Source organism: Panthera tigris, chromosome C2, assembly GCF_018350195.1.
Source record: "Panthera tigris isolate Pti1 chromosome C2, P.tigris_Pti1_mat1.1, whole genome shotgun sequence".
Lineage (NCBI taxonomy): Eukaryota > Metazoa > Chordata > Mammalia > Carnivora > Felidae > Panthera > Panthera tigris.
This window is the reverse complement of record NC_056668.1, coordinates 147,197,104-147,318,903: the sequence shown is the minus strand read 5'-3', so window position 1 is coordinate 147,318,903 and position 121,800 is coordinate 147,197,104. Positions and strand designations below refer to the sequence as shown.

Sequence of the window (121,800 nt, the reverse complement as noted above, 5' to 3'; positions counted from 1 at the left end):
CTGAAGGGCCTAGGTTTAAAGTGGTACAACAGGAGAAAAAGGACAAATCTGAGTGACGGGAGACTCTGCTTATGAAAAATTGGCAGGATTTGGTGAGTGCTTTAATAGTGATAGAACAGGAGGAAGGGAAGACATTTTTAAGAGTTTGAGCCCAGAGTGTGATAGGGGGAGGTGGAGGGTGTCACTGACAGCAATGGGTGAGCCAGGAAGGGGCACCAGTGGGGAAGACCGCGAGTATGGCTGTGTGTGGGCTGAGTTTAGGTGATAGGCATGCAAGGCCTCTAGCTTTCTTCACTCTAGCTGAAAGGCACGATGGCATTTCCTCCTCACATGGTAAAATTTTAGTCCGTGACACTTCAGAGTTACACTGGGGATAGGAAAAAGACCAAACACCATTAGAAAAAGCTCAGAATACTACAGAGAGGACCTGTTCCTGGGTTCCTCTGAGGGGACCAACTGGACACTGATCTCTAACCCAGAACCATTTATCATATCACTGCTGAATTTAGAGAAAACTTTTCTAACTTTTGTCTTGCTAAAAACAAATTATTTATTTCAAATAGGATCAAGTATATAAATAACTGACAGTTCTACTATTTGACACAAGAGAACTTTAAAATACCTTATGTTTATTCAGCTTTGTTCTGGCCTAGTAGGTATGTTACAATGGGCTGTAGGTTTACATGGGGATAGAGCCTGTATTTCAAGCTCCTGAAACTCTCCAAGTAGCATTTACTCATCTGTGAGGCAAGAGGTTTGCCCAGCATGACCAATCCCCTACTCCAAAATCCTGACTCTAGCATACAGAATCAGAGTGTACCTTGAAGATGTAAGTTCCAACTCTTACCACCAGATGTCACTGTTGCTCATTAGAAATAGATCAACTCCAGGGGACAGCAGGATCATGAATGTAATAAAACCAAAACCTACTTATCCCAATTAGTTCAACATTTACTGAATACCTATATAAGCCAGGCACTAATGCCAGGTACTTTAGGTCATCGTGCCCTCAAAGAGACTAGAGGAGACACGGAAACAATCACTCATCAGCTCTCCAGTAACCTGCAACATTAAGCCAAGGAATCTCAGTGAAAAATCAACATACCATCTCTTTTAGGTAAAACATTGATTCCTCAAGGATACTTTTTCTGACTCCAACCCCAGGTTAGGTCCCCCAAGCTCGATGTTACTGCTGCAACCTATACCTAGCATTCATCATGCTTTTTGTAATCACTTAATGGCAGCCTTCCCTGCTAGACTATAAATTGAGGGCAGGGCCCATGAATCTCCTGTCCTGCTGCATTCCCAAGCTTATCATAGTAACAAGGTAATAGCAGTCATTTATGGAATATCGATGCATCAGGTGCTATGCTAGTCACCACTGCATTTAACCTTCCCCCAAATCCTAGGCCACTGATCTTGTCCCCATTTTACGGATGAGGAAACCATGGCTACTTGGCTAGTAGGTGGCAGAACCATGAATCCAGGACTGATTCAATAACACATAATACCGCATGCATTTTAGCGACTGTTAAGGACTTCCATTATTTGATGCCAACCTATTTATCCAGCTAATGTATCACTTTCTTCCTTGGATGAGCAACCCCACCCAATTAAGATAATGCTCAGTACCATTTCACACTTCACTCATTTGCCCTATCCTCTGGCATTGGTCTAGATCAACTTCTCTCAAGTTAGCATTTAGCTTAACAGAATCAATAATGTACTCATCTATTAGAACAATAATTTTCTGAAAATTGTTTCCAAATGTGTTCTTCTACAGAAGGCTTATCCTTCATGAAACAATTGTTAGGATTGCCTACCAGGATCTAAGGTCTACTGGAACCTGAGAAAATAGTTCCTAGTAATAGCTTTTATTTTTAAAGCACTTTTTCACAGACTCATATAATGATCTATAAGCTACATAAAACTATATAAATTAACTAGTTCAACTTCTTATTTTATACCTGAGATTGAGACAACTCAAAAAAGATTTGATCCAGGTTATACAGTCAGTGGTGAGTCAAGACCATGCTATAACCTCTTGTCTAATTTTATTAATTTACGATAACTGCTGCCACTCCTGCATTGATTTCACAAAGGCCAACTTTTGTAATACCTGTTGGCACCCACCACTTAACTGCCCAGGTTCTAATCCCAAACCAACAATCCTCTCTAGCTATGGGACCCTGGGTTGGATATTTATACTGTTCATGCCTCAGTCTCCTCCTGTTAAATAAGAATCATAGTTCCTATCTCTTAGGGTTGTTAGGAAATCTAAATGACATTATACATGAAAAGCACTTAGAGCAGTGTGTGGCACATAATAAATGTTCAATAAATGTTAACCATTATTCCTATTTAGTAAATATTTTTTAACCACAGTTCCTACCAAAGGTATAAGACATTCTCTCTTTTCTTGGAACTTGATCCTTGTGTTACTTTGAGGAATGATTTATTGTTTCCAAACTGAAAGAAATACAAGACGACTAATGTGTTCACTTACTTTAATAACACTACATTTACCATGTTATCACCATGGAATGTAAATTCAGGTTAGACAAGAAAATTCCACAAGTGCAATAAAGCATTCTAAAGTATACCAAAGTTTGTGTATAATGTCTGACCAAACCACCTTGCTGATAAATCACTAATCACTTCGATTATAGGTAATTTGTTACATTTATGATTCTTACAAAGAAAAATCAATTTCATACATTTAAAAAGTATTTTTCATTTACCTTAGAATTAGTACTTAAAACACACATTTCTATTTCAAGATGACATTTAAAAATTATTCTAATACAACAGCATAAATATAATTCTGCAATTATAAAAAAAGATAAACTGGGACCCATACTTAAGTTATTCTCATGTTTACATATGATGCTGAAATAAATACTACTTCTAAGCAGCTGTTATCAGCTTTTTAGGTTTGGTTTAAACACACACACACACACACATGTTCAGTTGTGGGGAAGCATATTCCATGCGCTGCTCTGAAAGGGGTCTAAGAGCCAACCAGCCCTAAAAACTGAAGTACTCAACCAGTCTGCAAAACAGGCAGAAAAAAGTTAAACAGGATTCCTACATAACATCAAAAGCATGTGATAATCTGCAGCAACTGGAAGGACTTCAGGATTGCCAAGTTCTCTTTACAACTCATTTCATCAGAAGGCTTTAAGAAGATGCATGTTTTACCACTAACAAGTACATTTAAAAGTGACATGTTTCTTTTGTGCTAATTTGACTCTCCGGAATGACCTAGCTAACTGGTCATTAGTAATTTGGTTACCAGGCATATTGAGCCTGCAAGAAAGGAAAACAATATTTAAATTACCATGTTATTGTCTGACCCATTCAAATCATTTATTTTCAACATAAACATATAAATTCAACATGAGATGTCTGGAGCAAGCACCACCAACAAAACCAAGACAGCTGCTCGTCTTCTAAGGTTTAGGTTTTGCCCAGAATTCCTTATACATGGAATAGCCCATTCCTAAAGAAAAAGAATGCTAGTTAAGCATTTAAATATTTACCGTGACATTAAGAAAATTGAAAACAGTTCATAAAATAGCTAAAAGTAGCATCCTGCTACCATGCGATATTTACAAGGGGAACAAGACCCTAAACTGCTTACACTCCTGCCTTCTTAAACTATTTACACTTCTAAAATTCTTTTATATAGTTTCCCAGGTAGCTCGGACTATTGAAATACTTGTTTTAAAGAACAATCAATGTTTATCTTACAACTTTAAAAGGAGTCACTCTTGCTACGTAACATCAAGTAAAGCCAATAAAAGAATGTAATACTTATATTAATAAAAATCTTTCCCACTGTCAAAAATTCAGTGAAATAGCAATCATATGTCTCTCCCAGATAATGGATCTTACTGGCAACCTATATACATATCTAGACTCCTCAGTGAAATTATAAGTTCCGTGATGCACAGAATTACCTTTTCTTTCTTTAAAATATTAGTAAGATATATTACAGACAGTAAAAATAGGTCACTACTGGAACTATTTTTATTAATCCAATTTTTATGTGAAAATAAATATAAGTGACATTTACAAACTACTTCAAAGTCAGCTACAAGCTGCCTTGTTTTATTTACAAAGAAATCTATTAATGGGAATTACAAACTTGAAAATTTCCTGTAGGAACCTACCAAGAGTCATTGCTCCCACAACAAAGCCTTGGGCTGCCACGCGCATGTGGATCAGATGAACAGACATTTTAGTATTTCCCCTGCTCTTCAATTTATATAGTCCATACGCAACGATTGCTGCAAACCCTGCCATTCCTGTAAAACCAATCGTCACAAGCATGTCATGCAAGGGGGCAGGGAACCAAAATGACTTTACTGTCAATCAATGTACTTTTGACTATTTTTATAAGGATGCTTTATGAGATCATTAATTAACATACAAATTGAGTTTTTAATTTTCCCCCCTCAAAACCAAAACTCCTTAATTGGCAGCAAAATAGTAGCAGATTCAGACAGTTAAGATCATCTTCAAAATGTGGGCTGTGGAGCCAGTAGATGCTTTAACAGTGTCAAGGGAACTTTTACTTTGTCCTATTTCCCTTCCTGAAGGGAATCAGTTAATATAGCAGAGACTGTAATAAATCATAACTGTGAGTATAATAGGTTTTTTTGAGTCTTGTGAGTCTTTCTAGCAAATCACTGGACTGAGGGTGATCTTCAGGTCCCCCAAAACAGTCGTTGAAATAAGAAAGAATCAATAAAAGAAGTCTGAATACACACAGAAGAACTTTTTATAGAGAGTTCTATCAGGCCAGTCTTACATATTTCAACAACATATGAAAAAAATATATGAAAATAAATGCTTTCAGGATATGCTTGATGAACTGACCGCATTTCTACTGCGCTAAAGCTTACAACAGACTGATTATTAGAACATCACAAGCTTACCGATGGGAACAAACGGTGCCTCCCTAGCTTTTCGGATAAGTTTAGATCCCTGATCTTCATCATATGAAGAAAGAGAAACATCTGTGCCGGTTGACATAGTGACTGAAGAATCTGAAAGAGAGTTTCCAGAGGTTCTGCAATTAAAAGGATCTAGAACACTGAATGGCTGGATGTACTTAAAATACTTAGTTTCCACATAAAAACCTAGTGTGTATCCACATGAAGTTTAAGAAGGATTTTTTAGAAACTAACTGTATTTTTAACCCATAGCTACCTTTAGGGAGGGCTGTAGTTATTCCCACCTACTGTTTTGATGTTTATCCAACACAACCAATTCCTTTTTAGCACCACGTCACTGATAACAGTGAAAACTTTTTTTTAACTGAAATAACTTTTGTCAATTAAAATAGTAGCTATTAATTTTCGGGCTATTTTCACCCTTAATCAACTTCAACTTAACAACTTCACTCAAACCAAACCAATACTCCTTACTGCTTCTTCAAAACGTTGGATATCCTACTAAGCACTTCTAAGTGTAATTTTCACTGCTTTCAACTGAGACTGACTTACTGACTCCAACATGCTACCTGGTTCATTTCTCACCTCTGAATAGTTTCCAACCTATTACAGTAATCTCTATTATTGATGGTGGCTGTTTTGGGAAAAAATGACAGTCTGAATAACCAAAATTTCTACTTTAGCTCATTATTAAGGACAAAGCTTTTATTTTATTTTTTGTTTTTTGTTTTTTTTTTTAGGACAAAGCTTTTATTTTAAATACAACTGCTAGAAATGCCTCTTTTTAAGCATAATTTATGTTCAATTGAACATAATATAGCCTTTTAGTTTTCTACTTAGGGTTATCATTTCTACCATCACTGCAGCAAATGAATAACTGCAGTGGCCAAAAACTGAATGGCCCCCAGGGCTGTTCTTAATTCATCTTTTTTTTAATGTTTATTTATTTTGAGAGAGTGAGCGAGCGAGGAGGGGCAGAGACTGAAGGAGAGAGAATCCCAAGCAGGCTCCATGTTGTCAGTGCAGGGCCCAATGCAGGGCTCGAACTCACAAACTGTGAGATCATAACCTGAGCTGAAACCAAGAGTCTGATGACTAATGGAATGAGCCACCCAGGACCCCCTTAATTCATCTTCTTAATGAATGAATATCTCCTAAGCTTCAGTTCTACTTCCCTTTCCATACCTTACATTTCCTGGGCCTCCCTCTTAAAAATTTCTACCTTCTTTTATATTACCCCTGTAAGTGGTACCAAAAAAGGCAAGATACTAACCTGATCATTATATGGATAGGGGAGGGGGGGCAGGAAAAAAAAGATTCACTTCCATTACCACAGAGACCAAAGACTCCATTCTCCCTTTTTCAGTCATATCCCTTTACACAGGAAGCTATTTAATAGGCGTTTCATCACAATGAGAAAGTAACAAATTCAGTTTCACCTTAGTCACAGTATATACTTCCTTCTTCACTGAACTGATTTAAATTGCCTGTAAACTTTACCCAAGATAAAATAAGGGAGTCAAACATAGTATGCAAGTCTCTGATTAGTGTCATTTACAGTAAAGTCAAAAGTCAACTGCCCATCCCACTACCCATATAACATCTCACCTTCATTTCTGGGTTTTTCAAGTGCACCATACTCCCTTCAGTAATAACTCTCACTCAACACTTTGCTATTCCAGGGTGTGTAAAGAGTAGGTAAGACCCTCAAAGAAAATCCAACTCTAGAGGGGGGCGTAGTGCTTAGTGTGAAAAGTGAAATCATCTTTCTAAACCCTCATCCCCATTGGGAAGAGTCCAATTCTGTCATCTGACAGAGAAGAAAACCTTAATCTAGAGTTGTGCAGCATCACACTGCTAAATAGGAGGAAACTCAGATTAGAACTAGACTTTCTCTTCTTTTTTTGTACTCCATCACCTGCTAATTGAATAAATCCCTACTTACTGAGCTTTTATTATATACAAGGTTCAACAAGCTCTAAGTTCAGGACGCTCACTGTATATGTGAAGAGTTAAAACAAACACTGAAATAATTAATGGTTAAAAATTAGATTTTTTTTTTTTTTAAGGGACACGAAAGAGCATGATTACTTGCCAAGAGCATAACAGAGACAATGAGAAATGAATGTAGAGTGTGGTATCTTTTAAATAAAGTAGGTTTGGGAACTTTCAGAGAAATATTTGAAACTGGCCTTCAAGAAACTACATAAATGGACTAGATGGAGAGATTAAACATTATATTTTAGTCCAGTATACGCTTATTTGTTGCTTTCAAAACTAACTATAAGCTTCTGAAAGGCCTAACAGCTCATCACAGATCTTCCTTCCACCTTTCTTGCCAACGGAATCCCACATTATAACCATATTAAATTTCTTAAAGATGTTCTCTATACCTCAGTGTCTCTGCACAAGCTGATTTCTCTGCCTAACACTTTTCCTTCCTTTCCATCTCCTTCAGATATTTTTCCTAGCTAACTCCTCCCATTTTTCGAGTTCTAATCTTTAAAAAAAAAAAAGTTTATTTATTTTGAGAGAGAGAAAGAATGAGCCAGGGAGGGACAGAGAGAGAATCCCAAGCAGGCTCCATGCTGTCAATGCAGAGCCGATGTGGGGGCTCAGTTCCACAAAACATGAGATCACAGCCTGAGCTGAAATCAAGAATCAGATGCTCAACCGAGCCACCCAGGCTCCCCTCGGGTTCTTATCTTAACTGATGGCCACTGGAAGTCTTCGACTTTCCGAGTTTATGATAATTGCTTCGGTTATGCAGTCCTATAGGACCTCATGCTTTCTCTATAAAAACTTTCTCGGAAGTATCTGCTTCTCTTGCTAGAATCCTTGAAGTCCTGCCCTGCTTATATCTATCTTCACTGCCTCACACACTTGCACATAGTAAGCATACCACAAAATATTTGTTGAATAAATTTAAAAATAATATACTGCAACAATTAAAGTTATTCTCGGGTATATTTTATTTAGGAATATTTAGTGAAAGCAGTAACAATTATACACATTTGTAGAGTTTAATTGGTCAGTAAGAAAAACGCCAAACTGTATGTACCCAGGTGCTTATTTAATTCTTATATTAAAGAAATGATAACATGAGTGGGGCTCGGTTCCTTGCAACCACAGGAACCTATTCTATAAAACTATTCTATAACACAATCCACTTTTAAAAACTAGCATCTTCTTTTGCAGATACATTCATTTTTTTCCATTTGCCTTATTTATTCCTAAACTAAGAAGTCATTTGGGAATTATCTCTAAAAGCAAGAAAGTCAGTAATCTTTCTTCTAATCTCTCACATCTGGATCACTATAATTGTTCAACAGGTCAATGGAGCAAAAGTTTTCTGTCTCCCTCTTTCAGGAGAGAGGGGATGGCAGTCTCTCTCCTGTACATAAAAGAAGAAAATCCATTGATCTCCATTCCTCACCTATGATGGAAGGTCATAGACGGGTAGGACATTTGATCTGGTTTTCAGAAAGTAATCCCTAGGGTAAGAATACGGGTATGGGGGAATAATTTGGTCACTATTTGCTTTAAGTGACTAATAACCTGTCTTTGATCAAGAACACCTTGTGTGCACATCTGAGGATAAAATAAAGAGGAATATTAAAAACTCAACAGTTATACCAGATTTATTGTACTATACTTCATATTACATTTTTAGATCATCTTATACATTCTAATATACTACATATTCATAACACTCCTTGCATGTAAGATTTTGATAATTCTCTTCCTAATTTTCATCTGAAAGTTTCCCAAATATTTATGATTTACAGCACATAAATTGAAAATGGCTAACTTTTAAAGTATCAGGATCAATAACTATGGATGATATAATTTGAGAATAACCACCGAGATGATTAATCCATGCCAAAAGCCTAGCTTTACAGACAGAAGAAGGGTTATGAAGGGTTATATGAACTGCTCAACACCAAGAATACATCTCTGGCAGGGTAAAATTAGAACCCAGATCTCCTGATACACAGTCCAGAGTTCTTCTGATTGACAATATATTGACAAAGCATCAATCTTATGATGCTGGTAATATAATCTGAAAAATATTAAAATCCATTCCCTAACAAAAGCTTGCATTTCTTTCTTTGAATTGTAAAAATATGCAAGTCATGCATAAAATTAAATGGAACTTCCTTCCCCAGTGACTTGACTCTTCCAACAATTTGAACTGTGCTTTGAATAGATTTTTTTTTCACTAGCACCACTTCTAGATTTTCCTTTATTTTAATTTTCTCATCTGCCCATAGCAATGAACCCAGATCTGTCAAAAAAGCTGAACAGGTACAAAAAGAGCCATTGATGACCAGATAGTCAAAGTCAGTTCGAAAACACTACTGTCTAAACTTACTAAGATACTACCAAAGACCTTTCCAAATGCATGGGAACCTAGAAAAGACATCAGGGAGATGATGTAACAGACTGAAGGATCTTCACAGCCCGTCATTTGGTCACAGGAACTATTAACAAGGGCTTCAAATTTTGATTTTTCATCGGTCACCTGTCAGCTCGCTTAAAATGGCTGCAAAGGTCCCACCCTGGAGATTCTGATTTATTGAGTCAGGGGCAGGGCGCAAGGAATCTGCATTTTAAGAAGCCCTCTTCATGTGATTCTGGGGCACAAGGAAGTAAGAGATTCCCTGGTATACAAGACTCAAACATGTTTGTCCTGCTAGGGCCTGGTACCACTTCAATCTGTCTGAACTTTTCAATCTAAACCGGTCATACTCGAAAGTGCCTGGGTACTTCCCGAAGCACAGATTCTTGCGGTGGGGATTACCCCATACAGGGAAACAGCTGCTGCCCACACCGGTACTAACAAGAGAAAGGAGACTAACACCGCCGAATCATTTCAGCGGCTCCCAATTCTAAACCCGCGCTGTTTTCTAATCTCTAACCGCCAGGCTTAACTTTCAGGAAGAAATTTAAATGCCTTCACAGATGTTTATACAGGGCCTGAGGCCTTCTTACCTCCCTAGGGTAAGAGAGGATCGCCAACGGTGGGAGGAAATACGGGGTCGTAAAGAAGGGTGAGGTCGTGTGGTTTTACGCTCTAAACCTTTAGAACCTCCTCCCCTGTCTCTTCCCGTGACCTTGTCGGGACTCTGCGGGCCGGAGCGCTCGCCCTCCCAGTCCCTCCTCACCACCTCGCGGGCCCACTCTCCAGAAGGCTCCCTGCTCCAGCTACCGGCTCCCTGAGGTCGGCCCCAGGCCTTTCCATGGGTCTCTCACTACTGCCTCTCCCCGAGTCTTCCCTCTCGGCCACGATTCACTCCACAAGCTTTGGTTTCATCCTCTCGTTGGCTCCGTATCCCCTCACCCGGCAGGCCGTCAGGCTTTGTCTCGGGACCCCCAACTTCCCCTGAACCACGAGGTCGGGCCTGAGACCCTCCAAGTACACCTCGTCCCGTTCAACCTGGGCATCGCCCCTTCCTCCCAGCCCCGCGGCCCCCAACACTCCCAAGGCGCTCTCGGCCCAGCCAAGCGCTGCACCACTTCTTCCCTCCCCACGTTCAGCAGTCCTCCGCTCCCAAGACTCCCTCAAGCTTCACTTGCCTGCAATGACTGGAACTCTTAAACTTCAGTCGGTTGTCAAGCTCCAACCGGTTTCAGGCTCTCGCCCACGCCCGCTGTAAAGCCGGCTTCTCTTTGTCCCGCCCACACCTGATCCTAACCAATCAGAAACCAGCGGCCGGCAAGCGAGGGTCCCGGTAGGGGCGTGCGCGTGCGCGGTGGGTGGGGCAGGTCCCGGATTGGCTGGGGGTGACGCGCGCCGGCTGTGGCTCAGGGTCCCCGGCTCTCGCGTAGGGATAACGTCAGGGGTGAGAGTTCGCCGTGCGAAGTTCACGCGAGGACTCCGGCGTCCCTGGCTCTTAGGCTGGCGGGACCTCAGGTTTCTCTCGCGTTTTTTCCCTCGTGCGGCGGCGGCTAACTCCGCGAAGGCTGTATCCCGAGCGCGGGCCTGGCGGGGACGGGCATGAGGGGTTTCGGTCGCAGCCAGTTCTTGGGAGGCTCGGGGGAGGACGTTCCGGCTTTCACGGGCGCCGACGGCGGCGGGGCGACGGAGCGCTCGATCCTTTCCGCTCGTCTAGTGGTTATCTGCTGCCACGAACGCGTGCTGTGGAGCCTCTCGTGGAGCCCTTGGGGCTTGCACTCTGGTGGGGGGCAGCCATTAGTTGCAAGCATGGGGTCACTAGAGCGGTGGTCTGACCCAGAACAGGGGAGGTTTCTCTGAGGAAGGCAGTGTCTTGAGGTGACAGTGAACTTCCAGGGAGGGAGCCTCTAGTTTGTTCGTATGATAGATAACCAGCATCTGGCGAGCTGATGCAAAGCGTCAACTGTGCCGTAGGGAATATATCTGTGACTAAATTAGAATCTCTTAATGTTGCCGTGAAGTGAGACAGGTTGCCAATGTTGTATCACACAGGTAGGAACCAAGTGCCGTGAGCTCCGGATTCTGAAACTCTTTTTGTCTCATGATTGAGTTAAGACACACGTAGGAAACATTCGTGTTATATATGCTGAATTGAAAACGTCATACCTTGGTTTTATTATGGTATGGCTTTCAGCTACTTGAAGGCACCTACTTGGTCTGGTTCACGCCCATATTTCCTGGAACAGCCTTGGAGCTCAGCTCAGTAGGAGCCCAGTGATGTTAAATGAAGACCTAAGTGATGCAGTAATTGTGGGGCTTCAAAAATAAGGGGGATAACCAGAGACTTATTTAGGATAATTAAAATGACAAAAGAGCCCGAGGGACTTGAATATGATGGTAAACCCGAAGTCATTAAGCCCCGTGATTCTGGAAATACAAAGGCTAATAATAGCAGCAGGGAGCTGAGCGTATTCATTCCTGAAGGGGATTTGTACAAATCAAAGGAATGTTAGCTTCATTTGCACATTTCCAGAGAGTGAGATTTGGGATGTGGGAGACTTGAGTGCCAGCCTCAGGCTAGCCACAAAGTAGTCTTGACCTTGGGTTTTACTTCTCAAAACTTCACTTTCTTCATCTGTGAAATGGGGGTAACAGTGGTGCGGTTAATGAGGAAAATGTAGGTAGAGTGTTAGCACAGTGCCTGGCATGAGAAGTGTGCACTCTTACTTTAAAAGTTCCTGTGCTGTGCGCATTGTGTGGAAAGAGGCAGACCCTGCCCTAGATGTATGAGAAATTCTCTCTTTCTGATTGGTATATAGAAGCCAGATCTTGGTAAATGATAATGATAAATATCTGAAATAATCAATGCAGAAGATTTTTTAATGGAGGTTATTCTGTTATACTTCTTTCCGTGTTGTGTTACAAGAAAACAGCAGTGACAGCTGAAAAACCATTACGTCTTTCATCATGCAGACCTAATTGATAGCAAATGTACATCATGTATTATTCTCCTTACTCTGTCATTTAGAAGTATAATTGATGCAGAAGACTTTAAAAAATTATTTGGGTTCTCATGCATTAAACTGACCTACTTGTAATTTATAGAAGGAAAGACAGCACAAGAAGTGTCTGCCTAATTTGCTAATTTCTGCCCTTTGGAGAGCCTTTGTAACTTATGTTCTAAGTAGAGGTTTACACACGATCAATCGTATCTACTGTAGGAGAAATGCGCTTCTAAACTCACGTCTATTTAAGCTGAGACCCAGTTTAAAGCTACACTACTCTTTTTTATATTCTTAAAACTACTTTGTGATCTTTATGGAATTTTTTCTAAAATTTTGAGAAAATTGGTAATAGCTACAGAAATTTTAAAACCAGAATTCAAAGTCACCTTCAGCAATTATATTTCTTGGTGTGTATATTTTGTTGGGTATTGTACTGGATTTAGAAGTTAAAGACTTAGTTCTTTCCCTGAGATGATTTACAGTCTGATTAGGTAGAATGAAAAGATACAGAAAAACACTAAAAACAGTCTATGGTAAGTGGTTTCAACACAGCCTCAGGTAGATACAGTGAGCGAGCAGTTTCAGAGAAGGCTTCTTGGGACTGGGGTTTGAGTGAGTAAGCTTTGAAGAATGACTAGCTTGTAAATAAATGGGGAGACTATTCCAGAAAGAGAAAACAGTGGGCAGACGAATAGCAGTAGACTATGGGATTGTAGCTCTCGCATGGACAGTGAATGGGGAAATGGCAAAATTTGTGACTAAAGCAGAGTCAGAATGATGGGAAGTAGGCTTAAGCTACATTGGGAAGGACTTTAAATGCTAATTAAAGAAGTTGCACAGTATTCTATCAGGTGGCCCTTGAAGGTTTGGGAGTAGGATGTTGACCAGAATAGTTAGAATATATTTGAGGTAGATGATAGTGTAGTAGAATGGTTAGAAAGGGAATATCAGAAAGTTAAAACCCATTCAGTGTTTAGCTCATTATATTATTTGTATTGAAGCCGTATCTGTGGTCTTAAGGATATGGAAGGCTGCCACATGCAGTGGCCTCATCCCTCTACCTCCTTGACAAGAACCACTATTTTGAAGCAACGATAGTTCTTACAAAGCAGTTCCCAGGCAGAATGGTCAGGGACCCAGACCATCTTAAAATCCATGTTAGAGGACTGCCCTGCAGGGCTACTCAATATGCCACAGCTCTGTACATTTTACATTTTGTAGATTCATGGAATAGTACTTAAGGTGTTTGTTTTAAACAAAAGTAAACTTCCCAGGCACATTAATAACATTTTAAAGTTTATTTATTTATTTATTTATTTTGGTAGAGAGTGGGGGAGAGGCAGAGAGAGGATCCCAAGCCAGCCCCATGCTGTCAGCATGGAGCCCGATGCAGGGCTTGAACCCAGGAACCATGAGATCATGGCCTGAGCTAAAGTCAGAGGCTTAACTGACTGAGCAACCCAGTGCCCCAAAAGTTTTGTTTAAAACTAGGTAGGAGCTTTTAAATAAACCAAGATTCTGTGGCAAAAGGTAATTGGGCCCCTTCCTGGACTGCTTATTTAAGTCTATCAAGTGTTTTATAAGAAATGCTATTTTTCCTCCCAGAAGGAGCAGCTGCTAATCGTATCAGGCCACCATGTTCTGCTCAGGTATGATAGTTTCTCTTTTTCACAAGTTATATATGCCAGAACATTAAGTCTGAGGTACCTAGTCCATCACTCTGCCCTTTAGGAAGAGTAGTTCTAAAATGCAATCTCAAAACTCTCCACATGGGGGGAAGTCAATGTCTCCTACTTTTATATCATTGGTTTCACTCAACTATGTAAAATATTTTTCTATTAGTAACGAGTATGGCAGTAGGATTTGTGTGTTTAGATAGTGATATTTTCTGTGGTGAACAAAAATATTATACTTGAAACATTTTAGTCTTGAATTAATTTTTCCACCAATGCACTAGGTATTATTATTGTTCTGGGCAGCAACATTCTTCTTTTAATTTTTTTTTTTAACGTTTATTTTTGAGAAGAGAGAGACAGAGCAGGAGAGGGGGAGGAGAGAGAAAGAGGGAGACACAGAATCTGAAACAGGCTCCAGGCTCTGAGCTGTCAGCACAGAGCCTAATGCGGGGCTCGAACTCACGGACAGCGAGATCATGACCTGAGCCGAAGTCGGACGCTTAACCAACTGAGCCACCCAGGCACCCCCCCCCCCCTTTTAATTTAATTTAATTTAATTTTATTTTATTTTATTTTATTTTATTTTGAGAAGCAACATTCTTCTTAAGAAGTACCAAGGGGGGAAAATGTGGTGGAGTGGAAAGGGGACTGGCCTGTGTCCCCAGGACTGCTACATGCATGTAGTTGAGAGACACGGGTTTGAATGCTGCCTTGAATGCTTATTACCATTATGACCTCAAACAAGTCATTTAGCCTGTTGGAACCTCAACGTTTCATCAACAAAATGGGGATATTAGTAAGTTCCTTAGAGGGATGCATTGTATGATCTAAATAACCCTATTTAGATCTAAATAACCCTATTTACCAAGAACAGTGCTTAGGATATATCAGACACTCCGTACATGATAGTTCCCCTCTCTAATTCAGTCCCCTTCCTCCTGCTGCCATATTCCTAAGCACTAGCCAGCAATGCAACCTTAAATCACTTTTCTTCTCTAGGCCTCTAAATGTCCTGAACTGTGCCATTAAGTCACACTTTTCATTTATCTTTGCTCAGCCTCACCTTCCATTCCCCTGATATCCCCACTAACCCTTTTCACTGAGAGCACTGAGAACTTCTCTTACCTCTTCCTTTGCTCCCACATCTGGACTTACCTGCATCCACCTCAGTCATTTCTTCTGGTCTTGAGTGCCTTCCTCCCACTGAACACCAATTCCTGTACTGGATTCCATCATTTCTTGCCACCTCATCTATCAATTGTTTGCTCTCTCTGTAATTGTGTTTGCTCTCTCTTGTTATGGGCTTTTCCTACCCAAGACTCTTCTACTTATAGAAAAAGTCCCTTCCTAGCTCCTTCATCCTTCCTGTAGTTATTTTTCTATTTTCTCTCTCCCAGGTTTAGGAGGAAAAAAAATATGTGTGTTATTTCCATATCACTCTTTGCTCAACCCACAGGTCTCTATTACTGTCACTACTGAGACTACAATAGTGAAGAACATCTACTCTCTTTTTTCCTCTTGGGATCATCTCATGTACCCTCATGGTTTTTTACTGTCGTCTGTATACTGATGCTCTCTTCTCTCTCTGCCATACTTCTTACCTGAGCTGTAGAACCCTACACTCAGTTGTGTGTTGGACATCTCTACCTCAGTATTCCACCGATTCTACAACATGTCCATAAGTGAACTGGATTAATCATCTCTTTCCCCTCCTTCCCCCTGCTGTGGACACTCCCCTCCCAATAAGCCTGCACTTTCTCCTAAATTCCCTGACTTGGCTGGTGGAACGGCTATCCATCCCATTAACCAAATATGAAACCTGGGTAAATCCCTGACACAACTTCCTCCTTTCTCCACATCCAGCCCATGACATCTGAGCAGAGGACTGAACGACGAGGGGCCAGCCCTATGAAGCTCTGTGGGGAGATCTAAGGCAGGGATGGCACTCTGCCTTTGCTCTCATGGTATTCTGCTCTGACCAAACTGGCCCAGATTTGCCTGACTCCTGTATGCAGTGATGTTAAGAGGATTATTTATACAGGAAAACTTTTTAAAAAAAATTTTTAATGTATATTTATTTTTTAGAGGGGGGAGGGGCAGAGAGACAGAACCCAAAGCAGGCTCCAGGCTCTGGAGTGTGAGTGGGGAAGGGGCAGCCTGCTTCAGATTCTGTGATTCTTCAGATTCTCCCCTGTTTGCTCGTGCTTGCACTCTCTCTCTCAAAATAAATAAATAAACATTTCAAAAAATTTATATAATTTTATATTCCATATAGTTTGTTGTTAAATATGCCCTTCAGTAGAGAATATTCGGTTTTATATCTTGATTTTTTAAGTTAGAAAACTTACAATCTTATATAATCTATATAACTAAAAAGATTGACTTATTTTTATGATCTGTATTTGCACAGGTATGTTAATAGGTTATACAAAAACAGAATTGATCACTGGAAGCAAAAGCTTTCTGTTTTCCCAGGCAAACAACTCTTTCCACCAGGAGGGATAAACATAATTTTCTGCGTGGGCTCCCTAGCTGCTTCCTGGCACTCGATATGATGTTGAGTACTGTGGTCACATGTGAACATTGGGTTACAAGCACCCTGGCAGGAGAGCCTCTGTTACGTGTATCTTTGTACCACCCACAATGCTAACCTAGTGGTGTCCTGCACATAAGCCTCCAGTAGATACTGGCTGAATGACTCACTGTTGTCTCTCTGCAGAGGTCAGTTCCTCAGTTCAGTGACGCAGGTTGCATTTCAGCTACTGGGGCTGCAATATCCAGGTGGGGGCTGTGGACTCCTGTAGCCTCTTAATTCTCTTGATCACCCACCGTTTACACAGTTGCCCTTTCAGAACCCTCCTCCCTTCTCCCCCACTGCTTTGGATGGTGATTGCTTCTCTTCCTCCCCTTACTCTATATCTCTCAGCAATGATTTAGGGCCATTTTTACAGTCTGCTCATTCCCTGAGAATGAGGTACCTCTTCTGGGAGATACTGCCATCCTCAATGGCACTGCAAATAGGTTTGTGTTGACTGATCTCCAGGCTCTCCAAGTCATTTTGCCCTTATCCTGATTACAAGGCACCATCTGTCTCCATGGCTTAATGAATCGAGGGCTCATAAATATAGCTGATATCTAAATTAGATCCAAATCACAGTGAAGAAAGGATAATAGTCTCCTTTGCCAGAGATGGGTGGGCAATTACTTTTATAGCTTTGGAGAAAAATGGATTATGCAGATACTTCACTCAAATTGGTGGCCCTGAGTCACTGTCCCTATATGCTGATGCTTTTGCTCAGGGACAGTAACTTGCCTGCCCTGTTTCAGGAGAAATAGAAAGATTATCTACCTGACCCAAGTTCACTCAGTGAATCAGCAGTCAGATTCTAGCCATCATAGTCCTTCTGCTACTTTGGCTTATGAGGGTCAAAAGAATTTTTCAAGCATGAAGAATATTAAAATAACAGTTAAAAAACTGACCTAGTAACCTTGGTTTGTTGCCTAATGCAGTATGGCTGATAAGAAGGAAATCCCTTGCAGTGAGATGGCTGAGTGTTAAGTGTACTACACAGGTTGTGATTTTTCTAGAAATTGCGGGGGCGGGGGGTGCTGTTAAACAGTTTTAAAAGATCTATTGCCACTTCTGGTGAATTTGTTCTTACAGTCAGTGGGATCTGGAATCCTTGAGATCCATAGGCTACAGTGAGTGAGTTGTCTCTGGCCTCCCCCTTACCTGCAAGTATTTTACACCAGAAGGAAGCAGAACCACATGCAGCTACCCAAACAGCCTGTGCTACACCAACACGTGTATATGCTCACTGCCTACCATTCTCTAGGCACATTGCCATACACTTGACATATCCACGTCTCTGATCATTAAAGCAGCTCTATCATGTAAATATTATTATCCCCATTTTATACGTGAGGAACCTGGGGATCAACATAATTAAGTAATTTTCATGGGTTTCCATTGAGGCAGAGGCAGGATTTGAACCCAGTCCTATTTAGCTCATGTTGTTTCTGCAATGCTTTCTTGCCGTTCAGTGCATTTTTTTGCCCTCCCTATGCTTATTCTCTGTCTCCTCTTCTGTTTCCCTTTCAGAATCCTTATCAATCACAAGGGTTTTTTGAAATATAAAAATGTGTGTATATATTATATGTACATATATGATATATTCACAACACATGTACTTTTATATCTATATACCCATATAGATGTAGATATTTATAGACAGATATAAATAGATATATAGATGTATATAATATTAAATGAGGAAAGATATACCCCTCAAATGTTAATGGTTGTTTTATCTGAGTAGTAGAATAATTAGTGATTTTCATTTTTTCTTTGTGTTTTTGTGTCTTTCTCAAACTAGTATTATTGTCATCAGGAAACAGTTTTTTAAATCTTTCACATCCTTTCAAATTCATATGCTACTACCTTTGTGAGTAAAATCTTTCCTGATCTCCACACTAATGCTACTTTCTCTTTTGAAACACACTCTCCCCAGCACTTTTTTTGTAAGATTAGTTACTTATTTTGAGAGAGAGAGGGAGGGGGAGTTGCAGAGAGAGAGGAGAGAGAAAACCTCAGGCAGGCTCCAAACTGCCAGCGCAGAACTCAGTGCGGGGCTCAGACCCATGAACTGTGAGCCCATGACCTGAACTGAAATCAAGAGTACGATATTTAACCGGCAAGAGCCACCCAGGCGCCACTCCCCAGCACTTTTATTGTCTTGGGTCATTTCCAGCATTTTGCTTTGTATTCTGTGTAACCACAGGTCCCCAGGTCCCACAAATTGATAGAGGAAAGGAGTCGGGGAGGCGCAGCTAATGATAAAAAAGGTAACCAGAATAGCTGTTGCTCCATTAGGAAAGCTAGAATCTTCCTGCTGTATCCACTATATCCCAGACTTTTTGGTCTCATCCCCTCCCTGTGGTCCTGGCCATGTCTCTTCCACATTGCTGTTCCTATGACCTGAGTCAGCCATGATGCTCACTCTGTGTGTGATGCTGTCCCCTCTCCTTCACTTGGTACCAAGCTAGGCCCCATTATTCCATCAGCCTCACACCATCTAGACTGTGCCTCTACCCTTCATCACTTTGCTGAAGTGGGACCATCTCCCACCCAGGTTGTACCTTTTAAAAGTTATTCGCCTTCCCCTCATTTTCTTAATCTCTGATATAACCTATTGCACGATGACTCATGTTTTCCGGCTCCTTAATACATCCCCTCCCCAGCCTCCTTGCCTAGAAGAACTTGCCCTGAGATTAGGTTGGGAGCCAAAGAAATCTGGCCCAATCCTTCCCTCTCCTTAGTCAGGGGCCCCAGATGGAAGGGTGCACAACCACTCTCTTGTCTGGGAGATCGAGCTGTGATTTTGTTCTATAATTTATTCTAGTGTCTCTCTGCTGGGTGGCTTGTTAGCCTTCATCTCACCAGTCATTCCCTTTCCAGGAAGGCCTGTCTGCAGCAACCAGAACTGGAAGCCTGGTGGCCCGCTTGACATGCCCTGTGCTTGGGTAGACAAGCAGAAGCAACCCTGCTTGGGCTGTCATCAGTCCACCGTGTCCTCTTCTAAGCCTCTCCATTAACTTCTTGGACAGGAGCTGAGGACCAGTCAACTTTGTACACTCTGTGCACTCTGAAGCAGCTCTTAACATAGGATGGTAAGAGCTCCGTAAACTTTTGCAGAAGGAATTACTGAAATCTATTGAATTTTGTGCTCTGCTTTTCTTTCTTAACATTATTGCAGCAAACAATCAAATAAAGATGATTAGTCCCACTTTGTTCTATACTAAGTATATCACACTTATTCTAACTCCATGTCTTATTTGAGTTTTAAAACCTTGAGATATAATTCATATACGGTAAAATTCACCCCTTTAAAGTTTACAGTTTAGTGTTTGTTTTTTTTTTTTAATGTTTATTCATTTATTTTTAAGGGGGGAGAAAGAGAGAGACACAGCTCAGGGAGGGGTAGAGAGAGGGAGACACAGAGTCCAAAGCAGACTCCAGGCTCAGAGCTGTCAGCACAGAGCCCGACGCAGGGCTCGAACTCACAAACCATGAGATCATGACCTGATCCGGAGCCAATGCTTAGCTGACTGAGCCACCCAGGTGCCCCTGGCATCCTTTAACTATCACTCCCCCTTGCCCTCTCTACCCCAGAAGCCTCCAGTGACTATCAATCTACCTTCTTTCTCTATAGATTTGCCTGTTCTGGACATTTCATAAAAATGGAATCATGTGACATGGACCTTTGTATCTGGTTTCTTTCACTTAGCATAATGTTTTCAAGGTTCATACATGTAGCATGTATATGTGTTTCATTAATTTTTGATGGCTAAATAATACTCCGCTGCATGGATATTTCACATTTTTGTTTAGCCATTCATCAATTGATGGACATTTGGATTGTTTCTGCTTTTTGGCTGTTATGAATAAAGTTTTATTTATTTAACAAATCATGTTTTTTTTTCTCGAGACCTAATGATTTCAATTTTGGGGGTATATACACCTTGGTGGATCATATGGTAACTCTATGTTTAACTTTTTAAGGAACTGCCAAATTGTTTTCTAAAGTAGCTGCATCATTTTACATTCCAGAAGCAATGTATGAGGGTTCCAGTTTCTCCACATCTTTACAAACGTGTTATTGTCCATCTTTTTATTATAACTATCCCAGTGGATATGAAGTGGTATCTCATTGTGGTTTTGATTTGCATTTCCCTGATGGCTAATAACGTTGAGTTTCTTTTCATGTGTGCATTGGCCATTTGATATTTTGGTAGAACAGTAGAACATCCTCCAGACTGATACAAAGGGCCTATGTAATCTATTGGCCAGTGAGAAACAGGGCATGCAGTCTGTCCAGTATGCCTTGGGGTGTGGCCCAATAGCCCTTGCCTGAGGTGGCACTGGGGACAGTCCTTAGCAGCCGTGGGTCGGAATATTTTAAAGGCAAATGTAATCTTTTTACTATTTCCCAAATACTTCCGGGACCTCTGCATCCTGGTCTACAGTGGACCTATTCTACTGCATCACATGGAGTCCACATTTCCTCCAGCAGAAGGGCCCTGCCCAGGCTAGTGCACCTGCTCCATGCTCGCCTGGCAGTGTGGGTGGGGAGTGAGTGGACACGTGCCATACTTGGACAGCTGCATCAGGTTTAGTGCGTACACCCCAGTTATCTTTCCATAGGTCTGCTCCCCACAAGGCTCTATTTCACACAGCCCAGCTTCCTTTGTGCCTTTGCGGGACCCATGTTGTCAACCCTTTTCATGCTGCCCAGCTGTCAAGTAGCCAAATTGGTGAGCATGGGTTCATGCATCAACACAATCCATAATGCCCTCAACTCTGCCCAGTGACTACTTTGTCTAGTTCCTACTTTAAAACAAAGTACATTGGGTCTAGTTGGATGGCAGAGGAATGCCAAATCGGCAGGTTTCCCTGGCAACTGCCATCAGTATACCCTGTGTCCTCTGAAGGCAAGCCTACCCTTTTCTTTACTTAGCGGAGGGGACACATAATGGCAGCAACTTCTGGAAGTTGGGCTGGATTGACATAAGTGACCAGCCCTAGTAATGAGTGCAGTTCATGAGACAGCAGGCTGGTATTGAAGTGCTCCTCTGCAGTAAGTAAGTGTGCCCTTTCTGGAAGGTGCTTACCTGGGCACAGGCACTCTTAGGTTTGTGGAACGTGTCCTAAATCCATCCTCCTATTGGCAGAGAGATTTGTATCACCACAGGCAGTTCAGCAGTCAGTCCTTCCCTGTGTGCAGTGCAAGATAGACAGCTAATAGTTGTTTCTCGATGGGACTATACCTTGTTTCTTTTCAATTTCTTGAGGCTTGTTGTATGGCCTAACATGGTCTGTCCATGTTAGAATGTTCCATGTGCACTTGAGAAGAATGTGAATTCTGTTGTCATTGAGTGGAGTGTTCTACTTATCTGAGTTTCTAGTTACTCACTTTTCACCTGATAAAACACTGGTCATCCTTTGAGTTCCAGGTCCAAAGGATCTTGTCGGTCAGGCCTTCTTAAGTCGGTCACCACTTAAAACATACAGTTTCCTTGTTTGAACTTCCATCACTCATAACTGTGGTATATGGATAGACCAACACCATAACGGTATTATAAATTCCATCAAAAGTCAGTCTTTCTGTACTCGGATGTTACGGGTTTCTTTTGTGCAGGGACCATGTCTTAACTCTTATCTCCACATCCCTGAAAACTTAACTTTTTTTTTTTCAAGAATTAAATTTTTTTCTTCTAAAAAAACGGAAGCAATAAATCATAAAAATATCCTTGAAAAAAAGTCTTTGAAAATAACTTTTCATCTCTTCCAGGGGAGGAAAATCCATCACCTGGTTAGCACCAGGTGGTATCAGTAGTTGATTGATGTTTTTCTTTTTTTTTTTTTCTTGATTTTTTAAAATTTACATCCAAGTTAGTTAGCATATAGTGCAACATTGATTTCAGGAGTAGATTCCTTAATGCCCCTTAGCCATTTAACCCATCCCCCCTCTCACAACCCCTCCAGTAACCCTCTGTTTGTTCTCCACATTTAAGAGTCTCTTATGTTTTGCCCTTTCCCTGTTTTAATATTATTTTTGCTTCCCATCACTTACGTTCATGTGTTTTGTATCTTAAAGCCCTCATCTGAGTGAAGTCATATATTTGTCTTTCTCTGACTGACTAATTTCGTTTAACATAATACCCCCTAATTCCAGCCACATAGTTGCAAATAGCAAGATTTCATTCTTTTTGATTGCTGAGTATACTCCATCGTATATATATATACCACATCTTCTTTATCCACTCATCCATCGATAGACATTGGGCTCTTTCCATACTTTGGCTATTGTTGATAGTGCTGCTATAAACATTGGGGTGCGGGTGCCCCTCTGAAACAGCATACCTGTATTCCTTGGGTAAATACTTAGTAGTGCAATTGCTAAGTCGTAGGATAGTTCTATTTTTAATTTTTTGAGGAACCTCCATACTGTTTCCCAGAGTGGCTGCACTAGCTAGCATTCCCACCAGCAGTACAAAAGAGATCCTCTTTCTCTGCATCCTCACCAACATCTGTTGTTGTCTGAGTTGTTAATTTTAGCCATTCTGACAGGTGTGAGGTGATATCTCATTGTGGTTTTAACTTGTATTTCCCTGATGATGAGTTATGTTGAGACTTTTTTCATGTGCTGGTTGGCCATCTGGCTGTCTTCCTTGGAGATACTTACCCATTTCTTCACTGGATTATTTGTTTTGGGGTGTTGAGTTTGATAAGTTCCTTATAGATTTTGGATACTAACCCTTTAACTGATACGTCTGTTGCAAGTATCTTCTCCCATTCCGTCCGTTGCCTTTTAGTTTTGCTGATTGTTTCCTTGGCTGTGCAGAAGTTTTATTTTGATGAGGTCCCAATAGTTCATTTTTGCTTTTGTTTCCCTTGCCTCTGGAGACGTGTTTAGTAAGAAGTTGCTGTGGCCAAGGTCAAAGAGGTTTTTGCCTGCTCTCTTCTCGAGTATTTTGATGGCTTCCTGTCTTACATTTGGGGCTTTCATCCATTTTGAGTTTATTTTTATGTATGGTGTAAGAAAGTGGTCCAATTATATTTTTCTGCATGTCACTGTCCAGTTTTCCCAGCACCACTTGCTGAAGAAACTGTCTTTATTCCATTGGATATTCTTTCCTGCTTTGTCAAAGATTAGTTAGCCATACGTTTGTGGGTCCATTTCTGGGTTCTCTATGCTGCTCCACTGATCTGTGTGGGAGATACAGGAGAGAAGCATCAAAGGAAAAGACTTCAAATTGGAAGGGCTGGAGAAGATGCAAGGCCTTAGGACATGTTTACACAGCTGAACGTGGCTGTGGCTCCTAAGGAACACCTAGACCCATTAACATTGTCCAGAGCCAGATCCTCCTTCACACCTGACCCTTCCTAGTGTTATAGAACCCAATTAACTTGAAATTCAACCTTGAAAAGCTAAACCATTAGATTGATTAACACACTTGCTTAGCTGATTTTATGCACATAGTCTTTAGCAATTATCCTAATAAAAAGAAGCTTCATTCTGGAGTTGGGGCCTCATTCCCACTCAAGTATGAGGACCTTCACTTAACTGCACTTTGTTTGTGGACTCATCTTTTGCGACTCTGGCCATACTCCCTGCAACAGATCTGAGTGTTTTTGTGCCAGTACCATACTGTCTTGATGATTGCAGCTTTGTAATACAGCTTGAAGTTCGGGATCTTGATGCCTCCAGCTTTGGTTTTCTTTTTCAAGATTGCTTTGGCTATTTGGGGTCTTTTCTGGTTCCATACGAATTTCAGGATTGTTTGTTCTAGCTCTGTGAAGAATGCTGGTGTTATTTTGATAGGGATTGCATTGAATATGTAGATTGCTTTGGGTAGTATCAACATTTTAACAATATTTGTTCTTCCTATCCAGGAGCATGGAATCTTTTTCCATTTGTGTGTGTGTGTGTGTGTGTGTGTGTGTGTGTGTGTGTGTGTGTGTTCTTCAATTTCTTTCATAAGCTTTCTATAGTTGTCAGTGTATAGATTTTTCACCTCTTTGGTTAGATTTATTCCTAGGTATTTTATGGTTTTTGTGCAATTATAAATGGGATTGATTCCTTGATTTCTCTTTCTGTTGCTTCATTATTGGTGTATAGGAATGCAACTGATTTGTGTGCATTGATTTTATATCCTGCAACTTTGCTGAATTCATGGATCAGTTCTAGCAGGTTTTTTTGGTGGAATCTTTTGGGTTTTCCATATAGAGTATCATGTCATCTGAGAAGAGTGAAAGCTTGACCTCCTCCTGGCCGATTTGGATGCCTTTTATTTCTTTGTGTTGTCTGATTGCTGAGGCTAAGACTTCCAATACTATGTTGAATAACGGTAGTGAGAGTGGACATCTCTGTCTTGTTTCTGACCTCAGGGGGAAAGCTCTCAGCTTTTCCCCATTGAGGATGAGATTAGCGTTGGGTCTTTCATATATGGCTTTTATGATCTCGAGGTATGAACCTTCTATCCCTACTTTCTTGAGGGTTTTTATCAAGAAAGGATGCTGTATTTTGTCAAATACTTTCTCTGCATCTATTGAGAGGATCATGTCCTCTCAGGTTCTTGTCCTTCCTTTTATTAATGTGATGTATCACACTGATTGATTTGCAGGTATTGAACCAGCTCTGCATCCCAGGTATAAATCCCACTTGGCGTGGTGAATAATTTTTTTAATGTATTGTTGGATCCAGTTGGCTAACATCTTGTTGAGGATTTTTGCATCCATGTTCCTTAGGGAAATTTGTCTATAGTTCTCCTTTTTAGTGGGGTCTTTGTCTGGTTTTGGAATCAAGGTAATGCTGGCTTCATAGAAAGAGTTTGAAAGTTCTCCTTCCATTTTTATTTTTTGGAACAGCTTCAAGAGAATACATGTTAACTCTTCTTTAAATGTTTGGTAGAATTCCCCTGGAAAGTCATCTGGCCATGCACTCTTGTTTTTTGGGAGATTTTTGATTACTAATTCAATTTCTTTACTGGTTATGGGTCTGTTCAAATTTTCTATTTCTTCCCGTTTCAGTTTTGGTTGTTCATATGTTTCTAGGAATTTGTCCATTTCTTCCAGATTACCTATTCTATTGGTGTATAATTGCTCATAATATTCTCTTATTATTGTTTGTATTTCTGCTGTGTTGGTTGTGATCTCTCCTCTTTCATTCTTGATTTTATTTGTTTGGGTCCCTTCCTTTTTCTTTTTGATCAAACTGACTAGTGGTTTATCAATTTTGTTAATTCTTTCGAAGAACCAGCTTCTGGTTTCATTGATCTGTTCTACTTTTTTTTTTTGTTTCAGTAGCACGATTTCTGCTCTGATCTTTATTATTTTCTGTCTTCTGCTGGTTTTGGATCTTATTTGCTGTTCTTTTTCCAGCTCTTTAACGCATAAGGTTAGGTTGTGTATCTGAGACCTTTCTTCCTTCTTTAGGAAGGCCTGGATTGCTATATATTTCCCTCTTATGACTGCCTTTGCTGCATCCCAGAAGTTTGGGGCTGTGGCGTTATCATTTTTATTGGCTTCCATGTGTTTTTTAACTTCCTCTTTAACTCTTGGTTAGCCCATTCATTCTTTAGTAGGATGTTCTTTAGTCTCCAAGTATTTGTTATCTTTCCAAATTTTTTCTTGTGGTTGATTTTGAGTTTCATAGCCTTGTGGTCTGGAAATATGCACGGTATGATCTTGATCTTTTTGTACTTGTTGAGGGCTGATTTTTGTCCCAGTATATGATGTATTCTGGAGAACATTCCATGTGCACTGGAGAAGAATGTGTATTCCACTGCTTTAGGATGAAATGTTCTGAATTATATCTGTTAAGTCCATTTGGTCCAGTGTGTCATTCAAAGCCATTGTTTCCTTATTGATTTTCTGTTTGGATGATCTGTCCATTTCTGTAAGTGGGGTGTTGAAGTCCCCTACAATGATGGTATTATTATCAATGAGTTTCTTTATGTTTGTGATTAATTGATTTATATATTTGGGTATTTGCACATTTGGAACATAAATGTTTACAATTGTTAGGTCTCCTTGGTGGATAGACCCCTTAATTATGATATAATAGCCTTCATCTCTTGTTACAGTCTTTATTTTAAAGTCTAGATTGTCTGATATAAGTGTGGCTACTCCGGCTTTCTTTTGTCCACCATTAGCATGATAGATGGTTCTCCATCCCCTTACTTTCAATCTGAAGGTGTCTTTAGGTGTTAAGTGGGTCTCTTGTAAACAGCATATAGATGGATCTTGTTTTCTTATCCATTCTGTTGCCCTATGTTTTTTGATTGGAGCATTTAGTCTATTGATGTGTAGAGTGAGTACTGAAGGATATGAATTTATTGCCATTATGTTGCTTGTAGAGTTGGAGTTTCTGGTGGTGTTCTTTGGTCCTTCCTCGTCCTTGTTGCTTTTGGGTTGTTTGTTTGTTTGTTTGTTTTTGTCTTTTCTTCCCTCAGAGAGTCCCCCTTAAAATTTCTTGCAGGGTTGGTTTAGTGGTCACAAACTCCTTTAATTTTTTTGTCTGGGAAATTTTTAATCTCTCCTATTTTGAATTGACAGCCTTGCTGGATCAAGAATTCTTGGCTGCATATTTTTTCCGATTCAGTACATTGAATATATCCTGCCACTCCTTTCTGGCCTGCCAAGTTTCTGTGGATAGGTCTGCTGCAAACCTTATCTGTCTTGCATTGTAGGTAAGGACTTTTTTTCTCTTGCTGCTTTCTTGATTCTTTCCTTGCCTGAGTATTTTGTGAATTTGACTATGATATGCCTTGTTGATGGTCAGTTTTTGTTGAATCTAATGGGAGTCTTCTGTGCTTCCTGGAGTTTGATGTCTGTGTCTTTCCCCAGGTTAGGGAAGTTTTCTACTATGATTTGCTCGCATAACTCTTCTACCCCTTTCTCTCTCTCTTCATCTTCTGGGACCCCTATGATTCTGATGTTGTTCTTTTTTTAAAAAAAATTTTTTTTTTAACATTTATTTATTTTTGAGACAGAGAGAGACAGAGCATGAACGGGGGAGGGGCAGAGAGAGAGGGAGACACAGAATTGGAAGCAGGCTCCAGGCTCTGAGCCATCAGCCCAGAGCCCGACGCGGGGCTCGAACTCACGGACTGCGAGATCGTGACCCGGGCTGAAGTCGGACGCTTAACCGACTGAACCACCCAGGCGCCCCATGATGTTGTTCTTTTTAATGAGTCGCTGATTTCTCTAATTCTTAAATTGTGCTCTTTTGCCTTAGTCTTCCTCTTTTTTCTGTCCTATTCTCCATAAGTTTGTCCTCTATATTGCTGATTCGCTGGTCTGCCTCATCCATTCTTGCCACCGTGACATCCATTCAAGATTGCAGCTCAGTTATATCATTTTTTATTTCATCTTGACTAGTTTTACTTCTTTTATCTCTGCATAAAGGGATTCTAATCTATTTTCAGCCCCAGCTAGTATTCTTATTATCATGATTCTAAATTCTGGTTCAGACATCTTGCTTGTATCTGTGTTGATTAAGTCCCTGGCTGTCATTTCTTCCTGCTCTTTCTTTTGGGGTGAATTCCTTTGTTTCATCATTTTGAAGGAAGAAAAGGAACTAACAAGCTAAAAAAAAAATAAAATTATAAAATTAAAAACAACACAAATCAAAACATATCAAATAAATTATGCTAGATCATAGGTGCATTTTGGTCTGGTTGTTGAAAGGAGCTTAATAGATTAAAGAAAAAAGGGGAAAGGAAAAAAAACGAAAACGTTGAAAATTAGAAAAAAATGAATGCAGTGAAATAGAATGAAATGATAGAAGTAAAATAGAATTTGAAAAATTTACAAAAAAGTAAAAAATATAGTAGAAAAAAATTAAATAAAAATATTTTTAATAAAAATTGAAAATAAAAATAAATTTTTTCTCTTTCTGTATTCAAGAAAAAGAAAAAAAATTGAATAGATGGACCTGCAAACAGACTGAAATACAAGTGAAATTACATCATTTTCCCCTAGAAGTCAAACTCCGAAGCATTTTATATTTCGTAAACTAAGGAGGTGGAGAGACTTGTGGTGTTCCTGAAGTGTGAGGTTGGTCCACTTGGGTGGGGCTTAGTGTAATGGCTCTGTTCTCCACGAGATGGCGCTCCTTAGCTTACTGGGGTAGATTGTTGTGGCGCTTGTAGGTGTGTATGCGCGTGCGTGAGAGGGGTGAAAATGGCGTAATCCAGCTATCCAGTCTCTAGTATTGGAACTCTGTTCTCCCTGATCAGCAATCTTGCACCCATCCTTTGTCTCCGGTTTCTGTCCTCTTGCTTCTTTTATACTGTCTGTGACCAAGCCGTCAGGTTGTGAGGCAGCACCTCCCTCCTGGGTCTTATCTTAGATGCGGTGGTGTTTCCCAACCTCTCACTTCTGAGGGACTGTGGCTTTGACCCACTTAGACCTTCTGATGGAGGGTCTCACCGAGCAATGGCTGAGTGCTGGCCACACCCAGGAACGTTCGCTGGACCTTGCTGTTGCCGATGCACAGAGACTGAGGTCTGATGCAAGCCCGCCCCAGAAAAAGTTCACGCGGTTGTGTTGCAGCAGCATTTCAGGGATTATGGTAAGTCACAACATACATCTGGCACCAGGCTTCCCCCTTAATGTCCTTGTTCCAGTACCAGTGAATGTGGTTGTTCTCTGGGGTCTGCTGGGACCTTTGGCTGTGGGGAGGCTGCACAGCCTCTACCAAATGTCCTCCCAGCAGGGGAACCACCTCTCTCAAGGACCCCCGGACCTTACTCTCTGCTCTTGAGGATTTGCCCTTGCCATCAGAGCACTACCAGGTATCTAGCTGTGGAGTTTCAGACTCTGTGCTCCCCCTGTTTATAGAGTCTTAATGGAATTTAAACCCTCTCCTTTCTTCTTTCTCCCTTTTTTGTTCAGTTCCTGTAGCTGTTTCCACTTTTCCACTTTCTTTCCAGGTGCTTTTGGGGGGGGGGTGCTTTTTCCATACTCTCCCCCACCTCTGTCCTCTCTTTGCAAGCAAAAACAGCTCCCTGCCCTCCAAGGCTTCTCTCTCCCCTGGTTCACCTCTCTGCACTGTGTACCTGCTGAGTTCTATATTTCAGGTTGTGCAGATTGTTGTGTTAATCCTCAGATCAGTTTTCTAGGTGTGCAGGATGGTTTAGTGTTGATCTGGCTGTATTTCATGGACGTGAGACACAGAAAAAACTTCCGTGCTCTTCCACCATCTTGGCCCCACCCTGAAAACTTACTTCTCATGGTAACTTCAAAACATTCTTATTGAAAGGATAAAAGAATTTGGTGGCTATTGAACCCCCCTTAAATGTTGAGCTCTAGGCCGCGTACTGTAGAGACTAGAGCAGAAGAAACACAGTATACTCTGCCTCTGGGGAACTTGTAGCTTAGTTAAGATGACAGTTTATCTACATGAGAAACCGTGATCACAGGATCTGACCAGGTGCCAAGACAAGGGCCTTAGGAGTTTGGGCTTGTCTGCTTTGTCTCTCTCCATACCTGGGAAAGAGTCCATAGAGAGTTTCAAGGTTGGAATCCTGATTTCCAGCTGTTAGTCACTGTAGAATCCTCTGGCAGCTGGTTATCTAGCCTCCACTTGGACACTCTCACCCACAGGGAGAAGCCCCAACACTCTCCACTTAGGATTTGATGATGTTGTTTGCCAACTTTGGGCAGTGAGAGAAAATCAGATTGCTTTTTAGCCTAGATGTATGCATCTTTCAATCTTTGCCTTGAAAGAAACTACAGGCCTGAAAAAAATGTGTGTAAAGTCAGCAAGGAAAGGAAAATAGCTCTAGTCAAAAGGTTGAATTCCAGTGAGGTAAGTCAATGGATACTCACATGCTGACGTTAGCTAAGGAATATCTGATCAAATTCATCCTGAGAGGGTCACTTCTGGGGGGACCAAAATGAATTATTTTATTGCGGACAGTTATCCTTCCAGAGCCCATGTGTATGTGAATGTTCTGGGAAGGTCTGAGGGTATGAGATTTAGAGAGGTGAATTCATTCCATATACCAGTTAGACATTTTATTCTAATTCAGGATAAAGGCTGATAATTTTGGAGCAATCAGATATTTCTCATCAGGAATGCAGTGTGATAAAGAAGGTTTTCAAGCCAGAATGTAAAACCCTTCTCTAGTAACTTCTCAAAATAGATTTATAATAGGAAATAAAATTATAATATGAAGTACAATACCTGCAATTGTGGTGGTGCCAGTTAAATAAAACAAGGGGATAATACAAGGGCTGGCCCACGGTTGTATATAATAGTAGACAAAATGCGTGGTGTCTTTATCACCATCATCATGGTCATGTTGATTTACAGCCACCGAGGGAGAGGGGAACACTAAGCCATCTGATGTTGGAGAATTAGAGAAGGGACAGAGCAGGTCTCCTGGTGGGTAACAGATGTGAGCAGGGTGAAAAAGAAGAGATAAGGTCAGCAAAATGGCCATCGAGGTTGGAATGTGTAAGATACATGATTTGATCAATGCAAAGTACCCAGAAAGTTGCACACCTGGGCTTTGGTAGAGGCAAGGGACAGGAAAACTGCTACCCCTGTGTCCACCTAGGTGTGTCTGGACTCTTACAACTTTCAAACAAGATTAGTTCACTAGAAGCAAATAAATCATCCACATGACTGTGCTCCAGGCAATCACCCCTACTGAATTGATGACTAAGGCAGTCCACCTATGACTTATCAGAAATTCTCTTCCCAAGGAGGTAAGGAGGGAAAATGGGTGTGGTGGACCAGGAATTATGGGCAATTCTAGGTGAGCCAGAGTGAGTCACCTTCCCCAGTTGACTTCTGGCTAATACTGGAGACTAGGTCAAGGGCTTTTGCTTCTGCTGCTCATTCTTTTCACCTTTTCCCCAAATCCTTGCTCTGTCAGCTCTTCGATTTTTCTGATAAGGTTCTGGAGCTGGAGCAGCTCTAATTTTATAGATAGGGCTCCTGAGACCCAGATTGGAGAAGAGATTTGCCCTAATTCCTATAGCACATTGTTTTCAGAGCTGAGAGTGGACCGCCTCTTGACTACCAGCCTCTTGCGCTCTGTCCTCCACCATGCAGCTTTCCTCTTTGAGTCTTTTCCCCATTGTTCCAACTGAGAGGCAAAAAGGACACAAGACATGGCAGAAACTTGAGGAGGTTATCCCTCAACTGTGAAGTGCCCCATGGAACATATAGAGACTAAGGAGGAGTTTGGGAGCAGAGTCTCACCTTCCATGACCCTATCCTCAAGAGAAAAATCCAGTTTCAGGTTACAATTTCTAAAGTGTAAACTCTGAACTAATGAACTCTGTGATGCTTTCATCAATCTCTAATATTTTTCTTTTGGGATTTCTTTTCAAATTTTTGTTTTCAGGATCCCCCCTTTTAAGTAGCTTTTTTAAAATAATTTTTTTATTAAGTATAACTAACATACCGTGTTACATTAGTTTCAGATGTACAATATAATGATTCAACAATCCTATACATTTCTCGGTGCTCATCACATTAAGTGTACTGTTAACCCCCCTTCACCTATTTCACCAACCCCCCCCACCTCCCTCTGGCAACCACCTGTTTGTTCTCTGTATTAAACTTCTAAAAGTTTGTTATCTTACAACAAGATCCATATTTCTCTCCCCTGATGAATGTCGTCTTTCCTGCCTGAATGTCCCAAGGCCTCTCTTCCTCCAGTGAGCACAAAAAAACCTTGGAGGGTCCTTAGGTTGAATCCAGTATCAAAGGGAGTGTGCAATTTGCCTATGTAAAGAATTGGAAGTCCTCATCTCTCCTGCTGATGAGCACTCCCCTCCTTCCTTTTGCAGTACAGTCCCTATAAGCGAAAACATCTTGCTTTTAAATCTTTTCTGTACCCCCTTCTCCCAAAATTTGGCCTAGTCAATGAAGTATAGAACAACACAGACTCCAAGAGGAGCAGAAGTGTAATGCAGGACGAAGCAAGTGCCTGCTAATGAGACCCCTTAATTTCTTACTTTTGTGTTCTCTTCTGGGCCTGTGGGAGCCCTCCACTCCTGGAGAGGCTGTATCTAAACTCCTACCCTGGGCTTTTCAGAAAGGCTTTGTTGTTTCAGGTAAGCATCATAAACTAAAGCTGGCTGTGTATCTGTTTGACTATCTGTCTGGCCTCTGTTGTACCTTTCAGGTCTCAGACTCCTCAGACTCCTCAAAATCAAGTGTACCTATTTCTCCTCAGGCTAGATAGGTAAGTGTTCTGTAGATGCTCCTGTCTGGGTCAGGAAGGCAACTCCAACTTCCCCCAAATCAGTTACTTTAATTTTTTTTTAAGTTTATATATTTTGAGGGGTGCCTGGGTGGCTCAGTTGGTTGAGTGTCTGACTTTGGCTTAGGTGATGACCTCCCAGTCTGGCAGTTTGAGCCCCGTGTCAGGCTTTGTTCTGACAGCTCAGAGCCTGGAGCCTCCTTCGGATTCTGTGTCTCCCTCTCTTTGCCCCTTCCCCAGCTCACACTCTGTCTCTCTCTGTCTCTCTCTCAAAAATAAATAAACATTAAAAAAAAGTTTTATGTATTTTGAGAGATAGAAAGCACGAGTGGAGGAGGGGCAGAGAGAGAAGAGAGAGAGAATCCAAGCTGGCTGTGCACTGCCAGTGCAGAGCCTGATTCAGGGCTTGAACTAATGAACCATGAGATCATGACCTGAACCAAAGTTGGACACTCAATCTACTGAGCCACCCAGGTGCCCCCAAATCCATTAATTTCAAAGACTTTGGTTCCTCATATGTATAATTAGGGATTAGTGTACAAAAGATGACCCAAAACTTCCAAGATTGATCCTGGAACCATAATATCTTGAAATGTTTAAGGAAAAAAAAAAAAAAGGAAACTCTCATCATGACCAGATTGGGTCAGAGATCTGTGAGAAAAGGAGGCTTAAAAAGTAAAAGCCTAAATCCTTAATTGCCACCTAGAAGTTATAACATCTCATTAAGGATATTTCTAAAAATTCTTTTCTGGAAAGTCTTTTATATACTTGCACAAAGCCCCTGATAGCAAAAGAACAAGCCCTCCTACGTTTAGAGGAGGTGTGCCAGTTATCACTTAATACCTCCTTATTTCAGATCTATCCTTCATTGCTTTGCTTGGGATACTAGAACATTTCTTCCTTACAGCTCAATGTTGAGCTTTATCAGTAGAGAGTGCTGGAAGGCCAATTTCATCTACATAAGCAAGTGGTTTCTTCCTTCTGGCTTCTGCTTACTAGTACCCCAGCTGTGGGGGAGTCCTGCTTGCCAGCCAATGCCCACAGTTTCCTGCCTCAGCTACTGTGTACCAGCTCTGGCTAGGGCGATCTAGTGTACTACTGTGTCATCTGATGACTTGTGACTGCAGTCACACCCTCTCCAGTGAGGTCAGTGTCCCAGCCTTAGGGAGAGGCTCCACCCGTCCCTGCTTCCCCCCTCCCCACCCTGTCCAAGTAGGTTCTTTTGGTTACCCTCCCTCTGCCTTAGGGTATTCTTTAGAGTTCTCTTTTATTCCCTTATAGTAGTTAGCTCCCTTTAAGTAGTTAATAATTCTTTATATTAAACTGTCCCTGCTCAAAATACTGTGATTGCTATCTCCCGAATGTCCTTTCATTGGCCTTGATGCTGAAAATGCAATTACTGGTAAGTGACGGTACCCTAGTAGGTCAAGGTTTTGATAAATTCAAAATCCATTGAACATGTGAAAATACATCTGTTCTAATATTACTAGAAACTATACAAAATGAGTCAGAATGAGTTTTATTCAGCTGGAAGTCATATCTATGAATTTTATATTTAGAATTGTTATTAAATCATTGTATGGTTTAATGGTAGTGAAATGAACTCTAACAAAATTTTGGAGACTGAGATTTCTGGAATAAGAGAGTGATTCTCCCTTTTCCTTGAGTAGCATCAGCACCCAGAATAGCAGAAAGTCTCCATCTTTTAAGATGTTAGATATCCAGTTCTTTCAAATTGGAAAAAAAAAAAAAAAACCCTCCCCAATCTGTCCATCAGATTAAGAAATTCCATTGCCACACACACAACATGTATGACTGACTCTAGACCAGTGCTGTGCAGTAGAAATAGATGGTAGGCCTCAAATGTAATTTAAAATTTTCTATGGTCACATTAATGAAAAGAGAGAAACAGGTAAAATTAATTTTAACAATATATTTAATTTAGGGGCGCCTGGGTGGCTCAGTCAGTTGGGTGGCTGACTTTAGCTCAGGTCATGATCTCACGGCTCATGAGTTTGAGCCCCGCATTGGGCTCTGTGCTGACAGTTCAGAGCCTGGAGCCTGCTTCAGATTCTGTGTCTCCCTGTCTCTCTGCCTGTTTCCTGCTCACACTCTGTGTCTCTGTGTCTTTCAAAAATAAATAAACATAAAAAAAATTTAAAAAATTTAAAAAACCCAATATATTTAATTTAATCCAAAGTAGTGAAAATATTATCAAGATAATAATCATTATTAAATTATAATTAACATTAAATTGTTGATATTTACATTCTTTTATATGTACCAAGTATTTGAAACCTGTTATGTGCTTTATGCTGTAAAACTTCTCAGTGTAGACTAGTCACATTTCAATGTTTATTTATTTTTGAGAGAGAGAGAGAGAGAGAGAGAGAGGGAGGGAGCATGAGCGGGGAGGGGCAGAGAGAGAGGGAGACACTGAATCTGAAACAGGCTCCAGAGTCTGAGGCGTCTGCACAGAGCTGGACACTGGGCTTGAACTTGTGAACCACGAGATTATGACCTGAGCTGAAGTCGAATGCTTAATTGGCTAAGCCACTGAGGCACCCTAGACTAGTCACCTTCAAATGCTCAATAGCCACATATGGCTAGTGGCCACTCTTTTGGACAGTGCAGCTCTTGAATATGGGTTGACCACCATGTGAAGTCACGGGAGCAACTTTAAGTTGTGACTTTTTGGGACACAGTTAAGAAAAAAGGAACTGCATGAAAAATATTGGACTTTATTCTATAGCTTTATTGAACCTATTAATATTGTATTTTAAACCATTTTTTGTGTTAGATACAAATAAATGTAGTAGTGATGATGTGTATTACTTTAGGAATCAAGAATTTCAGTATAAAAGAAAAGGAAGTGCAATTACAGAATTAAGAATCTAGGTTGGGAACACTGTTGGGCATTACTGTGGAGTTTGTTACTCCTGTTAATCCTGTTGATCTGAACCCACTTATTGGTAGCATGAAGATTACAGAAACTGTTAAAAATAGCAGTTTGGAGACATTTTCTGACTCAAAGCATACTTAGTAGAATGAAACTGTAAGTTCTTGACTTGACCTTGAGTCAGGGGAAGCCATGTGAATTATCCAAAATCCAGTTGGATCTAATTTTAAAGATCCTTAGGAGTTACATTGTATGAATATGACAGAACACAATTTCATCAGGTCTTTGTGTCTTAAAATTAAATTCAAAAGACATTACTGTGGAACCTCAAGTTTAAGGTTTATGTAGATGTATCTCTAGATACATCTACATATCTTTACTTTTTAATGGAAAGATATTTACATATCTTAACATATGTACATTTATATATCTTAAGATTTCAAAACTCAAGGGGCGCCTGGGTGGCTCAGTCGGTTAAACATCCGACTTTGGCTCAGGTCATGATCTCATGGTTGGTAGGTTCGAGCCTCGTGTCAGGCTCTGTGCTGACAGCTCAGAGCCTGGAGCCTGCTTCAGATTCTGTGTCTCCCTCTTGCCCTGTTTCAAAATGCTCTGTTTCAAAAATAAATACATTAAAAAGAAAAAAACTCAAGTAATCAACTTGACTAGGAGCTACAGACTTCTTAGAAAAACTTGAGCAGGGGAAGTGGGCTAAGTGATCACCTCTCTATTTACATATTTAGGTATATATTTTCTTTTTTTTTTTTCCTGCAGTATTTTAAAGCAAATCCCAGATATCATATCTTTTCACCCAGTTATTACCCCATGACATTATGAAGTCATTAACATAATCACATATAGAGTTTAGGGTTGCTGATGGGGTCTCAAATAAGATTCTTAACCTTGCAGCCCAAGTATCTGCTAATAAATAGCTTCGGTTCACTGGTATGCTAATTGCTTTCTTTAGGTGGGTAAACATCTTCTAACCTTAGAATAAATCATAGAAATATAAAAGAGAAGATACCATTAGTATTAATATTTTTTTGTGTTAAGAAAGTGGCTTTGGGGCACCTGGGTGGTTCAGTTGGTTAAGGGTCTGACTTCGGCACAGGTCATGATCTCAAGGTTCGTATGTTCAAACCTGGGCATCAGGCTCTGAGCTGACAGTGCAGAGCCTACTTAGGATTCTCTCCCTCTCCTCTCTCTCTCTGCCCTTCCCCCACTTCTGTGTGTACTCTCTCTTTCTCAAAAACAAATAAATAAAACTTTTTTAAAAAGCTGCTTTGCATATTTGATGGTTTTTTTTTTTTTTGCATGTTTTTATTTAGGGGCACCTGCTTGGCTCAGTGGCCAAGCGTCCAACTTCGGCTCAGGTCTCACAGTTCATGGGTTCAAGCCCTGCATCAGGCTCTGCACTGACAGCTCAGAACCTGGAGCCTGCTTCAGATTCTGTGTCTCCCTCTCTCTCTGCCTCTTCCCCACTCACACTCTATCTTTCAAAAAACTAAATAAGCATTAAAACAAAAGAAAAAACGTTTTTATTTATTTTGAGAGAAGCAGAGAAAGAGATAACAGGGGAAGGGCAGAGAGAGAGGGAGAGAGAAAAATCCCAAGCAGCCTGTGTACTGTCAGCACAGAGCCTGATGCAGAGCTTGATCACACGAACCTCGAGATCATGACCTGAGCCGAAATCAAGAGGCAGACGCTTCACCGACTGAGCCACCCAGGTGCCCCTGCATATTTGATGTTTTATAGGTCTGTCACAGGAGGATGGGTTTGGACTGGTAGCTTTGTAACTAATTTGGAATGTTTGAGCAATACAGATTTTTTATTTTAAGATGAAACCTTATTAAATTATTCTTAATATTTTGAAATATCTAAGATACCTTTGGATTCCTAATATTTATACACCTAGGGTATTGGATTTACGAGTATGAATTTCTACCCAGAAAGTTTTGCTTATTATAAGTTAAAGCGCTTGAAGTATGTAAAGGGAAATGCTGGAGATGAAGCAGTCCACTATGTGAATACATTTATAAGCACGTTCTTCCAATCCCTAGCCCCTTGTCACTTTCCAATGTAAGAATGACCACAGAGCCTACAAAATGGGGCTGCAATATAGAAAAGCTGCCCGGACACTAACAGGTTGCTAGCCTGTCCTATGTATTTATAGCTTCCACCAAGATGGGCGACTTATGGACTTATGGTCTCTAAGTCCCTCCCTGCTCATCAGAGCCAGCCAGCATCTTAACACACAATTGAATGAAGGAGCATGATAGAATGAAAAATGCTAGGTATGCACCTGGGTTTTGCCATATATTGATTTTTCATTGTGTGCACTGCCTTTCTTCTGCCACTGTAATGTGGGAAAGCACCCTAGAAGAGATGGTCCCAGCATTAGGAGCATCCACAGGGCCGGAGCTGTTATGCTTATTCTTTGGGTAGCCTTGAGGCGACCCCTACTGGAAGGCAGATGCTACCACAGTCAGAAGAACTCCGAAAATGCATTCCTTCCTGGAAAAAGATAGACTCCTATCTAAACTCAGACTGATGTCTCATTTTATGGGACAAGTTGTCCAACATGTGCCTAAATTACAAACCACACATCCCTTCCAAGCTCCAAATCACTGGTGAGACAGAAGCAAAACTATGGCACTAAGCAAAACTATATAAAACTTTTCAGCAAGCAGGCTTTATGTGTCCTGAGGCTCTACTAAGGATCAAGATGAACTCTAATGCTGCAGTTCTACAATCCACCAGATCTTGGGACTCAGTCCATGTCAATATTATTATCTATCTGGTATTCCAATAGTGTCACTCCAACCTTGAGAGCTTTCCTTCTTGTCTGTTGCCTCCTTATTGTCAAGTACTCACTTATATCCTGGGTTCCTTTGCAGCCCAGGTCACCCTGGACATCATACAGCACATATGTTCTAACAGGATATGAAAAGGAATTTTAAGAAAGAACCCAGATGGCAGTAGTCTTATGACATTCTCTTGACCATTCCCATGACTCTATGGGGCTCTAGACCATCCTTGAGGATACAAGAGTGACAAGCCATAACTACATCAAAATTTGTAGCAAATAAGGTAAGTCTGGATACAATTCATGGCAACTTTATCCTAGAAAAAAAAAAAGGAATTACCGTGTGGCATTCAAGATGGACTAAGTGAAGACCACAAAGAAATTTTTGTAGGGTGTATGGAGATACCAGGTAAATAACCTCAGGTCTAGTGTATGAGATGGGAGACTGGGCTAAACCAGGATTCTTAAGTCCTCATCTTGCTTACCACCATAGTTTACTGCTGCATATCAAGAAGGTCCATCTTCCCTGCCCCTTTCCATCATAGCTCTCTCCTTCAAATGTCTTTGGCAGTGGTAATTCATGGCCACTGAGTAGTTGGTACACAACAGACCTTAACGTTGTCTGTAAAGTTCTTGGCTGCATATTCCACCTAGGGATGCAATGTGCTAGATACTATAAAAATTCTGCCACCTAAAGATTACCTAAGACATGGATCCTCCCTGACATTGTGTGTGTTTGTGTGTGTGTGTGTGTGTGTGTGTGTGTGTGTGTGTGTGTGTGTGAGCTGCTTTGGAATATAAAGAGCTCCTCATCTTTAGGGACATTTGGTTTTATATTCTTTTTCTAGCTCTAATCCTTGGAACTGGGATTTTTGAATTAGACCCATTGTAAAACCTGTGGGGATTCTAGAAAAAGGCCTAATGCAACTAGGGATGCCACTGGGGCTCTACAAACCAAGGAGTTGTCTCTTACCTCTGTAAAGGAAGACTAAAATAGCTCAGGAATTTTAACTGTGATTCAAGGAAGATAGAAAAATATAACCTTACAATTGAAGAAGTATTCCAGTTTCTTTACTTTATAAGAGAGGAATAGTGCATTAGTTGGTTCGGGTAGATCCTGGACATTGGTGGACAATTATTAAAAGTGATTAATTACTGGGGGTGCCTGGGTGGCTTAGTCGGTTGAACGTCTGACTCTTGATTTCAGCTTAGATCATGATCTCACAGTTCGTGAGATTGAGCCCCATGTGGGAGACTCTGCTGGCAGCATGGAGACTGCTTGGGATTCTCTCTCTCTCCCTCTCCCTTGTTCTCTCTCTCTCTCTCTCTCTAAATAAACAAACAAACTTTTAAAAAGTTATTACAAATTATGCTGATTGTAAGATGAACTCTTATTTATTTTTTATACTACTTAGGGTTTGCTTGTCATGTTACATTAAGTAAGCCTCATTCCCAACTATTAATTCTTGAAAGACCAAACAAATGAGCCTCTGAAGAACAGAGGAACAAAGCCAAGACTATGTGAAATTATATATAGTGTTAAAATACATCTGTATAGCCTACTAAATATACACTGTGGATGTACTCCTATCAAAGGGAGGGTGCAAAAAAAAGGTCCCATCAACTCCAGAACTTCATGTCATTTATTCTGAAAGATCAACTCTGAATTAGCATAAATTGTTAGCATCAGACTCCATGCACAGAAACTATGACCCTCCTTATATATCTTAAAGGTTTTACTGGATGTAAACTCTGACCTCTTTCAAAATGTACATTATCAGAACCCTCTTGTAAACAGCATTCTGAACTTTGCTAATATAGGTTTATCAACCATAGGCCTAAGTGTAAAACCAAAAATTACAAAATTTCTGGAAGAAAACATAAGAGAAAATCTTTGTGACTTTAAGGCAAGCAAAAATTTCTTAGATAAGACACAAAAAGCACACAACATAAAAGAAAAAAATAAATTCTTTGGACGTCACAAAAATTAAGAACTTCTGCTCTTCAAAGGATACTATTAAGACAATGGAAACTAGAAGAAAATATTTGCAAATCATATACTTGATAAAGGACTTGTATCCATAATCTATAAAGAGCCCTATATACCAAAGAGTAAGAAGACAGCCCAATTTTTTTTTTAATGGGCAAAAGGTTTGAAAAGACACTTCACCAAAGAGGATAAATGGGTGGTGAGTAAGCATATGAAAGTATGTTCTTAAGGAAATGCAAATTAAAACCACAGTGAAATACTACTTCACATTTACTGGAATGGCTAAAAGTAAAGATTGACCATACCAAGTCCTTAAAAGGATGAAGACCAATTGAAACTCTCATATTTTGCTGGTGGAAATTCAAAATGGTACAGGTACCTTTGGAAAACAGAATGCCCGGTTTCTTAAACATGCACGTACCATACAACCCAGCCATTCCTTTCCTAGTATTTACCCAAGTGAAATGAAAACCTATATTCACACAAAAACCTGTACAATAGTGTTGATAGAAGCTTTATTTGTAATTACAAAAAATGGAAACAAAGCAAATGTCCTTCAGCTGTGGAGTGATAAACAAACTAGTACATCCATAAGTGTTGTTAGAATGTAATTTGGTGCAGTCACTTTGAAAAACTGTTTGGCTGTGATTACCAAAGTCAAGCATATACCCCAGCCATTGCACTGCTATCTAGAGACCCAATAGAAATGTATAATATGTTTACCAGTAGTCTTATACTACAATGTCCATAGCAGTACTACTTGTAATAACCCTGTAATAAAGGGTCTGACTCCATTTAAAAAATTTTTTTTAAGTCTATATTTATTTTGACAGAAAGAGGGAGAGAGAGCACACTTTTTTGGGGGGGGGGGGAGGCGCAGAGAGAGAGGGGAGAGAGAACTCCAAGCAGGCTCCGTGTGCCATCAGTGTGAAGCCCAAGATCATGACCTGAGCCGAAATCAAGAGCCAGACGCTCAACCGACTGAGCCACCCAGGCACCCCTAGTCTGACTCCATTTTTGATGTTTGACCGCTGACAGCCCTCAAGCCGCATCACTCCCTTTCTCCGTCCTGTCGCACACCTGGACATGCTGCTAAGAAAACCCGGGTTTCCTTGGTGTGGATGGGAATCCAAGCCACACAAACCCCAGCCTGTGGAAGAGGGAGTCCTCATTTTGGACCTCCTCCACCTCCAGTCACTATAAAAACCCAAGCCACTTGCCCCTTCTGCTCCAGCCAAACAGACTGGCTTGAGTGTTGGCCATGCTTGCCCCGAAAGCCTCACTATGTGAGAATGAATCTTTCAGACCCTCTCGGTGAGTGTATTGAATCACCATCTCCAGCTCCGAGCCAATTTTGGATGGGTGGATACCACCCTCCACGGAGCAACCACAAAGCAAACCCCAGAGTAGAAACTATTCAAATGCCCAGCCACCAGATAAATGGACAGATAAATTATTGCATAGTCACCCACTGGAACTTACAGGGCAGTAAGAATAAATGAACCTCTATTTCCTGTAATCTTACAATGTTTAATAAAAGGAACCAATGCAAAAGAATATATTATTTTATTATTATTTTTTAAAATTTGAGTGTAGTTGACATAATGTTTCACTATTTTCGTGTGTATAACATAGTGATTCATAGTGATTCCATACATTATGCTATGCTCACCACAAGTATAGCTACCATCTGTCACCATACAATGTTATTACAATATCATTGACTGTATTCTCTATGCTGTACCTCTTACTCCTGCGACTTATTCAGTCCATAACCGGAAACCTGTATCTCCCCATCCTCCTCACCCATTTTGCCCATCTCCCACCCCCCTTCTTTCCGGCAACCATCAGTTCTCTGTATTTATAGGTCTAATTCTGCTTTTTGTTTATGTATTCATTTGTTTTGTTTTCTAGATTCCACATATGAGTGAAATCATATGATATTTGTCTTTCTCAGTCTGACTGCTTTCACTTAGCACAATACCCTAGGTCCATCCATGTTGACACAAATGGCAAGATCTCATCCTCTTTTATGGCTACGTAATATTTCATTGTGTGTATACATACATAAACATGGGTATATGTATGTACTTACATGCACACACACACCACATCTTCCTTATCCAGTCATCTATCAGTAGACACTTAGGGTGCTTCCATATTTTGGCTATGGTAAATAATGCTGCGGTAAACATAGTGCATAGTAGTGCACGTGTCTTTTCAAATTAGTGTTTTCATTTTCTTTGAGTAAATACCCAGTAGTGGAATTATTGGATCATGTGGTATTTCTATTTTTAGTTTTTTTTTAAGAATCTCCATACTGCTTTTTCACAGTGGCTGCACCAATTTACATTCCCATCAACAGTGCATGGGGGTCCTTTTTCTCCACATCCTTATAACACTTGTTATTTCTTGTCTTTTTTATGTTAGCCATTCTGACAGGTGTGGGGTGATACCTCTTTGTGGTTTTGATTTGCATTGCCCTGATGTTGAGTGATATTGAGCATCTTGTCAAGTGTCTGTTGTCTGTCTGGATGTCTTCTTTGGAAAAATATCTATTCAAGTCTTCTACCTGTTTTTTTAACTGGATTGTTTGTTTTGGTGTTAAGTTGTATACTTTTTTTTTTAATATATATTTTAGATATTAACCCTTTATCAGATATATCATCTGCAATATCTTATGCCATTCAGTAGGTTGCCTTTTTGTTTTGTTGATGGTTTCCTTTGCTGTGCAAAGTGTTTTATTTTGATGTACTCCCAATAGTTTATTTTTGTTTTTGTTTCCCTTGCCTCAGGAGGCATATCTAGAAAAATGTGTCTATTGATAGCCAATGTCAGAGAAATTACTGCCTATGTTCTCTTCTAGGATTTTTATGGTCTCAGGTCTCACATTTAGGTCTTTACTCCATTTTGAGTTTATTTTTGTGACTAGTGTTGGAAAGTGGTCCAGCTTCATTCTTTTGCATGTAGCTGGCCAGTTTTCCCAAGACCATTTATTGAAGAGACTGTCTTTTCCCCATTGTATATTCTTGCCTCCTTTCTCATAGATTAATTAGCCATCTAATTGTGGGTTTATTTCTGGACTCTCTATTCTGTCTATTTTTCTATGTATCTATTTTTTGTACCAGTGCCAGACTGTTTTGATTACTGTAGCTTTGTAGTATATCTTGAAATCTGGAATCATGATACCTTCAGCTTTGTTCTGCTTTCTCAAGATTGCTTTGGCTATTCAGGATCTTTTGTGGTTCCATACAAATTTTAGTATTATTTGTTCTAGTTTCTGTGAAAAATGCTATTGGTATTTTGATAGGGAATCATATTAAATCTGTAGATTGCTTTGTGCAGTATGGACTTTTTAACAATATTAATTCTTCCAATCATGAGCATGGAATATCCTTCCATTTGTGTCATCTTCATTTTCTAATATATTCTTTATGACTGCATTTAAATAAAGGGTAAGAGCAGGAAAAGTTAACCTATGTTAAAAGTCAGGATGGTCACCACCATTCTTAGAGTAGTAGGTTACTGGAAAGGAGCACAAAGTGGGTGCTTTTTTGAATGTCAGGCTCAATTTGGAAAAAAAATAAAAGCGGAGCAGGATGAGGGAATGTTCTCAGCTCTGAGGGACGAGGTCTGGCTTGGCCCTTTGGGCTGAAGGATTAAGAATGTGAACTGGCTCCATCCAGTGGCCAAATGTGGATATGCATGTCAATGCTTAAAAGCAGGACATGACAGGCCTCTCTTGGACGCCTCATAGTGTCAGTCAATTTTGGGAGTGGGGTGAAGATTCTGGGCTCATAAATGGGATAGAGCATGTCAGTAGGACCTGAAATCAGTATTTCTGTCCTGCTACCGAAATCTGGGCTCAGCCAGGCTGAGGGGGGACAAATGACTTCCCTGAAGGGAAAGTTAGGAAGCCCAGGGAAAGGTGGACCCTACCCCAGCCCTCCTATCTCCATCCAGGCTTTATCTGCCCCATGAGGCAGTCTGGGCTGGGTTTGGACTTCAGCTTTACTCAGGTATATGCTAATCTAGTGATCCCCATTCTAGAAGTGAGGGAACTGAGGCCCAGGTAGTTTGGCTTATGTAAATAGCAGAATTAAGATTTCAACTCAGGTCTGTCTAGCTCCAAACCCAGCCCTAAACCGTGATTCTCTATGTAGTGTCTTAACCTCTTCTGTTCCATGGCTCCCTCTGGAAGTCTGTGCAGCCTATGGACCCATCTCAGAATACTGTTTTAAAAATCATAAAATAAAATACATAAGGGGGAATGGGGGAGGGAAAAAATACATAAGATTAGCGATCCTATTGAAATTGCCAAGAACTGGTGATCTTATTAAAACACATATACCACAACATTTTTGTGGCATAGCATGTGCTATCTATGTGTTTCTTTATTGATGTCTTAAATACAAAGTGGGTCTGAAAGCAATTTTCAGAAAGTGATGAGTGTAAATATTTTGAAATGTCTGCTACACTGGTGATGTGAATAAAACTATCAGTGACTTCACTGGTGACAAGTCATGTATCACATTCTGTTTGAAGGAAATGTTGAATTTCCATCAGAGGTCAGTGAAAATAAGGATGTAATCGTGTTCTTATCTAAGTACCTGGATCTCCTGCATACTAGGCTGGGTCCATTGGGGATCCCAGTGGGGTCCCTTTCTGGGAACAGGGACAGCTTGAGCTATGCAGAGCCTAGATTGTTTTCTTGTGAAAGGAGCAGACCAGGGAGGGCCACTGGCTGAATGATATAAGGTAGAACACAGAAGGCATGTTTTATTTTCATAATTGTGTTTTGGTTTTATTTTGCATTAGGGAATAGCATCAAAGCTTTGATTTTATCAAAAGTATTCCATGAGACAGAGCTGGTATGAGTATTTAAGTTGCAAAAAGGTGATGAGTTGATTTAGAGAGAATATTCATACAATAATACGTAGTACAGGTGGTACGGGGATGTGGCAAAAAATGTGAAAGGCAGGGGGCACCTGGGTGGTTCAGTGGATTAAGTGGCTGTCTGACTTTGGCTCAGGTCATGATCTTGTGGTTTGTGAGTTGGAGCCCCGCATCGGGCTCTCTGCTATCAGTGCAGAGCCTGCTTTGGATTTCTCTCTCTCTCTCTCTCTGTCTCTCTCTCTGTCTCTCTCTCTGTCTCTCTCTCTCTGTCTCTCTCTCTCTCTCTCTCTGCTCCCCCCCCACTCACACACACTCCCTCTCCCTCTCTCTCAAAATAAATAAAACATTACAATTTTTTTGAAAGGTGGGAAAAATGTGAAAGTGGTAGCAATCCTGTTTCGAATCACTGGATTAGGAGATAGGAATCACTTTCATTTTACAGAATTTGAGAGGTTCTTCTGGTTCAGCCCAGCAGTCCCTGCAGCCCTGAATGGGACCAGGGGCTGACGTAAATACACGGTATTTAGGAAAGGCTCAGCAATCCTGGTCCACACCCTTTTATTTCTGGATACACTCAAGGGCAGCATTTCAAACCGTAGGTCACCACCCAGAAGCGGGTTGTGAAATCAGTTAAGGGACCACGTCCAGCATTTAGAAAATATGAAATAGAACAGAGTAGAAAATATCAAAGCATGTTGTGGGTAGTTAGGGTAATTATTATTTTGTGATGCTTATGCTGTGGACCGCCAGGCAAAATACATTTCCTCCAGTGGGTTACAGGGGAAAGCATCTGCTCTGTGGAAACAGCCTTGCCTTAACCCAAGCCTCTCTCTATAACCCTTGAACCTCTCTCTATATCCAGAGCCCTCTATTTTGGAGGGATTGAGTTCTCCAGGAGGGAGGACTGGGACCAGGCCAAATAGGCCCCTGGAGCTTTTCAATGTCTGTCACCTTCCTGATCTCAGCCTGATGTTCCTCTTTCCAGATTTTCAGCTCACACCCAGGTCTTTTGCTTCCAAACATTCCATCACATTTCCAGTTACAGCATTTATCTCTTATGGTTTCCTCATTTTGTGGCCACACTTCCCACTCCAATGTACAATATCTGGGTGGAGGATGTGTTCATCCTGAAGCAGCCTCTGTGTTGTTCTGCCCCACGTCTTCTAGGACCTGCCATCCTGGGGAACCAGAGGAGGCAGAGGGTCCTCTATAGATCTCAAGGGGTTCAGCCCCCCGATTTGGCTTAGCGCTGTCTCCCATTGATCTCCCTAAGGGTGGCTGGGTGGCGATTTGAGGGAGCAATCCTTGGATAGAGTACGTAGATAACTGTGTTGGCAGACCCTAAGACAAAGGGTTGAGTGTACATTTTAGTTTGGTCTATATGAAATTGCCGTTTTAATAAGTCCAAGAAGATCGGCGATTGGCAAGGTCATGTGGTTCAAGTAGTAGTTTATTTAGGGGACACAGGCAGGAGAGTAGGGAAGTGAGGCAGGGGAGGGAAGGACGCCAATAAAGATTATGTTACCTCTGTTACCCTGTGGGTAGCTGCAACCTGGAGAAACTCAGGGTAGAATACAACACACATCTCAGTGGCAAGGTTGGTGGGGTAGTTTTGTACCAACTCACCCCAGTCATTTGTTAAGGAGTCTTGAGTGGAGGGGGGGACCATATAGCTGGGCAGGGGCAAAACAGGCTTCGTTAGCCAGAGCAAGCCCTCAGAGGAAGTAGTGTGGGCACTGCCAGTGGGAAATCAGCAGTGTATATTGAGCAGGTGAGGCCAGAGTGAGGCCAGGGGATAGGAGGACCACCAAAGTGTCCACTGCGGGTGAGGCCACAGGATAGGAGAATCACCAAAGTGTCTGCTGTAGAAGCTATTCCCATGGATTTTCAAAGTGCCATTGGCTCTTGGCCACATACTCGAGTGTATAAGAAAACACAGTCATAGTTTTCTATAATAACTTATTTTCTGTTTTGAGACCCTAATCCACAGGATATTGAAAAGTAAGCCTCAGTTATTGTGAGGGTCACCCATTTCCCAGAACCTCATCACTTCTATGAGATTCAGTCAGTGCCAAGGTTCAACACTGTGCCATCTAGTCTTTGGTGGCATCTGCCCATGGGGGTCTTCACTTAGATGTCATTTCCTGCCTTCCTGTTGGTCACCAGTCCCTCCCATCCACACTCAATCTGATCCGCTGGCACCTTCAGCCCCGGCAGGGCACTGAATACGTCATTCAACTGCTTCTGTGCCAGGTGAGGGTGTGGGGTGGGGGCTGCCTGTAGCCCTGCTCATCTTGGATTCACCATTACCGTGTCCCTCTGCCTCTGGACCCCATAAACCCCAGGACTCTGGCTGGGAGGCAGAGCACAGAATCTCTCTAATGTCTACATTGACTTGCTTGTCTCAGACCTCTTATCTTCTCCCTGGCCTGGGGAGTAATTTTTTAGATTGATATAGGATAGAAAGGGAAGCTTGATTTCCTCAAGCCCCTGTATTCTTGTATCATAAATGTGTTTAAAAAATATTTTAACATGGGATGCCTGAATGGCTCAGTCCGTTTAGCATCTGACTTCACCTCAGGTCATGATCTCATGGTTCATGGGTTCAAGCCCTGCATCGGGCTCTGTGCTGACAGCTCAGAGCCTGGAGCCTGCTTTGGAGTCTGTGTGTCGCTCTCTTTCTGCCCCACCCCCGCTTGCACTCTGTCTCTCTCTCTCTCAAAAATGAATAAACATTAAAAAACTTTTTTTGTAAATGAATAAAAAATGAAAATATTTTAACAATTATATTTCAGAATTTTTTTAACTTTTTATTTTAAAATAAAATTATCTAAATTATAGACATGAATTTTAAGAAATAATTCCAAGAGCTCCTGTTTCATCCAGTTTCTCCCCTTGTAACATCTCGCAAAACTATAGTACAATGTCGTGTCTGGGAAATTGATATTGATAAAATCCCCCTACTTTATTCAAGTCTGACCAGTTTCCTGTGCACTAGTGTGTGGTGTGTGTGCACATGTGTGCATTTAGTTCCATGCAGTTTTATCTCATGTAGATTTGTGTGACCGTGAGAACAGTTCTGTCACCATGAGGGCCCCTCATGCCATTCTTTCATAGTCAAACAATTGCCATGCGCTTCCTTCCTTGAGCCCTGGCATCCACTAATCTGTTCTAATCTGTTTGGTCTTGAGTAGTGTTCCATGGTAGGCATGGAATTTATTTAATCATTTTCCCACCGAGGACAACTGGATTGTTTCAAGTTCTGAGGCATATAATTGGTTTCTAACATATTTTGCTTTATGTTTTTAAAAACATTATTCTGAGAGAGAGTCCAAGGCTTTGTTACACTATCCCAGGGGTCCATTGGCACAAAAGTGTCATTCTAAAGGAGAAGAGGACTATGTATCTCCACATTTCCTTCTCTCCATAGGGACTGGGTTGGAATGGGAACCACGGAAGGAGCTATTTCAGAGCCTCACATCTTCTGTGCTGCTGGGGGAAACCTGAGGCAGGTGGTCTCTGTCACCACAGTGAGTCACCGAGCTGATCTTCACTGTAATGAGGGGAGTGTGTCTGTGGAAAGGAGAGTCGGAATGAGAAGGGCCCGGAAGAAAGAGAGGGGCCCAGGCACACAACAAATTTAAACCCAACCATGGCCCCAAACTTAAGGAATATCTGTTATGCTCACGATGGGGTGGTGAGTGATTCTGAGGAGACAGAGTCTCAGGGCCAAGTCCCATACCTGTATCTTCAGGGGCAGGGAACAGCTGGGAGAAGGGAGCTGTGAGTGGGCTAGAGCATTCAAGGATGCAAAGACTCAGAGCTAGAAGTGACTGTGATAGCACAAGCTGCTGGGAGTTTTAGCAGAGGCAACCTCCTGCTAGGTGCAAGCCCATTTCATTCAGCGACCTCAGCTGGCACTGATCTACACTTGACTTCACCTCTTTTGGTTGGAGGAGTCAGGGCACACATTGTGATGACCACTGAACCTCTGTCCTCCAAGAGTAGACCCCTAACTGGGGTGTTTTGGAGGAAGCTCGTGCTATATCTAAGTACCAAGGAATGTCAGTAGCTAAGAAGCCGTTTAGGAGAAAGATGCTACAGAAAGGTCAGGGGTGCATCAGAGTCTGCAGGAGGAGACCATAAGTCGTCAGGGGTAAACCAGCCACCATTGTGCAACTGCTAAAGAATGAATGGGCGTTGGCATTGAGCATCAGTGGCTGCTCAGCTCACAAGAAGAGTGACAACCACACAGTACATGCCTCCCGATGGATGAATAGCACCACCTGTGAAGTATAAGAGCTGAATCTGATCAGATCTCTAGCTTCCAATTTACAGGAAAACAAGAGGGCAGAGAAACGTTCAACACCACCACAAGGATGCAATCAGCACAGTCTAGACCATGGGAAACCTGACATACAGGACGAACAACCAGTTTCCTCAATAAGTTTTGAGGAAAAGCAAAAAGATGGAGGTGGAGAAAGAACCTATAGGTTTAAAAAGACAATATATAAACCAACCATTCACAGTGTGTGGACCTTCCTCTATAGACAGAAGAAGCCTCAGGGACTGGAGTCTGTGTACAAAAAACATTAGTACCAGCCTTAGAGAAGAGTAGGTAATTCTTGGGGAGGCTTTCTACATAGAAGCATGCGTTCCCTCAGTAAACTTTTATTGAGTGTTTGCAGTGTGTCCATCCCATTGGCCAGACTATGGTGCGAGGGATCCTCAGATGGGTGACAAATAACTTCTGTCCTGGAACAGCTAACTAGATCTGAGTTGGAACGGTTGGAGAGCAGGAAGGAGAAAAAAATCAAACAGAATATTCACGTACATTGTAGGCAAGAGAGCACTGATATGGGAGCCAGAAAACCCTGGTGGGTTCTCGTCAACCGTGTGTTTCTGGGCAAGGTTCTCTGAGCCGTAACGTAAGCGCTATATTAAAGCTAACATGTAATATGTGGTTGAAGACATTTTGATAAGTGAACAAATACATTGATTTCAAACAAATAAGCTTGTAGCAAGGGACTGGTAAGTGGTACAAAGATTACACATGCCTCCCCCCCCCCCCAAGCTGAAAGCAGCCCCCTCCTAGGGCCCTGAACATGACAGGCTGGGCAGATGTACAAAAGGAGAGACATGTCTGGGTGGCTGGAAGGGATCAGCCGGTGGGGGCAGCACAGAAAGAGGAAATGGAAGAGGTGAGATGAGTAAAATTTCCTTCCTGTTGTGCCGTCAATGGAGCATGATAGGAAGAAGTTGGTCTGGCCTGACATCTAATCAAAGTAAGTAAACATGGGCTTTACCAGAACTTCTAAACTTGGGGGCAAGTTTGTTTAGGCGTTCCAACTTCAAGACCCTAGAGAGGGTCCGACTGACCCTGTCACGGGCTTAGCCCGGAATGGGGTGAAGTTTGCCCAGGGAAGACAGAGAAATGGAGAGAAAGAGATCGAGAGTGAGGCAGAGGATGAGGCAGGGCCAAATTGGGGCTTGTCCGTCAAAACGTCAGCTTGTCCAGTGCTGGTTGGGTTATGTCAGCAAATCAACTGCCCGGCTCTCTAGCTTCTGCTCTGTGAGGGTAGCACCAGGTACTCTGTGTGCAGATGAACCACTCTGACTGTGAGGAATTTGTGGTCTGGTAGGGAGACAGATTTGTCCTTGAACAATATTTCCCTTACAGACTCAGGCAGCTCAGAGCAGGGCATTAGGGATGTTTGGAGAGGCCTGGAGAGACTTGAGGAAGCTTCTGGGGAGGAGATGGGCTTAGAGTTGGCTGGCAGAGGACAGGAAGGGTCAGGCTGCAGGCAAAATGTCCACAGGTTCACAGTTGGTCCTTGGCTGGCAATAGAAGCAGATGTTTTGAAAATGTGATGCCACTTTTTGCTGTAATGGTAAATGTGTCCAGTGTGTTAAAATTGTGTGTTAGGAGTGTGTCAGGACAGTATGAATTTTAAGGTCTCCATTCTGAAGTTGAAGCAGCACTATCCTGTAGGAGATGCCCTGTGCATCCCAGCTGCCTGTCATCAGGGGCTGGGTCCACACTCTTCCCAGGGCAAATAATTGTTGCACTTCTTGAAGAGAGCAAAGAAGATGAGTTCAGAGACTTCTTCCCCCAGCCCACTTTGATATGGGGATGTCCCCTTTGTCCTTGACTGGTGCTGTCTCTGCTTTGGCTGCTTTGGGGCTGGTGGAGAACAGCTAGTAACTAAACCCCAGGAGGAGAGCACTGTCTCTGCAGGAGAGAATTTGGGCAAGTGCTGCCCAGCTGTCTGCCACCTGCACTTCTCAGCAACAATCCCTGGGCAGAGAAGAGGGGGTCAAGAAGGAAAAGCGCAGGACAAGCGGTGGGCCGGTGCTGCTACTGGGCCAGGATTGGGGTGGGTCTATGGAGGGCAGGGTGAATTCCGGGAGAGTCTACCTAGCCAGGCTCAGACCTTCCTGGAATTCCCTGCCCCCAGAACCATGACTGACTTCCTCTAGCTGGAACCTGCCCATTCCAGGAGGACCCAGCCCTTGCTCGGAAGATGCCTCAGTGAATTCCAGGGAAACCTGGCTACCCATGCAAGGGCTCTGAACCCTCACAACCTGCCCTGCATACCAGAGCATAGGTGTTTGAGGTGCTATGGGTGGAAATTCAACTCAACAGGAAGCAGATGGGCTGAGGTATTTCAAAAGAGGATGAGAGGGGGTGCCTGGGTGGCTCAGTAGGTTAAGCATCTGACTCTTGATTTCAGCTCAGGTCATGATCCCAGGGTCGTGGGATTGAACCCCGCGTTGGGCTTCTCACTTAGTGTGGAGCCTGCTTAAGATTCTCTTTCTCTTCCTCTGTCCTTCTCCCTCAGCTCATGCTCTCTCTCTCTCTCTCAAAAAAAAATTGAGGTGATTTGAACAGCAAAACCAATGATAATGGAATAAAATTAATACTCATGAGTCCATACTGATATATATAAATAAATAGAGAGAAAGGCCAAGTCTTTCTTACAGCAAAATCCAATTAATAAATGTAAAAAGAACGATGGAAGTTGTGAGAGGGTGAGAGGTCTTAGCCCCTGAGCTGGAATTTTTAATGCAGAAATTCAAACTGGCCTCATTTTGTAAAGTTTCTGGGTAAATGGCTGGGCAGGAGAGTTTTGCAAGTTTTGGCATAGCTCAGCAAAAGTAATTATCACTCGTACTGGCAAAGGGTGAAGCCAGTGTTCCAGACCTGCCAGGGTTACCACTCGGGCAACTGGTTTGAGCAACAGCACGGAGGTTACTCCCTTTCTGGTTATGCAGCAGATGGAAGTGCATGGGACCTCTGGACACCGAGCTGAAACTCTGGTCGTGTGTAAGGAAATCACAGCTCTGGCAGAAAGGCAGGATGAAGACCCACTGGAAGATCCAAATCTTCTTTTGACGATTGAAGAGTTAAATAAGGAGTTTATGGTGAAAAGTAAGGACCTATGGCTCTCTCTTGAGTTGCCACTGGCAGCCTTTGGATACAGTTCACTCTAAAATCCCAAATGAGGGGCACCTGGATGGCTTAGTTGGTTCAGTGTCTGACTTCAGCTCAGGTCATGATCTCGTGGTTCCTGAGTTCGAGCCCCGCTTTGGGCTCTGTGCTGACAGCTCAGAGCCTGGAGCCTGTTTTGGGTTCTGTGTCTCCCTCTCTCTTTGCCTCTACACCACTTGTACTCTCTCTCTCAAACCTAAGTGAAACATTAAAAAATAAAATAAAATCCCAGATGAGACCCCAAAGGAGCATGATGGTCACTAATCTACCCAACTGTCACATTAATTGCATCTTGTTTTGTTTTTGTTTTCAAAAAAAAAAAAAAAAATTCTCCCAAGAATGTCCTGGATTCTGTATGCACATACAAATCTCCAGGACTTCAGTGTGACTGACATGATAAAATGTGATATAAATAAACTTTACTAGCACACACACACACACAGACACACACACACACACACACACACACACACACACACAGAATGATAGAGATAGAAAATCACCATTTGGGAAACAACACAGTAATAATCGTCAGAAAGCGTCATCAATGAATGTTAATATTAGCGGGCAAAAGTTGATAAGAAAGGGTATTTGCATAGTCTCAAAGTACCTCCCTACAAGATGCTTCTTAATTACAAAAGAATAAGTAGTAATTTCACAGTGGAAACCCTGCAGACACTATCTTACCGGGTGATTACAGTTAATGTTGCCAGTAATGAGACATATTGAAATCATGCATATCTGGTATAATGCACTGAGAAGGACACAACATCACTTCTGTGGTGTTCCTGCCTAAAATACATAGCCATAATTTACCCTTGAAGAAGCATCAAACCAAAAGTTAGGGATGTTCTACGGTTCTCTTCAAAACTATCAAGGTCATGAAAGACAAAGCAAGACTGAGGAACTACCCTAGAAATGGGGATACTAAGGAGCCATAACAACCAAAAGCAATGTGGGAGTCTGCTTCGGATCTTGGACCAGAGAAATGACATTAGTGAGACAGTTGGTGACATTTGAATAAGGTCTGTAGATTAGTGAATAGTATTGTGTCAATGTTAGTTTCTTGCTTTGGATCATTATACTATGGTTCTGTGGTTAACATTAGAGGAAGCTGGCTGACAGGCATATAAGAATTTTGTGCGCTAAGTTTGCAAATCGAAAAATTATTTTAAAATAAAAAGTTGGGAGAAGGGGAGGATGAGGAAGGAGCCTAGGTTCTAGAACTTAGCTGTCCTAATTCTCTCAAGAGAATTATACGGAATGAAAACAAGCCAGTCTTAAAAGGTTATCCATCCCTGGGATGGAACCAGGGCTCTGTGGCTTCTGTTGGGCATCTCCCTACTCCTAATTGTCCTATTGGTAACCAGCACTTAGCCTGGAGACACTTGGAGACCCCCCGCTTGAAAAGTCCTCTGCTCCCTTCTGTTGGAGTGAGAACCCATCGTGGCCTGGCCTCCACTCTAGGTGGCCCGTGGACCCCAGGGAAAGGCAAATGTTTAAGGCCATGTCCACCTCTCTGGGGACATTCAGTTCTCATCATTACTGTCTGAGGGAGGCAGCATCCCCACCCCCAATACAGATCTGAATGGCAAGGCTCAGAGAGGTGAAGACACCATCTCTAGATCACATAGCAGGTACACACAGAGCCAGATTCAAGCCGGGCAGTGTGTTGACCCCAATGCCAGTGCCTGTGACCACCTGGCATTATTCTGTTACTGCTTAATTCAAGTAGAGACAACAGACATTCACCAAGCACCTGCTGTGTATCAGGCTGCAGGGGGTTGGAGGTAAGGGTGGCTAGACATCATCCCTGGGCCACAGGTACTGTCCCAGAAAAGAGGTACCTTCATCTTGGCAAGCATATGGTGGCAGAATGTCACACACACATATTCATTCAGTTTCTGCTCTTTTCTGGCCCTAGGCTTAGGCTGGTGGGTTCGGTATAGTCCCCGCCTGGGAGTTCCTGACCCAGTAGGAGAGCAGACAAGTAAGTAGGCAGAGGGAGAAGAGTGGGGGTGGAGAGGGAAGATGGTTTGGAAAGTCTAGGAAATGAAAATATTGCTGACGCTTTGGGGGGCAGATGCAGCAGGGCTTGCTGGGAGTTAAGGCCAGAGGAGATGAGGGGCAGGATGGGGTATATGGTACTGGAGAGGTGTCTGAAATCAATGCAGCTGGAGGTTGGGGAAAGCTGCCTAGCAAAGGCCTGGAGTTCTGAACTGCGGCTGTTCATCATCTGCTTGGCTCCCCTGCTGGGGAAATGGTCCAGAGAAGTGTGGCTGGGGACACATGTTTTCCAAAGACATTAGACTGTCTTTGGGTGGGGGGAGTTGCTCCTTCGGGGGGGCGGTCATTTGAGCTTGACTCATTTCAAATGAGGGGAAATAGCTTATGGCTCTGCAGCTGAGGCGGGGCAGGGGCAGGCCCAAAGGGGATGCTTTGTTCCAGCCTCAGAACAGGATGTGTGCAGGGCACTGTCCAGAGAGGAGATTCGCACTCCCTCTACACTTCCCTGAGGAAGAAGGACCCGGGTGCTGCTGCTCTCCTGGATAAGGTTGGACATCCCCAGGCAAGTTGGTCTGGCTCTGGTAGGTTATGGCCACTGCTGGAATGGGGTGGACTCTACCCAGGGGAGAGGGGAGAGACTGCATCCAGGGACTTGGAGAGTGGCCACAGGTGTGGGGAGAGGGAAGTGCTAACAGGTCAGTGTGGAGCTTTCTCTCTGGGACAACTCTCGGAACAAGTGCCTCAGCACTAGGGAGTACGGCAGTTTGCTGGTTCCTTCCCTCTTTGGCTCCAGCTCTGAGAATCTGCTTTGTGGATTCTGTAAGGCCCTGAAAGTTGGTGTCAGACATGGCTGTGTGGTCTCAGGGATTCCCTTTTGTCTCTGGGTCTCTGGTTCCCCAGCTGAGACAGATGAGGAGGTCTTTAAGGGCCCCCTCCAAGGGCTGAGGTTATTCTTTGCATGTCAACACTCTTTCCTTATGCCCCCTTGCTCTCTCTTGTTACCCCTCACCCAAGTTCTGAGCCCCCTCCTGCCCCAGATAGTCTCAGAATTTCCTCTTATCCCTCTTAAGCTAAGCCAAGAGTCATTTTGGGGCCTGGAAGGGAACCAATAATTCTATGTCAGGCACTCACCTAATTATTATAAAACCTTCAGGAAGGAGATATTTTACAGGTGAGAAAACTAAGGCTCAGAGAGGCTAAGTAATTTGCCCGGGGTTACTCAGCCATTAAGAAGTAGACCAATCTCTTCTGTCTATTCCATGCTGCACCATGCTGAGTATACCACCCTCCCTGGGGGCAGTGGAGGTGGTGATTGTGTTTCATTTTGAACCAAGAATAATGCCGAAATATAAATGCAGGCAACAGTGAGAGAGACTAAGGAAAGAAATGCAAAAATGATTTGGGAAACATGTGAAAATCATACCTTCTTCTGCAACAGCAGCTCTTTAAAGAGTAGGGCTCTAAACTTGCTGAGTTTTTATTAACTGAAGTAAGCTCTGGGAGGAGGGGTTGCCCTGTGAGTTTCTCAATGTCACCAACATCCCCATTCCCTGATAAGAGCCAGGAAACATTGAGTAATGTGGGGTCCCAGGGAGCATGGGGAACAGGAGGGTCTCACAGATCCCAGGGCCCAGGAGCCGGGGAGTCTATCAGGAGACTTCAAAGGCACTCACGCCCTGCAGGGGACCGGACAAGGCCACTCTTTTGCAGCCAGGCTCCCCACAAATCCGGGGAGGTTTAGTGCAGCGGTTGGAGCCATGGGCATGAAAACAGACAAGATTTACCAAAATATTCCCAGAGACTATTCCTGGAGGCAGCTAGCCTCTTTTCTATTTTTCTCTTACATTTCCACATTTTACATTGAGCATGTATGATTTTTGTAAGCAGGAAAAATACATGTTAGAAAAGTAAAGAGAGAAGGAGAGCATGTAATGGTCCACTGCTCGGAGATTCAGAGCTCTAAGGTCAGCTCTGCCTAACTTGTAGTGAGTGTGGCTCTGGGCTTTCTGTGAAACCGGGGAGGTGACACATGCTGCCTGTAACAAGGGAGCCAGGAGGACTTGGAGGGCCAGGATATAAAGGCGCCTGGAGAAGTAAGGGGCCCCGTGTACACGTCAGGACCGGTTACTATTGTTTTCACAGTGTTTTGTGCATCACAATGAATTTAAATGCAGTGCTTTCCACAGTGGACCATGAAGAGGGCATCTGTCCTTTCCCGTGAGTCTGAGGTGAGAGCTCACAGCAGTGGAGCTCCCAGTGTGTGGTCCAGGGCTCTGGCCCTGGAGCCAACTGCAGGGACTCAATTTCTGACTCTGCAGCACACTTGCTGAGTATCCTTGGGCAAGTAACTCCCCCTCTCTGAGCCTCAGTTCCTCATTTACAAAATGGAGATAACATTAGTGCTTATCTCCTAAGGTTGTTGTGAGCAGTGAGGACATGAATATGTAGAAAGTTTGGAGGAGGGAGTCTACAACTGGCCTGTTATTTTCTTTGAGAGGCAGTATAACTTAGCGTTCTAGAGCATGGACTCTGGATTTCAGTTCCTGGACCTACTACTACTCCCTTGCCAGGTGACTTTGGACCAGTTCCCTAATCTCTCTGTGTCTCAGTGTTTTCAGCTAGAAAATGGGGCTGATGATAATATCTAACTTCTGTAAGGTAAATGTGAGAATTAAATAAGTTAATACATGTACAGCTCCTTGCCCCAGCACCCAGCACACCATCAAGGCTCTGTGGTGTTAGCTGTTATAAAGAAGGCACGAGGGACGCCTGGGTAGCTCAGTCAGCTAAGCATCCGATTTCAGCTCAGGTCGTGATCTCCCCGCTCTGGGGTTCGAGCCCCACGTTGGGCTCTGTGCTGACAGCTCAGAGCCTGGAGCCTGTTTCAGATTCTGTGTCTCCGTCTCTCTCTCTGCCCCTCCCCTGCTTGAACTCTTCTCTCTCTCCCTCTCAAAAACAAATACACATTAAAAAAAAAAAAGATGGCATGAGATTTACTCATAGCGACATTCTTTGCTGTAAACGCTATTTATTTTATGGGTGAGAAGACAGGCTTGTGCAAGTCACGGGTTCCAGAATGGAAGCCTTGACTTTATGTTAGGGCTGGCAGGGCCTGAAGTTTAAGTCCAAGGGCATCCCAAATGACGCGGTGAAGCAGAGTCCCAGTTTCCCACCACCCTCCCCCCCCCCGCCGCCCGCCATAGGTTATTCATGATTTCTCTTCCTGTGTGCCATTCCTGAGGCACTAGACATTTTTCCTCGTGTCCTCCTTGTGTGGCTCTTGGTTCTTTTCCTGTTTTTCATTCATGTACCATCAACCCCCCAGCCAGTCTTCCATTCAGGCACCCTGAGCAATGGCAGTCTGGTCTCTTGTCACTTCTTCATCTCTAGTCCCCATCCTTCACCCCTGTCTTTTAATGAGCTAGCCCAGACTCAGCTTGGATTCAGATCCCAGCTCTGCTACTAACTAACTGTGTGGCCTTGGGCAAGTGCCTTAGCCTCTCTGTGGCTATGTTTCCTTACATGTAAAATTGAGATAATAATAGTACCTGCCTCTGAGTGGTATTGCAAGGATGAAATGAATGGATGTGTGCCAAGTTCTGAGAATAGAGCCTGGCCCAAGGTAAGTGCTCTGTAAGTGGTGGGTATGTGTTACTATTGTTGTAATTGTCATTACACAGTAGAGGTTAATATCTGGCGTTTTCCCAAATGGAGGAGGAAACTGGAGTGATCCCCTCACTGTTACCAGTTCCCCCAAAGGCAAGTTTTCTTCTACCTGTAACCTAAGGCCAGAGCACTTTCCGCAGCCAGACCCTGTGGTCAGAGAGTGAGTCATTTCATAGCCCCTTGCCTCAACTTTTCCAGCCACAGGTAGGCCAGGAATGCAGAATGGGAAAACCATAGTTAGAGGCACAGAGGGCTCACTCCAAGCTGAGCCAGGGTAGAGTCCAGGCCTTCGGACTCTGTCTCCATCCCAGTCCTCCCAGAGCAGTTAGGGGAGCTCCTGAGGGAGGAAGCTGGGGGTAGCCAGAGGGCACATCCTGTGACACTGGTCTAGGGAGGCTGTGCCAGCTGGAGATAGCACTTGAACATGGCTGGAGTGCAAGCAGTGGGCTGGACATGCCGCATGGCCAGGGGCTCCCAAGGCCACTGTGGCAGGGCTGGTCCAGGCTGGGAAAATGACCCACAGAAGGAGGGTCTTGCCTCTGCTGTGTTCAGGGCACCAGTAAGGGAAGGCAGGAAATCAGGCAAGGGACAAATGAGGTGAGAAAAGAAGGGATGAAAAGAGGTGACAGTACTGATGAGGTCCACGGTCATTTGTTGACTGCCTCTAAGTGCCAGCCCTGTACTGGTGAGTTCCAACCCCTGGGTGTCCCCAGTCTAGCAGAGGAGGCGAGCGATTCTCTAAAGGGAACTGTACTCAAGGAGGTAGGTACCAAGGCTGAGGAGTGACCTTCTGTGAGTGCTTGGGGGCTGGGGCAAGGGTTACCCCAGGCTAGTGGCCCGGGCAGGCTTCTGGGAATGAAGAATTTAGGTTGCATTTTAAAGGATATGATTTCCAAATTGTAAGGAAGCCAGCATAATTTTTGTTCGCTAGAAGTGATTTCAGATGTTATTCTTGGTTTTACATTTTGAAAGCTAGTGTGGCCTTTTTGGGGTCACATTTGACTTTGTTTATTTGTTTGCTAGTCACAGCTGCACTGTGGGCAGCACACTCAGCATGGCTGTGCCGTGGGCACGTGAGAGGGGACAGGGTGGCCCTGTCTCCAAGGGTTCTTGGCTGGAGAGGAGGGCAGCCATGGGGTGATGTGGCAGGTGGAGGGGAAAAAGTGATGGGAGACACAGACAGGGCCATAGTGAAATGGGCAGGATTAGGTCAGGCTTCATGGGGTCCTGATCAGGGGTATGCCAGTAAAGGTTTCATAACCAGTTCTCAGTGGTAGTGGTAGTGGTGGAGGCCACGTGCAAGGAGAGGAAGCTCCAATTCGTAGCATTTGTCGCGGTGTACATATTCCCACCATGACTAATTTCAAGCTACCAACTCATCCCCAAATGAAGAATTGGTCAATTTCATGGTTGTTTGTTGGATGCCTCCCAGATGTTGTATAACTGGCTCTCATGAGCCTGTGGGAGCTGCCTCAGCACATTAATGACTTTGAATCTTCTCTGCCACTGGTTGCTAAGGTCAGAAGTCCCCCTACCAAAGGCCCATCCTTCAAATTCAGGTTTGGTCCGTGTTGAAAGGAGAGCTAGAGGGAAAGTGTCACCCGTTCTACCTTGTACTGTGGGGGCCATCCAACCTGGGGTCCATCATTTGCTGATCTGAAGCTGTGGGCAGTTGGACTCCACCATTCCAAACCTCAGTTTTCTCATCTGGAAAATGGGAATCCTAACAGTACTGCTTCCCAGAACTATGGTAAGGATTAAAAGAGAAAATTGCATCTGAGTATTCAGCTCATGGAAGGAGCTCAACTAACATGGCTGCCTTCTTGTCTAGATGGACATGGCAATATCCTCTCTCTTGTTGCCTCAACTATGACTTCTCTGAGAGGCCTTGGGAGGTGAGCCCTTGATCCTCAGGAGAAGACATTATTCTCCAGCCAAACATTCTTTCTGAGTCAAAGCTGGTGCTAGTCCAGGCCAGCAGCCTCAGGAAGTCACAAAGAGGATGATGTTACTGCTCCAGAGACAAGGCGTAGTTTGCCTTTGTGCCCTTGTCCTCAGTGTACGGGAAGCTCTGCTCACCTCGCCCTTGTCCCTCCTCTTTAAATCCTCCCTCTCTAGGTAGTTCCTAGATTCCCCCAAAAGTTCCACTGCAGAAATTCACACTGCTAATTCATACTAGATGTGAATAACTGATACCCTCATTTAATCCTCTCAAGGTATTGCTGGATACACCAAATGAATTCGTACAATAAGGAAAAGTGAAAAGAAAAAAAGAAAAAAATCAAGTGAGTCCAGAGGGACAGGTAGGGGTCAGTTAACAGAGACCTGAAGGGCAGTCAGGAACATGGTGGTCATGTTTCAGTGTGGCCACTGATCACTCACTGTATGCTTTGTATAAGTTGTTCCCCTTCTTTGAGTCTCAAGTTCCCCACCTGTGAGTTGAAGGAGGTGGATGCGATGCTCACTCACTCCCTCAGTCTGAGAAACTGATGGGAAAAGAGAGGGTCACAGGAAGTGTATTACCTATTGTCACTGTATCAAATCGCCTCAAATTCAGTGGCTTAAAACAACACACATTTACTATCTCAAAGTTCTAGAGGTCAGAAGTCTAAAATGGGTCAGCAGGGCTACGTTTCTTCTGGAGGCTCAGCAAGAATCTGTTCCTTGCTTCTACCAGTTTCTAGAGGCTGCCTGCATTCTTTGTCTTATAACTGCATCTCTCTGACCTGTTTCCACCCTCACTCTCTGATTTGGACACTTTTATGTCCCTCTTATAATGACCCTTGTGATTACATTGGGCCTGCCTTAATCACATCTGTAAAGTCCCTTTTGACATATCAGGTAACATATTCACAGGTTTTAGGGATTAGGATGTGGGTATCATTGAGAGGCCATTATTCCATTGACCATAGGGAGGCTATGTTTCACAAGGAGGTTCAGTAAAGCCTTGGGGGTATTAATAGTGAAGTCTACAGAGGCTAGACCAGCCACTGAGGGCAGTATCCTGGGCAGTCAGAATCTCCTGAGACCAAATCACACATTTCTCAAGTGGCCCCTTTTGGTGACTGTTGGATAGGGCAAAACAGAGGACGGGGATGGGATGGCACCAGGGTCAAGGCACTGTTTCTAGTGTCTAAAACCTGGGATTCATATACAGCTCAGCTATGTGATTGTGGAAAAGTAATCCCCTCCTGGATTAAATGGGGCTGACAGTTCCTTCCTGATTTGCCTTACAGGCCGGTCATAGTGGCTGTGAAGGTGCCTGACCAATTATCACAGGCACATGGGGGTGTTCCCTGATGCTGTCATTGTTGTTAACATTATTGGTGAGAGTTATGGGAGGGGCTGGTGGTCCCAGAGGTCAAGAAGACCTGGAAAGATTCCCAGAGTGAAAGATCAGGAGGCCAGAGGCCCTGAGAGGGAAGGGAACAGTGTTTCAGTTGGAAGGAGCCTTGTAAAGGTGGCCTGGGCCAGCCTGGAGCCTGCTGACCCTGACCTCTGGCTTTGATCAAAGCAGTCATCTGACTTGGTTGTTTATTAAAGCAGGGACTTTGAGAAGCCAGGTCACGATCAACGTCAGTAATGCTAGACCAGAAGAGCCGATATTTAATTATCAACAACTTTTGATTAATCATCCCTAAGGGGCACCTGGGTTGCTCAGTGGTTGAGCGTCTGACTTCAGCTCAGGTCATGATCTCACAGTTTGTGAGTTCGATTTCCACACTGGGCTTACTACTGTCAACCTGTCAGCACAGAGCCTGCTTCTGATCCTCTGTTCCCCTCTCTCTGCCCTTTCCCCACTTGCACTCTTCCCAAAATAAAAATAAATATTTAAAAAATAATCCCTAATCAGTCCCAAGTGCAGAAGAGTACTCCCTCCTCCCACCACAGCAGCTCATGGACTCCTGACACCAGCCAGGTGCTAGGGGCGTCCTTACTCCTGCCCAGGAAAGGGAGGGGCTCAGGGACCGGAGGCCCTAGATGCACAGGAGGGGAGTGGAGAACCAGGAAAGTAAGGCACAGGGTGAAGTTTCTGGCCAGTCAGGAGCCCAGCCCTATATAAAGCTGCCCAGGCTGAGCTCCTGGATGGGGACAGGACATGTGTGTGATTTTCCCAATATCTGGCCCAGATTCCATTTCACAGGAGCCCAAGGGTGGTGCAGAGGCTCAATGAGTAGGAGGACTTCAGGGACTCCCTGGGAGAAGTTCTGCCTCAGCAGCATTGTATATTTCCACCAGCTGTGAGGTCCCAATGTTGCGGATACTTAGAAGAGTCAGCTGAGGGCCTGAGTCAATATTTCCTGCAGAATTCTACCTGGAAAAAAAAATAGACAAAACTTCCAGGAAGGACTGGGGAAAATTTTTGCCATATATATGTAAAAAGCTAAATCCTTACCATATAAAACCTCTTATGAAATGAGAATCCCACCCATTAAAACAATAAATTATTCACAAAAGAAATACAAACTGGCACTGAACACATTAAAAAGTTCCACCTCGCTTTAATCAAAGAATAAAAAATAAAACACAAAGGTATAAAGTGGGCTTGATTTGTATTTCTTGGTTTATGAACCATTGTCACCAGCCTCTAGGCCCCACTCTGGAGGCCATGCATGATTGCTGCCAGAGTCATGTATTCTTTTTTATCTCCTACCTCTCTCCTTCAAAACCCTCTTCTTCACTGGTGAGCAGTCTAATGTGTTGAACCTGAAGTCTCTCTCCTGGAACACACAACAGAATTGAGCATAATTCTTATCACTGGTTCATGTGAAGGTCTCTCTTAAAAATTATTTTTATATATTCTATTTTTTTTGAGAGAGAGAGAGTATGCACATATGAGGAGGGGAGAGGCGGGGGGGGGGGAGAGAGAGAGAGAGAGAAAGAGAGAGAGAGAGAGAGAGAGAGAGAGAGAGAGAGAGAGAATCTTAAGCAGTCCACACCCAGCTCAGAGCCCATGACCCTGGGATTGTGACCTGAGCTCAACCAACTGAGTCACCAGGCACCCCTTAAAAATTATTATTATTATTTTTTAAAATTTCTTTTAATGTTTATTTATTTCTGAGACAGAGAGAGACAGAGCATGAGTGGGGGAGGGGCAGAGAGAGAGGGAGACACAGAATCTGAAGCAGGCTCCAGGTTCTGAGCTGTCAGTACAGAGCCTGACGCGGGGCTCGAACCCACAAACCGTGAGATCGTGACCTGAGCTGTAGTCAGTCGCTCAACCGACTGAACCACCCAGGCACCCCCAAAATTATTTTTAATAATACAGTTAAAACCTGGGAAACCACTGCTCTGAGGGGAAACCACTGCACTGACCTGCCCTCATCCCATGCTTTGGGCTTCTGCCCAGGCAGCCACCATCTTGAATGTTGTCCCTATCATTCCCAAGCTTTCGCATTCATCTTTTTGAACTCCTGCAAAGTATTTCTGTTTCATTTGTTTTAATTCTATTAAAAGAATATCATGTATGTATTTTTATGAGTCTTAGAAATGTTGGACATTTTCAAAAAGCAGTAAGGAGGTAGAGACTCACAGGATGGTGGTGAGGGAGTGAGGAAGGAATCTGGGACGTCTCCTATGTTTCAGTCTTAGGTGACTGAGTCAGTGGTGCCGTTCAGTTAGGTAGACGCAGGAGAGAAGAGGCTGGCGGAAAGATGATGGACTCTGTTCTCAACAAAGCAACATTTTAAGCTAACATTTACTGAGGGCCTACTATGTTCTGGGCACTCTTCATGGAGTGTGACATGCTCTGAAGTGAATGATAATTTTTAAGCCTCACAAGAACCCCATGAAGTAGGCACTATTATTATTATCATTATCATTTTACAGATGGGGAAACTGAGGAATGGAAAGGTTTAGTAGGCTCTGAGCCTCTCAACATGATGGCTCACACCTTTCTGCTACAAACCTAGATATACTGGATAAAATATGTTAAAAATATTGAATACTTATAAATAAAAATATTGATATAAAACTAAATATTTGTAATAAAATATTTTTAATATTTTAAAATATTTTAAAAATAACAAAAGCAAGGGAAATCCTTAGGCGACAGAGGTCAAAAAAATTAAAAGCCAGACTGGGCACACTAGACATTTATGGATAAAACAAATCCTACTGAAGACAAGCATTTGTTTAAAAAAAAAAAAAAAAACAACCACAAGCCACACATGAGGAAAAGTATGGTGATACAGTACATAGGTGAATTGGTATTCTCTAAGTAATAAAGAAAAATCTGAAAGATATTATCAGTTCTTTTTAAAAATTTTTATTATTTTTTAAATTTACATCCAAGTTAGTTAGCATATAGTGTAATAATGATTTCAGGAGTAGAATACAGTGTGTCTTCCTTAATGCCCATCACCCATTTATCCCATCCCCCACCCACAACACCTCTCGCAACCCACTGTTTGTTCTCTGTATTTAAACGTCTCTTATGTTTTGTCCCCTCCCTATTTTATATTGTTTTTGCTTCCCTTCCCTTATGTTCATCAATTTTGTAACTTAAATTCCACCTATGAGTGAAGTCATATATTTGTCTTTCTCTAATTTCACTTAGCATAATATACTCTAGTTCCGTCCACATAATTGCAGATGGCAAGATTTCATTCTTTTTGATCACCAAGTAATATTGCATTGTGTGTATACATCACATCTTCTTTATCTGTCGATGGACAGTTGGGCTCTTTCCATACTTTGGCTATTGTCGATAGCACTGCTGTAAACATTGGGGTGCATGTGCCCCTTCAAAACAGCACACCTGTATCCCTTGGATAAATAGCTAGTAGTGCAATTACTGGGTCATATCAGTTCTTTTAAATGATGAAGGGGAAAATAAAGAGGAGAAGCCATAATGAAATAAGTGAGTCCTGTGAGAACATCTGAGGTTAAGCTATCCACCCAGGGTGGCATGGCTAAAGTGGTAGGCTCAGGTTCCCCACACTTGTGCTCTTCCTCGCTGACCTACAGGTACTGAGGTCAACGTGAAGAGTCTGCTGGGCCTCCCAGAGCAGCAGTAAAAGCGGGTTTGGAGAGAGGTAGAAAGTGCCTGGTTTCATCTTATTCCTCTCCCACTGTACTCTGGTCCACAGAGCTCCAGAACTGGGCGTGTCCTCCTGACATGGCCTCCACCGCCTCCCCTCTGCCGCCTACCACTGAGGTTGCCAGTTCTGAGAACAGCAGCTCCTTCTATGACTACGAGTACTACCTGGAGAGTGTGGCCTTCATGCTCTGCCGGAAGGATGAGGTGATGTCCTTTAGCAGGATCTTCCTGCCAGTCTTCTACAGCCTGATCTTTGTGCTGGGTTTGGGCGGAAACCTCTTTCTTCTAGTGGTCTTGCTCCGGTACATGCCTCGCAGGCGGATGACTGAGGTCTATCTGCTGAACCTGGCCATCTCCAACCTCCTGTTTGTGGTGACACTGCCTTTCTGGGGCATCTCTGTGGCCTGGCATTGGGTCTTTGGGAGTTTCTTATGCAAGATGGTGAGCACCCTCTATACCATCAACTTCTACAGTGGCATCTTCTTCATTAGCTGCATGAGCCTGGACAAGTACCTGGAGATCGTCCACACTCAGCCCCACCACAGACTGAGGACCCGGGCCAAAAGTCTGCTCCTGGCTGCCATGGTATGGACTGTGGCCCTGGCTGTCTCCATCCCTGACATGGTCTTTGTGCAGACACATGAAAACCCCACAGGCGTGTGGAACTGCTATGCAGATTTCGGAGGACATGGGACCATCTGGAAGCTCTTTCTCCGTTTCCAGCAGAACCTCCTGGGGTTTCTCCTTCCACTCCTTGTCATGATCTTCTTCTACTCCCGCATTGGCTCTGTGCTGGTCAGGCTGAGGCCCCCAGGCCAGGGCCGGGCTCTGAAGATAGTCGTAGCCCTTGTGGTGGCCTTCTTTGTGCTGTGGTTCCCATACAACCTCACCTTGTTTCTGCACTCACTGCTGGACCTGCAAGTCTTTGGGGACTGCAAGGTTAGCCAGCACTTGGACTATGCCCTGCAGGTGACAGAGAGCATTGCCTTCCTTCACTGCTGCTTCACTCCCATTCTCTATGCCTTCTCCAGCCGCCACTTCCGCGGGCACCTGAAGGCTTTCCTCATCACTGTGCTCCGGCACAACCAGGCACCTCGCCCTGCACAGGCCCCACTGTCCAGCTGTTCTGAGAGTAGCACGCTCACTGCCCAAGAAGAAATGACTGGCATGAATGACCTTGGGGAGAGGCAGGCTGAGCACTCCCCCGACGTGGATGACACGGGAGAAAATGAAGCCTGAGTGGCCATACCACAGTCTGGTGAGAGTGGATGGGACCCAGCTCAGTTGGGCATCCACCCAAAGTCCTCTCTTCAAGGGCCTCATGGACCATGTTGTCAAACCCAGTGGTCAGTTCTCAGTTCTCAACCATCAGCAGCATTTACTTACTCCTGCCTCTTCCTTTCACTTTCTTTATTGCCTTCCAGGAAATCATACTCTCTTGCATGAATCGCTACAGTAGTGTCCTAACTGACCTCTGTGCTTCTTATCATCATGCTATGTCCTGTCATCTGATCTGCTCCCGGCAGCCAGCATGATCACCCACCCTCAGCCATCACTGCCGTCTTCCTCAGAGTAGTCCAAGGCTTGCCACCCACCAGTGTGCCCTCTTCCCTGTAGCTCAGCTGGGAAAATATTGTTGCAGTATCGTTTAATGTCACAGCTTTGATGGCACTGCCAAGGGTCTGGCAAGCCGGAGGGCCTGGAAGTGCCCCACCTGGGGAACTTCCCAGGAACATGAGAGTCAGCAGGTGGGATGCCAGGTGAACATGGCAGTCCAGGAGGCTCTTCCTTCTTGTGCTTCCCATGCCCCTCTCTGGAGCCTTCAAGGGTCCCTGGGGCCTGCACAATCAAGTCTAAATTTTTTGTCTGGCTTCAGGGCTGGAGCTTTCACACGTAGAATCCCATACGCCATCTTACCTTTATAGTCCGTCATTCCTTTTCACTTCCTGGACACCAGGTACCCCTTGTCTCTTACACATTCCCACCTCTATGTTTTGTGCTTGCCCACTTTCTTGTGTAACAGGGATCATTTTTTCAGCCAGCTGTCTCCTCATCCTTGTTCTTTAGCTGTCTCTCCTAAGGCCCCAGAATCCCCCTGTCAGGAAGGACTCTGAGCTCCATTGGTGCCCTGGGAAATGAAGCTCTGTATCTGAAGGTGGTGATTTGTTTGAGGATGTGGGGGAGTGGGGTTCTATTTTGGAGCTCCTGAAATCTGGTGCACAAGGGACCTCAGTCCTGCCCACATAGCAGCCTGACTGGTGAGATACAGCCTGAGCTGTACCAACTGGGTCTAGGTACCCAGAGTCTCTGACATCGTATCCATGATGCATAGATGAGATGGGATAAGGTATGCCAGCCAAGGGACACCTAGCAGGGCTTATCCCCAGCACTGGCAGATGTGTGTACGTGTAGTCTATGTGCACATGTCTGTGTTGCTGTGTGGGCTGTGCATAGTACATATAGCTATGTGGATCTGATATGAATGTGTCACTGTGTCCTCTGGGCCTTGTGTCTGTGTGTTCCTATGTGTCTTTCTCTAGCTGTGTAAGTGTGGGTATGTGCTCTCTGCAAACAACAGGTATATAAGAAGTGCCCTGAAGCCGGTGCCCAAGGGGCAGGGGAAAGGGTGGCCACCAGTGACCCCTCGATCCCTCTCACTGTCCTAGTTGCCATGCACTGCAGCTGACCATAGCGAGGGCTCTGACTACAGCACAGAAGGCACTGGTCAGGAAGCAAGTTGGAGCTGGGCTCTCACAGCCCAGGCCAGGACAGAGACCTCTTCATCCTGACCTTACTTCCCAGTCCGCACCTCGGTTCCTCCTGCTGCTCTCCGTCTGCCCACCCAAAGGCCTAGTTCACTGGCTACACTGCTCACGCCTTTCCAGGAAAGCTCCCAGGATTCTCTTGGCCCTCAGACTCTGCGGCAAGATGGACTCTTCCCCTGGCTGACCCAGGGAGAGGGACAGGCATGGCTCTGCCTCTACCCTGTGAAATGTGGTTTGAGGGTTTACAGCTATTACTGCTTATGGAAAAAATATTTTTCTTTCCCAGGTACCTGCAGTTCCACCTTTGGCATGCCATCTCTGATCTTACTTTGTGATAGGCTATCCTTAGAGAATACACATAGTGGGCTTTTCTTTGAGGGAGAAAAAAATTTGGTGCAGAAATGAGGATTTGGGGGTCAGGACTGTTGTGTCAGGACAGGTAGTGATTAGATGTATCCTTGGGGGTCTCAATCTTCCTACTGCCTCAGGGTCCTTGCTAGGGAAGGAAGGGTGGTCCTTGCAGAGAGTGTGTCCAGTCCCCATGCAAGGGGCGTAGGACAACAGGTGCCATGGGCCCCTCCTGTGCCCGCAGCTGGGCATTGGCCCCTACATGCACACTATAATCCTGGGTGCTCACTGCTTCCTGGGAGGCCTGTTGTTATGGGCTGTGGGACGGTATACTTATAGTCACCCCACACCTCTGACCCACTGAGGCTTCCCTTGGTCCCAGGTATACCCTCAAACATGCAGTTCCTGGGAGATCACTCTCAGTTGAGACCTCTTGGTCTTGACTTAATGGATTTGGGCCCTCAGTCCTGCCCCCCAGCCTGTTGACAGGCCAGGCCCTTGGTCTCGATTTCTTTGGGTATAGGGAAAATGAGGGTGTGTGGCACCTGAGCAGTGCCCAGGAGGTGTGTGAAGGCCCTGCATCTTTGCCTGTATCCCAATACCTGCTCTGGCACAGGGCCTGGCTGTGTGGGGAGGTCATTGATAAGCTCTCCATGGTGGTTTCTAGCCTCTCAGTCCCCTTCTCCCTCCCCTGTTCTCCCTGTGTGTCTCTTCTTGTGCTCCTGGCCCCTTGTGGGATAGGTTAGGATATCCTGGCTTCTCCAAGGCAGTCAGAGCTCTGTCAGGCTCTAGACAGAGGTTGTCATTTGGGGGCAGTTAGACCCAGAGGAAGGCAGACTCTGGCCCACAGTCACATAGCTAGTGGGGACAGACTCCTGCCTCCAGCCCCAGCCCCAGCCCCAGCCCTTGCCTGAGTTACTCTAATAGCCTGTTATCTTGGCAAAACTCAGGGCAGAACAGCCAGCCTCAAAAAAATGCAAGAGGCCAGTCACAGATTTGGGAGAGGTGAGTGGAGAGAAGCCCCACTAGGCATCCTTGCAGGGGGGTCTCTGCTGCCCGGCCTCCCTTTTCCAGGACCCTACGCCAGCTCCCAGTCACTGCTCCTCCTGTCCCAGCCCCAGCCGCAGCCAGGCCCTGCCATCAGCCAGCTGTGGCTCTGGTAGCAGCACTCCCAGCCCTGGTAGGCAGGCCTGGCAATGGGACTGTCTCCATTTCACATGCCAGGAAGCTGAGTGAGGCCAGGGAGGGGAAGGAAATGATTTGAGGACATGAAGTAAAGTAGCTGAGACTGAGCCAATTTTCTATCGTTTAATCTCCATTTAGGGAATTGGGGGTCAGGGATGAAGTAATAAGATACCAAGCCCTGTGGGCTGCAGTCCGGGGGAGGGGGCAGGAGGAGGAAAGCAGGAAACAGAGAGCAACAAGTAACAGATGTGCTGGGACACAAGCTGTGTCAGGGGAGCCTCAGGGGAGGAAGCCCATTTCTGGCCAGAGACTGGAATGGGTGAGATCCAGGAAGGCCTCCAGGTTGGCAGTAAAAAGCAAGCAACTGTACTTTCCAGACAGTTCCACTGGAGAAAGTTGGCAAGGCTGAATTGCACTGGATTGAACATTTGGGATCAACTGTGGCAAAATTTAAATGTTAGGTGCACGGAGGCGACGGGGAACCAGAAAAGTGAAAGTGTGACAGGCAAAAGGTCTGGCGAAAGGTCTCTGGCAGCTGGGTGCACAGAGGGCCAGGCAGGCCTGGTGTGCAGAGTGCTGAGTCATAGGAATGGCAGTGGGGCTGGGGAAAAGAGGACAGTTTCGGAGGCACGACAGAGGGTTGGACTGACAGAACTGGGGCCTGATTGTATGTGGGTGAGAGTGGGGAGGAGATCAGGTTTCTCCCAGATCTGTCCTGGGGGATGGGGTGGGTGGTGGTGTCCTGAGCAGAGGCAGGCGGCGTAATCCGGAGAAGGAGGTGGTTCAGGACAGAGGTGGGGAGACAGATGCTGAGTTCTGTGTGGGCCACACTGAGTCAGAGGTGCTGTGGGACCCCAGCGGGGAGATTGAGGGTCTGGTAGTAGGAGAGAGCTCTGAACTCACCTGTGGTTGTGGAGACCACAACACAGGAGGGGTTGAGACCACCCTGAGGTGGGAGTGTGGAGGGGAGACAAGGGCACTGAGGGGGGGGGTCTTGAATAACTCCTATGTGAAAGGAAGCGTTTCTCCAGACCTGCTCTATCTAATTCAGGAGCCACTAGCCACATGTGGTTGGTGAGCACTAGAATGTGGCTAGTCTGAAGTGAGATACACTGTAAGGGTAAAAAGTACGTACCAGATTTTGAAGGCAACACACACACAAAAAGAAATTTAAAAAAAGATATATATATATATATATATTTTTTTTTTACTAATGTTTTATATATATAGTTTGTCCCAATGTTACTAAAAAATACATATTTTTACTAATGTTCTTATACTGACATATTGAAATGCTAATATTTTTGATCTATTGGGCTAAGTTAAGTATATTATAAACATTAACTTCACCTGTTTCTTTTAACCTTTTAAAAAAAAATGTATCAACTAGGAAATTAAAAATTACACATGTGGCTTGCCTCGTATTGCTTTTGACGAACCTGAATTCCACAGGATGTGGAGTAAGCATTGAGGAAGATAATACAGTGAGGTGGGAGGGTGGAGGTTAACATTTGCAGGACACTGTGTTACTCATGATGACTGGTTTCTGTACGGCAAGACTCGTCAAGCTATGCCATCATTCCCCCAACTAAGTTTCCCCCAGATTTCCCCCCCTTCCCCTGGACTTCATATGAGAGGAAGGTTCTGCGGAACCCACGGTGAGAGATGGTGTTTCAAGAGAGAAAGATAAGCCCATCAGGTGGCTAGAGGAAAACCAGAGAGCAAGGAAGGCGACCAGGACACCGGTAGGAGGTATCACAGAACCGGAGGCGAGGGTGGGGCTTCAGAGGGGTGAGAGGAGGCCAAGACCCTAAGGGAGCCTCCCTGGCCAGGCCCGCGGCCCCCTTGGCGGAGCTCACTGGGCAGGACGCAGGCGGTAGCGGAACCGCACCTCACGGCTCGGCTGTGTGGTGCCAAAGCCCCAGCGCCGGGGGTCCACAGGTGGCACAGGCGTATCAGGATCCACCAGTTCCAGGTCAAAGTATGTGACCATGAGCAGGACAAAAAGCTTCATCTCACTGAGGGCCAAGAACCTCCCAGGGCAGATGGAGACACCCGAGCCCCACGGCATGGTATAGTGGTGGATCTTCTTGCCTGACTTGTAGAAGTCCACTTTGCGACTACCGTTGGGGTTGAGGAAGCGATCGTATTTGAAGGCCGTGGGTTCCGGGTGGATGTCAGGATCCATGTGCACTGAAAGATAAGGGAAGAGGGCCACGATGTCTCCACTGCGGAGCAGGTACTCCTGTCCACTGGCCATCTTCAGCGTATGGTCACCGTGCACCACTCTGAGGAGGGTGGGTGCGGTCCCCAGCCTCAGCGTCTCCTCCATCACGCTGTCCAGCACTGGCGTGTGGTGCAGGGCGCTGATCTCAACGCCAAAGGATTGCCTAGCCTTCAGCTTGGCCTCCCCTAGGACTTGGGCAGCCTCCTCCCTCACAGCACGCATGGCTTCCGGGTGCTTTAGGAGGAACAAAAGGGCCCAGAAAGAATTAGGCCCCGTGTTCCCCTGAGAGGCCCAGAGCATCATGAAGTTGAACTTGTCTTGCATGGCTGGGGCCGTTCCCTGCTCCCTCAGACACTGAAGCATGTAGGAGATCCAGTTGCTTATGCCATTCTTCTCCAGGTGGTGGTTCACGGAGAGCATCCTGTGGAAGAGCCGCTGGAGCCGGGCCACTTCTAGCCACTCCCAGGGCCCCAGCAACGAATAAACAAACCTGGGGAACAAGAGATCAAACTTGCGGAACTGGACAAATAACTCCTCTGCCTGTAGCAGGTCCTGCTCCTGGTTCTTCGTACAGCCAAATAAGCTCAGGTAGCCGGCCTTGAACAACACATTGTAGCAGAAGTGGAAGAGGCCGTCTTCGCGCCAGCAACCAGCATCCAGACTCTGGCCCGTGGGCCCCAGTATAACCAAGGACAGGCTGTCCAGCATGGTTTTGTTGAGATCCTCCAAGCCATCCCCCATGAGGTATTTGGTGCTGGCAGAGTGTATCATCCGGTGGTCTCCCTGCATGGAGCGGTAGCCAAACACCTTTAACACCAGTTTTTCTGCATATTTCACAAAGTCGAGTTTTCTCTGTGCATCCTTGAGGATGGAGCCAAAGGAGAGCGGGTCCATGACAAAGGTGAAGTACTGGCCCCCTAGCTGCACTGTGAACACATCTCCATGCTTGGCCCGCATATACTTTAGGAATTCAAACATATTCTTCCGGAAAGCCATGGCATGGCCCAGCCAGGGTATGAAGCCCTTATCCAGAGGGGGCTCCTGGGGTCTGCGCTGCCGGAACAGCCCCAGCAGCCACAGGCACCCCACCATGGCCACCAGCAGGGTTCCCAGCACCAGACCCCAGAGCACCATGGCTATGCTCTTCCAGGTTGAGCTCTGGACACACTGTTCTCTAAGTGCCAGAGAGCTTTTGAGAGGCCTTGACAAGCTGGGGGTGGACCTGGACCTTGCCCTGTGGCAGAATCCCTGGCAAGACAGTACCTAGGAGCAAAATGTTCTCCTAGATTTAGCACTTGCTGCAACCTCGTCGTGTGGAAGGAGGGGGTGGGACCAGAAGGAAGCCCAGAAAGAAGCCTCTCCTCACCAGCTTTAGGCTTTGCTGTAATCTTTTCAGACCCAGCCCCAGAATGGTATCTACAAAGCTCTCATGGATCCCACCCCATCCCCACGATTTACTGACCATTCACACCTGTATTTTTTCAAGGATTCATTTATTCATTAGTTTACTACCTCACTCAGCATAAATTCAACACTCATTTATTAAGTTTCACATTTAGGGGTGTCTCAGTGGCTCAGTCAGTTAAGTGTCCGACTGTTGATTTTGGCTCAGGTCATGATCTCATGGTTCACGAGTTTGAGCCCTGTCCTGGGCTCTGCACTGACAGTACGGAGCCTGCTTGGGATTTTCTCTCTCTCTCCCTCTCCCTGTCTCTCTGCCCCTCTTCCACTCTAAATAAATAAATTAAATTAAAAAGAAAAGTTTCACATCCTGTCCGTTCCTCATTATTGAATGACCCAGAGAGCCTCCCAGACTGATGACTCTTAAAGCAGAGGTTCAGACTACCATCCCTGAGCCTCTGGACTGGAGCCCTACCCCTGGCCTAGTTTGCACACTTCTCTAGCAAGAAAGACAGATTCGGAATCTTGGAATTATGAAATGTCAGAGATGAGAAGGACTTCAAACCAATCACTTTCTTTCATGATAAGGGTGTAGTCTCAGAGTACAGTGGGAACTTTCTCTCACTGCTGTCCTGGCTTGGGTGAGGTGAGCTGACCATTTACTGGGGGCCTTCTGTGAGGTGTCAGGCTAGGTCCCTGCCAGCAGGCCCAGGAAGGAGAAAGTTCTGCCATTGATTCTAAGGCCATTGTTGCAATAAGGTGAGGTTCAAACTCAATTCAACCAGTTCTAGCAACCTCAGGTTACTCTTTAACTTCCTAATTGACTGGCAAACAGGGACTTTGTCTCCTCTGACTTCCACATGACCTCTTGAGTTCCCTTTGCCTTGTGCCATTCCCCTCTGCAGGGAGCTGGAAATGTCCACACTCTGCCTCCATGAAGTCCTCTCTGATTGCTTAGGGAAACCACAGCAAGTACTCAGAATCATCCACTCTCCCCAGCCTGAATCTGCAGTCAGAAATTGTCTATGGGCCAACATGCAAAAGCTAAACATTGTTCCCCAGTTTTCAATGGATGGCAGCACCATGTTACATTCATTCTTACCTTGATTCATTTCATTCCCTCCCTCCTTGGAACAGTCCCATATATCCATTCAACAGATATTTACTTGGCACCTACTGCCAGAAATTCTGCTATAACCAACGTCGAATGAGACAGATGTGGCCCCTGCTGCTCCCTCAGACACTGAAGCATTAGGACATCCAGTTGCTTATGCCATTCTTCTCCAGGTGGTGGTTCACGGAGAGCATCCTGTGGAAGAGCCGCTGGAGCCGGGCCACTTCTAGCCCCTCCCAGGGCCCCAGCAACGAATAAACAAACCTGGGGAACAAGAGATCAAACTTGCGGAACTGGACAAATAACTCCTCTGCCTGTAGCAGGTCCTGCTCCTGGTTCTTCGTACAGCCAAATAAGCTCAGGTAGCCGGCCTTGAACAACACATTGTAGCAGAAGTGGAAGCAACCAGCATCCAGACTCTGGCCTGTGGGCCCCAGTATAACCAAGGACAGTCTGTCCAGCATGGTTTTGTTGAGATCCTGTCCTCAAGCCATCCCCCATGAGGTATTTGGTGCTGGCAGAGTGTATCATCCATCCGGTGGTCTCCCTGCACGGAGCGGTTGCCAAATACCTTTAGTACCTGTCTAAGGAAGGGAAAAATATATTAAATCATTGCCCAGAGAAGTATGTAATTACAATTGTGTTAAAGGCAGCAAATGAGAGGAGCAGAGCGGAAAGTGGGGTGGGGAGTCAGGAAGGCCACACTGATTAGGTGGTAATTAAATGGAGGCCTGGAGGAAGGCAAAGTCTGGTCAATGCGTGTTGTATGGTGGTGGTGCTACAGGTGAAGGTCTGAGAGCTTTTGGGGTGTGCCGCCCAACGCACTGTAGCAGCGCCGTTCCAAGGAACGGGGTGCACACACATTCGGGGCCAATGTGGCTGGAGGGCTCAGTGGAAGCCGAGGAGTTTTCAGCACCGTGCAGGCTGGGCAGGCTTAGCGCGAATTTGGGCTTTAACCTATCGCGCGGCACTCAACTCCTCTCACGCCAGCTGGTTCAGTCCACCTATAGCCACCGAAGGGCGGTCTGATGGAGGGCAGCGATCACCGGCTTTGCCAAGGGCAGAGGCTAGCCGGCCCCAGCGAAATCGGCCTATGCGGCGGCCCTCACAACCCTCCCGAGTGGCCGGGGGCCAGCTACCCAGAGCAAGCCCCAGGAGCCCAGCGGCACGCCTCACCATTCCCAAATAGGGTCGCAGCTCCGCAGGAGGGTGGGACAGAGAGTTACACAGGTGAACTCAGAGCCCTGGAAGGACCAACGACACGCAGAGATGGCCTCCGGGCGTGCTAGAGCGGGCGCGGGCCCAAGCGCGGGAGGGGCCGTGACGCACTTCCGCCCTGGCAGTCTCTGCGACGGAGTCTGTAGGGTGGTGTGTGGGCAGTCCCCCGCGCGGAGGCGCTCTCTGTCCGTCAGTCGGCTGGGCTTCACGTAGAGGTGCTGTGTGGCTGTCAGTTCGTCTGCGGAGCTGGTCAGTAAGGGCGTGGGGCTGGGGGAAGGCGTGCGGACAAGGGCTGCCTCCTTCACTGCCACCGACGAGCTCGCTGAGCGTAGCCGCCACGTGGGTCCGTATTCCCGAGACTTCTCACCCCGGAGACCTGGCAGAAGCATTGTTTCGGCTGTCCTTCAACATTTTTTTGTGCTCCTTTCTTGCACACCTCGTTTGCCCATTCTGTGGTGGGCAGGGGTGGTGGGCTGTGGTTTGAGACCTCTAGACAGCGCTCGAGAGGGTCTCTGGTCCAGTCTGGTCTCATGTCTTTTCGTTCCAAATATGGCCCAGAATTTTGAGCAATCGCGCACCCATTGGAGGGTTGCGTTCACCTGCTGTGGTTTGTATATTGGGATTCTCTTTGGGGTGTTCTTTATTTAGTGCAGCTGTACTGGCTATTCTCTGCCTCTTGTTTGCCCTTTGTTCCAATGCTTGATGGTATTCACTGCTCCCTCGGTGCCTCCTGCTTCCTGCTCACTACCTCACCCCCAGAAGTCAACAACAGTACTGTTGAAATGGAGATGCAGGGGGGAAATTGTTTCACTCTGCCTTTAGATCAAATAGTAGTCTCATTTGATTTGGGGCTGAACTTGTTTATGGCTTCTCTTAATTCCTAGGTTTCAAGGTTTCTTATTTTTCTAGGAAGAGAAGGAAATACCTCGACAGAAGCTGGGTTCTTGACAGCCTGGCCCCAGGTTAATTATTTTACTCCTAGTCTGTATCACATATACCAAGTGTCAGTGAAGTCAATGTAGGACTTAAAGGGCAAACTTGGGTTCTTGTTACAACTTTGTCACCAACTCATGACGTGACCCAGGACATTTCAGTTTACCTCTCTGGGCCTTACTATTATGCTGTGTAAAACAGGAAGCTAAACTTGAGGTACTTGCCAGCAGTGAGATGCCATTATAAAGATATTGGGCTGTGCATTTGCTAAGAGACTTAGATGAGGGAATATAGTGGGAGAAGATGGAGGGATAGGATGGGAATTGGATTGATTGACCTTGAGCACCTATCCTGTTCATGTCTCTGTACTGGTCATCCCCATTGTGACTATAACCATCACTATTCTTATTTTGAGAGTTTACCATGAGCCAAGATGCTAGATGCTTTACATGTATTAAGCAATCTAATCCTCATCAACCTATGGGGAACCTCCAAGACCACCCTAACATTCAGAGAGTCCCTAGAAGAACTAATGGGACTTGGCATACGGTTGTACTCCAAGATTTATTACAGTGGTGTACTAAGGGTACATAGCCAGATCATAAGGGAAAAAGATACACAAGAAGTCTGAAAGAATCCACATGCAAACTTCCTAAAGCTTTCTTCTTGAAAGAATAAATCATAAGAGAAATTACAAAATACCTTGTGATGAATGAAAATTAAAACCAACATACCAAAAATCATGGTATATAATGAAAGCCGTGTTCAGAGGTAAAATTATAGTTATAAATGCTTACGTTAAAAAAGAATATCTCAAGTCAATAACCTAAGTTTACACAGTAAGGAATTAGAAAAGAAGAACAAGCTAAACCCAAAGCTAGCAGAAAGAAAGCATAAAGATTAGAGCAGAGATAAATAGAGAATAGAGAAAATCAGTGAAACCAAAAGTGGTTATTTGAAAAGTTCAACAAAATTGAAAAAACTTTAGCTAGATTCACTAAGAAAAGAAGGAGAGAAGATACACATAATGAAAATCAGAAATGGAAGTGGAGACATAGCTACTGACCTTACAGAGATAGAAAGGATTATAAAAGGGCATTTTAATAATTTTATGTCAACACTATCAATAATTGTACATCAACAAATTAGATAACCGAGAAGAAATGGACAAATTCCTTGAAATACAAATAACCTAAACCGACTCAAGAAGAAATAGAAAATCTCAACAGACCTATAACAAGTAAAGAGATTAAATCACTAATTAAAAGCATCCCAACAAAAAACAAGCCCTAAACCAGATGGCTTCACTGGTGAACGCTATCAAACATTTATTGTTTTTTAAGCTTTTTTTTTTTTTTTGTAATCTCTATGTGGGGCTCAAATCCACAACCCCAAGATCAAGTTGCTCCTCCAGCTGAGCCAGCCAGGTGCCCCTCTACCAAACACTTAAAGAAGAATTAACACCAATCCTCAAACCTTTACAAAAAATTTAAGAGAGAACACCTTATAACTTACTCTGGGAAGCCAGTAGTACCATGATTCCAAAGTCAGATAAGAACATCACATGAAAGAAAATTTCAGGCCAGTATCCCTTATGAACATAGATGCAAAAATCCTCAAAACAAAATATTAGCAGATCAAATACAATAGCATATTAAAAGGATGATTCACCATAAGTAAGTGGGGTCTATATCAGAAATAAAAGGGTGGTTGAACACAACATCGATCTAATACAATATATTAATAGAATGAAAAAAAAACCCCTACATGATCATCTCAATTAATGCAGAAAATTCATTGACAAAATTGAACATCCTTTTATGATAAAATATTTTAGAAGACTAAAAATAGAGGAAAAGTTCCTCAATATGATAAAGATTATTTATGAAAAACCCATAGCTATTATCATACTCAATGGTGAAAGACTGAAGAATTTCCCTTTAAAATCAGAAGGCACAAGACAAGGAGACCCACTTTCACTGCTGCTATTCAACAGTATAGTGGAAGTTCTAGCCAGAGCTATTAGATAAGAAAAATATAAAAAGAGCCAAATTGGAAAAGGAGAGCAAAAACTATATCTATTTACAGATGACATGACCTATCTATAGAAAATTCCAAAGAATTTACAAGAGAACTACTAGCATTAATAAATTCAGCAAAGTTACAGGGTGCAAGATCAACACAAAAATCAGCTGTGTTTCTATGAACCAGCAGTGAACAATTCAAAAAGGAAATTAAGAACACAGTTCCATTTACAATACCATATAAAAGAATTAAATACTGAGGGAAAAAAATCTAGCCAAGTTAGTGAAAGACTTGTATACTGAAAATACAAAACATTGCTGAAAGAAATTACACTTCTGTAAATTAAGATGGAAAGACATTCCATGTTCATGGAGAGGAAGGCATAACATTGTTAAGAAGTCAACACTACACAGAGTGATCTATAGATTCAACACAACATGATCTGTAGATTCCAATAGCATTTTTTTTTTTTTTTGCAGAAATGGAAAAGCTGATCCTCAAATTCATGTGGTATTGCAAGGGGCTCCAAATAGCCAAAATAATCTTGAAAAAGAACCAAATTGGAGGATCCACTTTGCCTGACTTTGAAAAACTACAAAACTATAGTAAAAAAAAAACCCCACTGTTGTACCAGTATAAGAACAGACATATAGACCAATAGAATAGAATAGAGTCCAGAAATAAACCCTCACGTGTATGGTTAATTGATTTTCCAAAAGGATGCCAAGACAAAGGGGGAAAGGACACCATTTCAACAAGTGGTGCTGGGAAAACTGGATATTACATGCAAAAGAATGAAATTACACCACATACAAAAATTAAAGTGTATCAAAGACCTAAACAAGATCTAAAACCATAAAACTCTTAGAAGAAAACATTGAAGAAAATCTTTATGACATTGGATTTGGCAACAGTTTCATGTAGATGACATCAGAAGCACAGGCAACAAAAGAAAAAATAGGTAAATTGGATTTCATCAAAATTAGCTGTACAAACCCCTAACAGGATACACCCAAAGAAATTCAAGTCCAGACACAATGTAATCAAACTTCAAAAATCTAAAGACAAGGAAAATGTTTTGAAAGCAGCTAGAGAGAAACAGCATATCACATATAGAGAAACAACTCAGATGACCTTGAATTTCTTACCAGAAACCGTGAAAATCATTTGCAAGTGGCGCAAAGTTTATCAGGTAACTGATGAAAGAAAAGAACTGTTAATTCAGAATTCTATGCCAGTAAAAATATCCTTTAGAATGGAAGGTAAAATCAGCATATCCTCAAATGAAGGAAAATTAAGAGAATTGTCACTGGCACACCTACCCTAAAGTGATGGCTAAAGAAAGTTCTACAAACAGAAAAGAAACCGTAAAAGCAGGAATCAGGAGCCTGCTTAATATTCTCTCTCTTTCACCCTCTGTCCGTATCCTCCATTCTCATTCTCTCTCTCTCCCTCTCTCTCGGAGGAAAAAAAAAAAAAGAAGAAGAAGCTTGACAAATATGGCTGGACTGCCAGCCACACAGTTGAATAGGAAACAAAACTCTGAAGCACATAAGTGGGGGTACTGGACCTGGCAAGTCCTGGCAAATAGACTGAATGGATTCCCTACCTTCATATGAAGAATACTGCTGGGCATAGACTACAGTGGACATCCTTTCAGGGTATGGCACTACCATTTTCCACAAGGCATATGTGGACAATACCATTCAAAGATTCTTAGATGACCTATGTTCCATATTTAGCTTCCCCAAACACTCCCAATAAGATAATAGTGGTACTTTTATAGATAAAAGTACAACAGTGGACAACTACCTGGGACATTAGCTGGACCTTTCATGACCTTTATCATCCCCAAGAAGCAGGTGCTGTTAAAAGAGAGAGTGAACTCTGAAAAACTGAAAAAGATAGTTGGACAATCAAGCCTAAGCTTTTAGTGGTGTACAAATTAAGATAGTCTGTTAGGGTTCCAAATGTGATAGTTACCTAAAAGAGTACCTCCCATTCAAGCATAATGTCTAATTATGAGGTTCAAGAGTGGAAGAAAGCCCTAACTGGCTGCAGGAAACCCAAACCACATAATAACCCATATAACTCTATTTTTTCCTTCCTATGCCTATCCCTGGAAAACTGGACTACTAGAATTTGAAAGTAGGAAAAAAGAGCTGGGGACTTGGAGACTGGAACTTAGTGTATCCCCTCACCCCACTCATGCTTGCTGGATTTGGACAATTATAGATAATGATCATAATGATCATGAATTATAAGGTGAAAACTACTAAGGTGTTTTGGCATGGCCCACATGTTAGGGGGTGGGAGATATTCTAGAATGTTCTAAATTATAAAAGAAAGGAACTTCTGAGCTAACTAGGGATAAGTCTAAGCATATGGTGTGGGTTAGATATGGAGAGAATTGGGGGAAAGGTGCAGTGATTGTTGCAGAGACTAATCATAATGGTCATATGGCCGTGTAAGGAGAGAGACAACCCTGGTTGGTAAGAATTAGACCCTGGGAAATCAGGGGCAGAGGGAGGGACCATTAATCTCTTAGCTTTTGTCTGTAGGATATCTTACCAACTTAACCCAAGCTTCCACCATCACCACCCTCAATTTGACTACTGACCAACAAACAATCCTAATTTAAAAACTCTCAGAATCCTCCCAACAGCCACTGACTCCAGAAAGAAATACTCTCGGCAAGAAACAACAGAATAAGATGAACTTTCTGGACATTGAAATGCCTCCCTTTAGCCTTATCCTGTTATTGTTGGACTTGTTGTACATTTTTCACAGACTACTGATTGTTCTAAATTCTCTAGCATGAGTGGTAATGGAGATGGTACTACCTGGATTGTTTGCTGGCCAGTTTAGGTGGGGTATGTGCCACTGCCAGTATCTCTTGCCTCACTTAGAATAATGACACATTTAGCTGGCTTGGCTCTGCATGAGGAGCCTGACTATGGTCCATTCTCTAGTGGGCCTGGCTCTACTACTGTGTATCACTGTCACGGTCACTTTCGTCTAATGTTGCCTAAGACAAATGGAATGTATTTGATCCAGGCCTTTAGCATTACAGCTAATTAGAGCATCTGATGAGCTCTTACTCATCACATGTAAGAGCACTTACATGGTGGCTCATGTTCCTGAGAATCTTTATGTGTAAAAGTTGAGAGGTCTAGTTGTAGGGGAATGGCTCCACTGTCATGCCCTGGCAAGTTTTCACATATCTGTATAGTCCATGCAGGCAAAGCCTTGAACTACAGCTACTCTGAGCCATGGCAGATCACCTTGTGATCCTTATAGAACATGAGAGGATGAGAGGAGCTTTATTGGCCTTCAAGCCCATCTCCCACTCCCTTCCCTATCTCTTATGGGAGGCTGTCATGAGACAATTTCTCATTGCCTCTAAGATTCTGAAGAGGCATGAGGCTTTCTGGATGTAACTGCATACTGTGACTGCTTAGCTATAGTCTAAAATTGCCTCCTTACCACGGATGTTGCAGTCATTGAGCCCCCTTTTGTTTTGGTGTCATTGTGTTTGGTGTATGGGACAAGGAGCTGGAGACCGGCATGCTTGGGTACTCTTTCTTCCTTTTGCTGTTTGTGTAAGTAATACATTGTATGAATCTGAAAGTGGCTTATTGTATCTACTGGCTGAGTCACTTAGGACATGGCCTTGACCTTGCCTGCTGCTGTGTGTTTAACAGGAAGAACAATAGAAACAGTAAAAATATATGGGTAAATATGATAGACTATCCCTCTCCTCTTTAGTTTTGAATCAAAACACTGGTCAGAGCCATAAGAGACCTTCCTTATGGTCTTCCTTAAGACCATGACTTAATAATCAGGTATCTGAGGGCTCCTTGTTCTGAGCCAAAACTCCCATAATTGTTTCGCACTCAGTGCAGGTTTCTCCATTTTTCCCGAAGAAAATCATGGGAGCATTTGTTGTGTGCTCATCTTTCCTAGTGATCTGTCCTAGGGTAAGGCTCACTGCTTCCTTCTCAATGCTTGTGGACTATTCACTAGTGTCCATTTGTGAGCTTCTTCTGGATCCTCTTAGAAACAAATAAACATACCTTGGAGCTCATCTGAGGTCTCCTTTGTTCTGTGATTTTTCACAAGTATGGTATCTGTAAGCTTTCAGTACCTGGGGACCTAAAAGGAATATGAGCCTCTAGGCTGGAATTTCTGTGAAGCAGACATCTTCCTAATTTGTTCATCCCAAGAGACTACATGTACAAATGGAAAATGGACAGACCATATAGAAAAATATAACTCTGACCCGCAGTCTGTAACAACCAGTCCAGGAAGCCAACCCATTATCTGTAGTTACCAGTCTGGGAAGTCACACTAGTATCTGTGGCAAATAGTTCGGGAAGCCAAAATAAACCCTGTAGCAGTCAGCCCCACACGGCCAGAATTTGATTAATATCCTCTCCCAACCAATCACATAAGATGCTTTGCTTCTGGTTAGCCCCCCAGGCCAACAATCTCCAATCAGAGCATACCTGAAGTCTCTTTCCTGCCCGCCCCCCCCCCCCCCAACTATAAAGCTTTCTCACTTCTCTGCCTGACTTAGAGCCTACCAAATGCAGGTGATGGTGGTTGACTCCCTTGCTTAGAGCAAGTTCTGAATAAACAGCCTTTGCTTGTTCTCATGTTGGTGGTCTTTTATTTCCACAATTTCATTTAAAGGTTTAACTTTCCCGACATGCTATGTGATGTTAGATAAGCCATCTCCTCTCTTTGGGCCTTACTTTCTTGAACTGAAAAATTGTTTCAACATTTATTCATTCCTTTATTCGACAGATATTCCTTGGCACTTAAAGAAGCTGGGCCATAAGAGTTGCTAGACATTGGGTGAATATTCGAGGCACAAAGTTGATCAAGGACGTTAGTTGCTCTCTGGGAATGTAGAACCCAGTAAAGGGATGCGGCTGTGTGAAGTATTTGCTGCTTCATATTAGCATCCGTCCTACAAGGGTGCAGTGCAATACCGAAGAAGAGTGGTTAGTGGGAAGAAGAGGGCTGGGAAAGGATTCCCAGAGAAAGCCTCCCCCCCACGCCCGCTTCCCCGCATTGCCACAGCAGCGCCCTGAGGCAGTCGGTGTCAGTGGGAGAGCTGGACTCGCTCTGCCCTCCCTGTTTCTTTGCGGGGCCAGAAGGGAGGACCACAGAGACGTGGCGCCCTCCACCGTCCTAGAGAAGCCAGAGTGGCAAGAGTGCAGCAGCCTCCACCTCTCCGGTGCGGAGCGTGGGGAGCTGAGCGTGGGACTGGCCGGGGCGTGGAGCCTGGGGCTTGCGCGCCCGACTCCTGGGCCGCTATATCAGACCCGCCCCGGTCCGGAGCGTCCCTTCCCGACCCCGGGCAGCCCCCAGTAAGGCCTGGCGCGCGCTCGCTTCCCGGGAGGGCGGCCCTGGCCATGGCGGCCGCGGCCCTGGCGGGCGGGGCCCCCTTCGGCCCTCCACTCGAGCTGCTACCGGGACTGCGCGCGCCGGCCCGGGCGCGCCCGGTGAGTGCGGGGCCGGCGCTACGAAGCTGGCTCGGCTCTGCCCGGTGCTCTAGGTCCAGAGAAGGGGCGGAGGGGGCAGTGCGGCGGCCGGGAAATCGGGGTACAGCCCAGAGTGGAGGGTCCGGAGGAACAGGCAGGGAGCAGAATGAATTCGACATCCCCCAGACTTGCGCCAGCCGGGGAAACACACGTGCGGCTGCACAGGCATGAGCCAAGTGCTGGGGAGGAGGTGTTCACAGAGTGCTGTGCGCAGCGACGAATGTCCAGAATTTCCATATCACTGGTTTTAAGAGAGCTGGTTATGTTTGAGGTGGGTCTTGAGATGAATATGAGGTTGCTGGCGCTGGAGGGAGGAACTGGATCTCCAGGCAGGGGGGAGGGGGGCTGCAGGTGCAATGGCACAGATTGCAGGTGCAATTTGGGCAAGGAAAGGGTTTGGATTCGTAACAGGATGGTGACAGGATAGGGGATGAGGGTGGTGGTGCAGGAGATGATCTTTGGCAGGTAAACTGGGTCTCTGAATGGTGAATGGAATGGTCCGCGTGCGGAGGATTTGGACATTTTGAGGTAGGTGAGGGTGATCCGGCCCCCCAGTCTGAGCCCTGGAGTGTCGGGTAAGTCTCTGTGGGGACTTTGTAGGGCAAGGACTGATGTGAAATGGAACAGAGTCAGCCCCTCCATAGTATGGCGATTGAGATCCTAAATGAGGCAGTGGCTGGGAATTATAAGTAAGTCTTGATGGCTCTCCATTAGCACTGTTTGTGTTTCTTATGGAGGAAAGTGAGAGAGAAGGTGCAGAAGGTTGGGCCTCCCAGAGATACAGGAAAAGGGGACATTAAGACTGGGAAGTGGGGAAGAAAGAGTAGGGTGGGGTGTTTTAGAGAGTGTGTTGGAGGGGCAGAGTGCAGGGAGCAAAGTCAGTTTGGATCTGCGTTTTGAAGTCCAGCCTCCAGAGCAACCTGAGTGTTCTCAGGTGCCCTTAGCTGCCTCTTTGGCTAGTGGCAAAGACAGGAAGGAAGAGAAGAGAAAGAATCTCACACAGGGGCAGCAGGGGTGGCAGGAGTGAGGATAGAAGGCAGTGTGGTACAGTAAGAGCCAGAGAGTCAGATAGGCCTGACTTCTGTCTCAGTTCTGTAACTCTGAGCCTCGGTTTCCTCTTCTATAAAGTGAATCTGATACCCTCCTCATAGGCTGTGAGGCATACAAAGTAATATATGTAAAGTTCTTGGCATGGGCTCAAATGGGTAAATGGTGATTGTACTTGTTATGAAGGGTTGGTGACCTCTGGAGGAGGGTACATTGTGGAGAAAGGATGGCACCTAGGGCACACATAGTTGTTCTGGGCACAAGATGGAAAGGGGAAGCTTGCAGAGACTCATGAAAAAGGTGATGTGGTGAAGTTAAGATGAAGGGATGTGAGAAATTGATGACTGATCCCTCATATCTTTGTAAGTAGGAGACGCAGATCCGCTGAGAGTTCCCTTAGACATTCAGAATGCAGAAACTCAATGGGCATCCCCTCCAGTACCACTTGGTGCCTCATCTACCCTACTGTAGGCCTGGGTCTGGAATTGTCCGAGGGCATTTAAACACATGTTGTTTCAGGAGTCAGTGACCTTCGAGGATGTGGCCGTCTACTTCTCTGAGAACGAATGGATCGGCCTGGCCCCTGCTCAGAGGGTCCTGTACAGGGACGTGATGCTGGAGAATTATGGGGTTGTGGCTTCCCTGGGTAAGGGTCTTTCCTTTTGGACTCTGCTTCTGCCCTCCAGAGTTCCCCGGCTCCTCCTTCCTCAGAAGCTCTGGAGTCTTTGATAAGCCTCACCTGAGTGGCAACTTCAGACTCTTGAATTCTTAATGAGCCAGCCTCAGCGGTTGCTAAGAAGTGGGAAGTCCTGGTGTAAATTTGGGCCTCACATCAGCCTTTCTTGCCCCAGGGTGGGAGCTAATTCTCAACTCCTGTGCTAATGGGTACAGTAGGAAGAGAGCAGATTCCTGGTGTCCCACCAAACCCTCAGTTTCCCACCCGCTTAGTTTGGGAGACCCAGCCCAATACCAAGCATCCTGATGCAGATGTCTGAACTTGAGAGCTCTAAGAGAGGGAGAGAACAAAAAAGCTCAATCTCTCAACGAGTGGAATCATCCGTTCACTCACTCAAACTGTTGTTGAGCACCTCTGGGTCTAATTCCTGACGTTTGTCAGCCTCCTGGCCCTGCTGCCCTGGGTCTCCTGGTCCTTCCCCTGGACTTTCTTTTCTCACTTTCCCTGGTTAATTCCCTTCTTTCCCTTCCTGCCCCTGAAGACAAAGCCTGGGAGGAGCCTTGGGATTGCTCTATGTCACCCCACTCACCTGCCTGTCCCATTTCCTCCCCCTCAACCAGCATTTCCATTTCCCAAACCGGCTCTGATTTCCCAGCTGGAGCGAGGGGAAGCGCCCTGGTGCAAGGCTCCTCAGGGAGCTCTGGATGGAGAGTGCCCGAGGGGCGTCTCCACAGGTGAGTGAGGGTACATGTGCCAGTTATCTGACCAGTTCCCTTGTCTTGATCTTTACAGTGTAGTAGGTATGTGTTCTCTTAACCTAGTGCTATAGACACCAGTGGGATTCCTCCCCTCCCCCCCTTTTTTCCTGTGTCCCCATGGTTTTCCCTCTTCTTGAGTCTGTTCACCCTGGCTCCTTTTCATTTACCTCTTTTGCCTCTTCCTCATTTCCACTGTTCTTATCATGGCCACCATTTATCTGTACTCCCTGACTTTTCTGTTTACACTCTGAGGTGGCCTTTCTACTTTCTCAGCCTGCTTATCATCTTCCAGAAGAAGATTCTGACTGCCCTTTGGGCTATCATGGTCATCTTTATCATTAGAAATCAAGAAGTCTCAATAATTCTGAGCCATATACTTCCAATTCAGGGATTTCTGGTGGGCAAAGCCCTGGCATTCCTTTAGGAACATAGGGCTTTCCTGTTCTAATTTGCTGGTGACAGCTATGCCCCTTATTGCCTCCCTTGCACCATTCCATCTTCTTCCCACAGGAGCTCTTCTGTGGGCACAGTGGAACTTGAGCTGTGCCCTCAACTTCCTTGTTCTCACAGTTCCTTGCTGTGTCTGGCTGTCTTTCCAGAGTCTTAGGATATCCTTGATTATAAGTAACAACCCAGGTCAAACTGGCTTGAACAAAAAAGGAATTTGCTATTTCATGTAAGTAGGAAGTTCATAGATAGAGTGCAGCTACAGCTTGATCAGTTTCAGTCTCTGCTCTTTCTTGTCTCCTTATCTGCTGGCTTTGCCTACAGCCTGGCTCCTCTCATGGCTGTAAGGTGATTGGTAGTTGTAACCAAGGCTCTGCTTCTTCGTACCTAGGGAGAGAAATAGGGCAGGCCTTCCTCAGGCCTTTGGGATGTACCATCTTAAGTCTTATGCCAGCTCTAAACCAATCACTATGGCCAGGGAAATAGCATGCACTGATTGTCTTGGCCTAGACTGCCAATTTCTGAAACCGTCTCTCGTGTAGTGAGTAGGGCGGGCTAACCTGCTTGTCTTAGACCAGTAAGGGGTACACTAGGAACTGGAGTTGGGATCGCTCTCCCCCAAAAGGCAGGGCTCTCCATAATGGGCAGGGTAGGGGTAGGGGTTGGTGGTGCTGGTAGAATGGATGTAGAGAGACAACTACACTGTCCTCTGCACTCTCTCAGGATCTCAGTGCTTACTCTCCCACCACCCAAAGGAATTTCTCATCTTTGCTTTAGGCAGAAAACCAACAGCTAAGTCATTCCTTGAGTAAAACCCTAACTCCCTGACCTGCAGCAAACTTCCTTTGAGGACATGTCCCTATTCAAAGTCCATTTTTGTCTTAAAGAAAAGAATACTCAGGGGACACACAGTCCTTGGCTTCAGCAATATAAAAGATGGTCATTTGGAGGATGAAAAATTGATCTGTTTCTTAGAAGGCATTGGATGGGAGTTATGAAGAGACCAATCTTAGCTAAGCCTGAAGAAGAGTTTATTAGAGTGGACCTTTGCAATTGAGGTGTCTGTCATTAGAATAAGAAGTGACTTCTGGAAATGGCTGAGTGAAGGCTGTGAGGCCATTTCTAATGGATGCCATGGAGAGATCCATCATTGATCCTTTGTAGAAAGAGAAGGCAATAGATGGACAGACGGGAAGGAAGCTAAGCTTAGAGGCTGTGGTTTCCCAACATAGCCTCAGGAATAGTTCTTTGCAGTTCAATCCTTTCCTAATTCTATTCCATGTGAACTGGAGTTCACCTCCTAGGGGAGGTGAAGAAGAAAACTTAGTCCCCTATTTTTTCTTGACACTTAAAAATGAGTGATGCGTTTTCATGTTTTAGGGAACTGATGGAATCGCATCTTCCCTGAAGGTCTGTTTTCTGTCCTTTATATTGTTAACCTCCTCCAGTTTCAGGTCATCTGTGTACCGATCTCTCCACCCACCTTCATTCTCCCTTACCACTTCCATCTCTGCTCCTTTCTTCATGGGCCCCACTCCTGTCACTGAGCTAGCCTCATTTATATCTTGACCCGGGCAGGATATCCATTTCTGAAGCCTGCTGCGATCTCCCATCTTGAACAGGTGGAAGAGCCGTTGAACCTGAAACTGCAAGGAGAGGGTCCAAGCCTAATCTGTACTGGTAAGTGAGGGGAATGAACACTTTTCTCCCAGGCACATGTTTTCCTCTGTCTTTCCTTTGTAAAATGTTAAAATTCCATTTTACCACGTGCGTTCTAAATAAAAGACCCTCTCATCTTTTGGGATGAGCACTGGGTGTTGCATGGAAACTAATTTGACAATAAATTTCATATACTAAAATTAAATAAATAAATGAATGAATGAATGAATGAATGAATAAATAAATAAAAGACCCTCTAAAAATCCCCAAGTCAACTATAAGAGAAAAGTTAAACTTTAAGCTTCCAGCTTTCATTTGGTCATCATCAATTATAATTAAATTCGGGTGTGTTGGATCGTAGGCTGTAACTGAACAGATGGCCTACTGGCCGCTATGGCCAACCAGTATTTTAAAAGAAAATGCTGTGTTTTATTCATTCTGTTAGTTTTTAAGGTGTGATACTGAAACAGAAGTGTGGATAAAACACTATGGGAACAAAGAGGAGGCAGTCTTTGCCCAGTTGTGTATAAAGTAGTTTGGGGAATCCCTTTTCATGGTGGACCTGGTGACTGGATTGAATGAAAAGACCACATTTCCTTTTAGTGTTGACAAGCATGAGGAAGATTCTCCTTATTGCTCCCCACTGTGTGTGACAAGTTCAGGTTCCCCAGGTATACCACAAAGGATTCTTTATTTCCGAACATGTTGTTTCTCATGTTATAAACTAGACTACCTAGAAGAAATTCTTACTTGTCTCCCTTAGATTCAATTAAACTATTCCTGGAGAGCTCCCTCTGTGCTTGGTCTGGTGCTTGGGAATCATAGCCCTCAGGGACCTTGTCTAGTTTCTGCCTTTCTGTAGCATAAACTTTGGTCGCTTTCAGTGTGTTCGCCCTGTGGTGCCATTTTCAGCTAGGACAGGGCCACTGGGACATGGAGGTAACACTTGAAGTGCAGTGGACGTACGACTACCACTTGGTGATGCTATTTGCCCCATTATGGGTAATGATGACATTTGCAGCTTTGATTTCTTCTTTCAGAGGGTGTGTTGAAGAGTGAGAAAGAAGATTTTATTCTGAAGGAGGAAGGTTTTGAGGAGGCAAAAGACCACATGGTGCTATCAAGTGGACCCCGGTGGTGTGGTTCCCAGGAATTCTGGTTTGGGAAAACCTGTGAGGAGGGAAAAAGCAGGTTAGGGAGGTGGCGCAACTACTCCAATGGGAAGAGTGTGGAGAACGCTGCAAATGATGTTATAGAAGTGATTGTCAAAGATGAGATGATCTCAGGAGAAGATGGTTCAGAGAATACTGATGTTAATACTCACCTTGTTATACATGAGAAGATTCTCAGTGAGCAGGTATTCTGTATATGTGAAGAATGTGGCAAGTGCTTTGATCAAACTGAAGACTTTGACCAACATCAGAGAGTTCATAATGGAGAGAAGATCTATGGTTGTAAGGAATGTGGGAAGACTTTCAGTTTTAGATCACATTGCCTTGCACATCAGAGAATTCACACTGGGGTGAAACCCTATGTGTGTCAAGAATGTGCTAAAGCCTTTGTTTGGAAGTCAAACCTGATTCGGCACCAGAGAATACATACTGGAGAGAAGCCCTTTGCATGTAAGGAATGTGGGAAGGGCTTTAGTCAGAACACAAGCCTTACACAACATCAGCGAATCCATACTGGGGAAAAACCATATACATGTAAGGAATGTGGGAAAAGCTTTACTCGGAACCCAGCCCTGCTTCGACATCAGAGAATCCACACTGGCGAGAAGCCTTATGAATGTAAGGACTGTGGAAAAGGTTTCATGTGGAACTCAGATCTTGCTCAGCACCAGAGGGTTCACACGGGGGAGAAGCCCCATGAATGTACTGACTGTGGGAAAAGCTTCATTTGCAAGGCACACCTTATCCGACATCAGAGAATCCATACTGGGGAAAGGCCCTATAAATGTAATGACTGTGGGAAGGCCTTCAGTCAGAATTCTGTTTTGATTAAGCACCAGAGGCGCCATGCTAGAGAGAAACCCTGTAATTATCACACCTCTCACCTTCTTGAACATTAGAGAAGGCATAAGGGTGATGCTTGTTTATAATTCTTATGCTACAGCAGCCCCAGAGACAAAACGAGATGACTGTCCACGGTTTGTTATAACTCTAATAGTCAGTATTATCTTGCCCCTTCTGAACAGATACCCTGTACTCTAGCAAGATGGTCCCACTGTTCAACCATGTTCATGCTAGGCAACTTTTAGTTGAGCATCTGCTCTGTCAGGCACTTGCTAACCACTTTACATACATTCTTTTGTTTTCCTTAATCCTGTTAAGGTAGGTACTTATCCTCATTTTACTAATGAGAAGTCTGAGGTTGAAAGAAGTTGTAAAACTCATTCAAGGTTACTCAGCTAATATGTTACAGAATAGAGATTGGAATCAGGCCTATCTGACTCCAGAGTTTTCTGTTCTTTATTTGTACACATTTCTGCTTCTGTTCATTTCTATTTGCTCAAGTTTCCCTGGGCTACAAATTTCCCTTCCTCATTTAAGACCCAGCTCCTTTAACTGAACAGACCCCTGTTCCTCTTCTACTTGTAGTCAGTACTGTCCAAATTGGTATTTAACTATGTGCTGTCTTATATTTTTCTTTTTTTAAATTTTTTTTTAACGTTTATTTATTTTTGAGACAGAGAGAGACAGAGCATGAACGGGGGAGGGTCAGAGCGAGGGAGACATAGAATCTGAAACAGGCTCCAGGCTCTGAGCTGTCAGCACAGAGCCTGATGTGGGGCTCGAACCCATGAACTGTGAGATCATGACCTGAGCCGAAGTCGGCCGCTTAACCGACTGAGCCACCCAGGCGCCCCTGTCTTATATTTTTCTAATGTCTCATGTGTGTTAGTCCAGCTAAATGGCTCTTTGAGGACCAACACTATTTCTTTTATGTTTTTCAAATTCTGAAACTTAACTTATTTTTTACTAGATATAACATGCTTATGATAAAAAAAAAGTTGAAATAGTTCAAAAAGGTGTTCATTGAAAAGTAAATCTTGTCACTCCTGTCTCCCAGTCTACCTCCTTAGAGACCATCACTGTTACTGGCTGTGTGTCTTCCTGGGCATATTCTTTCTATATACAAGTACTTACTAATACTGCTTTCAAAAGTCTACCTCACTGAAAACCATTTGATGTAGATGATAGTGCAGTTACATTGCCAACTCCAGAACTTTCTCTTCCTCAGAAGTTGTGGTCTACTTTGAGATCACCAAGATGACTTAAGCAAAGTAACTGAGAGTAGTCTGGGTTATGCAGTTGTGGGAGACCTGACTGCCCTTGTGTTATAAGATAGGAATCTGGGACTAGGAAAATGTAAACCAAGTGGGAGATTTTTGTTTCCATAAAAATTTGTATAGCTATAACCTCTCTGGTTGCTCTACTATCCCAAATCCCCTTCCAGCCTGTCCCTTCTCATCACCATGATAGCCCACATCCCAGAGTAAGCTATATTATTAGAGAATGCTATTGACCACCTTCAAGGGTTAGAGAAACAAAGGCCCTATTCAGAGAAGAGCGCTGGCCAAAACAGATGAAACGTACATTCCAGACTTCACCTTTAGAGCCATTTTCAGATTGCAGTTTGCCTCTCTGCTAATTAGGCATTCTGCTTTAGAAGCTCCTAGCCAGGTAATATAATTGTTGACTAAGGAGCAAGGAAGAGAAGCCAGAGGCTGGCTTGGACTAAACTTCTGGTTCCTGAAAATTACGAACATTAATTCTAGAGCCCCTGATTGCTGAAGTAGTAAGGAGAACTTGGCCTAGCATAGTCTAGTTAGGGTGCCTCTACTAAGTAGGAAAACTTTTGTACTAAACAGAACCAGGAAATGGAAATGAGTGATGTGGACAGGCATTTGGGGGAAGTTTATTAAGCAAATAATCACTGAGTACCTGCTTGCATGTAAAGCACTATGCTTCATGCTGTATAAACAATGGTAAGTCAGATTGGTTTCCCGCCTTTCTGGAACATTAATGAGAGAGACCAAACAAAAAAAATTCAAGTAATTTATTAAAAATTGCTAAGTGTTAGGAAATGAATGGTACAGAGAGAGAGAGAATGACAGAGAGGAACCCTCTATATGAATAGTCAGGGGGGGCCTACCTCTCCTAAGAGGTAACATTAAACATCTCAGAATGAGAAAAAGGCACATATATGAAGAATGGGGGAAGAACAGCAGGCAGAGGAACAGCTCTGCAGACTCTGATGTGTGAAGGGTTTGGCATGTTCAAGACACCAAAAGGTTTTAGGTATAGCATAATGATCAAGGGTATGAGGGGCACAAGTTAGGTTTGTAGACATAGGTGGCTCAGATCATTCAATTCCATCCCAAGTGAAAAGCTATTAGAGGACATTCAGTGGAGGAATGACATGTTTGATTCACATTTTGAGATGATCCCTGGCTGCTGTGTAGAAAATGGCTTGTTAAGGGACAAAAGTGAAAGGAGAGATCATATTGGAGACTGCTAGCAGTCCAGGTTGGAGATGATAGTGGCTTGGAGTGGGTGGTGGTTGTAGAAATGGAGAGAAAATATATTTAAAGATACAGTTTGGAAAAAAAATCAGTGACCTGTTAAAGGATTGGATATAGGAGTAACAGGAATTAGGGATTGGTTTCTGGTTTGAGCAGCTGAGTTAGATAGCACACAATTTACTGGAATGAATAAGACTGGAATGGGAATAGGTTTGGGGAGGAAGAAATCGAGAAGTCTGTTTTGGATTGACATTTCAGATATGTGTGAGATATACAAGTAGAAATTCCAGGTGGTGGTTGTATATATGGGCTTGAGCTCTGGGTTAGTGATATCTAGAGCTTTGCACTTGGGAGTCATCAAATGAGCAAAAGGTATTTTAAGCTGTGGGAAGAAATGAAGGAAATCTCCTGGAGCTGCATTATCCAACACAGCAGCCACTGGCCAAATGTAGGTATTTAAATTAATTGTAAGTTTTAGGTTCTTATCAGACTGGCCAGATTTGAAGCACACAATAACTATGTGGGAGTTGACTACCATATTGGATAATGTTGACATAGAACATTTCCATCATTTCAAAAAGTTGTGTTGGACAGTACTGCCTCCAGAGAATATAGCAAAATATGAAGACCCAGGATAGAGTCCTATGAAACACTGATTCAATATTTAGGGAGTTGGACAGGAGGAAGTGCCTGGAAGAGAGGCTAAAAAAGGTCAGTGGGAGGCTGGCAATATCACCAGTGGACACATTACACAGGCAGCAGTTGAAATAAGGTCGAATGCTTGGACCAGTGCTAAAAGGAGGTAATCATTAAAATCCTAAATGTTAATAAGCTCCCAGAGTGAAGATGATGTGTATCCTAGATGACGTCAGTATCTTAAAATGGGAGAGAGACAGATAACAAATAGGAAGCAGAAACCACAGAAATGGAACCTGGAAGAGAAGAAACAGTTTGGACTTCTGGAGGAGCACCATGGAAGTTGATCAGCCCTAGGAACTCTCCCTCAAAGAAGGAAATGTTTGTAGGCAGAGTGGTGGGATGGGAAGACAAGTTTTAGGAGTGTCACAAAGAATTGCCACATATGGCGAAGACAAATTTCGGAGGGATTAAGAAGTAGCACGTAGAAATGGATGGCCCCTATCAAAAAAATTCCTAACTAGTCTTTTCCTTACCAGAGACCCAGAGACAGGCACTTGGAAGTCCTGAGCCTATATCAAAGACTGTAATGTGGGATGAAGGAATCATAACATGGAAGATTTTCCAATTTGTAATAATACTTTCCACACATCTTGAAGTCAGAAGAGGAATGATTAGTACTCACTTCCTAAATTTTGGAGAAATCTAAAGGAAAAAATTAGAAATATAAGATACTTTCTGATAAATCCCAACTAGCAATATATTAAAATCAAGAATTGATTATGGCAAATTTTTATCTTCCAAATTTTCCAACATAGGATTGGAAAGTAAGGAAATATAAAAACAGTGTATAGAGTCATTCACATAGTGAAAATTAACTGGCCTGCCCAGAATCTCTTGGGGGAATGAATAATTAAATCCCCCCTATTTTCCAACTCTGAGGTAGCTACAGAGTTGTCTTAGAAGCAACTCTCTTGCAAACCAGTGGTTGCAATTCTGAGCATGTCTTTGTCACGGCCAAATCAGGGTTCTGTACTATTCATCTCTTTGTTGGTTCCCAGCATCCATTCTTCTGTCTGGGAACAGTAACCCAAATATTCTTTGGGAAAGCATCCTTTCTCAGCCACCTGGTTTGGGTCCACCCCCAACTTCATAAGTGGATCCCGGTTAGCCTAGGTGCATCAACTTACCCTATTACTTTGGCCACAGAGCCAATGAGATCTGAGGAGATATTTACCTGGCCTTCTGAAAGAGAGAGGCTTTTCTTCGAGAGCAACCAAAGGAGATATTCCGTCCTCCTGTGGATGGTATATAGGAAGATATGAGGCCTTGAACTGCAACAACACTTTTATTCTGTTAAGAGGGAGGTAGTCTGGAGCTTCCTGGTGTTAGCACGTGGAGCCTGAGGATGAAGTCAATACCAAAGGAGAGAGTGGCAAAGCAGAGAAAAACTGGGTCCCTGGTGACATTTGAGCCATTAGCCCAAGCCTTACCTGAAATAGACTCACCTCTGGAATTTTCAGTCATGTGAGCCAATAAACATCTTTTGTTAAACTAGTTGGATTTGAGTTCTCGGTCATTTGCAACTTCGTCCTACTGATACAGGCTTGTATTTGAAAGCACTGGTTTCTTGTACAGCACCTAGTGTCGCATTTTCTCTTCCTCAGTAGTCACACAAGCTGTTCATTTGTATCTCATCTCAGTTGCTTGGAGTTTGCATGGCTAAATAGGTACCTCTCATACCCTAAACTTAATTTCATGAACACCACCAGACCAATGTTTGGTCATACCTTAGCATACCTTCCAAATTTGAATAGAATACTTTCAGTTCTAGATTCCCTAGTGGATAACTTCCTGTCTCTGACATATTTTCTAGCCTCCCCTCCCCTGCTGTATATGAAATTCGGGTTTGCTATGTCCCCTATATTTTACATCAGATTCTTGTGAAATGACCAGATATTTTTCATATCCACAAAGGCTTTGTTTTATTGAACAGTGTTCCAAAACTTAGGGAGAGGTAGAGTCTCCTACAGCATATTCTCTGAAATTGAAAGTCATCTCTCTGCTGAATGATTGAGAGGTAAGTGAAAAGTTACTTCCTTACCTTAGCAAAAAGAAAACAAAAAGACTTGCTTTGAACTTTCTTTTTCCCCAAGAGAAGAACTACTTCCCTGGTGTAAGTGATACAGACGTTGCATTTTTCAGCCTCCACTCCCATTTCCAGCATACCTAGTCCAGGCTGAACTCAAGTGTGCTTGGCCTGAATGAGAAGTGAGCTCCATTCTGATCTCTAGTACGTTGTACACACTAAAGTTGATAAAAAGTTACTAATTTTTAAGTATATAACATTTTATTTTGTTAATAATATAAGAAGAAATAAGAAAGACAATGTAGATTTGTCTATCAATCAATTGTTGCTAATTTTCAAGTATATAACATTTTATTTTGTCGATAATATAAGAAGTGAGAAAGAAAATGTAGATTTGTCCATCAGACAATTGTTGCTAATTTTCAAGTATATGACATTTTATGTTGTTGGTAATATAAGAAGAAATGAGAAAGAAAATGTAGATTTGTTGATCAATCGTTGCTAATTTTCAAGTATATAACATTTTATTTTGTCGATAATATAAGAAGTGAGAAAGAAAATGTAGATTTGTCCATCAGACAATTGTTGCTAATTTTCAAGTATATAACATTTTATTTTGTCAATAATATAAGAAGAAATGAGAAAGAAAATGTAGATTTGTCTATCAATCAATTGTTGCTAATTTTCAAGTATATAACATTTTATTTTGTTGATAATACAAGAAGAAATGAGAAAGACAATGTAGATTTGTCTATCAGACAATCAATTGTTGCCTGTATCCTCGACTATATGTCCTATACTATAGGCTGCTCTTCCTTTCAGATGTGTTTCCTGCCCACCAAAGGCACCCTATGGAGAAGTTGACACAGGCTTTTGACTCTGCCCCATTCTCTTTGAGAACATAGTAATTCTGAATGCATGGGATCTGACCACTAGGCCCCAAGTTTATTTTACTATTTTCCTGGGAGACTCAAAGGATACTCAGCCAAATGGGACTAAGCTCCTCTGATATGTGTGCCCTGGGGGTGGCAGGTCAGATTCTGTGATGTTCCTTTGGAAAATGCGAGAGTCTGCGTGAAGAGGAAATAGAGAAGGAGGGGAGTGGAATATGCTGGGAACTGGTAACAGATAACACAAAAGACCAAAAAAACCCATGATGTATAAAGTGAAAGTATTCTGAAAAGATAACAGACACACCTGAGGGAAGCCACCCATGGCAATGTTAATATGGAAACTGAAAATCAACTCAAAGCATACGTGAGAGGTAGGCATGATCCATTCATTCCCTTCTGCCTCCTTGGCTTTATTTCACCTAATGACCATCTCAGAGTTTGTGATAGCTATTGTCTTTTCAATCCTGTCTCTAATATCAAGAAGCTGTTCTTAAAATGAAAATCTAATTGTATCACTTTCTAAAACTCCTGTAATCACTTTCTGTTGCCTAAAAAACAAAATCCAAATTCCTTAGGTGAATATTCAGAACTATATTACTGATTTGCTTTAATTGATGGTTTTATTCTATTCCCGCATCAGTCTCCAACTTAGATCTCAACTATAGCCATATTTCTCTGCTTCTAGTGTTTAACCATGTGGGTTTTTTGTTTCTTTGAACAATGTTTTGCTCTTTCAAGGAAGGAGGGATATATCTGTATTGATCAGTAGTTCTCATCAGGAGCTGACTTTGTTTCCTTTTCCCAGACAATTTGCCAATGTTTAGAGACATTTTTTGTTGTTACGGTTGATGAGAGGGCTGCTCCTGGCATCTTGTGTTAGAGGCAGGCTACTAAATATACGACAACACACAGGCATTCCCCCACAACAAAGATTAGCTGTCACCAAATGCGAATAGTGCTGCTGTTATGAAAAATCTTGTATAGGCCAATCTCATTTGGAAGTTTGTTGATCATTTCTTTGAGCCTTTAAAAACTTGTTACAAGGGCACCTGGGTGGCTCAGTTAGTTGAGCGTCCGACTCTCGATTTCAGCTCATGTCATGGTCTCAGGGCCATGGTCCCAGAGTTGTAAGCTAGAGAAAAGAGAACGTTATTAAGAAAATCATAAGGAAGAAAAGATATATTTGCAATACTTTACTGTATTTATATAAAAAAAAATCCATGTATCAATGTTCCCTTGAAGTTCAAATCCCTGTTGTTCAATGGTCAACTGTACTTGAAGGAAGTTATGGAAACTCATTCCCTTATTCTATTCTATTATTCTATTAGGCAACATTTAAATATATTGGCATAACACCAAAAATGTGGGAGTATTTTTATTTTATTTTATTTTGGTGGGGGTGGGGAGGGGCAGGGAGAGAATCCTAAGCAGGCTCCACACTCAACACGGAGCCCAACATGGGCTCAGTCTCATGAACATGAGATCATAACCTGAGCCAAAACCAAGAGTCGGATGCTTAACCATTTAACCAACTGAGCCACCCAGGCACCCCAATGTGGGAGTACTTTAACCAACATGTATAGATTTTGTAATGTTTGGCATCCATCCATCACAAGGCCAAAGTAATAGCCAAAGTTGTTTACATTTCCCCTGTTGTCTCACTTTCATGGGTGTACAGAAATCATATTACAAATGCTCCAACTACAGACCCAACTTCTGTGTTTTGCTTCCTGCCCAGCAGACCATCCCCACCTGACAGCTTCTCCCCAATATAGTAATAAAGGCTTTTGCCTGTTTTCTGCTCACTCCTTGTCTTGACTGACCTTGGTACTTCCTTGTGTGGTAGGACATGCCCCCATCTTTTCAGGAATTGTAAGTAATAAGCTTCCTTCAAATGCAGTTGTCTCCTTGCCATTCCTGATTTTTTTTTAATCCAGAGTACATTTTAACCATAGGATAAAACCCACAATATATACATGATTATGCCAAGTAATGATAAATGCTACAAAGAACAATAAAACAGGAAAAGGTATAAAAAGGGATAGATAAGACTTATCAGGAACAGACTCCAATAAGGGGACAATTGAGCAAGAGACCAGAGTAAAATAGGGAGTGAGATGTGCTGGTATTGAGGAGCAGAGCATTTCAGACAGGGGAGAGCAAACACTAAGGGCCTGAGGCAGGAGAGAACATGCCTGGAGTGTGTAAATAGGAAGACAGTAAGGAAACATTGCTTAAAAGTGGGATGGCTTCAGAATATGGGAGGTGGGTTGATCTATTCTTCTCCAAATTTCTATGTTGAAGCCCTAACCCCCTAGTACCTCAGAATTTGACTGTATTTGGACACGAGGTCTTTAAAGATATAATTAAGTTAAAATGAGGTTGTTAGAGTGGCCCTAATCTAATCTTAGGGATGTCCTTCTAAGAAGAGGAGATTAGGACACACATACCAGGAGTGCACATGTACAGAGAGACAACCACGTGAAGAGGCAATGGGAGGCTGGCTGTCTGCAAGCCAAGGAGGGGCCTTAGAGGAATCCAACCTGCCAACACCTTGATCTTGGACTTCCAGCCTCCAGAACTATAAGAAAACACATTTTTGTTACATCACCCAGTCTGTGGTATTTTGTTATGTCCTAGAGCTAAACTGTGATGGCAAAATGTTGCTACCTTACAATTACCATTATTTAGTTGGTGTAGCTAGCAGGTTTGATCTGTGTTCTCCTGGCCCAATGTGGTTTTCTCTAATTTTGCACATTATGTTTCCAGATAACATGCAAGCTTCCTGATAGCACTGAGTTTACACATTGTTCCTGTGCCCCTAACTTGGAATATCCAAGTTATTTTATTTATTTTTTGTTTGATATTTGGTTAAATAATAGGAATCTCACTTAATTTTATCTTTTTTTTCTTTTTTATTAATTGTCAATCTCCTTACTAATGCATTCAATTTGTACCCCCCTCCCCACCAGCCTGCCCAATGTAATAGCTTCTTCACGTTTCCATTCTGTTTTAGCCTTCTCAGGTCATTTCAATATGAGATTTCTGTGCTCAGCAATGCTACCCTCTTGTCTCCTTTGTGTCTCTGACCATAGGATCAGACTAAGGCCCCTTCCTTTTTTAATCCTAGGACTTTTCCTTGTCTTTCTTTACCCTCTATGTTCTGTGAAACCAGTTTGTAAATATACAAAAGCTGTGTATTTATAGGACACAATCATATCCTTGATGACCTGGTTCCCTCTCTAACATTGCTAAGAGGTGATGTTTACTTTTTTCTTTTTTTTTTTTAGTCAGGTTGTGAAATAGCTGAATTTGAGCTTTTGGCCTTCTTTTAGAAGAACATCTAAGCAACCTTTTCAGGGACCTAGTTTTTAAGTCGCCTATGAATCAGGACAAGATAGACATTCAGGAAATCTCATGGGGGGTGGAATGAAGAAAAATAAGAGAGATTCAGCAAAGAAGGGAGTAAATAATGAGAAAATTCCTATGGAAAATAGATGTCATCCACATAAGAAATCATAAAAAAAAATCAGTTCTTATCACGTAACACATCTTTAATTTCCAGGTGAAGAGATCTCCTATAAGTGTTATGTGTAACAAACATCTCCATTGCAGTTCTGACTTTTTGCAGCACTGAGAATCCACCCTGGAGAAAAGTCCTATGAGTAAGGATCGGGGCAAAGCTGTCGCCTTCAACCCTACTTCTGTTCAGGCACTTCTCTGCAACTGGGTCTGAAGGCAGAGCTGCATCCATCCATGTTCACCAGCAGGGTAACCCCTGGGAGGACCCGCAACAGGAGAGTGGCCCTCCACGTGCAGAGAATATGGCAAGGCTCTTAGCTGCAGCTCCCACCGTACTGCACACCAGAGAATCCACAATGGGAGAAGCCCTCTGAGTGTAAAGAGTGAAGCGTTTAGCTTCAGCACCAGCAAGTCCACACCCGAGGGAAGCCCCTCAGATGCAGGGACTGAGGCAAGACCTTCAGTCAGAAAATCACCTCTGTTCTAGGGCCGCCTGGGTGGTTCAGTCAGTTAAGTGTCTGACTCTTGGTTTTGACTCAGGTCACGATCTTAGGGTTCGTTAGATTGAGCCCCACATCGGGTTCTGTCAGCGCTGACAGTGCGGAGCCTGCTTGGGATTTTCTCTTTCCCTCTGTCCGTCCCCTGACCCTGCGTCTCTCTCACTCTCCAAACAAACAAACAAACAAACAAACAAACAAACAAACAAACAATAAATAGAAAAGAAAAGACAATTACCTCTGTTCTACATCTGAGACATGCACTGGAAAAAATCCTATGCATGTAATGATGTGGTAAAGATTTTAATTTGAACTCAGAGCTCATTCACCACCAAGTACTGCATGCTGGGGAGAGATTCTAACTTGCAAGCAGTGTGGAAAAGGCTTCACTCAGAACTCACATCTCCTCCAGCACCAGAGAAAACTTATCAATGCAAGGATTACAGCAAAGCCTTCAAGCAAAGTCAGCTCAAATCAACATCAGTGGATCCACCCTTAGACAAAACCCCATGAGTGCACCGAGTGTGGGAAGGCTTCAATAATAGTTCAGGATGAAGCAGGCCCAGAGGCTCCATGTTGGAGAAAAACACAATGAAGGTAAGGAATGTGGGAAATCTTCATTTGGAACTCAAATTTTATTTACCATTGGAGAATTCATCCTGGAGGGGATTTATTTATTTATTTATTTATTTATTTTTTATTTTTTATTTTTTTATTGAGAGAGGGCACAATTGAGCAAGGGGCAGAGAGGGAGGGATAGAAGAGAGAGAGCGAGAGAGAGAATCAGGGCTCATGCTCACCTGAAGTGGGGCCCGGGCTCACCCGCTGTGGGACTTTGAACTCACGAACTGTGAGATCATGACCTGAGCCAAAGTCAGACGCTTAAACGACTGAGCCACCCAAGTGCCTCTGGAGAGAAATTTTTAAATATAATTGTTGGTCTGTGTATCCCCAAGTGCAAGTTAGCAGGTCCTCCTCTTTTTGGCCTGATCATCCCAATCCAACTACTTCTTGCCCCTCCCCAGAATGCTCACTGTGCTCCAGCCATTCCTCTCTGCTCTCTGTCTGCAATACGTACTATTTCAGTTACTACCTCTGGGCCTTTGCTTTTTCTGCTCCCCCAGGTACCCTCTGCCCACCTCTTCCCCTTTCTTTGATCCTAGCTAGCCTTAGGACCTTTTGAAACTACAGCCTCCCTCATCTCTGTTTTCTTAAAGAAAGACTTATTCTATTTCAAATTCATATGCTGAGTTTTTGTTATTGTTGTTTTATACTTTTATCTTTTCTTTTCCCTCCAGTTGACTCAATATCATTTCCAACTCTGCTGTTGTAAGCTTTTCTAGAGCAGAACAGTTCAGGAAGTTGTAATGTTCCTCAAAGGGATGAATGAATGGAATGACCAGTGAGGATTGTACCAGTCTGTGTCCAATTAGGAGACAGAAACCAACAGTGATTTAAACAAGGGAAGTTTAATAAAAAGAATTATCAAAATATGATGAAAAAGTAGCCTATAAGGTGGAAGAGAGCTCTATATGGTATCATAGGGCTGATGGAGACACCAAAGGAAGGACAAACTTGGAAAGGAGGTTTCTTTCCAAGGCTGAGGTTCAAACCTTGTTGGGGAAAGTATAGCTGTAGTCCTCTGGATGGCAGAAGAGTTCTGATTTGCTCAGGCCAGAGCTAGTTTATATTTGCTGGGCAAGCAGGAAAGAACCCTCTAGGGCATGGGTAATCTATAGCCAGTGAACAGGTACACAGATGGCACCATTATGGCCCTGAGCACATTGTATTCACATTGAGAGAGTCACTAGGGACAAACCTGGGGTAGAGATCCTTATTGGAGATTGAAATGCACATTAATGAGTATGTGTGATTAGGATTTAATGCACAAAGAAGTAGTTAATGATCACCAGGCATATACGCAAAGAAGGAAAAAGAGGCCATCTAGACTCACTAAAAGTTACACTAATATTTACCATTGATGTGTGTCTTTGAATGAGTGTTTGCCTTTCAGATTTACTTATCTATGACATGTGACTTAGCCTTCAGAGACTGTTCACATAGTATGAATTTTCTTAAATACCAATGGGAAATATTATCACAGAATTGCACAAGTAATAAAGACAAAATATTCCTGCAATCTCACTTTCTCAAGAGATCATACTTTCATATTTATATGTCCACTTTTAGTCCTTGTCCCATATATAAACATAATTTTTATAATCTTAGTCATAACAAAATGTTAATATTTTAATGACTGTTATATTGGACAACTTCCCTCTCCCCCATTTCCATATGATTTTCATGATTATTATTTGTCAGCGAGTAGATGTATCTTTATTATCTGTTCCCCTCATCAAATGTTAAATTGAATTTTTGGGCAGTGACTTTGTCTTAGTTTTTTTTGTTTTTTGTTTTTGTTTTTTTAATTCAAGACATCCATCACAGTGTCTGACACACTATAGGTAGTAACTTCTTGTTATTTGAAATTATTTGATGGACATTTAGGATAATTCTTGTTAGCTGTTAATATTAATATTGCTATAATCAGCTTGGTGATTGTAGCTCTTTTCCTTCTTTTGTATTATATACCTGGGAGGAATTTTTAGGAATGAGACTATGAATCCAGGAGTATGAAGATTTTTGTTTAGAAAACATCATAACATAGCCATACCAATGGCTAGTTCATACCCATTTGTTCTGTTTCCAGCAGTTTGGGAAGTTAGCTTTTGCTTGCAACCAACAGTGGATATTATAATTATTTTAGAGATGGTTAATTTAATAAGCGTAAAATGGAATCTCAGGGTATTTTTTTTTTGACGTTTATTTATTTTTAGGAGACAGAGAGAGACAGAGCACAAGCAGGGAAGGGGCAGAAAGGGAGACACAGAACTGGAAACAAGCTCCAGGCTCTGAGCTGTCAGTACAGAGCCGGATGCAGGGCTCAAACCCACGAACCGTGAGACCACGACCTGAGCTGAAGTTGGAGGCTTAACCGACTGGACCATCCAGGCGCTCCAGGGTATGTTTTTAAAAATATTTCTTTAATTGTGAGATTGTGTGTGTTTTCATGTTAGATTACCAATTATATTTCTTATGGTGTCAATTAATACCAGGTACCATTTTATCTGCTGAATTTTAGATATATTTTTTAAATTTTTTAAACGTTTATTTATTTTTGAGACAGAGAGAGACAGAACATGAACAGGGGAGGGGCAGAGAGAGAGGGAGACACAGAATCTGAAACAGGCTCCAGGCTCTGAGCGGTCAGCACAGAGCCTGACGCGGGGCTCGAACTCACGGACCGTGAGATCATGACCTGGGCTGAAGTCAGACGCTCAACCGACTGAGCCACCCAGGTGCCCCATGAATTTTAAATATTTTTAAAAAGAACTTAAGATCTTTCAAAAGACAGATGTCATCCACATAAGAATGGTGATATCAATGTAACTTTCTTTCCTTAGATTTTAGGTAAATTGTTTGCCCTGAGGCTTCAACTCTCTGATGTATTCAAGGGAAATTTTCGGATTATCCAGCTATTTTTTGTTGTAAGGGTACAGCCATCCTCTTCAGTTTTCAGCCTCTTGAGAAGAGGTGGATTTCTTGATTTTTTTCAAAGTGGACCACACTTAAAACCAAAACAAAACAAAACACTAACCAGCTGTTTGCAGATACTCAGCAACTAGTGCAATGTGACGATTTTGGGGAAAGAGGAGGCACAAAACATGAACATCCTATTCACCCAGACTTTCTCCCTGGAGTATTTGCCTCGTGGCACAGAGAGTTAGAGCCTTTCTCATTGTGTGGAGGAGGTGGAGATCAGACCCTCTATATGTTTTGAATATACTGTATTAATAAGGGGGAATGTATGGAAAGAGCACCAAATTGTTGACAAGGGATGGGAGTGTGTGACCTTACTGGTTGGCTGACCTCAGAGCCATTTTCAGGTCTGCCCTGTATGGTTGTGATAGTTGTGTCATGGCAAGAGTAACTGGCCTTCAACTGGGGAGTTGAAATCTGCCCTAGTTCCCCTTGTCCTGTCCACATCCATGAGATTATATCTGTTTAGGGGATACTCTTTCCTAATAGGCACTGCGGTGCCTGAAGGGCTATTCTGGCTATTCCCAGCACCTTTCTCTGTTGCATTCTTTCACCATAGAGTATGGAGAAGCTAAATACTCAGTTTTCTAGTCTATCTTCCATTCTTTCTTACAATGATCATGGTACAGACTCCTGGTCTCCATTCTCTTTACTCCTCTAGAAATTATCAAATTTCCTGATTTCTCCTGTAGGTATGTTGTGACCAAACATTCTGGCCATCGTGACGAAACGGTACGTGCGACTCTCTGGCCATTCACTTAAATATATGTCCAGTACCCCCATTAGACAAAGGAAAACAGGATCCCACCCCAGGGCATGCAGCGGTTCTTGCACTTTGGACTTCCTTTACATTTTCTAAGTCATCTACTGCTGCCTGAGGGTGGCTGGGTCCAAGAACAGATTGTGACCTGTGTGAGCCCTGGTACTCTCTGACCTTTTACCCAGTGTGTGGAGTTGACCAGGTACACGCCTATAAGGTTGTTCCAGGGTCCCGTGGCTGGGCCGCAGTTTCAGGAGGGTGGCTGACATGGTTTTTCTTTCGCAAGATCACATGAGGCTGGGCCATCAGAATGATGGTGACAGTGATTTTGGGTGTTGACAGCAACTCATGTCACTCACAGGTTGACTCCAGGGGTCTGGGCTACCGTAGGTCCGCTGCTAATCCTTGGGTATGAGCCACATGTGGGCCTTGTTCATCTGTGTTCCTACTGCAGTGCTGCCTATGTCTACAATACCCAAGGACAATGGAGGTCATAGCAAATGTGCTTTGTCTTGTGACACCCCCTTTGCTGGCATCCAGGGTGGTCACTGTCCCCCCTCCACAGGCTCTGGCACCACCTGGGGGTAGCCACATCTGTCTCCTCTGAAGGCTTTCAACAGGCTTTTGGATAGACGTCCTCTCTCATCTTTACTGATGCAGTGATGCTATGCTGTCCTGGGGCTGCCTTAAGCATCCTGGACGGGGATGGACATTTTTTAGGTAAATTGAACTGTTCTTCTCACTCTGTTCATGGGCCCGTTGTTATCTTCCCCACTAGTGGGGTGTGTGGAAGGGAGAGGTGTGATCAACACTGAAAGACAACACATTCTAAGAATGCAGTGATTACAGTAGTCGCTGTAGTCTGAATGGTTGTGTCCCCCTCAAAATTCAAATGTTGGAATCCTAATACCAATGTGATAGTATTAGGAGGGTGGCCTTTGGGAGGTGCTTAAGCATGAGGGTAGAGTTCTGATGAACTCTCTGGGATTAGTGTTCTTATAAAAGAGAACCCACAGACCGCCTCAGCCCCCTTCCACCAGTTGAGGACACGGTGAGGAGACCCTATGAACCAGGAAGAGGGTCTCACCAGAATTTAATCATTTTGGTCCCTTGATCTTGGACTTCCCAGCCTCCAGACAATGGGAAATAGATTTGTTTATAATTACCCAGTCTGTGGTATTTTGTTATAGCAGCCCAAATAGACTAAGACAAGCAGTTCAAGAGAAGTCATGGTTGGAGGTGCCTAGGTGGCTCAGTCAGCTAAGCAGCTGACTCCTGATTTTGGCTCAGGTCATGATGTCACAGTTTGTGAGTTTGAGCCCTGCATCAAGCTCTGCACTCTCTGCTTGGGATTCTCTCCCTCCCTCTCTCTGCCCTTACCCCACTGGCACTCTCTATCTCTCTCTCAAAAATAAATGAACAACAACAACAAAAAAGAGAAGTCGTGGTTGTAAAACATGTTATTTAGTGATTATGCTATAACATTCTAAATGGTAGATTTAACATGGCCAGAAACTGTGTTACAATTCACATTTTCATCCATATTCTTTGTAAAACTTACATTTGCAGTCATTGTAACAAACTTTGACGATATCATTAGAAGCCAATATTTGTGGGTGGCATGATGCTGCAATGTCATTGGTAATGATGTAGCTGGTATTAAATAAATAGTATTAGAGAACTGAAGAGGCAAAAAGATCTATATTGTTCAATACTGTGGTGAGTTCAAGGATTTCAAGGCTGGTCAAGAAAAAGACAAAGCAAAGCAAAGCAAAAAGAAAGAAAAAGACAAGAAGACCAGGAGATGGCAGTATTGTTCAACAGGCTTTACTGGATAGCTCCACACTGGGATTGCCAAAGAGGGGAAGTCCCTAACAGAAGGGGACCACCCAGCAGGTAAGGGAATTGGGGACAGATTAGAAAGGAGGCTTACCTGTCTAGGCAATGTCACTCAGCAGCAAGGTGGGAGTCTCTGGGTTGGAGAGCTTTGAAGGGAAGCAATGGTTTGGGATCTTTTATAGACATAGGGTTTGTCTTATCTATGGCTACCAGATGTTAGGTGCAGTTTCATGGGTTATGCAAAGCAGGTAATCTCTATATGGCTAAAAATATGCTTGTATTTAAAGTAATTGGATGGGTAAGAATTTGCAAAATATGTAAAAGCATTTAGATATGTGTGTTCTTAAAACTTGATATAAATTCCTCATGTTTATAGGCTATTAGACAATTACAACTGAACATTCAAATTAGTATTCAAATTGCATTTATTTAATATTAGGGACAGTGATGTTTTGCCGAAACTAAATTGCTGTTCTAAAATGAATATTAAACCAACCACTATGGAATATGTTCTTTTGATTTTGCCTTGGCATATCCTTTTTTTTTTTTTTTTTTTAAGTATTTATGTTGAGAGAGCACATGTGCTTGAGCATGCAAGTAGGGGAGGGGCAGAGAGAGAGAGGGAGAGAGGAAATCCCAAGCAGTCTCTGTGCTGTGAGCTCGGAGCCCAAGGTGGCTGGATTCCAGGAATTGTGAGAGATCATGATCTGAGTTGAAATCAAGATTCAGAGGTTTAACTGACTGAGCCATCCACATGCCCCTTTGCGTAGCATATCTACCCAGCCATGTACCTTGTGATGATTCAGTTTATTCTGAGTAGGGAGTGAAATCCTGACCTTTCCTCTCCCTTATTTAAAGGTCTTTTGGGAGTGATCAGAGGAACTCTTATAAAGGTCTGGGGTTATGCAAACCATTGAGGACTTGAGATTAAATTACCTTAAAAAGATGTGATCTGGGTTCCACACAAGGTTCTCACGAATCCTGGGCAAGTGTTGTCTTCAGTAGGCTATGGGTGAGAGCTGGATGTTCCTCTGGAGCCAGCCTTTTTGGCAGTGTGGTGGTTTTGTGGGAGACAATGGTTGAGCATGAGTGTGAGATAAAAGAATTGTAAACTTTGAGTCACATGTGGGGATGGTAGGAACTGGACAACCAGCAGTGGTGGACAAATAAAGCTCGCTGAACCAATCAAGATAGTCTAAGAAAGGTATGCAGGATTGAGTCTAGGCTCCTAGTTGGGGCCTAGACTTACTTCTTCCTGTTCCTGACCCTCCCTCACTTATTCGTGGTGGCTCTCCCTACTGTGCAGGACCGAAAAGCACTGCCTTCTTGACATCCTGTCTTCTGGATATACAATAAGATCGACTTTCATTCGTTCAGCAAACATGTTGGAGGCTCCTCTGTTCTGAGGTTCCCACCCCGTCCAGACCAGCCCTTGGCCTGAGAGCCTCAGATCCTTCTCCAGCGGGACTGCTGTTCCAGGGTCTAGAGAGACTCACCTCTAGGTGGGAAGTCTGCCAGGCAAGGGCTTGGCCTGTCTGGGCAGGGAACAGTCTCCTGCTGCCGAGGGGAAGGATGACCTAAGCAGACTCCACTGCTCATTGGCCCGGCTAAGCCCCACCCCTTCACATGATAGCCAATGGAATGAGTACCCCGCTTCTTGCTTTAGCCATAGGCTCCACCTCCTTTCAGAGGAGGTCAGTGGAAGAAGGTCGGTTGCAGGGCCCTGGATTCAGACCTCGAGGCCATGAAGGAGGCTGGAACTATACCTTGCCCCACCTCCTTTTTCTTGGGAGTGTCTCACGGGAACTAAAAGGGAGGGCTACCGAGATATGGGTTCCTCCAACTTTACTGGAGTGTGGGTTGGCAGTGTGACATCAGTGTGATGACGTACTTCCTGTGCAGCCTTTTTTTTTTTTTTTTTTTTTTTTTTTTTTAACGTGTGAGCATTTGGTCTGTGAGGACAGTGGTTGTGTCCCAAACCTGTTCCTGGAAAGCCGTAGAGGCCGCCCAAAACCCACGATGAGCGGGTCCGGCTTGTCCTGAGGAGGACAGAAAGGATTCTGCAGGAAATCTGCGCGACTACTGCTGCTACTGGGGTCCTCCCCCAACCCCTTGGGCTGATCTTGGGGTCTTGCCCGCTGGTTTCTCGTCCCCAGGACAGCTTGCGGCCTGTTCAGATTTGAGTACTGACACAAATTCGAGTGTTGACCCTGAGGTCCTCAAAAAGTTTTAAATGTCTTCACTCCAGGACACCCTATCAATAGAGAACATGACTTCACGGTCACTCCAGCCCCCTCTTGCTCCAGCTGTGGAGACCTCAGTCTTACCCCTTGGCCTGTGTACATCTTAATGCTCTTTCTCGCTTTCTGGGTGGTCCCAGGAAATAGTTCTGTGGTCACTTACTTTACTTGCCTTGCCTGGTGTAACCCCCATCTGGAAGCTTATTATTGTCCGTAGAGCAAAGTTTTGAGAATAATGAAATGGTTGAGTCTTTTTACCCCCAGGGTGAAGGCTACTTACTTAGTCCACCGATTAGAAAATGTGGAGCCCTGGACTTGCATTGGCCCATATGAATGTTCAATCTAAAAATCTCCTGACGAGTCATATCCGCTTAGCACCTAATGGGTGTCCAGTGTTTCGGGTATAATTTCATATATACAACATTGAAGATATGGAGAGATTTCTTGACCTGTGTCACATCCTTTGTCACTACAAATACTTTCTCATTACATTCTCTTAGCTTTTCACTCATTGTCATAACCTAATTGTTAGGGTTCCTAACAATCAGATTAAACATTTTGTTCCTGTCCTTAGTGAAGTGTGTTGGTTTATGATTTGTTCTCAACCCAAGCTTGTTATCTATGCTTCAAGTCCACAGTTTTGGTTTTTCTCATGGGCAAGTAGGAAGGAGTGTTCCGTAGGGTGGTCTGTGCTGCTGTTGTACTTTCAGAGGATTTGCTTTTCACAGATTGTCAACTGTGCAGATCAGGCCTTTCTGCTTCAGTCCTTTTGTTTAATATGTCAATATTATTAAGTATCCACTATAAGGGACATTTATTACAAAGATACGATGACAGTACGATTTAAGAGAGCTAGAACACACAACTATCAGGGGTACCCATTTACTCAGTATGAGTCACTGCTTTTCATTACCCTTGGACAGAAACCATCCATGAATTTAAATTTACCAGCATTATTTGTGTGTGTTTGCATTGTGTTTTCTTTTACGTTCTGCACTTATAACTACTCTTTCCTTACTGTAATCCCTGTAATTGCCAAAATGTGGTTCCCCCCCCTTTTTAAATTTTATTTATTTATTTATTTTTTATTCATTTATTTTTTTATAAATAATTTTTTATAATTTATAAAATATAAATTATAAATATAAATTATATATAATTTATATATAATATATAATATATTTATATATTTATTATTTATATTATATATAAATATATATTATATATTTATTATATATTATATATAATATATATATTTATATATAATAAATATAAATTATAAATTATTATAAAAATAAATAATATATATTATTTTTTTATAAATAAATAATAAAATTTATTATTTATTTTATTTATTTATTTTATTTATTCATTTTTGAGAGGCAGAGAGAGACAATATGAGCAGGGGAGGGGCAGAGAGAGAGAGAGAGAGAGAGAGAGCAGGAGACACAGAATCTGAAGCAGGCTCCAGGCTCTGAGCTGTCAGCACAGAGCCCCATGCGGAGCTCAAACCCACGAGCTGTGAGATTCTGACCTGAGCCGAAGGCAGACACAACCAACTAAGCCACCCAGGTGCCCCTGCCAAAACATGGTTTTTAGTGTCTCCTGACAGCTCTGTTTCTCTGAGAGCCTCAGCTTCTACTTTCCTGGACGGCTTTCTGGATTCACTAAGAAGGGTCAGTGGAGGAAGGAGCAGTGTACTGAATATATAAAGTGTTTTGTCTGATGTTATTGTAGTATCCTGAGACTTACAGCAAATATGGAGTTGAAATGCAAGTTGTTTTTAAGGTCTGCCTACAAGGGCATGCACTTTTATGCTTGTTAAATATTTCTGACCTGATGGAAGCTATTTGTATTTCAGGTGTTACCATTAATGTGTAAACCTTGCTAATTCACTCTATTGAATGGCAGAAGGCTTACTTCTTAATGAACTGTTAACTGACCCAGAAATGCAGTTGGAACGACTTTAGAATGAAATTGCTTTGCTTCTCTTATAATATTTAGAACTTGGAGTATTTGAGATAGGCCATGAAGTTGATGGAAGAAGTTGTTTTTCTCACCACCTTCCCCCAACACTTATAAAATTGAATGAAGATCTTATTTCTTCTATTTCTTCTCTATTTCTTCTCTATTTCTTCTCTATTTCTTCAGTCTATTTAGAGGAAAAAATAGTAGTGAGGAGACATAAAGTTATTCCTAATAAGCTATTTTCAAACTCTGTTTTGACATTACTTATGTAATAAAATTAATATTTTATTTTATTAATTTTTTTAATGTTTATTTTTGAGAGAGAGAGAGAGAGAGACAGAGCATGAGTGGGGGTGGAGCAGAGAGAGAGGGAGACACAGAATCCAAAGCAGGCTCCAGGCTCTGAGCTGTCAGCACAGAGCCCGATGTGGGGTTTGAACCCATGAACCATGAGATCATGACCTGAGCTGAAGTCGGACCCTTAACTGACTGAGGCACCCAGGCGCTCCAAAACTGTCTAATATTTTAAAGAACATAAGGGGAAAAACAGATCCTGAGGTCTTCTGGTGTTTGATGGATTCCTTGTACATGACTCATTACTAACTGTACTGTGTGGATTCTAGGGATCTTAGCTGGAGCTCCAGCTTTCTTTTCAGCCCATTACATTCTATCCGCTGACTACCCTAATTTCTTTTTCTGTCCTCTTTCCTACAATGTCTTCTCTGGATTACCAAAATTATAGTTTTCTCAGTCCACATTCTTGGGATAATTTCTGTTTCTTTTCTGTGTTTCCCTCTATGCCTGCTATCTTATCACTGTGAGATGAGAATTGCCACTGATACAAGGCAGTAATTGATGAATAGTAATTGTTCAGGTTGCCTCAAACGGGGTGGGTCAGATGTTGTGTACAGGAGTTATGGTCAGTAGAGTTACTGTTACTAACGCTTCTTTCTTTACCTTCACTCCTGAGACTTACTTTTCTCCCAAGATGGGGATGGCAGTGTTCTTACTAGCCAGGCTCCAGATAAGCGGGGTTTCCTCTGCCTCTGCACATATGCGTGTATATATACATATGTATATTTATATATGCATGTATACTTTCATGTATGCGTATACAAACATACATATAATATACATGTATATAAGTTATATACATATGTACGTTATATACATATATACATACCTACATATGTAAATATACATGCATATATAAAAATATATGTAACATACTTTTATATATGCATTTATAAAATATATAAATTTACTTTCCCACTGAGGTATAACTTGTTTATGGCACAAATATGAACTGTATAGCTCACTTTTTAGAAATACATATACTTGTCTTACCATCACTCATATTAAGACATAGAATATTATTGGTATCTCAAAAGACTACTTCATGCCCCACCCTGAAGTTGACCATTATTCTGACCTCTGTCACCCTAGATTAGTTTCATTTGTTCTTGAACTTCATATAAACAGAGTCATTCAACAGGTACTCTTTTGTATCTGCCTTCTTTTGTTCAACATTATATCTGAATTTCACCCCTGTTCAGATATAGCAGCATTTGGTTCTTGTCTCTTACTGAATAGTTTTCATTATATGATCATACTACATTTTATTTACTCATTCTAGTGTAGCTGGACATTTTGATTGTCTCCAGATTTTGACTAACAATCTGTGAGTAAGAATGCAGTGAACGTTCTTGTATATGTCTTTTCGTGGACACATGCACTCATTTCTCTTGCTATATCTTTAGTATAGGTGATCATGTGTTTTTTTGTCCCTTATTCTATTAATGTGATATGTAGCATTGATTGATTTTTGTATGATGAATCAACCTTGCATTCCTTGCTTATTGTGATTGGTAGTAATATACAATCCTTATATGTTGCTGGCATTTTTTGGAGGGTTTTTGCATTTATATTAAGAAAGATTGGTCTGTGGTTTTCTTATGATGCTATGAAGCCTTGGGAAAAGAAGTAGTGATTGGACAAGAGGGTCAGGAGTTAGAAGCTGGGCTGTAGTGTAAAATTTTCAGAAGGATGGTTGGAGCCATTAAGAGCTCTTCTTGCATAAGACCTGTGCTGATTAAGATTGTGTTATTGTGTTTTATTTGAACTGTGTAATTTGTATCTCCCAGATTGTTATACTTCAGTAAAGATATGCTCTTAAATGAACTGTGAATATGTTATAAAGGGAGTGCTATGAAGAAGGGCTACTTTAGAGAGTGAGTCACTTAGCATAGTGTTTTCTAAGTTCGTCCATGTTGTGGTATATCAGAAGGTCATTGTGTTTTTATGGCTGAATAATATTCCATTGCATGTATATACCACATTTTATATATTCATTCATTGTTTGTTGAAGGGACTTGGGTTGTTTTTACCTTTTAGCTATTGTGAATAATACTGCTATGAACCTTTGTGTACAAGTATCCATTTGGATCCCTGTTTTCAATTCTTTAGGTGTATACCTAGGAGTAGAATTGCTTTGTTGTAGGGCAATTCTAACTTTTTGAGAGGTGCCAAACTATATTCCACAGCAGCTGCACTATTTTACATTCCTACCAGAAATGTATGCAGGTTATCATTTCTCTACATCCTGGCAAACACTTACTTTTTTTTTTTTTTTGTAACAGCCACCCTAATACGTGTGAAGTGGTATCTCATGGTGGTTTTGACTCATATTTCCCTAATGACTAATAATATCAAGCATCTGTTTATGTGCTTATCAACCGTTTGTATATCTCCTTTGGAGAAGTGTTTCTTCAAGCCTTATGTCTATTTTCTAAATGTCTTATTTGTTTTTAATGATTCTCCTTCATTTCTGATGTTAGAAATTTGAGTCTCTTTTTTTCCTGGCTTTTGCTATAACCCCTAAGTTTTGATGTATTGTGTTTTCATTTTCATTTGTCTCACGATAGTTTCTTATTTCCCTTGTGATTTCTTTGACATGTTGGTTGTTTGTGTATATTGTTTAACTTCCACATATTTGTGAGTTTTCCATTTTTCTTTCTGTTTTTGTTGCACATTCCAAGGATGGGCGGATGGGGAGCTTCTGATCATTGGGGTTCGGCTCACAAGTCAACTGGCAGTCAAGTCCCCTCAATGATCTCCCCTAACAAATAAGGAAGGGTTTACTTCTGCTAGTTTGCTATTTGTTTTCTATGTGTCATATGTTTTGTTGTTTCTCAATTTCTTCATTGCTGCCTTTTTGTATGTATTTGTATATATTATTTTGATTCCCTTATTTCTTTTCTTTTATATTTATTTATTTATTATATTATTGGTCACCTAGGGGATTGCACTTAACAGCTTGAACTTATAACAATCTGGTTAAGGCATACCTGGGTAGCTCAGTTGGTTGAATGTCCAACTCTTGATTTTGGCTCAGTTCATGATCCCAGTGTTGTAGGATTGAGTCCCACATTAAGCTTCACACTGAGCATGGACCCTATTTAGGTTCTCTCTGTCTCCCTCTGCCCCTCTCCCCCTACTTTTTCTTGCTCTCTCTCTCTAAAAAAATAAATAAATATAATAAAAATAAAAATAATTAAATCTAACAATCTTGTTTGAATAATACCAACTCAATTTCAATATATTACAAATGCTCTGCTCCTGTACATCTCCATTTCTCTCCCTTTATATTGTTATTTTCACAGGTTACATCTTTATACATTGTGTGTCCTTTTAACATAAATTTATAATTATTTTTATGCATTTTTAAAAATTATATAGGAAAGAATTATAAATGAAAAGTACAATACTGCTTTTATATTTACCTACGTAGTTCTCTACTAGTGTTCTTTATTTCTTCTGTGGCTTCAAGTTACTGTCTGCTGTCCTTTCATTTCAGCCTGTAGGACTCCCTTTAGCAAATCTGGTAGGGCAGGTCTACGAGTAATGAACTCCCTCACCTTTTGTTTATCTGGAAATGTCTTAATTTCTCCTTCATTCTTGAAGGATAGTTTTGCAAGATATAGGTTTAAAAAAAAAAAAAAGTTCAACCAAGAATTCCCACTGCCTTTGACCTCCAATATTTCTGAGGAGAAATCAATTGTTAATCTTAGTGAAGATCCCCTCTGTGTGATGAATCACTTCTGTCTTGCTGCTTTTAGAATTGTCTCTTTGTCTTTAGGTTTCAATGATTTGACTGTAATGTGTCTCATTATATAGATCTCTTTGAATTTATCCTGCTTGTAGTTCTTTGTGATTTTTGGTTGTGTATGATCATGTCTTTCATCAGACTTAGATAGTTTTCAGCCATTATTTCTTCAAATATTTTTTCTGCCCCTTTCTCTCTTCTGGGCCTCTTGTGATGCATGTTTGGTACACTTGATTATGTCCCAACAGTCTCAGTTCTAACTTCTGGTACCATATTAAATAGCAGTAATATTATAGTGGGCATTCTTGCCTCATTCCCAATCGTAATAATTTCATCATTAAGTATGATCTTTAAATATTTGTAGATTTATATTTGTAATTTATAATTTTGTATAAGATATCTTTGTTTCTGATTTTGGCAAGTTTTTCTTTTTTTTTAAATTTTTTAATACATTTATTTATTTTTGATAGAGACAGAGCACAAGTGGGGGAGGGGCAGAGAGAGAAGGAGACACAGAATCCGAAGCAGGCTCCAGTCTCTGAGCTGTCAGCACAGAGCCCGACGTGGGGCTTGAACTCACAAACCACGAGATCATGACCTGAGCCGAAGTTGGACGCTTGACCAACTGAGCCATCCAGGTGCCCCAAGTTTTTCATAATTTATAATTAAGAAATAGAAGAAGGTTGAATTTTATCAGATGCTGTTTCTAAGTCTGAGATGGTCGTGAATTTTCTCCTTTAATCTGTTAATGTGCTAATTACATTGATTGATGTGTTATGTTAAATCAACTTTGCATTCTGAAATAAACTCATTTTTGGGGTACCTGGGTGGCTCATTTGTTTAAGCCTCCAACTTTGGTTCGGGTCAGGGTTTCATGGTTTGTGAGTTTGAGCCCTGCATCAGGCTCTGTGCTGACAGCTCAGGGCGTGGAGCCTGCTTTGGATTCTGTGTCTCTCTCTCTCTAAGTGACCCTTCCCTTCATGCACTCTGTCTCTCTCAAAAATAAATAAATATTAAAAAAATTTTTGAAATAAACTCATTTTTGTCATGATATATTAGCCTTCATTCCCTCTTTTTACATATTGCTATATTTGATTTACTAGTATTTAAAAAAATTTTTAATTTATTTATTTTGAGAGAGAGAGTGTGTGAGCTGGGGAGGACAGAGAGGGATAGACAATCCCAAGCATGCTTCGTGCTATCAGTACAGAGCTCCTTGCAGGGCTTGATCCCATGAATGGTGAGATCATGTCCTGAGCCGAAATCAAGAGTTGTTGCTCAACCAACTGAGCCACCTAGGTGCCCCTGATTTACTAGTATTTTATATAGGATTTTAGCATCCATGTTTATGAATGAAACGAGATTGTAAATTTTTTCTCTTGTAGAGTCATCAGGTTTTCTTGCCAAGATTATGATAGCCGCACACAATGAGTTGGAATAAACCTTTTCCTTCTATTCTCTACAAGATTTTATGTGTGATTAACATTGCTTGTTTCCATATCTATTTGGTAGAATACTTACTAAAGGCGTCTGGGTCTGGAGATTTCTTTGTAGGAAGATCATAATTACAAATTAAGCCTATTTAGTAGGACTATTTCAGATTTTCTTTTTATTTGTTTTCATTTTGCTTAGGTTTTAGTTTTCTGAAAACTTCCCTTTTCCTGTTAAAATTCCAAATTTGCTGGCATAAAATTGTTCATAATATCCTCTTATTTTCTTTTTAATGATTACATAATCTGTACTGATATCTTTTTTATTCATAATGTGGGTTATTTGTGACTTCTCATTTTTTTATCAGTCTCATTAAAAGTTGATCAATTTTATTAGTCTTTTCAAAAGACCAGCTTTTCACTTTAATACTCTTTATTGTATGTTCGTTTTATATTTCATTAATTTCTACTCTCATTTTTACTATTTTCTTCCTCTACACTTTGTTATTTGTCTTCTTTTTTTTTTTAATTTTTTGACTGCTTGGACTTTTCTACCCTTTTATTTTCTAGTATATGAATTTATGCTCTAAGTTTCCCAGTTCTTTATCTACATTTTCAAATTTATTATCTTCATCTTTATTAAGTTCAAAATATTTTTCTTTTTTTTGTTTGTTTTTTAATGTTTATTTATTTTTGAGAGAGACAGAGGCAGAGTATGAGTGGGGGAGGGGCAGAAAGAGAGAGAGAGAGACAGACAGAATCTGAAGCAGGCTCTAAGCTCTGAGCTGTCAGCACAGAGCCTGACACAGGGCTCGGACTCATGAACCGTGAGATCATGACCTGAGCTGAAGTTGGATGCTTAACCGACTGAGCCACCCAGTCACCCCAAAATATTTTTCTAATTTATATTGTGATATATTCTTTGACCTGTGAATTATATAAAAGTATATTCCTTAATTTCTGAATACATGAGGATTGCTAGCTTGGTTGAGTAGTTGTCAAAGAATATATTCTGTTTGATTTCAGTCCTTTGAAATATGTTGGTACTGCACAATGGATACTCAATTTTGGGAAATATTCCAGACTTTAAAAGAATATCTATTTTGTAATTAGTGGTTGCAGTATTATACATAGAGCCATTAGGCCAACTTTGTTTTTGTATTCTTCAAATATTTTATACCTTGACTAATATTTGTCTGTTTTGCCAGTTATTGAGAGGTATATTTTAAAATTTCATACTGTGCTTCTGGATTCATCCGTTTTCTCTTGTTTGCTTAGTAAACTTTGAGACTATATCTCCAGATGTGTATAGCACCTCATGGGTCTGGACAGGCATTATTAATGTGTGGATGGGTGGATAGACCCCATGCCTCTGTAGTCCAGGTGTGTGTGTGTGTGTGTGTGTGTGTGTGTGTGTGTGTGTGTTTTCCTCTTAACCTGGGGCAGCAATACTTTCCTATTGACCCTTGCAGGGATTCTGAGACTGTGAAAGGGAAAGTTGCAAGTTGGTTAGAAAATAGAGGAAACAGAGAAACAGAGGGAGGATCAGGAAGGCTTAGCTGCCAAAAGACTGCCAGGGAGGAAGAAAAGAAGATGTTATTTTGACAATGTTTTCAAATATTCCCAGTTGCCAAGAAAAAAATTATTACTTTTTTGGAGAGAGTTTTAAAGTCTTTTCCCTATCACTTCCTGCCATGCCTCCAAATGCTACTCATATGCAGATGGGCCTTTTGTGTCCTTCAAATCCAATTCAAACTCAGTTTTCTGCTCTGCAAAGTCCAAATCCAACCAGATGCACAACATTTAGTTCCCTTTGACTAGAATACCTCCCCTTGCCCTATTGCCCACTTGGAGAAATTTTACTCATCCTGAAACACTCCACTGGCCACAAGTCCTAGACGCTTTAGCTCATCTAGTCAGGAAGGTTTAATTCTTCCTCCTCTGGGAGGCAAGAGCAGCCTGGTCACTTCTTCCTGATAGCTATCATCATATTATTCACTTCCACACACATTCTCTCTCTCATCTGGAGATCCTTGTGGGCAGAGGACTGTGTTCTAGTCAACTTTGTCACCCTGGCCCCTCACACAGATCTTGGCACATAGCAGATGCTTAATAAACATTGAATTAAGAAATGAGCGAGTGAAGTGATTTCTGTACTTAGTAGATATGGTATATATTGGACAATTCAATCACTTTAGCATTGGTTCACTCAGCAAACATTTATTAAGCTCATTCTCTGTACCATGCATCACAATTGATGCCAAGAGTACAACTGTGAATAAGTTAGTCATGGCATCTGTCCTCATGTTGCTCAGGAAAACCATAAGAAGATAGGCAACCGTATATGGGGTAAAGCAAGGACTCTGGTAGGAAATATAGTTTCATGAATCCCACAGAAAGATCAGCTGGTGGTAAAAAACAGTGGGATGGGCTTGTTCAGGGTAAGGTTTGTGAGATGCCTATGGCAAGGGGTTGTTGAGTTAGAGCCTGTTAGGAAGGTAGGAGGCCCTAAAGGCACAGATCTTCTGAGGGAGGAACAGATTGTGACATCAACTGTACTCATTGCCCTGAATTTGTCTTAGTTCTGTCTCCACCCTTGTGAAGCCAGGACATTTTACAGTAGCTAGAAAAAACCCAAGGCTGACTCAAGACATAATAGCTTTCCCCATGGAATATTGATCACACAGTAAAACTATTTGAGTTCTTCAAACCCTCATTATTTAAAATATTTCTCTCTTACTCTTGGTTCAGGGACTAGCCTTTGTCCAATCCTGCCTGCCATCCTTGAAGCTCAGTGCATTGGCTCCTTTTAATTTATTCTGAGGGGATTGCTGTCCATGACTGGTAAGAGCAATTCAGGATATCCATTGCTATGAGTTCTCAGAATTCATCTTCAGATCTTAAATGATGTGGTCAGCCAAACAATCTCCTGAGCTTGATAAGCAGTGATTGGCATTAGGACGCATGTTGAGTTGATGCTGCTCTTCATTCATCCTCTATACTTCTATTTGGGTACAAGAGCAAGGTAAAGAGAATCCTCATATACATTATATGACTCAATAATGACTCAATAATCAGTCATTATTGAGGGCTCTATGAGCCCTTGGCAAGTGTGGAAGAGAAGAAAGCTGTCATTCAATGAGCACCTGTTAGGGTTAAGTTCCTTCCATTCACTGTCTAAGACTTTGTAACAGACTTCATAAGGTGCACATTATCCCCATTTTAAAGATGAGGAAACCGAGGCTGAATGGGTACATTATTTGTACAAGGTAACACAGCCATAAGTGATAAAATTCAGTTTTAAACCTAGGTTTGACTATCTGTACAGCTCCAACTTCTCTTTTCTTCATGTGATTTGCAAGATGAAGCTCCCACACCTGTAACATTTATAATTAACTTAAGGAGATAAGATTCCTAAAAGTATGTTTAATAAAAAAAAATGTGACAGCAACTTAAAATAGATAAAAGCTACTTTTATTTACGTGGAAATGTTCACAATATATTGCTAAGTGAGAAAAAGGAGGCTTGAGAACAGCAAGGTAGTCTTCAGTGGAGGCAGTGAGATGGATTGTGCCCACCACCCAGATCGAGATAGTATAAGGCTTCCTCGTGGTTCTTACTGATCAACCTCCTCCCAAGGGTTAATTATGCTAATTATTGCTATCATTATAAGTTAGTGTCATCTGTTCTACATACAAATAAAATCATTTAATATGTACTTTTTAATGTTTAAATGCCCTCACCACATTTAGTCTGTGAGGTTTATCCATGTTGTGTATAGCAGAGGCTTTTATTTTTTATTAATTGTTTTTTACTTTTTTAATTTTACTTTTTAAATTTAAATCCAAGTTAGTTAACATATAGTGTAATAATGATTTCAGGAATAGAATTTAGTGATTCATCACTTACATATAACATCCAGTGCTCATCTCAACAAGTGCCCTCCTTAATATCCATTGTCCATTTAGCCCATCCCTCCACCCAACACTCTGCAGCAACCCTGTTTGTTCTCTGTATTTGAGAGTCTCTTATGGGTTGTCTCCCTCTCTGTTTCTATCTTATTTTTGATACCCTTTCCCTATGTTTATCTGTTTTGTTTCTTAAGTTCCCCATATGAATGAAATCATATATTTATCTTTCTCTGATTGACTTATTTCGCTTAGCATAATAACCTCTAGTTCCATCTACGTTGTTGCAAATGGCAAGATTCCATCCTTTTTGAGTAATATTCCATTATACATATACATATAAAGGACATATATGGCATTTATATAGTAGCCAGATATATATATATCTTACATCTTCTTTATCCATTCATCAGTGGAATGACATTTGGGCTCTTTCCACAATATTCCTGTTGTTGATAGTGCTGCTGTGTACATTGGGGATGTATGTGCCACTTCGAATCAGCACTCCTGTATTCTCTGGATAAATTCCTAGTAGCGCAATCGCTGCATCATAGGGTAGTTATATTTTTAATTTTTTGAGGAACCTCCATACTGTTTTCCAGAGTGGCTGCACCAGTTTGCATTCCCACCAGCAGTACAAGAGGGTTCCTCTTTCTTTGCATCCTCGCCAGCATCTGTTGTCTGCGTTGTTAATTTTAGCCATTCTGACAGGTGTGAGGTGGTATCCCATTGTGGTTTTGACTTGTATTTTCCTGATGTTGAGTGCTGTTGAGCATCTTTTCATGTGTCTGTTAGCCAT

General features: G+C 42.8%; 4 protein-coding genes, 1 long non-coding RNA gene and 1 pseudogene across 23 annotated transcripts; 3 read left to right on the top strand and 3 right to left on the bottom strand.

Annotated features, from left to right (window-relative positions):
* Positions 1-2,490: 2,490 nt before the first annotated feature.
* On the bottom strand, positions 2,491-10,656 carry HIGD1A (HIG1 hypoxia inducible domain family member 1A). The gene is made up of 4 exons (XM_007075085.3): positions 10,542-10,656; positions 4,944-5,054; positions 4,176-4,310; positions 2,491-3,502 (listed from the first exon to the last, which is right to left on the bottom strand). The coding sequence occupies exons 2-4, from the start codon at positions 5,038-5,040 to the stop codon at positions 3,453-3,455; spliced, it is 282 nt and encodes a 93-aa protein (XP_007075147.1). The 5' UTR covers positions 5,041-5,054; positions 10,542-10,656; the 3' UTR covers positions 2,491-3,452.
* A 153-nt stretch (positions 10,657-10,809) lies between these two features.
* Positions 10,810-70,573, top strand: ACKR2 (atypical chemokine receptor 2). 18 transcript variants are annotated; one of them, XM_042956366.1, is made up of 8 exons: positions 10,810-10,878; positions 13,971-14,014; positions 18,823-18,886; positions 19,500-19,711; positions 32,756-32,815; positions 38,630-38,822; positions 54,841-54,906; positions 65,681-70,573. In XM_042956366.1, exon 8 carries the CDS (start codon positions 65,710-65,712, stop codon positions 66,868-66,870), a length of 1,161 nt encoding a protein of 386 aa, XP_042812300.1. In that variant the 5' UTR covers positions 10,810-10,878; positions 13,971-14,014; positions 18,823-18,886; positions 19,500-19,711; positions 32,756-32,815; positions 38,630-38,822; positions 54,841-54,906; positions 65,681-65,709; the 3' UTR covers positions 66,871-70,573. The 18 variants fall into 18 exon arrangements, with proteins under 18 accessions (XP_042812300.1, XP_042812307.1, XP_042812308.1 ...); XM_042956373.1 differs by lacking the exon at positions 18,823-18,886 and adding an exon at positions 16,517-16,762; XM_042956370.1 differs by lacking the exon at positions 10,810-10,878 and adding an exon at positions 11,019-11,143.
* Positions 52,536-54,293, top strand: LOC107180927 (annotated as a pseudogene).
* Positions 70,574-71,168: 595 nt separating the features above from the next.
* On the bottom strand, positions 71,169-73,793 carry LOC102956513 (5-beta-cholestane-3-alpha,7-alpha-diol 12-alpha-hydroxylase). Its single transcript, XM_015543549.2, has one exon. The coding sequence runs from the start codon at positions 73,288-73,290 to the stop codon at positions 71,785-71,787; it is 1,506 nt and encodes a 501-aa protein (XP_015399035.1). The 5' UTR covers positions 73,291-73,793; the 3' UTR covers positions 71,169-71,784.
* A 2,312-nt stretch (positions 73,794-76,105) lies between these two features.
* ZNF662 (zinc finger protein 662) lies at positions 76,106-91,438 on the top strand. Of its 2 annotated transcripts, none has more exons than XM_042956917.1 (5): positions 76,106-76,138; positions 85,966-86,092; positions 86,743-86,856; positions 88,906-89,007; positions 90,027-91,438. In XM_042956917.1, the coding sequence occupies exons 2-5, from the start codon at positions 86,059-86,061 to the stop codon at positions 91,055-91,057; spliced, it is 1,281 nt and encodes a 426-aa protein (XP_042812851.1). In that variant the 5' UTR covers positions 76,106-76,138; positions 85,966-86,058; the 3' UTR covers positions 91,058-91,438. The 2 variants fall into 2 exon arrangements, with proteins under 2 accessions (XP_042812851.1, XP_042812850.1); XM_042956916.1 differs by lacking the exon at positions 76,106-76,138 and adding an exon at positions 84,197-84,360.
* Positions 91,439-98,228: 6,790 nt separating this feature from the next.
* Positions 98,229-108,998, bottom strand: LOC122230511. The gene is made up of 3 exons (XR_006207501.1): positions 108,847-108,998; positions 108,287-108,392; positions 98,229-98,264 (listed from the first exon to the last, which is right to left on the bottom strand). It is a non-coding gene; the product is annotated as an uncharacterized LOC122230511 (long non-coding RNA).
* Positions 108,999-121,800: the final 12,802 nt, after the last annotated feature.

What these genes read in the sequence shown, in the direction of transcription:
- HIGD1A (XM_007075085.3), bottom strand. Translation starts at nt 5,040, where the DNA reads ATGTCAACCGGCACAGATGTTTCTCTTTCTTCATATGATGAAGATCAG. An exon ending in GGCACCGTTTGTTCCCATCG is followed by an intron (nt 4,311 to 4,943) that starts GTAAGCTTGTGA and finishes TTGGTTTTACAG; the next exon opens with GAATGGCAGGGTTTGCAGCA. An exon ending in TGTGGGAGCAATGACTCTTG is followed by an intron (nt 3,503 to 4,175) that starts GTAGGTTCCTAC and finishes CTTTTTCTTTAG; the next exon opens with GAATGGGCTATTCCATGTAT.
- ACKR2 (XM_042956365.1), top strand. Translation starts at nt 50,670, where the DNA reads ATGATAGGAAGAAGTTGGTCTGGCCTGACATCTAATCAAA. An exon ending in TGGCCTGACATCTAATCAAA is followed by an intron (nt 50,710 to 54,840) that starts GTAAGTAAACAT and finishes TTCTGGCCCTAG; the next exon opens with GCTTAGGCTGGTGGGTTCGG. An exon ending in CCCAGTAGGAGAGCAGACAA is followed by an intron (nt 54,907 to 65,680) that starts GTAAGTAGGCAG and finishes TCTGGTCCACAG; the next exon opens with AGCTCCAGAACTGGGCGTGT.
- LOC102956513 (XM_015543549.2), bottom strand. Translation starts at nt 73,290, where the DNA reads ATGGTGCTCTGGGGTCTGGTGCTGGGAACCCTGCTGGTGGCCATGGTG.
- ZNF662 (XM_042956916.1), top strand. Translation starts at nt 84,271, where the DNA reads ATGGCGGCCGCGGCCCTGGCGGGCGGGGCCCCCTTCGGCCCTCCACTC. An exon ending in CGCCGGCCCGGGCGCGCCCG is followed by an intron (nt 84,361 to 85,965) that starts GTGAGTGCGGGG and finishes ATGTTGTTTCAG; the next exon opens with GAGTCAGTGACCTTCGAGGA. An exon ending in CCCGAGGGGCGTCTCCACAG is followed by an intron (nt 86,857 to 88,905) that starts GTGAGTGAGGGT and finishes TGACCCGGGCAG; the next exon opens with GATATCCATTTCTGAAGCCT.